This window comes from Peromyscus californicus, unplaced genomic scaffold (genome assembly GCF_007827085.1).
Source record: "Peromyscus californicus insignis strain IS unplaced genomic scaffold, ASM782708v3 Scaffold_10__1_contigs__length_136768540, whole genome shotgun sequence".
Lineage (NCBI taxonomy): Eukaryota > Metazoa > Chordata > Mammalia > Rodentia > Cricetidae > Peromyscus > Peromyscus californicus.
In genome coordinates, this window is record NW_026294391.1 from 11,975,166 (window position 1) to 12,091,072 (window position 115,907).

The 115,907-nt window shown below is 45.9% G+C and overlaps 4 protein-coding genes, 1 long non-coding RNA gene and 6 other non-coding genes across 15 annotated transcripts in view; 5 read left to right on the forward strand and 6 right to left on the reverse strand.

Annotated features, from left to right (window-relative positions):
• Wdr13 (WD repeat domain 13) overlaps window positions 1–3,248 on the forward strand; it is a 9,868-nt gene extending 6,620 nt beyond the window's left edge. The window contains exons 8-9 of the mRNA XM_052745113.1: window positions 337–455; window positions 833–3,248. Of these exons, the coding sequence (XP_052601073.1) occupies window positions 337–455; window positions 833–1,017 (304 nt within the window). The 3' untranslated portion in view covers window positions 1,018–3,248. The remainder of the gene's footprint in view (window positions 1–336; window positions 456–832) is intronic.
• Window positions 3,249–22,143: 18,895 nt separating this feature from the next.
• Window positions 22,144–28,407, forward strand: LOC128113641 (nucleolin-like). Its single transcript, XM_052743468.1, is given in 5 exon segments — window positions 22,144–22,186; window positions 26,187–26,317; window positions 26,319–26,426; window positions 26,428–26,482; window positions 26,485–28,407. Coding segments are annotated over 5 exon segments (2,052 nt in total). The 3' UTR covers window positions 28,200–28,407.
• A 13,820-nt stretch (window positions 28,408–42,227) lies between these two features.
• On the forward strand, window positions 42,228–51,043 carry Was (WASP actin nucleation promoting factor). The gene is made up of 12 exons (XM_052744353.1): window positions 42,228–42,469; window positions 42,786–42,926; window positions 43,477–43,563; window positions 43,672–43,774; window positions 43,867–43,926; window positions 44,020–44,076; window positions 45,171–45,345; window positions 46,351–46,393; window positions 46,580–46,733; window positions 47,083–47,528; window positions 47,733–47,847; window positions 50,816–51,043. The coding sequence occupies exons 1-12, from the start codon at window positions 42,338–42,340 to the stop codon at window positions 50,869–50,871; spliced, it is 1,569 nt and encodes a 522-aa protein (XP_052600313.1). The 5' UTR covers window positions 42,228–42,337; the 3' UTR covers window positions 50,872–51,043.
• LOC128117906 (U6 spliceosomal RNA) lies at window positions 49,496–49,597 on the reverse strand. Its single transcript, XR_008220943.1, has one exon. It is a non-coding gene; the product is annotated as a U6 spliceosomal RNA (small nuclear RNA).
• Window positions 51,044–54,813: 3,770 nt separating the features above from the next.
• LOC128118324 (U1 spliceosomal RNA) lies at window positions 54,814–54,981 on the forward strand. The gene has a single exon (XR_008221151.1). It is a non-coding gene; the product is annotated as a U1 spliceosomal RNA (small nuclear RNA).
• Window positions 54,982–61,788: 6,807 nt separating this feature from the next.
• On the forward strand, window positions 61,789–75,134 carry Suv39h1 (SUV39H1 histone lysine methyltransferase). 2 transcript variants are annotated; one of them, XM_052745317.1, is made up of 6 exons: window positions 61,789–62,050; window positions 64,431–64,576; window positions 65,760–66,422; window positions 72,513–72,659; window positions 72,745–72,874; window positions 73,542–75,134. In XM_052745317.1, the coding sequence occupies exons 1-6, from the start codon at window positions 62,032–62,034 to the stop codon at window positions 73,673–73,675; spliced, it is 1,239 nt and encodes a 412-aa protein (XP_052601277.1). In that variant the 5' UTR covers window positions 61,789–62,031; the 3' UTR covers window positions 73,676–75,134. The 2 variants fall into 2 exon arrangements, with proteins under 2 accessions (XP_052601277.1, XP_052601191.1); XM_052745231.1 differs by lacking the exon at window positions 61,789–62,050 and adding an exon at window positions 62,274–62,474.
• Window positions 68,186–95,205, reverse strand: LOC128114944 (uncharacterized). Of its 4 annotated transcripts, none has more exons than XR_008219949.1 (4): window positions 94,296–95,205; window positions 91,721–92,029; window positions 85,133–85,441; window positions 68,186–68,654 (listed from the first exon to the last, which is right to left on the reverse strand). It is a non-coding gene; the product is annotated as an uncharacterized LOC128114944 (long non-coding RNA). The 4 variants fall into 4 exon arrangements; XR_008219956.1 differs by having other exon boundaries at window positions 94,350–95,204; XR_008219952.1 differs by lacking the exons at window positions 91,721–92,029; window positions 94,296–95,205 and adding an exon at window positions 87,708–88,456.
• On the reverse strand, window positions 81,121–81,226 carry Trnal-caa (transfer RNA leucine (anticodon CAA)). The gene is made up of 2 exons: window positions 81,189–81,226; window positions 81,121–81,166 (listed from the first exon to the last, which is right to left on the reverse strand). It is a non-coding gene; the product is annotated as a tRNA-Leu (tRNA).
• Window positions 87,709–87,813, reverse strand: Trnal-caa (transfer RNA leucine (anticodon CAA)). The gene is made up of 2 exons: window positions 87,776–87,813; window positions 87,709–87,754 (listed from the first exon to the last, which is right to left on the reverse strand). It is a non-coding gene; the product is annotated as a tRNA-Leu (tRNA).
• Window positions 94,297–94,401, reverse strand: Trnal-caa (transfer RNA leucine (anticodon CAA)). Its single transcript has 2 exons — window positions 94,364–94,401; window positions 94,297–94,342 (listed from the first exon to the last, which is right to left on the reverse strand). It is a non-coding gene; the product is annotated as a tRNA-Leu (tRNA).
• An 8,217-nt stretch (window positions 95,206–103,422) lies between the features above and the next one.
• On the reverse strand, window positions 103,423–103,527 carry Trnal-caa (transfer RNA leucine (anticodon CAA)). The gene is made up of 2 exons: window positions 103,490–103,527; window positions 103,423–103,468 (listed from the first exon to the last, which is right to left on the reverse strand). It is a non-coding gene; the product is annotated as a tRNA-Leu (tRNA).
• Between the last annotated feature and the right edge of the window lie 12,380 nt (window positions 103,528–115,907).

The window sequence follows — 115,907 nt, forward strand, 5'->3', positions numbered from 1 at the left end:
TCCTCCAGTACTATACACTCATGGTGCACAGACATAACATGCAGGCAGAACACCCATACACATAAAACGAAAATAAAGAAATTGAAAAAAAAATGCTGGGGGTGATGATAGATACCTGTGATGCCAGCACTCTAGGGCTGAAGCAGGGGGATCACTTGAATGCCTGAGTTCAAACTCAGCTTGTACAACATAGTAAGACTGTCTCCAAATGAAAAAACAATCTGAATTTCATGACCACTGTGAATGTCTCAGATACAGTATTCAGAACATAAACTGTTGGTCATCTCCTGAGGCTGAGGCTCTGCCCTGACCCCCTTTCTTTTGCCTTCTCTTCAGAGTGGTGGACAATGAAGGGACTCTGCAACTGAAGAGAAGCTTCCCCATTGAGCAGAGCTCACACCCTGTGCGCAGTATCTTCTGCCCTCTCATGTCCTTCCGCCAGGGGGCCTGCGTGGGTGAGTGCTCAGAAGCAGGGGACCTGGGGAACTGGGAAGAGGCAGAGACCACTACTACTGCTAGCCTGGCTCCATCACCATGACACCCTGATGCCATGACTTCCTGGGCCTTGTGCTCCCTTGTGCCCTAACAGCCTCATGCCTAAACACTTTCAACATGGAGCCACAAACAGCTTGGGAAGTTCATAGCTGAGACACAGAACCCAGACTTGCCTAAAACCTCCCATACTGCCCACAGAACCAAAGGAGGCAGATGAACTCCCATCTAGGGATGGTTCCTTTTAGACTACCCCAAGCTACGTGAGGCCCTCCCACCTCACACAACCTCATGGACTTGCCACCAGCCTCCTGACCCTCTCTCCCTCTTATCCGGACAGTGACAGGCAGTGAGGATATGTGTGTTCACTTCTTTGACGTGGAGCGGGCGGCCAAGGCTGCTGTGAACAAGCTGCAGGGCCACAGTGCACCTGTGCTTGACGTCAGCTTCAACTGTGACGAGAGTCTGCTGGCCTCCAGCGACGCCAGTGGCATGGTCATCGTCTGGAGACGGGAGCAAAAGTAGGGTTCTGCCAGCCCTGCACTGCCCCCGCTCCCGCCGCTCCCTCCTCTCCCTCCCGTCTTGTGTTGTAAATAAAATTTCTGTGGTTGTGTTGAGGGGCCACTCCCAGGTCTCCCACAAGGGGGCACTAGGGAGCACTGAGCCCTCCAGTGAAAGGGAGATGGCTTCCTCAGTTGTGCAGTACTGTGTTCATCCATGCAACAAGCACTGAGTATCTGCTGTGACATATCACGTAGTTGTGCAGTCAGTGGACAGGAATGAGAGCAGCAACTGTGTTGTCAGGAACTGTTCTGAAAAGGAGGGATCCTGCTGTGGCCTCAACCAACGGAAATCCCTGCCCTTGTGGGCTTGCATCCTAGGGGACACAAACACACCGTGTACAAAGTACAGCCATTCCTTGGAGTATAATTTGCTTTATAATTTTTCAACTTTTTGACCATACAGTGCTACAGAACCACACACATACACCTGGTCTTGTTTTGCTACTTTCAGTATGGTGTTCAGTAAATTACATGAGCTAGTCAACATTTTGTTATAAAATAGCCTTTGCATTAGGTGAGTTTGCCTACCTGTAGAATAATGTCACTGTTCTGAGCCCATTTAAGGTAGGTGGGGCTAAGCTAGGGTGTTTGGTAGGTTAGGTATAGTAATGCATTTTCGACATACGCTAGTTCAAGTTAAGGCAGATTGGTTGGGATCTAACCCTGTTGAGTGGAGAAGCATCTGTACATAGTAGGCTAGTTAAAGATGGGCGGTGTGGAGACGCTGAAAGGAGGAAAGGGGATGAGGTTGCAGGGATGGGAGCGGGGAGCTGCTTTGGGCGATGTCATTTGAAGATCCGAATGAAATGAGGGAGGTCATCATGGGGGGGTAGAAGAACATCCTCAACAGAAAGAAAGGCTAGCGCACAGGCACTGAGACTGGAGTGTGTCAGAGTATGATCCGGCTGAGTGTGACACATGACGTTAGGTCTGGAGGGCTTTGTGGGCCATGCCGAGGAGCTTGCCTTTTCCTGGGTGAGGGAAGTTGGGGTGCAGGACCAGACAGCAATAGAGAAATTAGGAGAGGAATGGTGAGTTCAACCCCAAGGGTTTCATCAGATTAGATTGTAAAAGTTCCCAACCTGACAGCTTCTGGCTAGGTGAACCCCACTCTTATCTGTGCATTGACTTGTGGCCCCCAACCAGGGAGCAGAAGTGGTGTGTTGAGTTCTTGGAGTTCTAGATTTGGCATACAGGCAGCCATGGACTCAGGCTGAGCTACAGCTCCTCCTATGGGGAGGAAGAAGGAGAAAATCTGTAAGCTCACCCCTAGCTCCTCCCATGTCCATCCAGGGCCCTAATTTAAGCCCTTGACCAGCTCAGAGGCCAAATACTAAATTAGTTCATTATTGGGTATTGACAAGGAAATAAGTTCCAAAGTCATTGTCAATGATTAGAATCGTGAAGAAATTTCAGTTTGAAGAATCACCAGGGGCTCTTAAAGCTAATTCTCCCAGATCCATGTGCTGCTACATTTGCATCAGTTGGAATCTTGGCTAACATCTTGGGACTTCAGAGTCACCAACCTGGTAGCACAGTATTGCTGAGCTGTGGAACTAACAGCAGCTCTTTGAGGGAAGAAGATAATTCCCTGTTTATTTAATCTGTCGTTTAATAGTGTGATCACTTGTAGCCAAAGCATTTCTGGCTCCATCAGACAGATCTTAGGCAAATGGTTATGAGATAATGATACCAGTGAGCTGGACTGGTCACGTTGTCAAAATCATATATGTGTGCCAACATTCCTAACCCAGCTTGAGGGTCAGTGATTTCCTATGAAGACAGACAGTACAGCTGACAGATACAGTGAAGGGTACCACACACCAATTAAATGCTAATCTTCAAAGAGACCCTCCCAAGGATAACAGTTCAGACTTGTGTGTTAACTCTCTGCTGCACCAAATAGATACGGTTTCAATCAAGGTCTAGAGGGAGCAAGATAATTTGGGGAAATACCAGTTTTCTCGAACTTCCTTTTCTTCACACTCTCCATTTTCTTTAGTGAGTCTGGTTTCAGGATGGTTGATGAATATTGTTTGCATGATTTGGGGGGTTTCCTCCTTGTAAAATTTTTGAGGTGGCAGAATTGACGTTCTACTTTAATTTCATCTTGGTGACACTTTTAACTCACAACCTAAAGGAACCTAAACACTGAGTAAACAAGAAAGAATAAAAAATAATGCTGTTGGTCAACCTTGGGCCTCTTTTACTTTGTCATCACTGTGCCTCTGGCTTGACGTCAGAATTGTCATCATTCCATCAGAGCTAGTCCTGGTCTACGCCCTTTGTCTATTTTGACCCTAGGTGCTAGTCATGTGCTGCACTATCAAGAGCAGCTCGGGGCTAAGCCCGGAGCTGAGCATTTCTTTAACTATTCCCCACCAGTGTGTACCACTAGTCAAGCCTAAAACCTGAGCTTCCACCAACACTTGTCCTACTGATCTGACTTTGAACTTGAATATGGACTTCTGTTGTTTTTGCTCTGATGAGTCTCGATCTTAACCTTATGTCTGGAATTCTATTTTACCATCAGTTCCCCTAATGTTACTAGTTCTGACCTCTATACTGGCAGGAAATGCCCATATGATCCAAACTTAAGCCCAGGCCTCTGTCAACTATTCTACCATTACTGGCTCTTTGGTCAAGCCTCAGATCTGGGCATTTGTTTGGTTTTGTTCCTAGGGATGGAGCCCGGACCTGTGTGTGTGTGTGCTGAGCAAAAGTTCTGCCACTGAACTATAAACCCTGTTCCTGGGTATTTCTTACTGTGTCCTCCACCAATGCCTATCTACTGTGGTCTCAAACTCAAACACTGTTTTGAGACAGAGTCTCTCTGTGTAGCCCAGGCTAGCCTCTAACTGTCTTCCTGCTTCAGCCTCCCAAGTGCTGGATTACAGGCATTCACCACCAAGCCTAGCCAGATACTTTAGAGTAATTTTTGTTTCAATTTAAAATCATTTTTACTTTATGTGTATGGTTGTTTTGTCTGTATGCCATCAATACCTGTGGTATCCACAGAGGCCAGAAAGGTGTCAGGTCTCCTGGAACTGGAGTCACAGACCCATCTGTAGGCCACCATGTTGGTGCTGGGAACCAAACCCGGGTCCTCCGAAAGAATAACTGGTGCTCACAGCCACTGAGCCATCTCTCCAGCCACCAGATACTTGCAAGTCTACTGTTGTTGGTGTCCGTATGGCCTACTCTGAAACCTGGATCTCTGTTGATGCCTCCACCATCAGGACCACTGCCTTTACTCTTGGCTTCAGTCTGCTTCAGCCTTCCATCAGTGTCATGGTATCCTACCTCCAACGTGGGACTCTGTGCTTCTACTCTCAATCCGGCTTTCCAAGACCATTGAATCCAGATCTGGGGTAACTCACGAGCAATGCTCTTCAGCTCCAAAACCTGAAGACTTAAGCCTCTGTTGGTTTTCCCATACTCAGTGCTTCTGGGACCTCAGTACAGTAGTACCCTGTTGATACTTTCCAGATCTTCCCTCCAATGCTGGCCTCTCTTTGTTTTCTTTTCCCCACTGCCCACTGGCCTATGGTTTCTATTCCTCTATACTACTCTGATCTTGAACCTTAGGCAACATCAGTTCCTCTTGGCATGCCTTACACTCTTGTGTCTGGTAACTATTCTATGACCTTTTCTACTTGGTTCTAATCCTCAACTCCCCCAAACTGTTTCACCACGAATGCCCTTTTAGTATTTAGTATTTAGTATTGAAATTCTGGATGAATATTCTTTGGCTCAACCTTGAATCTAGGTCTCTTGGTTAATATCCCGCCACCACTAACCCTCTGCTCCAGCTGGGCGTTTGTGAACTCTAGCACTATCAAAACATGTCTGGTCTGACCTTGAATCAGACTCCATAAAAACCTCCTGTAGAGGCTGGAGAGATGACTCAGAGGCTAAAAGCCCTTGCTGCTCTTCCAGAGGACCCAAGTTGGGTTCCCAGCACCCACATCAGTTGGCTCATAACCACCTTTAACTGCAGCTCCAGTGGATTTCAATCCTTCTGGCTTCTGCAGATACACACACATGGCACACACATACATAGACATACACATATATACGAAATAAAATCTTTTTTATTTTGTTTGGTTTTGGTTTTCTGAGACATGATTTCTCTATGCAGCCCTGGTTGTTCTGGAACTCACTTTGTAGACCAGGCTGGCCTCAAACTTAGAGATCTGCGTGCCTCTGCCTCCCAAGTGCTGGGTCTAAGGGCATGCACCACCACTGTCCAGCTCATGCAATCTTTTTAAAGTAGAAGTCTTTTGAAATTTTTGTTTATATTTTTCATTTTTATTTTATGTATATGAATGTTTTGTCTGCACATGGGTGCCTGGTGCCTATGAAGGTCACAAGAGAGCACCAGATCCCCTGGAACCACAGTTACAGGTGATTGTGAACCACCATGTGGACTCTGGGACTCCAGCTTGGGTCCTTCGCAAGAGCAACAAGTGCTTTTAGCTTGCTGGGCCTCTTAAGCAGAGGTCTTTCTTATTAACTACACAACCACTGCTCCTCTGACATAGCCTCGAACTCAGGCTTCCATGAAATCATCTAGTTTCATCGGGGGAGATGGGTTGTCTCTGCAAATACCAGGCTTGGCAGAATCATGCATGACACTTGTGAGGCAAGAAGAAAATCTGGGGCCACAGAAATGGCGCAGTGGTTAAGAGCATGGGCTGCTCTTACAGAGGACCCAGGTCCAATTCTCAGCACACACATGACAACTCACAGCTGTCTGTAACTCCAGTTCCAAGGAATCCGACACAATCACACAGACATGCATGCAGGCAAAAATACCAATGCACATAAAATAAAAATAAATCATTTTAAAAATATTACAGTAGCTATTGCTCCTATGGCTACAAATACCCAAATATCCAGTAGTGACTGACCCGGTGATTTCTTCAATCTTCTCACCTATCTCCAGCATAGGACCTTACAGAGAACATCTACAGAATGCAGACATTTATTGAGGAGGTGATATGTGTCAGGCACTGGGCCTAAGCATTACACGGCTTTGCAGAGATGATTGACGTTCCTCACGTGATCAGCGCAACCAACAGTCAGTTGGGTCACAAGGCAGATTTTTAGGGGAGTTCTCAAAGTGTTGGGTCCCTTAAAGGGCAGTTTACTGTGGTTTTGAGAACTGTGGGTTCACACAAGGAGGGCGGTTTAAAACGGTTGGGAGACTCTTGGGTCCCTGGAAGAGGATCTAGCTACATTCTAAGTCCTGACTTCCGGAGTCGTTAACATACGTCACAGCAGCTTCATAAGTCCGTTTAGTCAGGTTCTGCTGCGCGTAAGTGCGCGGCTGCAAGGCAGAGTACTAGTCTACTGTGCCTGAGGCCACGAGTTCACGGCCCACCTCCCCTTTCCCTTTTTCATAAGCCCCGCTCTCTCCTGATCTTTTCTTTCCCTCATACATTTCACTACTATGACCTCAGTATTTGGTTCTCTGAGACATGTGAGAGGGATGGGAGGAAACTCAGGAGAAAAAGCCATATTTTTAGTCCTTACAAGGTTTATCTCATGTCATCTTTTTTTGGTATTGTTTTGGTTTTTGGTTTTTGGCTGGTCTCAAACTCATAAAGGTCCTCCTGCCTCTGCCTCCCTTGTGCTCAGATTAGAATCGCGCCCCACCACTGCCCATGCACGATACAGACACTTTTAAAACAAGTTTCGTAGATGGAGAGATTGTGAGCTACAGCCAAGGTTGATTTAAAAAAAACCTTCACCAGTGGTTTGGAGAGGCCATGAATATCCAATAAATGAGCGGGAAGTCAGAATGGAGACCTAGAAACTGTGAAGGTGAGGCATGAAGTGAGGAAGGATGGGAGCTGGAGATATTGTGTGTTTTGAACCTGTAAGATCAGCACATTTAACCGTCTTTCTTCTATTTTCAGATAAACAGTTCATTGCTAACTGTTTGTACCCTAGTGTCCTTTATCTAGAAGTACAGGGTTCTGAGTCTTAGGTCTGTGTAAATGGGTTTAACTAGGTTATCAGCCTGGACTTCACTAGTACTCTTTAGCCTGGGTCATAGTCTTTTTTACGCCTTTTGAGAGGCCGCAAAGCCCCCTGGGAATGTAGCCTAGGGGCAGAGTTCTGGGTTTCCGTGTAGAAGGCTTAGGTTCCATTCCCGGTGTTCGATTCCTTCACCGCCCGGTTTCCCTGCTTTTCTAAAGTTGTTTTTGAGTTTTTTTGTTCCCAAACCCAATGAATCTTATGTATCATTAGCCAATGAACCAAAATACGTCCCTCATCCCATACATATGCAAATATGTCAACCAAAAATAAAATGAATAAAGGATGTGTAAGATTACAGCAGCTAGGGCTGGAGAGATGACTCAGTGGTTAAGAGCACCGGCTGCTCTTCCCAGAGGACCTCAATTCTCAGCACCCACAGGACAACTCACAGCTGTCTGTAACTCCAGTTCCAGAGGATCCCACACCCTCACACAGACATGCATGCAGGCAAAAATACTAATGCACATAAAATAAAAATAAATAAATCACTTTTAAAATATTCCAGCAGCTATTCTTCCTATGACTACAAATACCCAAATATCCAGTAGTGATGGACCAGGTGATTTCTTCAATCTTCTCACCTATCTCCCGCACAGGACCTTACACAGAACATCTACAGAATGCAGACATTTATTGAGGAGGTGATATGTGTCAGGTACTGGGCCTAAGCATTACACGGCTTTGCAGAGATGATTGACGTTCCTCACGTGATCAACACCACCAACGGTCAGTTGGGTCACAGGAGGATTTTTTAGGGGAGTTCTCAAAGTGTTGGGCCCCTTAGAAGTCAGTTTACTGTGGTTTTGAGAACTGTGGGTTCACGCAAGGAGGGCGGTTTAAACCGGTTGGGAGAGTCTTGGGTCCGTGGAAGAGAATCTAGCTACATTCTAAGTCCTGACTTCCGGAGTCGTTAACATACGTCACAGCAGCTTCATAAGCCCGTTTAGGCACGTGTTACTCTGCTTGAAGTTGTGGTCTCGAGGCAAAGTACCGGGCTACTATGCCTGACTCCACGGGTTCAATTCCCCCCTTTCCCTTTTTCGTGAGCCCCGCTCTCTCCTGATCTTTTCTTTCCCTCACACATTTCACTCCTCTGACCTCAGTATTTGGTTCTCTGAGCCACGTGAGAGGGATGGGAGGAAACTCAGGAGAAAAAGCCATGCTTTTAGTCTTTACAAGTTTTATCTCATGTCACCTTTTTTATTTTGTTTTTGTTTTTGGTTTTGGTTTTGTTTTTTTTTTGGTTTTTCAAGACAGGGTTTCTCTGTGTAGTTTTGGCCGTCCTGGAACTCGCTTTATAGAACAGGCTGGCCTCACACTCATAGAGGTCCTCCTGCCTCTGCCTCCCTAGTGCTCAGATTAGAGTCATGCCCCACCACTGCCCATGCACGATACTGGCACTTTTAAAACAAGTTTCGTAGATGGAGAGATTATGAGCTACAGCCATGATTGATTAAAAAAAACCTTCACCAGTGTTTTGGAGAGTCCATGAATATCAAATAAATGAGCGGGAAGTCCGAATGGAGACCTAGAAACTGTGAAGGTGAGGCATGAAGTGAGGAAGGATGGGGGCTGGAGATACTGTGTGTCTTGAATCTGTAAGATCAGCACATTTAAGTCTCCTTCTTCTATTTTAGATAAACAGTTCATTGCTAACTATTTGTACCCCAGTGTCCTTTAGATAGAAGTACAGGGTTCTGAGTCTTAGGTCTGTGTAAATGGGTTTAACTAGGTTATCAGCCTGGACTTCACTAGTACGCTTTAGCCTGGATCATAGTCTTTTTTACGCCTTTTGAGAGGCCGCAAAGCCCCCTGGGAATGTAGCCTAGGGGCAGAGTTCTGGGTTTCCGTGTAGAAGGCTTAGGTTCCATTCCCGGTGTTCGATTCCCTTCACCGCCCGATTTCCCTGCTTTTCTAAAGTTGTTTTTGAGCATTTTTTGTTCCCAAACCCAATGAATCTTATGTATCATTAGCCAATGAACTAAAATACGTCCCTCATCCCATATATATGCAAATATGTCAACCAAAAATAAAATGAATAAAGGATGTGTGTGATTACAGCAGCTCGGGCTGGAGAGATGACTCGGTGGTTAAGAGCACGGGCTGCTCTTCCCAGAGGACCTCAATTCTCAGCACCCACAGGACAACTCACAGCTGTCTGTAACTCCAGTTCTGGAGGATTCCACACCCTCACACAGACATGCATGCAGGCAAAAATACCAATGCACATAAAATAGAAATAAATAAATCATTTTTAAAATATTACAGTAGCTATTGCTCCTATGGCTACAAATACCCAAATATCCAGTAGTGACTGACCCGGTGATTTCTTCAATCTTCTCACCTATCTCCCACACAGGACCTTACACAGAACATCTACAGAATGCAGACATTTATTGAGGAGGTGATATGTGTCAGGTACCGGGCCTAAGCATTACACGGCTTTGCAGAGATGATTGACGTTCCTCACGTGATCAACACCACCAACGGTCAGTTGGGTCACAAGGTAGATTTTTAGGGGAGTTCTCAAAGTGTTGGGCCCCTTAAAAGGCAGTTTACTGTGGTTTGTTTGTTTGTTTGTTTGTTTTCCCCCGGAGCTGAGGACCTAACCCAGGGCTTTATGCTTAGCTAGGCAAGCGCTCTACCACTGAGCTAAATCCCCAACCCTACTGTGGTTTTGAGAACTGTAGGTTCACGCAAGGAGGGTGGTTTAAACCGGTTGGGAGAGTCTTGGGTCCCTGGAAGAGGATCTAGCTACATTTTAAGTCCTGACTTCCGGAGTCGTTAACATACGTCACAGCAGCTTCATAAGCCCATTTAGGCGCGTTCTGTTAGGCCTGATTGTGGTCTTGAGGCAGTGTATTGGGATACAGTGCCTGCACCTTCAGGTTCAATTCCCCCTTCCCCTTTTTCATAAGCCCCGCTCTCTCTTGACCTTTTCTTTCCCTCACACATTTCTCTCCTCTGGCCTCAATATTTGGTTCTCTGAGCCACGTGAGAGGGATGGGAGGAAACTCAGGAGAAAAAGCCATACTTTCAGTCCTTACAAGTTTTATCTCATGTCACCTTTTTTTTGGTTTTGTTTTGGTTTTTGGTTTTTGGCTGGTCTCAAACTCATAGAGGTCCTCCTGCCTCTGCCTCCCTAGTGTTCAGATCAGAATCGTGCCCCACCACTGCCCATGCACGATACTGGCACTTTTTTTTTCTTGGTTTTTCGAGACAGGGTTTCTCTGTGTAGCTTTGCGCCTTTCCTGGAACTCACTCTGTAGCCCAGGCTGGCCTCAAACTCACAGAGATCCACCTGCCTCTGCCTCCTGAGTGCTGGGATTAAAGGCGTGCGCCACCACAGCCTGGCTTCCCTGCTTTTCTTAAGTTGTTTTTGAGCTTTTTTGTTCCCAAACCCAATGAATCTTATGTATCATTAGCCAATGAACCAAAATACATTCCCCATCCCATATATTTACAAATATGTCAACCAAAAGTAAAATGAATAAAGGATGTGTAAGATTACAGCAGCTTGGGCTGGAGAGATGACTCAGTGGTTAAGAGCACGGACTGCTCTTCTCAGAGGACCTAGGTTCAAATCTCAGCACCCACAGGACAACTCACAGCTCTCTGTAACTCCAGTTCCAGAGGATCCCACACCCTCACACAGACATGCATGCATGCAAAAATACCAATGCACAGAAAATAAAAATAAAAATTAAATAATCCGTTTCAGGCCAGGTGGTGGTGGCAGCGGCGGCGGCGGCCATCTCTGGGCTTGAGAGACAACCCTGTGTGTTCCCCTTGTGCTCTCAGCAGTTTAAAGGCCTCTTCTGGTTTTAGAACAAACCCAAATCTCGTTTGTGGTGGTGGTGGTTTTTGTTTCGTTTTTGAGGCAGGGTGTTACTACATAGCCCCAATAAATTGGAACTCATTCTGTAGATTTGGCCTCTAACTCAAAAAGGTCCACCAGCCTCTGCCACCTTTAGAACACACGCCTCCCCCATTTGGTTTTAGAGATAGGGTCTCAAGTAGGTGAGGCTGGCCTCAAACACTATGTAGCTGAGGCCGGCCTTAAAGTCCTGATCTTCATGACTCCCCATCCTAAGTGCTAGGGGGCACCACTACCTGGGCCTCTTTTGAACTATTGAACCTTCAGGTTTCTCTGAACCTACGTCATTTTTTTTCATTTTTATTTATTTATGTATTTATTTTTCTATTATCAGTTTGATATAGTATAAATTCTTATCCTAATAGTGAAATGTTTCACTGAGGCTTGCCCAGTAATTGAGTAAAACCAAAACTTATTATAAGCCACAGCCATCCTGGGGTCCCCCCTGCTATATAGCCTCCCTGGTTCTGTGGGTTGCAGTCTGATTGTTCTTTGCTTTATATCTAGAATCCACTTATGAGTGAGTACATACCATGTTTGTCCTTCTGGGTTTGGGTTACCTCACTCAGGGTGATATTTTCTAGTTCCATCCATTTGCCTGCAAATTTCATGTTTTTCTCTGCTGAGTAGTATGTACCACATTTTCTTAATCCATTCTTCAGTTGACGGGCATCTAGGTTGTTTCTAGAACCTACGTCATTTTAATTGTTTGATTTTGAACACAGACCATTTTGCTGGGTGTAGTGGCACGTATCTTTAATCCCAGGACTTGGGAGGCAGAGACAGGTGGATGGATATCTGTGAGTTAAGAGGCCAGTCTTGTCTACACAGTGAGTTCCAGGCCAGCCAAAATTCAATGGTGAGAATCTGCCTCCCCCCCCCTCAAAAAAAGGGGGTCTGGAGAGATGGCTTAGTGGTTAAAAGCACTGACTGCTCTTCCAGATGGCCCAGGTTCAATTCCCAGCACACAAATGGCAGCTCACAACTGCATGCAACTCCACTTCCAAGTAATCTGACTCCCTCTTCTGACCTGTATGGGCACTGTACATACACATAGTTCATAGACGCATGCAGACAAAACACCCATACACATAAATAAAATTCAAAATTCAAAACAAAACAACTCAGACCTGACCTTGAGGTCTAGTCCATTACAGCATCAATATTCCCAGCCTATTCTCAAACTAAGGCTCTCTTTTAAAGCCATCAATGTATTTTGGTTCCTAATCAGAGTTTTTCTTGCTCTTTCTTCTGATTCTTAGTCAAGACTTGTTTACCCATATAGCTGGTCTAGTAAGCTAACACAGCAATTTAACTATTCTAAAGTCCTTCCACTACTTAAACTGGCTCTGCTTTGGACTTTCCAGTGGATTCTCTGATTACTTCTTTATCAATAGTGCCCTGAAGGCCTGTCGTTAAACTTATGCGGTTATGACTTCTTTTTTCTTTTTTCGGGCTGGCCTGGGATTTATGGTGGTCCTTCCTCCTCCACATTAATGCTGAGCGCTGGGACTGCAAGTGTGGGCCACCATGCCTGGCATGTGGTTGTTCTCAATCCTCACACCACTGCCCCCTTGGTCTGAATTCAAGACTCCAGGCTCTGTTTTCCTACTCCAGAGTCTACTCCCATTTTGATTAACCGCACTTACACCCAAATGTTTAATCAGTTATCCCCACCCCTTCTTCTGTGGTCTGACCCCAAGCCACTCTGGGGTCTGGTTAGGTCTCTGCTAACTACCCTTCCACGACTGCCCCTTTAGTTTGAATGCAAAGATGTACTAACTAGTCCAACATCAGCACCTGCGTCTCATCTAGCTATTCAAACAGAGCAATTGGTAACGAATCAAAAATCCTGCCCCTGCTGGGCATGGCGATACATGTATTTTATCCTAGCACTTGGGAGGTAGAGGCAAGCAGATCTCTATGAGTGCAAGGCCAGCCTGGTCATCCGACCTCGAAGTGGAACGGTTTGTCTTGTTTGTTAGGGAACCCAGTGCATGAACTTTACTAACGCCTTCTTGTCTGACATTGAACCATGTTCTTGGTTCATTTTTCCACTATTGAGCCCCTAGCCCTCACTGGTACCGTTGCCTTCTACCTAGGCCTCACTAGGAAGGCCCCCTCTCTAAACAAAGAAAATCAAGAGCCCCCTGTGCCGGCCTTAAGTAAGGACTTGGCCGCTCAGTTCACCCGCTTGTTTCTTTTGTTGTAGGACTTTGATTTGGTTGTTTTTCACAGACAGGGTTTCTCTGTGTAGCTCTGGCTGTCCTGGAACTTGCTGAGTAGTCACATCATAGTACAGTAAAGGGAAATTAAAGGAAAAGAAAAACTATACAAAAAAAAAAAAAAATAACTAGCCGGGGGGTGGTGGTGGTGGTGGCACACGCCTTTAATCCCAGCACTCGGGAGGCAGAGCCAGGCGGATCTCTGTGAGTTCGAGGCCAGCCTGGGCTACCAAGTGAGTTCCAGGACAGGCGCAAAGCTACACAGAGAAACCCTGTCTCAAAAAACCAAAAAAAAAAAAAAAAAAAAGAAAAAAAGAAAGAAAAGAAAAACTATATACCCTCAAACAAGTTACTTCAATTACCTTTGAATTCTTTCAAACGTGAAACAGGAAGATTCTTTGACTTCCCAGACAAACCATGTGCTTGATTTCAAAAATGCCTTCAAAATACAGAAACTTAAATATCGATCTAGCAAAAATATCCTTTAAAATAATTATTAAATAAAAAGTTTATGCAAGTAAATGTTGCTAGAGTTTTCCTGCCTGGCCCACAGTCTGGACAAATCTCTCTCACCCGCCAGTCCCAAGCCGCTCAAACCCGATCAAGTAAACACAGAGACTTATATTGGTTACAAACTGTATGGCCGTGGCAGGCTTCTTGCTAACTGTTCTTACAGCTTAAATTAATCCATTTCTATTAATCTATACCTTGCCACGTGGCTTGTGGCTTACCGGTACTTTACATCTTCCTTATCCTGATGGCGGCTGGCAGTGTCTCCTACTCAGCCTTCCACTTCCCAGCTCTATTCTTCTCCTTGTCCCACCTATACTTCCTGCCTAGCCAATGGCCAATCAGTGATTTATTTATTGACCAATCAGCAACACATTTGACATACAGACCATCCCACAGTACTTCCCCTTTTCTTTTCTTAAAAAGGAAGGTTTTAACCTTTACACATCTCCAAAGTCAGCTTGGTATATTTGGGAATTTGGGCGTAGCTTCTCTTACTACTTCCTGCTGGAGGGGGGCGCTGTATCTTCTGGGGAAACAAAGAAAATTTTAGGATCATGGAGTAGTCCGTGAGGCTGTATCATCTGAGCCAGTTGTCTTGAAACGGTTCTGGATGTTGGATCATCTGGGCCATGGTGTCATCGGAGACCTTTCAGGGGGTCTTGGCTGGTCAAACCTGATGTATCTTACTCTGGAACAAATCCATAGCCTCTCGCTTTCTGTGGAAACAAAAGAGACTCTTTTCCAAAGCAACATATCCTTACATCCAAATTTTGAAGTCAAAGTATCTTTAAAATATACATACTGGTTTAACTCAGCTTCCTTTACAATCAAATATCTCTCTGTAGTTAAGAATCCCAAAGACAACACAATCCAGACTCTCTGTGTAATAGTCATCTCTATGTGGCTTATTTTTTATATTAATTTTACTGTCTCTTTAAAGACTTTATTTTTTAAAACCATGTATTTGTTTCTATACTGTATATATCACCTTTTTTTGTCTCTTTTAAGCCTACGTATATTTTACACACATTTTAAACTATTACATCTGAATCTGTCTTATTGTGAATCTATTGTTTTAAGCTGCAGCAGCTGTGGCTGCTGGCTCCGCCCACCTCAGCTTCCCAACATGGCGGCAGTATGCTTACCGCCAGCTCTGGGAGCCATTGTGGGTCTATGTTTTTATCCAAGCAGCATGTAGCCCAGAAACCTCTTTTTTTGTTTTGTACTAGCAAAGGCTAAATCCACAATGCAGCTTAATGTGCCACTTGCAGAGGCTTCATTCCCGCCATACGGGGGCAGGTCGAGCGCGCACGCCAGCAATCCGCCTGTAGCTCAAACCGGCAGCTGCCGCTCATTTGAGAGAGACAATTAGGAAGCTATTTTTAGGTCCGTTTTAGAATCTTTTTTTTCAGTTTTTAGGTGGAAACTCTTGCCACCACGTTGGACGCCATTTGTTGCTAGAGTTTTCCTGCCTGGCCCACAGTCAGGACAAATCTCTCTCACCCGCCAGTCCCACAGCCGCTCAAACCCGACCAAGTAAACACAGAGACTTATATTGGTTACAAACTGTATGGCCGTGGCAGGCTTCTTGCTAACTGTTCTTACAGCTTAAATTAATCCATTTCTATTAATCTATACCTTGCCACGTGGCTTGTGGCTTACCGGTACTTTACATCTTCCTTATCCTGATGGCGGCTGGCAGTGTCTCCTACTCAGCCTTCCACTTCCCAGCTCTATTCTTCTCCTTGTCCCACCTATACTTCCTACCTAGCCAATGGCCAATCAGTGATTTATTTATTGACCAATCAGCAACACATTTGACATACAGACCATCCCACAGTAAGTAAACATTGGAGAACATCAGTTACTAGCAGAAATAATCTACAAGAAACACAAAATCTGTGCTTCTGTCAAAAGAAATGATCCTAGATAGAAATTTCAACTGAATAAGCCGGGCGGTGGCGGTGCATGCCTTTAGTCCCAACACTCGGGAGGCAGAGCCAGGTGGATCTCTGAGTTCAAGGCCAGCCTGGTCTACAGAGCGAGATCCAGGACAGGCTCCATAGCTACAGAGAAACCCTGTCTTGAAAAAAAATGCAACACATCTTTGCATCATTAAACAAATGTTCCACAGCATAAACAAATGTAACACACCTTAAATTAATATTCTACAACAGGGTTAAATCTTTTTTTCTTTTGGTTTTTCAAATAGGGTTTCTCTGTGTAGCCCTGGCTGTCCTGGAACTCAGTCCGTAGACCAGGCTGGCCTCAAACTCACAGAAATCCACCTGCCTCTGCCTCCCAAAATGTTGAGATTAAAGTTGTATGATACCTCTGCCCTATCAATTTTTTTTTCCTTTTTGAAACAGGATCTCTCTTTTACCACAGATTAACCTGGAACTCACTTTGTAGCCAAGCATGACCTTGAACTTCTGATTCTCCTTCCACTACCTCCTAAGTGCTGGGATTACTGGTATGTGCCACCACATTCGGTTTTATGAGGTGCTAGAGATGGAATCCAGGGCTTCATGTATGCCAGGCAAGCACTCTACCAACTGAAGCCATATCCCCAGCTGGGCCTCACTATATACAGCCCAGGTTGGTCTCATCTTTGTGAAAGCTACCCTCCTGTTGCAGAGCACAGATCCTGGCATATGTTAACTAGTCCATCATCTTTGTGAAAGCTACCCTCCTGTTGTAGAGCACAGATCCTGGCTATGTTAACTAGTCCATCATCCATGTCTTCTTTTCTGAGTTTTTTTTTTTTTTTTTTTTTTTTTTAGGTTTTTCGAGACAGGGTTTCTCTGTGTAGCTTTGCGCCTTTCCTGGATCTCGCTCATCTAGACCAGGCTGGCCTCGAACTCACAGAGATCCGCCTGCCTCTGCCTCCCAAGTGCTGGGATTAAAGGCGTGCGCCACCACCGCCCGGCTCTTTTCTGAGTTTTAATCTGTTAAGATTTCAAACCTGAGGCCAGGCGGATCTTTGTGAGTTCGAGGGCAGCCTGGGCTACCAAGTGAGTCCCAGGAAAGGCGCAAAGCTACACAGAGAAACCCTGTCTCGGAAAAAAAAAAACAGAAAAAAAGATTTCAAACCTGAGCTTATGGCAAATATTCCAAATGTTAGTAGCCTTCTGATAGGAATCCAAATATGGAGATGAAACTGTAGAAGGTGGTAAATTAAAAGCTGCTTTCTGGTCAAGTATGGTGCCACATGCCTTTTGTTCCAGCACTCGGGAGGCAAAGGCAAGCAAATCTCTATGAGTTTGAGGCCAGCTTGGTCTACATAGTGAGTTCCAGACCAACCAGAACTACATAGAGAGACCTTGTCTCAAGAAAACAAACAAACAAACAAACTTTTTAAAAAATGTTTTGGACTGGAGAGATGACTCAGTGGTTAAGAGCACTGGCTGCTCTTCCAGAGGTCCTGAGTTCAATTCCCAGCACATGGCAGTTCACAGCTGTCTGTAACTCCAGTTCCAGGGAATCTGGTACCCTCCCCCACACACATACATGCAGACAAACCACCAATGCACATAAAAACAAATCATTAAATTTCCTTTTTTTTTTTTAAACTGACAGTGGTGGCTCACACCTTCAATCCCAGTGGTGGTGCACTCCTTTAAATCCAGCACTCGGGATGCAGAGGCAGGTGGATCTCAGTGAGTTCGTAGGCCAGCCTGGTCTACAGAGCTAGAATTTTAAAAGGATTTATTTTTATTATTTTAAGGTGTGTGTATGTGTGTGGGCATGCTGTATGCACAGAGTACTGGTGGCTTTGGAAGCCAAAAGGTATGAGATTCCCCTGGGAACAGGAGTTATAGGCAGTTGTTAGCTGTCTGATGTAGGTTCTGGGAACCAATCTTGGGTCCTCTGTAAGAGCAGTGTGCACTCTTATTTCTTTATGAGAGCTCTATTTGCATGTATGCCTGCATGACAGAAGAGGCCATCAGATCCTATTGGAGATGGTTGTGAGCCACGATGTGGGTGCTGGGAATTGAACTCAGGACCTCTGGAAGAGCAGCCAGTGCTCTTAACCCCTGAGCCATCTCTCCAGCCCTTGCACTCTTAATTACTGAGCCATCTCTCCAGGCTTGCCACCTGAACTTTTGGGTGAACATGAGTCAGGCCTCCTCTCTCTCCATGATTGACTTTCACAGCCGTCCCCACCCAGGGGCTGTATGTGACAGGTTGTCTCTTCGGGCTTCTTGTCTTGTGATTGGTCCTTGTTTTCTGGTCCCCAGAGGAGCTCAGTCTTAACCAATAGGCTCCCTCTGGAGAAGGCACCTGGCCAAGGCCCCTTGGGTTATGATAAAGATAGATTGGACCCCCCTCTCAAATGCTGACCACTGTATCATGCACAAGCAATCACTACCTCACCAAACCCTCCAACTGGAGGCTTTCAAGGGTGTGGGCTCGTGGGTAGGACTACCAGGCTGCTCTTCACCAGAACCCATCCAGCTTGTCTCTTAACTTAGGCTTTTTTCCCCTTCCATTGCCAGGAGCTACAGCTGGCTTGCTTTATGATTGCCACAGCATTTATAGGCTTTGGGATAGAGTCTATTCTGCATCATTCTGATTCCTTACATTCACTGCAAAGCAACCTTAAACATTTTTTTTTTCGAGACAGGCCCTGGCTGTTCTTGAACTCACTCCGTAGCCCAAGCTGGCCTTGAACTCACAGAGATCCCCCTGTCTCTGCCTCCTGAGTGCTGGGATTAAAGACATGTGCCACCACCACCCGGCTTTATTTTTAAGATAATTTTAACATAATTTTTTTTACCGATTCTTAGGGAATTTCACGTCATGCACCCCAGTCCCGCTCACCTTCAGTCCCTCCATATCCTTCCCTCACCACTGCAGTCCCTCCCAAAAAAAAAAAACGAAAATCAATAAAAAACAAAACAAAACACAAAAAAAATCCACCTCGCTCTTCATCTTTCCAACCCCTCTTCATTCATCCTGGTGGCCCTGGGAGCTGCGGTGTGTCAGGAAGTAGACCTTTTTGTCCAATCAGCCCCACCCACCAATGTTCATTGCAATGAGTCATTGGTCCGGTTCAAGACCTCTGGTACACCATCATCACTGGCCCCTCACCGAAACGCCTCTCGGACATCCCTGCTGTTGGCCCGAGTCGTGGAGATCCTGTGGTTATCGTTCTGCAGGACCAGTCCTTTCCCGCAGTCCATCATAGATGGGGTAGACATTAGGGTGGACCAATAGAAGGCCTAGGATGTGGGTCTGGGTGGTAGCTGAGCTGGTCCGTCCAGGCCACTGGGACCACCCCTCCTAGGCCCATGCCATAGGGGCCAGCTCTCCCACACCAGTGGTGTGGTGTGGGGCCATCTCTCCGGAGTGCAGGGGGCCAGCTATCCCAGGGCCAATGAGGGGCGGGGCCGGCTCAGCATGGCCCTCAGATTTCAACAGGCATGGTTCCTGTGAACCCCTGTGGCATCATCACAGACCCCAGCTGCAGCAGGACCACGGACCCAGACATGGTCCTCAGCAGCACCTCAGGCCCAGACGTCACTGTGGCCCCAGTGGCAGCATAGGCCACCCAGACCAGTATGGCGTTGACGGCAGCAAGGCCCTCAGACACCAACATGGTCTCAGGTGGCTGTCCAGATCCCAGGCATCCACAGCCCTCAGTGGCAATAGAAGTCACAGATATCGGGCTGGAGAGATGGCTCAGTGGTTAAGGGCACTGGCTGCTCTTCCTAAAGGTCCTGAGTTCAAGTCCCAGCAACCACGGGGTGGTTCACAACCATCTGTAATGAGATCTGGTGCCCTCTTCTGGCCAGCAGACATACATGCAGACAGGAAATTGTATACATAATAAATAAATAAATCTTTAAAAAAAAAAAAGAAGTCACAGATATCAACCCAGGTGGTGGCCCAAACCCTCGGCACTGCCCTTGATGGTACCAGGAGCTACTGATACCAACACAGACCCTGGCTGCGGTAGGGCCACAGACCCAGACATGGCCTTCGCCAGCAGTCCAGGCCAGCAGGCCACTCAGATCGGCATGGCCCCCTCGGCAGGCTGTGTGGTATTTAAAAGCAGATCTTCGTGCTGGGTTTGCTTCCCCAGTTCCCAACATACTAGCCATTCAGAGGTGTACAAACTGAGAAGTCTCTGGACTGCGTGGGAACCTGTCCAGTGTACAGCTTGCAAAGCTATGTGTGGCCATCAGAGGCTCCTGCTATGCACAAAGAGGTAGCTTCTAAGGAGAAGACAGCTGTCCGCATCTGACACTTGACCAATATAGACTTGGTACCAACCTAAACGAGAAGAAAGGAGGACACTCCAAAGCATCGACCACCCACCTGTCCGCCTGCAGACTCCAATATTAGAGGACCTGGAAGAACTCCACCGGTGCTTTCTCTTTTACCACCCCGCTTCTTCTTTTCTTTTCTTTTATTTTATTTGAGACAGGCTTTCTCTGTGCAACTTTGAAGTGCTGGATTAAAGGCGTGCGCCACCACCGCCCGTTGTTATTATTATTATTATTATTTTGCTTCTTATATTTTTCTTTGTTTCCATGATTTTATATCATTTTTATTTCATATTTTAGTCTTTTATGTTTTTATTTGTATTCATCTTCTTACATCCATCTAATTTGTTTACATAATTTTCCCTTTGCTATGCTATTTTTTTTTTTTTTTTTTTTTGCACTGGAGATTGTAAATTCGATCTCATTCAAGCCTAAATTGGACTGCTCACATGCTTGGTCAGCTCTCCACTACTGAGGTATAGAGTCACTTTTTTATGTTTTTCTTTTCGAGACAGGGTCTTGCTAAGTTGCCCAGGCTGGACTTGAATTCACTCTCTAGGTTTGGAAGGCCGTGAACTTGTCATCTTCCTGCAGAGCACTTGATTTCAGCTGCCTCATTCCTGCCTCAAGGCTGAAAGGGAAGGGCTTACAGGCCTGCGCTGCCAAGTCTGGCTGCTATCATGCCCTTCAATTTCTTTCTCTTTTCTCTCTCTGTTCATTACCTTATTCTTTTTCATTTAACCTTGCTTCCAGAACCTGTGCTTTTTCCTGTCTCCTTCCTTTATTTCATTCATTTACTACTTTTACTTTTACCCCAAGTAACAACTTCTTCTTCTTCTTCTTCTTCTTCTTCTTCTTCTTCTTCTTCTTCTTCTTCTTCTTCTCCTCCTCCTCCTCCTCCTCCTCCTCCTCCTCCTCCTCCTCCTCCTTCTTCTTTTTGTTTTTGTTTTTTTTTTGATTTTTTCGAGACAGGGTTTCTCTGTGTAGCTCTGGCTGTTCTGGAACTCACTTTGTAGGACAGGCTGGCCTTGAACTCGCAGAGATCCGCCTGCCTCTGCCTCCTTGGGATTAAAGGTGTGTGCCACCACTGCCTGGCTCCCAAGTAACTTTTAAAGTTTAGTATAGTCTCCATTGTCTTTTTTGTCCAGTGGTTGGCGGTGGTATAGTAACTGACTTTACACAGTTTTGATTGTATTTCTGTATCTTCTCTGGTCTGGTGTTACTACCCTAGTGATCCTCTCCTTTCTGAATAGTGTTTGGGATTGAGTCCTCCAGAAATGACCACTAAAGAGTAAAAGGACTTGTCATGAAAGCCTGACCACTTGAGTCCAGTCCCTGGAACTCACAGTAGAGATAACTAGTTCTCGACAGCTGTCCTGTGATACCCACAGGTGCTCTGTACACACACACACACACACACACACACACACACACACACACACACACACACACAAACACAGATTATAAAGAAATTTTTAAAAAGAAAAAGGTGTGAGCATGATGACTCACGCCTTTAATCCCAGCACTTGGGAGACAGAAGCAGGCAGGTCCAAAACCAGCCTGGTCTACAAAGTGAGTTCCAGGACAGCAGGAGTGTTACACAGTGAGACACCCCTCACCCCGGAAAAAAAAGTATAGAACTTTTGAGGTGAATTTTTTTTGATTTTTTTTAAATTTTTTTATTTTTATTTTGCAATACAATTCAGTTCTACATATCAGCCACGGATTCCCTTGTTCTCCCCCCTCCTGCCCCCCTCACCTTCCCCCCATCCCACCCCCCATTCGCACCTCCTCCAGGGCAAAGCCTCCCCGAGGACTGAGATCAACCTGGTAGACCCAGTCCAGACAGGTCCAGTCCCCTCCTCCCAGGCCGAGCCAAGCGATCCTGCATAGGCCCCAGGTTTCAAACAGCCGACTCATGCAATGAGCACAGGACCCGGTCCCACTGCCTGGATGCCTCCCAAACAGATCAAGCCAATCAACTGTCTCACCCATTCAGAGGGCCTGCAGAAATCCACAAAGAATTTTTTTTAAAGTAGAGTCTCAAAAACCAAACCAAACCAAACAAACAACAAAGACTTCTAAGAAGATTCCCCAAGTAAAACTAGATGAGATATCCATACCAACAGATGTACAAAGTACAACTCTCAAACATGGGGACCATGAAAATGCAAGGCAGCCTGACACCTCCAGAAGGTAACTCAATTGCCATATCCAAAAGCACTGTATTTGTTGAAGCCAAAGAATTCAAAAGTCTGCTCATAAAAATGATCAGTGACTGGGGCTGGAGAGATAGTTGGATTCCCAGCACCCACATGGTGGCTCACACCACCTGTAACTCCAGTTCCAGGGAATTTGATGCCTTCTTCTGGTCTCTGAGGCACGCAGAAGTAGTTTCTGGTTTTTCATCTGCACTGTGAAGACTGGGTTGTTGGATGGCAAACATGTGGTCTTTGGGAAAATGAAAGAAGGCATGAGCATTGTGAAAGCCACGGGGCACTTGGGGTCCACGAAGAAGATCACCACGGTCGACCATGGACACCTCTAATGCTTTTGGGTTGCGTTTATCTAAACCACTAGACAATTTCTTCCCTAGCTCAGGAGAGCACCTTTGCCCCATCTCACAATATCCAATAATCTTGGTGTTTTAACTGCAGTTTTTTGGAGATATTTTCATTATTCACCTCCAAGTCTAGCTGGAATGCAGAGTTAAGCTTATGATTATAAATAAAAACTAAGGAAAAACAGGATACGAAATCAACATAAAAATCTGTTGCTTTTCTATACATCAATAACAAGCATGTTTAGAAAGGAATCCGAAAAATTCTCATTGATAATAGTTTCAAAAACTAATAAAGTACTTATGAATAAATCTAATTAGGTAATGAAAGATAGTACAATGAAAACTTCAAAACATTACAGAGAGGAATTAAAGAAAACAATAGAAAGCTGGGCAGTGACAGCACACACCTTTAATCCCAGCACTCGGGAGGCAGAGGCAGAGGCAGGTAGATCTCTGTGAGTTCGAGGCCAGCCTGGTCTACAGAGCGAGATCCAGGACAGGCGCAAAGCTACACAGAGAAACCCTGTCTCGAAAAACCAAAACAAAAGGTACATTGAGATTGCATCTTACTCCAGTTGGAATGGCTACCTATCAAGCAAACAAATAACAACGAATGCTGCCAAGGGTGCTTGTTTTCTTTTTCTTTTTCTTTTCTGGTTTTTCGAGACAGGGTTTCTCTGTGTAGTTTCGGTGCCTGTCCTGGATCTCGCTCTCTAGACCAGGCTGACCTCGAACTCACAGATCTGCCTGCCTCTGCCTCCCAAGTGCTGGGATTGAAGATGTGCACCACCACTGCCTGTCTCTTTTTTTTCTTTTTCTTTTCTCCTCTTTCTTTATATCTATCTATCTATCTATCTATTTATGTTTATCTATCTATTTATTTATTTGTTTTGTTTTTTGAGACAAGGTTTTTCTGTGTAACAGCTCTGGATCTCGCTCTATAGACTGACTAGCCTACGAACTCACAGATCTCTGCCTGGCTCTGCCTCCCAAGTGCTGGGATTAAAAGTGTGTGCCACAGCCTGGCAAGTGGTCTATAACCTCTACTCAATGCTAGCAGAAATGTAAACTAGTGTAGCCACTATAGAGGTCCTACAAAAGTAAAAGTAGATCTACCTTGTGACCCGGGTATAGGACTCTAGGTTATGGTGTATACCCAAAGGAACCTAAATCAGCATACCACAGAGTATGTTTATTGTGGCACTATTTGCAAAAGCTGAGATATAGAACCAACCTAGATGCCTGTTGACAGATGAATGACTAAAAAAAATGTGGTACATACATAATGGAGTTGGGTTTTTCCCAACCATAAAGAAGAGTAAAACTACATCATTTGCAGGAGCTAAAGAACACCATTCTAAATAAAATAAGTCAGCTATCACATATTCTCTCTCACCTACAGAACGTAGATTTAAATTTTCTGTATGTATACATACGGCCTTTATCCTCCAGGTCTTCTCTTGTGACTCTTGGGTAACCTGGATTTGTGTGTGTGTGTGTGTGTGTGTGTGTGTGTGTGTGTGTGTGTGTGTGTGTGTTGTAAGTGCATGTGTGCATGCAGGTGCAGGTGCAAACCAGAATTGACATCAAATGTCTTCTTCTGTTACTCTCTCTTTTTTTTTGAGATACTGTGTTTAATATACATGCTTACACTCCCAACCTGTGTGAGAAGGTCATTCTCCAATACATAGAAAATTCCAGACTGTCTGGGGATATGTGATATCTATCTAAAATAAAATAATAAACCGGCCAGGCAGTGGTGGCTTAAGCCTTTAATCCCAGCACGCGGGAGGCAGAGCCAGCCCGATCTCTGTGAGTTCAAGGCCAGCCTGGGCTACAGAGCGAGTTCCAGGAAAGGCTCCAAAGCTACACAGAGAAACCCTGTCTCAGAAAAAAATAAAAATAAAAAAATAAACCATTAAAAATGTTTAAAAAAAAAAGGGCAGAGTATGCTGTCTATCAATGTTAGTGTTTTAGAGGCCGGGGCAAGAGGATCCAGAGCAGCAGGGAGTTCAAGGCCACTTGAGCTTCTTGGGGATCAGTGTCAAAAGAACAGAAGGTGCTACATCCCGTACACAGTGGTTTGTTTCTCCTCTCCCCTCAGTGATCCTCAGCGCCGGCTGCGCTGGCTTTATTTTCTGTATGAAGTGGTACTGACGGCTCAGGCCATGGCTCAAGTATTACTCTCTTCTTCTTCTTTTTTTTTTTAATAATAATAAACTGGTCTAGTCTATTTGGTATTTGGTGTTCTATATACTTCTTTTAGGGTTTACTCTGTGTAGCTTTGCGCCTTTCCTGGGACTCACTTGGTAGCCCAGGCTGGCCTCGAACTCACAGAGATCCGCCTGGCTCTGCCTCCCGAGTGCTGGGATTAAAGGCGTGCGCCACCACCGCCCGGCTAATTCTTTTTTTTTAGATTTATTTATTTATTATGTATACAGCATGCATGACTGCAGGCCAGAAGAGGGCACCAGATCTCATTACAGGTGGTTGTGAGCCACCATGTGGTTGCTGGGAATTGAACTCAGGACCTCTGGAAGAGCAGCCAGTGTTCTTAACCTCTGAGCCATCTCTCCAGGCCACTCTCTTCTTAATATATTGGGGCAGGGGCTCTCATTTGAACTCAGAGCTCACCAGTTTCACTAGTTTTGCCCTGAGGAGTCCCCCATCAATGCCTCCCCCACGCATTGCTGGGATGGCAGGAAGGGTACCATACCTGCCCATCATTTACACGGGAGCTGGGGATTCAACTCAGCTTTTTTTCCCATGCATATGGGGCAAGTGTTTTACACACTGAACCATCACCCAAAATGCAGAACTTCTTTACATGATGGCTGGGTTTCGTGCCTGTCAACTTGACCCAAGCTAGAGCCATTTTGGACGAGGGAAGCTCAACAGAGAAAATGACCCACTAGATTGGCCTGTGGGGTATTTTCTCGATTGAGAATTGATTTGGGGGGTCCCAGCTCACTGTGGGTGGTGCCACCCCTGGGCTGGTGGTCCCAAGCACTATAAGAAAGCAGGCTGAGCAAGCTGTGAAGAGCAAGGTGGTGAGCAGCATGCTGGCTCCGCGGCCTCGGCATCAGTCCATATCTCCAGGTTCCTGTCATGGTCTCCCTCAGTGACGGACTTAAAAGCTGTAAGGTGAAATAACAACTTTCCTTCCTAAGTTGATTTTGGCCACAGCATTTTATCACAGTAATAGAAACCCTGAGAGAGAGCTAGAGGGAAGCAGGGGAAAAGAGAGAAAGAGACAAAGCACACTTATGGTGGGAGCCATAATTGTCTTTTTTTCCCCCTGTTTTAAGACAAGGTCTCTTGCTGGGCGGTGGTGGCACAGGCCTTTAATCCCAGCACTCAGGAGGCAGAGGCAGGCGGATCTCTGTGAGTTCGAGGCCAGCCTGGGCTACAGAGTGAGATCCCAGGAAAGGCGCAAAGCTACACAGAGAAACCCTGTCTTGAAAAACCAAAAAAAAAGGGGGTGTTGAGTGTGCCCGGGGGTCAGGGTGTGTGTAGGGGAGGGGTTGAGGCCGGAGGAGCCGGGAGTGGGACCCAGCGCCGCTGTGTGGAGATGGGACCCAACGCGTGCAACCGGCGCACGCCGGAACCCGCCTCCTGTCGCACGTGCTCCAGCCGGCAAAACCCACGGTGACTCCAAGAAAATGGCTCCTCCCCCAAAGGAGGTGGAAGAAGACAGTGAAGATGAAGAAATGTCAGAAGATGAAGAAGATGACAGCAGTGGAGAAGAGGTTGTAATCCCTCAGAAAAAAAGGCAAGAAGGCTACCACAACTCCAGCAAAGAAGGTAGTTGTTTCACAAACAAAAAAGGTTGCAGTTCCCACACCAGCTAAGAAAGCTGTTGCTACCCCTGGCAAAAAAGGCAGCAGCCACCCCAGCCAAGAAGGCAGTTACACCAGCTAAAGCGGCATCTTACCTGGTAAGAAGGGAGCTATCAATCACTCCAGCCAAGGATGGAATGGTAAGAAGGAAGACAGTGATGAGGATGAGGATGATGAGGAAGAGGATGACAGTGAAGATGAAGATGATGAGGAAGAGGATGAATTTGAGCCACCAGTAGTGAAAGGAGTGAAACCATCTAAAGTAGCTGCTACTGCTCCGGCCTCAGAGGATGAGGATGAAGACGAGGATGAGGAAGATGACGATGAAGAAGCAGCTATGGAGATCACACCTGCTAAAGGAAAGAAAGCTCCTGCAAAACTTGTTCCTGTGAAAGCCAAGAATGTGGCTGAAGAGGAGGAGGAGGAGGATGACGATGATGAAGAGGAGGAGGAAGAAGATGAGGAAGAGGAAGAAGAGGAAGATCCTGTTAAAGCAGCACCTGGAAAATGGAAGAAGGAAATGACCAAACAGAAAGAAGTTCCTGAAGCCAAGAAACAGAAAGTGGAAGGCTCAGAATCAACTACACCCTTCAGTCTATTCATTGGAAACCTTAATCCAAACAAGTCTGTTGCTGAATTAAAAGTTGCCATTAGTAAACTTTTTGCTAAAAATGATCTTGCTGTTGTGGATGTCAGAACTGGTACAAATAGGAAATTTGGTTATGTGGCCTTTGAGTCAGCTGAAGAAAAGGCCTTGGAGCTCACTGGTTTAAAAGTGTTTGGCAATGAAATTAAACTTGAAAAACCAAAAGGAAGAGATAGTAAGAAAGTTCGAGCTGCAAGAACACTTTTAGCAAAGAACCTTTCTTTCAACATCACTGAGGATGAATTAAAAGAAGTGTTTGAAGATGCCCTGGAGATCAGATTGGTTAGCCACGATGGGAAGAGTAAAGGGATTGCTTATAGTGAATTTAAATCTGAAGCTGATGCAGAGAAGAACTTTGAAGGAAAGCAGGGGGCAAAGATTGATGGGCGATCTGTTTCACTCTACTACCCTGGGAGAAGGGACAAAGGCAAGAAAGAGCTGGAAAGAATAGATAGCACTTGGAGTGGTGAACCAAAAACTTTGGTTTTAAGTAACCTTTCCTGTGGTGCAACAGAAGAAAGTCTTCAGGAAGTGTTTGAGAAAGCAACTATTATCAAAGTGCCCCAGAACCCACACGGCAAATCTCAAGTGTATGCATTTATAGAATTTGCTTCATTTGAAGATGCTAAAGAAGCTGTAAACTCCTGTAATAAAATGGAAATTGAGGGCAGAACAATCAGGCTGGAGTTACAAGGACCCAGGGGATCACCTAATGCAAGAAGTCAGCCATCCAAAACTCTGTTTGTCAAAGGTCTGTCTGAGGATACCACTGAAGAGACATTAAAAGAATCATTTGAGGGCTCTGTTCGCGCAAGAATAGTCACTGACCGGGAAACTGGTTCCTCTAAAGGGTTTGGTTTTGTAGACTTCAATAGTGAGGAAGATGCCAAAGCTGCCAAGGAGGCCATGGAAGATGGAGAAATTGACGGGAACAAAGTTACCTTGGACTGGGCCAAACCTAAGGGTGAAGGTGGCTTTGGTGGCCAAGGTGGAGGAGGTAGAGGAGGTTTCGGAGGCCGAGGTGGTGGCAGAGGAGGAAGAGGCAGCTTTGGTGGCAGAGGCCGGGGAGGCTTTGGAGGTCGAGGAGGCTTCCGAGGTGGCAGAGGAGGAGGAGAAGGGGGAGACTTCAAGCCACAAGGAAAGAAGACGAAGTTTGAATAGTTCCTTCCATCCCAATTTTTCCCGATTCATTTTAAAGAAAGGACTCTGGGGTTTTACACTGTTACCTGTTAAATGACAGAGCCTTTTAAAGGACATTTCAAAAGATTTTTTTTCCTACAATTAATTTTTTTTTGCATTGGGGGTTGTAAAAGAATGTTTATCATGTTTTTTGCTTCAGTGACTTTAAGACAAATTAAAAGTCCTAAACTCTAAAAAAAAAAAAAAAAAAAAAAAAAAAGACAAGGTCTCACTCTGTAGATTAGGGTGGCCTCAAATTCACAACCTTCATGCCCTTGATTACAGTGTGTACCAGCACGCCCAGCCCCTGCAGTCTTTAAAAAAAGAACCAGGATTTCTCTGTGTAGCCCTGGTTGTTCTGGAACTCACTCTGTAGATCAGGCTGGTCTCAAACTCATAGAGATCCACCTGCCTCTGCCTCCTGAGTGCTGGGATTAAAGGTGTGTGCTGCCGACACCACCACCAGCTGGCTCCTGCAGTTTTTCTGAACACTAATCTCACAGGTGACCCCTCTTTTGGAACAACCCAGCCTCCGAGTAGTTGAGCTGGCCGTGAAGTGCAGCGAGGCTGAAGAAAGAGAGGTAAATCTAGGACCGCACGTGGTACAGTTTAGTGGCGTCCTAAGGACAGAAGCTCCATCCTGGGAAACAGCAAGAGCAAGACCAGTGGATCTCTGCTAAGTCAGAAGGAGATACGAGTATATTACTCCAAACAACAGTGACTTTTTCCAAGCTGGACTCTACCTGGTTTATCATGTCAAAGACATCCAACACATCCTGGTGTTGAGGCTGCCAAGATCTAGTCAGAAGCTACATGTAGCGCTCTAACAGCTTTGCCCACTTAAATTATGCTGGAAAACCATTTGGGAGAAACTGGCAGGATTCTTCTGGGCCAGTCATGGTGGTCATATCTCCAGATGGCTGCAATAAGGTCAAGCTGAATCCCTACAACATGTTATCATGTCTCTCATGTTATATTTGTTAGAAGTAAGTCACTAAATCCAGGCTACACTTGGGGAGATTATACAATATCACAAACACCTAGAGATGGATTAATCTGTGTCTTTTTTTTTTCAGAGTTGAGGACCGAACCCAGGGCCTTGCGCTTGCTAAATCCCCAACCCCTAATCTGTGTCTTAATCTTAACCACTGTTCTGTTGCTGTGAAGAGACATCATGACCAAGGCAATTGCTTTTGTTTTTTTTTTAAGGTTTATTGTTCTGCCTGCATGTATCCCTGCAGGCCAGAAGAGGGCACCAGATCTCGTTACAGATGGTTGTGAGAATTGACATGTGGTTGTGGGGAATTGAACTCAGGGCCTCTGGAAGAGCAGCCAGTGCTCTTAACCTCTGAGCCATCTCTCCAGCCCAAGGATGGTTGTGAGAATTGACATGTGGTTTCGGGGAATTGAACTCAGGACCTCTGGAAGAGCTACCAGTGCTCTTAACCTCTGAACCATCTCTCCAGCCAAAAGCAACTGTTATAAGAGAAAGTATTTCATTGGGGGCTCCCTTACAGTTTCAGAGGTTTAGTGCATTATCATCATGGCAGGAAGCATGGCAGCATGTAGGCAGACATGGTACTGAAGAAGCTGAGAGTTACAACTTGATCCACAGGGCAGAGAGAGACTGGGACTGGCGTAGGCTGCTTTTGAACCCTCAAAGCCCACCCCTGGTGACATAACTTCCTCCAACAAGACCATACCTCCTAATCTTTATAATCTGTCAAATAGTGTCACTCCCTGGTGACTAAGCATTCAAATCTATGAGCTTGTGGGGACTGTTCTAGTTCAAACCACCACAATCAAGGGCCATTTTTCTACTTTGTGTGTGTGTGTATGTGTGTGTGTGTGTGTGTGTGTGTGTGTGTGTGTGTGTGTGTGTTTCTGTGTGACCACAGATGTCTGAATAGGGCATTGGATCTCTTGTAAGTGATGTTACAGACAGTTGTGACCCACCTGCTGTAAGTGTTGGAAACTGAACTTGAGTCTTCTGTAAAAGCAGTTCACACCTTTAACTGCTGAACAAAAAATATACTACAGAATCATGAGTCAGTATGGGATTGTGCATTTTCCTGATAACAATTTAGAGCAAGGGGCAGAGAAGAGATACTTGCATATTTGTTTACTGTCCATTCATGCATGAAGAATCTGCAGTCTTCACACTACACCTTTCCTGCTCAAGTGTGGGAATCATTTCCATATTATCATTTATTATTTTTCATTTTAACATAATATTTTAATTCTCTGAGAATTTCATACATGCACGAAATGCATTTTGCTTATATTCACCCCCACTCCTGTTCCTAGCTCCTCCCAGACCCACCCCCTTATTCCCTTCCTCTAGATCCTATTATGGTTAGTTGGTTTTTTGTTTTGTTTTTTGATTTTTTTTTTAAAACAGAGCCTTGGCCAGGCTGTGGTGGCACACGCCTTTAATCCCAGCACTCGGGAGGCAGAGCCAGGTGGATCTCTGTGAGTTCGAGGCCAGCCTGGTCTACAGAGCGAGATCCAGGACAGGCACCAAAGCTACACAGAGAAACCCTGTCTCGAAAAACCAAAAAAAAAAAAAAAAAATTTAAAAAAGAGCCTTACTGCATTGCCCGGTGTGCTTTCAAACTTCTCTGCTCATGTGATCCTCCTGCCGCGGCTCCCAACTATCTGGAATTAGAGTTCTGGGCCACCATGCTCAGCTCCCAAGTGCTAACTTGATACATCTTTCTACAAGCGCGGAGCAGTATTCTACTTGCTTCTTGAATTGTTTGTATTAGAAAAATATAGATCTTCTTGCCTCTATGGGTCCCTTGTACCATTTACTTATTTACTTGCTAGTTTTTCTTTCTTGTATATTTATTTATTATGTATAGTATTCTGTCTGCATGTTTGCCTGAACACCAGAAGAGGGCACTAGATCTCATCTTGGATGATTGTGGGCCACCATGTGGTTGCTAGGAATTGAACTCAGGACCTCTGGAACAGCAGCCAGTGCTTTTAACCTCTAAGCCATCTCTCCTGTCCCTGTTTTTGGTCTTTCAAGACAGGATTTCTCTGTGTTAACAGTCCTAGCTGTCCTGGAATTAGTGCTGTAGACCAGACTGTCCTCGAACTCACAGAGATCCGCCTGCCTCTGCCTCTGCCTCCTGAGTGCTGGGATTAAAGGTGTGCGCCACCACCGCCCAACACTTTTATTTATTTTGAGTTACATCATTACAAGGATGCATGCTCCACTAGGTAGTCCATAGATAATGGCCACCAGTGACTCAGAATCTGTTGTTTTGTAGCTTAAGACCACAAAAGCCTGACTCGGAGTCTACAGGGAAATATGGTCAGTGCTTCGTTTTCTGGTGCAGTTCAATTATCTATGTGAATTTGTTCCAAGGAAACGGATAACAGCACTATGCCCTTTCCTGAATCTTTCCACAGTATCTCTGTATTTGTAGCAAATAGATGTTCTGAATATTTTCCACATATTCTTAATCCTCAAGAGCATCCATAAAGTAGGTTGATGTAGTGTTTGTCTCTATTTTTCCAGATGTAGAATCCTCATATGCAGAGAGCTTGAATCATTTGCCTGAGGCCACACGAGTGACTAAGTGACCAAATTGTGACTGGAACCTACTTGAGTCCATACCGGTCAGGTTGTACTTTTGTTTGTCTTTCTTGGTGCATTTTGTTTGGTTGGTTGGTTAGGTTTTTTGTTGCTGTTGCTTGTTTTTTTTTTTTTTTCTTTTTTCTTTTTTTGGTTTTTCGAGATACGATTTCTTTGTAGCTTTGGTGCCTGTCCTGGAACTCACTCTGTAGTCCAGGCTGGCCTTGAACTCACAGAGATCCACCTGGCTCTGCCTCCCGCGTGCTGGGACCACCACCCGGCTCCCCTAAATTTTTTGTATGTATGTATGCATGTATTTGCTGTGTGTGTGAGTGTGTGCGTGCCACAGCACACATGTGGAGGTCAGAGGACAACTTGCAGGCTATCTGTTCTCTCCTTTCACCAAGTGAGTTTTGGGGATTGAACTCAGGCAAGATGACAAGTGCTGAACTATCTGGATGGTCCTCTGTCCAATCTTTAATCTTCAAATTGACTTATGAGCCTGCCTTCTTTCCTCCCACCCTCCCTCCCTTCATTTTCGTCTTCTCATTCTTTCTCTTTTTACAAAAGATCTCTCCATGTAGTCCAGACTGATAGTCCTCCGCTATCAGTCTCGTGAGTGGCCACTGCTCCAGGCTTGATTTTTTTCCCCTGTGGCTTCTGCATCCCTTTTCATCAATCCTGGCTCCTTTTCCTGGCTCCAGAAAAGGCCTGACAGCACACTGCCCCGCAGTTTTGCAGCTTCTTCTTGTTTGACCTCACGGCTTGATATGCCTCAAGGATTACTCTTGGTGGCAGTGTTGCCCTAGAAACTGGAAACGCTTTGCAAGCCTTCACCCCCCTCCTCAAATTGATGTTCTCTTTTCCCACCCTCCGGGTCTGAAAAAAATGCCAGGAAAGCAGGCAGGCTGGGGGTGGGGGCGTGGGGGGGATGGGAGACAGGCTGCCTGCCAGTAGGAGGGCAGCTCCGGAGGATAGCAGCTTTGTTCCTTTCCATTTGAAATCATTACAGATCCTGGCTGCAGAGCCTCCTAGGGCGTCTTTTGTAGAGCTGCATTGTCCTTTGTTAGAACCCAGTAGGTGTCCCTGTGATCAGGTGGGCAGATTGATTAAGGAAGCTAGTCTCAGTGCAGAAGACCACAAATACTGGGACCGCAAGGCCTGCAAGAAGGCATCAGGGCCACCCAGCCCCAAGGTCCAGGGCCTCCACGCCTTCCAACTTCCACGTGTCCACTGCTATTTGATGACCCCAGACAGTAGGCCAGTGGTCCTCAAAGTGGGGTCCTCAAGCAGACTGCATCTGCATTTTGGGGGAAGTTTTTTACTGACACAGCTTCCCAGACTCCAGCTTCTGCCTTCTAAATAGACAATATGTGGATGGACAGTGCCCCGCAAGGGACTCTGATGGGTGCCAAAGTCAGAAGCCCCCTGTGCTAGCACAGGTAGAGTCAAATAATCACAAGCCCTCATAGGCCCATGACTTCACTACACAAACACTGTTCACACAGAGAGGCACACCTCCAGGAAAAGTGTCTGTGTCCCTGTGAGCTTAATTCCCATGCCTGCCCTGTTAGAACTGAAAAACAAAGGCTACATCTTAGAAATAAAAGACACACATAAACCCAACACTCTCTCTCTCTCTCTCTCTCTCTCTCTCTCTCTCTCTCTCTCTCTCTCTCTCTTTCTCTCTCTCTCTCTCTCTCCTCTCCCTGTGTGTGTGTGTTCCCAGGGCTTTACACATGCGAGGCAAGCATCAACCACTGAAGAGGGAAGATACACCTTTAATCCAGGCAGTCTCTTCATAGTTGATACAACTGTTATGGTGACATTTGGCTGTTAAGGGTCCACGGTTTACTTCCCAAATCATTCCACAGTATTAGGATTCTTCTCCTGAGGATCCTGGACATGGTTCCATGTTCTACACAAACAGGCCTTGTGTGTGTGTGTGTGTGTGTGTGTGTGTGTGTGTGTGTGTGTGTGTGTGTGTGTGTGTGTGTGCGCGTGCGTGCGTGCGTGTACTGTAGACACATATTTGTCCGTCAGAGGAATACCATACAAAGCTTGCACAACTTCTGGATGGTCCTCTGTTTTTCCAGCTGATTTGATCTGGATATTCCTTCAACTTGGTTCATCTTTCTGCCTGCAAAGATGGAGATATATTTCGGTTCCCTGTTTGGGTTTTTTTTTTTCTTTTTTTGAGACAGGGTTTCTTTGTGTATCCCTGGCTGCCCTGTGCTGGGATTAAAGGCGTGTGCCACCACCGCCCGGCTAAAAATAATCTGCACATATCAAGGCAGCCAGGAGTCAAATCTATAATCTGGCCCGTTATCCACTGTGAAACTGGCCCAGTGCTTGTTTTTGTTTGTTTGTTTGTTTCTTAATAAATTGACTTGTGCCGGGCGGTGGTGGCGCACGCCTTTAATCCCAGCACTCGGGAGGCAGAGCCAGGCGGATCTCTGTGAGTTCGAGGCCAGCCTGGTCTACAGAGTGAGATCCAGGAAAGGCGCAAAGCTACACAGAGAAACCCTGTCTCGAAAAACCAAAAAAAAAAAAAAAAAGCCGGGCGGTGGTGGCGCACACCTTTAATCCCAGCACTCGGGAGGCAGAGCCAGGCGGATCTCTGTGAGTTCGAGGCCAGCCTGGACTACCAAGTGAGTTCCAGGAAAGGCGCAAAGCTACACAGAGAAACCCTGTCTCGAAAAACCAAAAAAAATAAATAAATAAATAAATAAATAAATTGACTTGTTTGGCCGAGGCTTTCTGTGAATTTGCCTGCCCTAACAGGTTTAGAGACCAAAGCTTTAGGGAATGAACTCAAACAGTCATCACTGAAGCTCTAAGCCCTGGTGTGGGATCTCACTAACCTCTGACAGTAAACTAGTACCCTGTGCTGACCTTTTACGTGCGAGCAATTTTACACACCGAGGTGGTATTTGAACCCACGACTCAAGGTCCTTAAAACTCGGCTTCAGCATGAGGCCTAGGCGGGGGTGGGGGTGGGGTGGGATGGGGCCTACAACCACTGCGCATGCCTAGAAGCAGTTCCGGGAACCTGGTGCAGGGTTGGGGGCGGAGCTACGTTATTTCCCAGAGCCCCGCAGGCTCGGAAAGCCGCAGACCCCGGATGCGGCCGGGGACCAATCAGCGCCCACCAGGGCGGCCCCTCAGCCAATGGCCTGCGCGAGTGCCCTGGGGGCAGGTTCCAAATGGAAGGATTGGAGGGGTGGGAGGAAAGCGGGAGGACGTGGCGGGCGGGATAGAGGCGTCCCGCCGACTCGGAACTGCCATCCGCCAGCGGCGAGGGGCAGGCGGCAGGTCAGGACGGGGTCTCGGGGCGAGCGGACCGGGGGCCGTTTGCGGGCCAGACGCCGCTTCGCTCTTTCCCCACCATCGACAAGTGGGACGTCCCAAGATGGCCGCCGTGCGCAGAGGCGCGGGCCCGGGGCGGCGGCTCCGCTCCCGAGTTCCCCCCACGCCCGACACCCATGTGGTTCCGGCCGGGCTGCCGCGGTTCCGGCGCCGAGGCGGAGGCGTGGGCGCCCCTCGGTTCACACGCAGTGGTTTGGCCCGCGCTGGCGTCACAGGCTTGGGCGTGGATCCTTCCCTAGCACAAATTCTTAGGGTGGATACAGTCCTGAGACTACGGAGATTTGCGAGGGAAAACTTAGTGGGGCGACCTGGTTTTTATTTTTGAGACAGGATCGCACACCACATATTGTCCATGCTGGCTTCAAACATACTGTGTTGGCCAGATTGAGCTAAAACTCAAGGAGATCTTCCTGCTAACCTGCTGAGCATTACAGGGCTGACTGACGAGGGTGGGGAGGGGCTTGGGAGAATACTGAACATTGCTCAGATATTTCATAAAAATAACAAAAAATAATAACCCACCCAGGCTTGGTGACTGACGCATACTTGTGATCTCAACACTCAGGAGATGGTAGCCATCCTCAATTACATAGCAAGTTTGAAGCCAGTACGGGCTACATAAGACTGCCTTAAATAATGATGATGATGATTTATAATTATATAATAATATAATTATTATTTTAAAAATAATTATAACCTGCCAGACTTTGCCCTCATCTTCATCACATTACATTCATCCCAATGACCTTAGCTACTATTATTTTCTTTCCTGTAGAAGAGGAATCTGAAGTACTCAGAGCTCACCAGAAAGAATACTAATGACATGAGCCAGAGCCCAACCTATAACCAGGTTGGACGGCCCCAAATTTTGCTTCTAGCTCACTAAACTATCGAGGTGTGTGTGTGTTGCTCAAAATGGACTTTAAGGCCCCTGAAACCCTAAGCAATCCCTCTACCACAACGTTCCATCCTCAGCCCAGCACCAAGTCATTCTTATCTCTACAGATGTTTTCAGTCCCCACTCACCCTAAAGGGACTGTAGCCAGCCTGGGTGTGGCAAACAGGGTTCTGACAGGCCTTGCCCTTCTCTCCCATTCCCTCTGCCTTGTTAAAAACCCTAAGATTACATTCCTAAAGCTAGCCACCAAGGTCTATTCCCTTATTTGGCCACTTTGTTCTCCTGAGGCTGACTACCAAGGTCCAGCTATCAAAGTATTGACGTCCAGCAATCAAAGCCCCCTTTGGCTCACCTAATTAACACGCCCAATTAAAATTAAACACCTCATCCTAACACGGGTTTTCCCTTTTCCCTTTATAAACCACCATTTTCCCATGGGCCACATCTGTCTCCTGTCTATCCAGAGGCAGTCCTTTGTCCCTCTGGGACAATCATCCCTGCCCCCTTTCTCTTGTTCCCTTCCCCTTCTCCCTTGTCCTCTATCTCTTGTCTTTGTCTCTTATCCCCTGCCCTTTGTCCCTCTGGGGCAGATAAATCTCCTTTGTGCTGAGAACTTGGTCTTGGGGGGTCCTGAGTCAATGCTTTTCTTTTCACAGCCCACCAGGACTCAGGGCTTCTGAAACACCGAAGTTCCTCGTGACCTCAGGCAACATCTCAGTAGTAAATGTTGCCATCTCAGCCTCAGCTGATTCTTAAGAAACAATAGTTGGCCTCTCCCCAGGTCTGGTTCTCCAATATGGACTCAGCCATGTGGTGGGAACCAGAGTGTGAAAGATACCCCATGTCTGATTGCCATACCTACTCAGGGCTTGAGGCATAGCAATCAGGACCTGTTAGGCAACAACTTTCCAAATACAATCATTCTTTGTTTTTTTTATTTTTTTTCTCTTGTCACAAAGTCTCACTATGTAGCCTTGGCTGGTCTGAAACTCACTACATAGATCAAGGTGCCTCTTGAATGCTAGGATTACATGTGTGTACCACCATTCTTGACTCCTCCCTTGGTATTTGTTAGTGGTTTAGTTCCATGCCTCTGCTCCAGCACATACCCAGCTCCTCAAATGTTGGTCTCTTTTTACATAAAATGGTATAGCATTTCCATATACCTTTCTCATATCCTGCAGTGTACTTCAAATCCTTTGTAGATTGCCTATGATGCCTGATACAATGTAAATAGTTGCTACAGTGTTATTTTTCTTTTGGAGCAATGTCAATAAAATATCTGCCCATTATCACTGGGAAAATCCACAGGTCTCATCTTAAAGAGAATAAGAGATAGTTTGTTCTGGAGCCATTTTGAGTGACTATGGCTTGGGAACACAGATTTAGGCAACCCCAACGTCCATGTTCCAATGTGAAAGCAGTTTCATCAAATTTTATAGTTTTATAGAACAGACAGTCATAAATCAAGACAACTTTGAAATACATTGGTGGGTACATCAGAGAGGCAAGTACAGCAAGGCAGGAGAGCTTTTCTGTAGGCCCAAGATGCTATCTGGTGGCATTCCCTGCTTTTAGGTGGGTGGAAACCAGCGGTCTGCTATGTCAGTAGATTCTTTTAATCGCAGGATGTGAGTTCTGACACAGATGGGCAAGGAATGGCTGCTCCAGGAGCTAAAACCAGCCCACAGCAAGGTAATATTCCAACCTGTTCACATCACTGTGCTTTTATCCAGTCAAACGGTCTCTGGAGACAGCTTCTTTCTAGGAATTCTCATTCATACCATATTTAACATGAAAGCAGAGGCGTGTGTATGTGTGTGTGTGTGTGTGTGTGTGTGTGTGTGTGTGTGTGTGTGTGTATGTGTGTGTGGTTTTCATTTACTTTGTGTATTTTTCACATATTTTAAATCCTTGATTGGTTAAATTCACAGCTATGGAAGGCCAATTGTAAAAGAAACTAAGTGCAACCTATTACTATAAACAGGAAACAAGCTGGGCATGGTGGCACACATCTGTCATCCCAACAATTGGGAGGCTGAGGCAGAAGGACATTGTGAGTTTAAGGCCAGCCCGAGCCATACAGTATTAAGAGTCCATTACAAAAAACAAAAACAAAGCCGGGCGGTGGTGGCGCACGCCTTTAATCCCAGCACTGGGGAGGCAGAGGCAGGCGGATCTCTGTGAGTTCAAGGCCAGCCTGGGCTACAGAGAGAGTTCCAGGACAACCAAAGCTACACAGAGATGAAAAACCAAAAACCAAAACCAAAACCAAACCAAACAGAAAACCCCAGCAAAATCAAAACAGGAAGCAGTTCTCCACCTGGAGGCCCTGGGGGCTGGGAGAGGGAGGTAATGCTGGAGCACCAGGTGGTGTATCCAGTTCTTGGGGGTTTCTGGTGTTCCCTGTATTACTAAGAACTGATTTTTAGAAGGTCTGCTTTCAGCTGCCATGGATTTGCCTTAGACCTGTTGCCCAGTCCAGAACAACCAGCAAAGTTGGATTAAGGTTTCTGTTTTTTTTTAATTTGTCTGAGGCCCAGGAGAGCAACTCACCCTTGAGGGCACCTTCTCCTCCAGTTCTGACAGCCTGTGTAGAACAACAGTCAGCAGGGACCAGAGATTAAAATAAAGCAGTTTTGAAGTATTGGTGCGAGTCAGTGGAAGAACTTAATAATGTGGACAGTATGCTAAATGATATTAAAATACTTAATAAATCGTTATACTCCAGAGAGCTCATTCTGTTGGGGACTGAAAATAACATGATTTAGGGTTTTTTTTTTTTTTTGGGCGGGGGGTGGGGGGGAGTTGTTTTTGTTTCGTCTTTTTAGAGAAAAAGTATAAATTTTCATTCTATCTGCTGCTTATAAATTAAAAACAGAAACACAATCATGGTTATTTTTCTGTTTTATTTTTAATTTTTTTATTTTAGACAGGGCTTCACTGTATAGCCCTAAATTGGCCTGAAATTTACTATGTAGACCAGCCTGGCCTTGAACTCACAGAGATCTTCTTGCCTCTGCCTCCCAATTAAAGGCTTGTGCCAACACACACCGACAGAAACACAACTATCAGCTGTCAATGTAAAAAGTACCCACTGGCAGAAGCATAGAGGTTTAACCTGATGTGATGTAAAGGGGGCAGCTCTTGGGGCTTCTTACTACAGAGGTAAGAAGAAGATGGAGAAGGAAACCAGGAGGATCAGAATTGATTTCATTTGCATGGGGTAAGTGCTTTGCCTATGCACTGTGTGTGTACCTAGCGTTCATGAAGGCCAGAATGGGGCACTGGATCCCCTAGAGCTGGAGTTACAGAAGCTTGTGAGTGGCCAGGTGTATGCTATCTGAAGAGCAGCCTGTGCTCTAGCTACTGAGTAATCTCTCAAGCCCAGAAGGACAATTGTATCTTGGCACGTGAGCGGTTCCTTAGAGTTTAGAAACCCTTTCTCACCAAGCTGGCCTCAGCCCACCCCTCCCAAACTTTGTAACCTTAGGCAGTTTGTGAGGCACTCTCCCCTTCAGGAAAATTTGCATGACAATTGTGCCTTCCCCAAGAGGTTGCCTGTGAATATTGAGTGAGTTAACACACATTGTGCTTTTTAAAGGCTCCAGAAAACAAAACAAAACCTGGGACAAGTTTCTTTGAGACCTAACACACTTCATCAGATTAAACATTATTAATCCTCCCATTTATTCCTTCAACACATTTTCTTTTTGAGACAGGGTTTATGTAGCCCAGGCCAGCCTTTAATTCAATATGTAGTTGTGGCTGGCCTTGAACCCCTGATCCTCCTACTTCTCTTTTCCAAATTTTTGGATTACATGTGTGTGCCATCATGTCCAGCAAACATACTTCTTGAATGTCTAGTTTGTGCCTGTTTCTAGAAATATGTTTAATAGAGAAATGCAATGTGTACTATTAAGACCTGCTCTTTCCTAAACACAAACAGAGGAGTGGATTCCAGGGTGGGAGGAGGGCTGGGAGGAGAGGAGGGACATAAAGAAAGAAGCCAGGTGTGGCAGCCAGGTGTGGGATCCTTTGATCCTAGCACTCTGGAGGCAGAGGCAGATGGATCTTTGAGTTTGAGGCCAGCCTGGTCTGCAGAGCGAGTTCCAGGACAGGCTCCAAAGCTACAGAGAAACCCTGTCTTGAAAAATTAGAATGCCAGCACTCGGGAGGCAGAGCCAGGCGGATCTCTGTGAGTTCGAGGCCAGCCTGGACTACCAAGTGAGTTCCAGGAAAGGCGCAAAGCTACACAGAGAAACCCTGTCTCGAAAAACCAAAAAAAAAAAAAAAAAAAAAAAAAATTAGAATGCTTGCTTGGCACAGGAGGCTCTGGGTTTGATTATCACCACTACATAAAACACGGTGGCACTCGCTTGTAATCTCAGCACTTGGGAAGTAGGTGTAAGGATTATGCTGCTTAACCATCAGTAGGAGCTTTGGAATCAGAAGTTCAAAGGCCAACCTCAGCTACATGGAAAGTCAGAAGGTAGTCTATAAAACATTTCTTGTAGAAAAAATTCGATTAATTGAAATGTACACACACACACACACACACACACACACACACACACACACACACACAATACTGGGAATGCACACAATTCTGGGAGTGGAAAGGAGTCTCTAATACACTGAGCCACTCCCAGCTTGCAATGTCTTTCTTTTTTTTTAAGAAAGGGTCTCACTCTGTAGCTCTGCCTATTCTGGATTTCCCTATGTAGACCAAGTTGTCCTCAAACTCAAAGTGGTCTTCCTGCCTCTGCCTCCCAAGTTCTGGTGTTAAAAAGCAGTGCACCACCACACCCAACATACTACAATGGCTTTTTAAATCGGGAGGCAGAGCCAGGCGAATCTCTGTGAGTTCCAGGCCAGCCTGGGCTACAGAGTGAGTTCCAGGACAGGCGCAAAGCTACATAGAGAAACCCTGTCTCGAAAAACCAAAATAAATAAATAAATAAATAGATAGATAGATAAATAAATAAATAAACCCAAATATGAACTTGCCCTCATCATTATGTTGGAGCAGCCAGGTATGGTGGCATCTGTAATCCCAGTACATGGGAGGTGAAGGACAGGAGGCTCAGAAGTTGAATGTCACCCTCAGTTACATAGCAGGTTCAAGGTCATCCTAGACTGAGACTCTATCACTCCCACTCCCGAATGAAAGAACATAAAAGCAGGTTGTAAGGGGCTTCGGGCCTGGAGGTGTCAACAGTTCTGTGTTTTGTGGGCACCATAAGCTATTTGGAGAAGAACTGAGAGGTTGGAGGAAGTTGGAGGAGCCTTCTCAGAAGGCATTTGGAGCCGGACTTCAGGAGCTGAGGCCTTGAACCTGCAGGCATATAGAGCCAAGAGATTTCCAGGCAGGCCTGAGGCTCTCCAATTCAGTTTTTACCCACACCTGAGGCCTGCTCAGCATCCCAGCCTGCTGCCCTACACCTGAGACCCTCCTAACTGGCCTGCCTCATCCAATGGCAATGGAATTAGAGGGTATGAGGGCACAGCTCAATGGTACAGCATGTGCTTAGCATGTACAAGGTCCTGTATCCAATCCTCATCACCGAAAGTGGAGAAAATCAAGTCTTCAAAGGCTACATACTTTCAAAAAGTCCCAACATAATAAAAATCAATCGAGATGTTCTTTTAGTATTTGTTCATACTGTGAAGTCCTTCCTTCCAGAATGAGGTTGATAAGAAGAGAGTAATTAGGGAGCTATAGGAGGCAAGGGTAAAGGATGAGGAAGTGAGTCCTGGGCTTGTATGTTGTTGGCAATGTTCAAGGCTGGAGAGGGCTTCCCTGTGCCATTAAAAGGGAAAGCTGTAATGTAGTGATTCTTCAGCACCTAGAGCCTTGGACTCCACCCAGCCAGGCCAACCTGGTGCTTTGGGGAGGAAGGAGGCTCCACAGCCTTGGGACTACGCTCTGTGCAGCCAGCCCTGCAGAAGTGCTTCCAATGGATGGCCTAGCTCTCAGTAACAACTAGAGCAAGGCCGAGCCGAGCCTGTCAGAAGGAAATGGCCCCACAGAGAAGCAGGCACAGAGGGAAGAAGCCCTGAGCTCCTTACAAACATGGTTCCAGCCAGGCAAATGGAGAACGGCCCAAGCCAGCCCTAGAGAGGAGGACAAGCCCTCTGGGGGCCCCTGGAGGACTTGCTTCCCTTGTGGTTTATTGCACTTCCTGTTCCCTTGCTCACTGCGGAAGTTCCTCTTCTTACCCTGCACCCAGAGCTTGGCCGAAGAGGACTAGGGCAGAAGGCACCATGAGTGGTGGCCCTGTAGGAGGCAGGCCTGGGGGCCGAGGGGGCCCAGCAGCTCAGCAGAACATTCCTTCCAACCTCCTCCAGGACCATGAGAACCAGCGACTCTTTGAGCTGCTTGGCCGAAAATGCTCGGTGAGTTGGGGATCTCCTGATCCTCTCGGTCTCCCTCCCTGTCCTCCTCTTCCTCTCTACCTCTTCTTCCCCTTCTGCCTCCTACTCTTACCCAGACTTCCCTGCTCCTTCTTCTTCCCATCTTTTCCCTTTCCCCCATCTCCTCTCCCAGGATTCACTTCCCAGAGTTGGTGGCTCCCAGGACTATCTTGCTATCTACTCACCTCCCTGCTGGGTACAGCTCTTTTCCCCCAAGCTCATGACAGCCTCAGGCAAGCACGGACCAGGCCGGGTTACCCATGAACAGACTCCACTGACCCCTGCTCTCCCATCCTAGACACTGGCCACTGCAGTTGTTCAGCTGTACCTGGCGCTGCCCCCTGGAGCTGAGCACTGGACCATGGAACACTGTGGGGCTGTGTGCTTCGTGAAGGATAACCCTCAGAAGTCCTACTTCATTCGCCTTTATGGTCTTCAGGTGACCCCATGCCCCACTGGATAGGAAAGCTAGTTTCCAACCTACAAAACCAGTTTTTGGCCATAGCCCCAAGCCCTTGTTCATATCAGAGCTCCAGAGACAAAAACCATACAAATCCCAACATGTGTTTTCTCATTCTGAGTCTGAGGTGACTGACCTCAGAAGGTTCATGTCAAGATCCCGATCTGCTCCACAAGCTCCCCGAAGCACCATATTTCTACCTGAGCCTCTGCTTCAATATCTGTTCTAAATCCAACATGTTGAATATTCGTAGACCTAGAATCTTAAATTCACAATGTTGAGCCCTCAACTCCTACAAATAGGCCTCAAATCTCAGACCTAAATCTCTCACATCAGTGACTGCTTCTGAGCCTCTACTCCAATGCTCCATACCAGACACCTAGACCCCGGACTCTGATATTGAGCTGAAGATCTCAAAATAAGACTCTAGGACACCAAATCTGGACACCATAGTCCCTGATTAGAAAACAAAGGTCTGCCACCCTGGGTGCCTGGGTCCCAGCATGTCCCCCACCCTGCCCCTCTCTAGGCTGGTCGGCTGCTCTGGGAACAGGAGTTGTATTCACAGCTGCTTTACTTCACTCCCACCCCCTTCTTCCACACCTTTGCTGGAGATGTAAGTGACCAGCCCGGCCTTGGGCTGCCGTTGAGGTTGGGGGGGGGGGGCGATGAGAACGTCTGGGTCATGGGGAGTGTCAGTTTGCTGACCCCAAGGCATATATAGGACTGCCAGGTAGGACTGAACTTTGCGGACGAGAGTGAAGCCCAGGCCTTCCGGTCCTTGGTGCAGGAGAAGATACAAAAAAGGAATCAGAGGCAAAGTGGAGGTAAGGAGGCCTTGGTGGGAGTTGGGGAGAGAGGTTAGACAGAAGTGAGTCCATGGCTGTGAGGCTAGAAAAGTCCAACTATTCAACCACAGAAAGACGACAGCTACCACCACCACCACCAGCAGCAGCAGCAGCAGCAGCAGCCAGTGAAGGTGAGTCCTCTAGTTCAAGCAGAGGTTGTAAGGAACTAACCCAGAACCCTGTGGCAAGACTGTGGCAGATCGTAACTTACTCCATTTTCCCAGAGAGAAGAGGAGGAGGGCTCCCACCTCTGCCCCCACATCCAGGTGGAGACCATGGGGGTGAGTGGTGATTCTCGTGTCTCTGGAGAGATGATGGGAAGTTAGTAGATGAACGAAGTAGTTGGGTGAATGCAAAAGTTGGTAAAGAGGTGGCTGGATGGCTAGGTGGATGATGGGTGGATGAGTGGATAGATGAGCACAGTGATGGACTGGAGGCAGATAGATAACTAAATTGGAAGATAAAGTGATGAGATGTTATAAATAAATAGTGAGTGGGTATTTGGGTAAGTGGGTAATGAATGGATGGTTCAGTGAATTGATGAATGGGTATGTAAATGGATGAATAGTGAAAAAAGAAATAAATGAGAGCTGGTGAGCTGAGTTCTAAGCCCAGAATCCACAAAAAGGTAGAAGGAGAGAACCACCTCCACAACATTGTCCTCTGACCTCCACAAATGTGTTATGCATGCATGCACATACACACACATATCCTATACCCACACACACAAAAATTAAATCACAAAAATGAGATTAAGGCAGTGGTGGCACACACCTTTAATCCCAGCACTCGGGAGGCAGAGGCAGGCAGATCTCTGTGAGTTCGAGGCCAGCCTGGGCTACAGAGTGAGATCCAGAAAAGGCTCCAAAGCTACACAAAGAAACTCTGTCTCAAAAAAAAAAAATAGATTAAAATGACATAATATTCTACCCATTGAAAATTAAGTGATCAAATGAATGAATAACTTAATAAGCCATTTAGCTGATCAGCCAGAGAATGAAGAGCCAGTATTTGAATGATAAGCATACATAAATCAGTGACTGAATGGCTTTTGGGATCCATCCGCCTCTCCATAGGCCTTGCCTACACCCCTGTCATCCATTCCTCCATGACCATCAAATATACACTTCTTTTTTTTTTTTTTTTGAGACAGGGTTTCTCCGTGTAGTTTTGGTGCCTGTCAAAGTTTTGGGATCTATAGACCAGGCTGGCCTCAAACTCACAGAGATCCGCCAGGCTCTGCTTCTCAAGTGCTGGGATTAAAGGCGTGTGCCACCACCGCCTGGCTACACTACTTCTTCTGTAGTCTTTCTATTTCTTGCCCCTGTGCTTTGGCTAGTAGGTGAGTTGATCATTCACGTTCTTTTCTCTGTAGGCCCATCAGGTAGTCCACTATCTCTAGGACTTGTGACAGTCGACATTCAAAACCCTGACATCACAAGCTCCCGATACCGTGGGCTCCCTGCACCAGGCCCTGGCCCAGTTGATAAGAAACGCTCAGGCAAGAAGAAGATCAGTAAAGCTGATATTGGCGCACCAAGTGGATTCAAGTGAGAACTTCTCCCTCTGTGAGCCCCAAGATCCCAGTGGGTGGGAAAGCCTATGAAGAGGTGGACAGGGGTTGGGGATTTAGCTCAGTGGTAGAGCGCTTGCCTAGCAAGCCAAGGCCCTGGGTTCGGGCCTCAGCTCTGGGGGGTTGGGGGTAGGGGGTGGAAAGGAAAAAAAAAAGAAGAGGTGGACAGCTGAGCAAATGGAAGGAGGGGCAGATGGGTGCATGAGTAGATGAATGGATGAATTAATTAACTAGTGGGTTGAAGGATGAATGGGTAGGTGATTGATTGGAGGGATAGATGAGTCGGTGGTAAGTGGGCAGGTGGTTGAGCATATAGGCAGGATATTGCTCTGCAGGTTGATTGGTTCACAAAGTGGAGAGGGATAAAGAGACTGTCAGATGGATGAATGGATAGTTTATAAGGGAATACAAGTGTGAAGTAAAATGTAAAAATGCAAATGGATTGCCAAGTGTGGTAGAGCACTCCTGTAATCCCAGCACTTTTGAGATAGAGGCATTAAGGTCAAGGGGTAAAAGCCAGCTTCAACTACTTAGAAAGTCAGAAGCCAACCTAGGTTACATGAGAGCCTGTCTCAAAAAAACCACTCAGCCAAGAAAGAAAGTCGGGGAGGGGAAAGAGGAGGCGGGAAGGGCAGAAGGGAGGAAGGGTAGACAAGTAGACGAAGGAAAGAGAAATTGGTGGGCAAATTCGTAAACAGGTATGTGAGCCCATGGGTGGAGGGACAGAGCATGGGCAAATCAATGGTCTGACGGATGAATGTGACCCAAGGTAGGCACTGGATCATGTGTGGATGGGGAAAAGAGGACCAAGGAAACAAACTGGCGTCACAAACTGCGGACCTTTCTCATTTTGCCAACTCCTGCTCACATTTGCTCACTTGTTCTGGCCCCTCAGAGCCCCTCTGGGAAGGTGAGGGCAAGAGAACTTTGCCAGGTGAGGGAAGACCCTGGGGCTTCACTGATACCCACTTCTGTTCCCTAGACATGTCAGTCACGTGGGCTGGGATCCCCAGAATGGATTTGACGTGAGTAGCTCAAAGAACCCTGGACTCAACTTCCACATACTCTCTTGTAGACCAAGGCTCAGACCCCACTCCCAGACCCAGACCTTCTCACAGCCTTCTCAGATCCCTCTTTCTGATGGCTTTGGTGATAATCTGTGCCCCTTCCTAATTCGCTTTATTCTTGAAACCTTGCTCTGCCCTGGGCAGGTGAACAATCTTGACCCGGATCTGCGGAGCCTGTTCTCCAGGGCAGGAATCAGCGAGGCCCAGCTCACTGACGCAGAGACCTCCAAGCTTATCTATGACTTCATTGAGGACCAGGGTGGGCTAGAGGCCGTACGGCAGGAGATGAGGCGCCAGGGTGAGCTCCCTTTTCTCTGTCCTGGGGGTTGTTACCCTAGAAATGCCCTCGAGCCACTCAGTTTTTCATGGAAAAGAATCAATAATCTATCAGTTGGGGTACCTAGTTTACGAATAAGAAAAAATAAAACCCGGCACAGGGGTGGCGCACCCCTTGAATCCCAGCCCTCGGGAGGCAGAGGCAGGCGGATCTCTCGAGTTTGAGGCCAGCCTGGGCTACAGAGTGAGTGCCAGGACAGCCAGAGCTATACAGAGAAACTCTGTCTCGAAAAGCCAAAAAGAAAAAGAAAAAATGAAGCTCAGAAAACGAGTAAAAAATGATCAGACTTGTGTTATTTCCCCCTGTACAGATCCACTCCCTCCACCACCGCCGCCATGCCGAGGAGGAGGAGGGGGAGGAGAAAGAGGAGGTGGAGGAGGAGGGGGCCAGCCCCTGCGACCTCCTATTGTGGGGAGTAATAAGGGTCGTTGTGGTCCACTGCCCCCTGTACCTGTGGGGGGTGCCCCACCCCCACCAACACCCCGGGGGCCCCCACCCCCAGGCCGAGGGGGCCCTCCACCACCACCCCCTCCAGCCACCGGACGATCTGGACCACCACCTCCTCCACTCCCTGGAGCTGGGGGACCACCAGTGCCGCCCCCACCCCCACCCCCACCCCCACCTCCACCCAGCACTGGGAGTGGGCCAGCCCCTCCCCCCCTCCCTCCTACTCTGGTGTCTGCGGGGGCGCCCGCACCTGGTGGAGGCCGGGGCGCACTTTTGGATCAAATCCGGCAGGGAATTCAGCTAAACAAGGTAAAGATCGGCAGGACAGATGATAATTGGGGGTCATGGTTGAGACTGATGATCGTGACAGGCTTTGGGGGTCCAGTGATAAGTTGGGGATTGGTGTGGGCCCTTGAAAGGGATTGGAGTGTGTGAGAGAAGAAAGGGAGAAAGGGCAGGAGGAATGCTCTCCTCAAAGTCCTGAGCCTTCTGTGCCCCAATCTCTTGGTGCAGACCCCTGGAGCTACGGAGAACTCAGTACAGCAGCCACCGTCTCAGAGGTCAGAGGGCCTAGTGGGTGCCCTGATGCATGTGATGCAGAAGAGGAGTAGAGTCATCCATTCCTCAGGTGAGCCCACCCTGCCAGAACTGTGACCTGACTCCCGGGGCCAGCTAGAACTGGCCGGAAAACAGCCCCAGGTGTCACTCATAATGGTGACATCAGAGGCCCATGTGGTGGTGTATGCCTGGAGTCCCCAGTGCTGGAAAAGTTGAGGAAGGAGGCTCTTGAATTCCAGTGTTAACATGAATTTTGAAAGCCAGGGTGGGGCTGGTGCGGTCCTCAGCAATGTTAACCTCGAGTCACCAGGCAACAGTAATACAATTAAGTGTATTTTTTTTTCTGGAGCTGAGGACTGAACCTAGGGCCTTGCGCTTGCTAGGCAAGTGCTCTACCACTGAGCTAAATCCCCAGCCCCTTAAGTGTTTCTTTGACAATAACATTAACATATGCTGGGGGATGTCCACAATATGAACATTAACTACATATGTTCTGTGATATTACTGTGATATTAACACTAGTTGTATGACAAGGTTTTTCCTGGGGAGACACAACATCTACTTACCCTGGATAGGGAGCCCATGGCAGACCCAAGTACAGATACCACCAAAGTCAACGTGGTCAATCAATGACTTTTATTGAGGTTACTTACTGGAACATGGGGGAAGGGTGACTTACAGGAACAGAAACAACTCAAAGACAGCAATATGATCAAAGCCCACCCCAGCATGGGGGACAGCTCACAAAAGCTGGGAGCCTGGAGACAACAAGTTGGGAGTGTCTTTTCCAGATAACTCAGTTGGGCTAAAACCTCTTCCAGGCAGCTCAGCTGGTTTCTGCTTCTTCCAGGCAGCTGGTCTGGTCTCAGAGTCCTCTTTGAGGATGGCTTGCCCCAGAGTGACTCCCAGCAGTCTTTATTGCTGATTGTGAGAGGAAGGGGCCTGGGGAATCTGGTCAGTTTCAGGGACTCCTTGAAGCTATTTGGAATTGTTTATCTTCTGGCTTAAGGAGCTTTCATGCCAGATGGAATGTTTCAATCTCCAGCTCATAGAAAACCGTTAGACAACACCAGCAACTCACTATGTGAGGATACTACTGTAAAGAACTCCATCTTTGGTTAAGAGCCCTGATTGCTCTTCCAGGGCACATGGGTCAACTCCCAGCACCCAGATGGCAGCTCACATCTATCTCTAACTATAGTTCCAAGGGACCCAACAGCCTCCTCTGGCCTCCACAGGCGCCAGGCACACACTTGAGGCACCAACATACATGCAGGCAAACACTCATACATAAAATAATAAACTTTAAAAAAAAAATAAGAACTCCATCTTTGCTGGGCTGGTGGCTCAGCACTTGGGAAGCAGAGGCAGGTGAATCTCTGTGAGTTTGAGGCCAGCCTGGTCTACATAGAGTTCCAGGCTAGCTAGGGCTACATAGAGCCTGTTTCAGAAAACAAAAACACAGGGGGCTGGAGGGGAAAGCACCTGCTGCCAAGCCTGTTGACCCGAGTTCAAACCAACATCCAGCATTCATGTGGTAGAAGTAGAGAACCAATTCCTGCAAGTTATTCTGACCTCTATACTTACTTGTACATGGGCCCACACACAAATTAAAGACATACTTTAAAACTCTTTTTTGGCAATAATATTAAGTCCAATAATTCACAGAATCACATCAACTCATTGTGTGATAATATCATAACCTAGCCTTTTTGTGCGAAAATATGGACCTCTTCATGAATTTTCGTACCATCATTATACAGAGGCCATGCTAATCTTCTCTGTACCATTCCATATGCTCTATATGTGCTGTTGGGCACTATCCTAGCCTTTCTACAATTATGTTAAGAACTGAATGTGCCAACTATCCTGTCGTTAACCCAGTATGTGAGGGTGATACTAATCTTGGCCTATTTCCAATAGGTTGAGAACAAGTTAACAATAATGCCATTAACTGCAACTTGATAATAATATTAATGTTAATCTGAGTATGTTCACAAGACTAATGTGAATCCATTATGTAATAATATTTTAACAAATCTCATCATTTGACAATATTCTCATTAACTTCATTCTGAATCAACAATATTAGCATTAATTGACTAAGGAACAATAATAAATTACCCCACTTTTGCTAATGTTTAAACCTGCCATATTAAGTAACACAGGAGTTATCACGAATATCCAGACTAACAACATGTGATGGTTGTTGTTTGTGGCAAGGTCGCCTGTAGCTTCCGATCTTCCTGCCTCCACCTCCCTAGGGCCAGAATAACAGCACCACCACTCCAAGTTGATGTGGTGCTGGCACTCAAACCCAGTGCTTCTTTTTTTCTTTTTGTTTGTTTGTTTGTTTGTTATTTTTCGAGACAGGGTTTCTCTGTGTAGCTTTGGAGCCTGTCCTGGAACTCGCTCTGTAGACCAGGCTGGCCTCGAACTCACAGAGATCCACCTGGCTCTGCCTCCTGAGTGCTGTGATTAAAAGCGTGTGCCACCACCACCCAGCATCATTTTTATTTTTTTAAGACAGGGTCTGACTATGTAACCCAGGCTAGCCCAGAACTCACAATGCCTAAGCTAGCCTGGTCTCAAATTCATGATTCTCCTGCTTAAACCTCCCAAGTGCTGAAGTTATAATGCATGCATTGCTATGTGCAGCTCTATTAACATTTTGTTGTTGTTGTTGTTTTTAAGACAGGGTCTCACTGTTATATAGCCCTGTCATCCTGGAACTTGCTCTATAGACCAGACTGGACTCGAACTCACAGAGATCCACCTGCCTCTGCCTCCTGAGTACTAGAATTAAAAGCCTGTGCCACCACAGCCAGCCCAACATTTTTTTAAAAATACTGCATGGACTGGAACTCCAGCTAGAACACCCCTTACCCAAATCCCTATTTTGCCCAAGGTGGTGCCTCTAGCAGAAAACTTTGGTCTCCCGGGCCTGAGTCTTTACCTCCTAGGCCATAGGAGCGTTTTCCGGGCCATTGAACCTACTTTCTTATCCTGAGTCATACTCTGAACCTTTCTTCCTCCAGATGAAGGGGAGAGTCAGACCGGTGAAGATGAAGAGGATGATGAGTGGGATGACTAAAGCGTGTTCCTTCCTGCAGGCCAGACACTGTCACCCTGCCATCCAGATCCCCCTCCACTATTAGCTTCGAAATTGAGTTGTGGTTGAACTTCAACCCACTCTAAGCTCAGCATCCAATCTTAAACAAAAAGTTCAGTTCTTATTACTCAGGGATTAAAAAGAAAGCTACGTCTTTGTGTCTCCATGTGTGCGTTTGTTTGAATCCTAAATGTGTGATTTGGGCTTCTATCCCCCACAGTTCCTTTTGTACGCTGATCTCATATTATTTAGCCTTTCGTGTGTATATTCATTTATTCCTTTAAGCTTTCAGTCACTTAGTCTGTATTTCTTTTTTTTTCCCTTCCCATTCCCTGATGTTTAAAACAGGCTTTAAAATGTGTTATTATTTTGGGGAAAAGAGCTAAGACAGTCTCAGTATGTTTCCTAGGTTGTCCTCAAACTCTTTGGCTTAAGCAATCCTCCTGCCTCAGCCTTCTAAGTGCTGGGGCTCCAGACATGTGCCACCATATCTGGCTTCAGCGTATATGTTGTTTCTTTCTTTTATGGTGTGTATATGCATGTGTGTGTGCTGTGTGTGTGTGTGTGTGTGTGTGTGTGTGTGTGTGTGTGTGAGAGAGAGAGAGAGAGAGAGAGAGAGAGAGAGAGAGAGAGAGAGAGAGGCGGGTGGGCGGGGGTGGGGAGAGGGTATGTGTAGGTGAGAGGTTGACACTGGATACCTCTCTCAATTGCTCTTAGTTTTGTAAGATTTTTCTTTTGTTTTGTTGTCGTTGTTTGAGACAAGAGTCTCTCCATGTAGCCCTTGTTGCCCTGGAACGTGCCATGTAGACCACACTGGGCTGAACTCACGAGAGATCTGTCTGCCTCTATCTCCCAAGTGCCACCATGCCTGGCTAGATTTTTTTTTTTTTTTTTGGTTTTTCGAGATAGGGTTTCTCTGTGTAGCTTTGGAGCCTTTCCTGGATCTCACTCTGTAGCCCAGGCTGGCCTCGAACTCACAGAGATCCGCCTGCCTCTGCCTCCAGAGTGCTGGGAATAAAGGCGTCCGCCGCCGCTGCCACCACCACCCGCCCGGCCTAGATTGGTTTTTAAATTACAATTACATTTATGGGTGCTCCCATGCTTGTTTGTACAGGTGCCCATGGAGCCTAGATGCTTTGGATTTCTCTGGAAGCTATGGTTTAGGGGCGGTTGTGAGCTACCCAATGACGCGTGTGCTGGGAACCAGGTTAAAGGCCTTTTCAACATCAGTATGCACTTTTATCTGCTGAGCTATCTCTCCAGCTTCATTATCAACCTTTCTTTTTGAGACAGGGTCTCCCACTGAACCCGGAAGCTTATTGGTTCAGCTAGACTGGTTGATTAGCAAGCCTCGGGGACTCTCCTGCCCCCTTCCCTTCCCTAGCACTGGGATACATGTGACCACAGAACACAATTTTTTATTTAAGTATTATTTATTTATTTTTATTTTTGGTTTTTTGAGACAGGGTTTCTCTGTGTAACTTTGCACCATTCATGGATCTTGCTCTGTAGACCAGGCTGGCCTCGAACTCACAAAGATCGGCCTGCCTCTGCCTCCCAAGTGCTGGGATTAAAGGTGTGCGCCACCACCTCCCGGCAGTATTTATTTTTTTAAATGTATTTTTAAGTTAAAATACAGTGTCATCATTTCCCTCTTCCCTTCCTTCTGTCCAAGTCATTCCATGTGCTTACAATCCATGGCTTCTTTTCTTTCTTATTGTTACCATGTCTCTTAGAAACGACAGTGAAGCTACATTCAGGATAGCTCAACAATATTCTTTAGCTGCCTACACAATACCAATAGACATGCTATCGTGGAAGGGAGTGATCTCCCAGGGTCCCACCTCTAGACGAGGAATTATGAGCCTGGCTTTTCACACGAGTGCTTGGATCAAAGTCAGATCCTCACATTTATATGGTAGCACTATACAGTCAGAGTCAGCTCCCCGGCCGCTAGCCTGAATTGATTTCCTGCTTTTTGTCTTGAAACGAACAATAACTGCCAGACATTACTACAGGGGCCAGGAGATAGATGAGAGACAAGGAACAAGAAAGCTATTTCTCAGTCATGGTCAGTGCTGTGGAGTTGCTGAGTCATTGATAACAGACAGCATTCCAAAGGAGCAAGCTGGGTCGTCCAGTTTGCTGGAAGCAGCAGGTGTGCTGGATCTGAAAGAAGACAAGGGTAGATCAGGGGGAATGTAGGGGAAAGGGCATTCCAGGCAGGGAGCAGTCCATGCCAAAGTCCTAAGGCTTGCCATGAGGGTGACTGTGGATAAGCAGTAGGAAAGTCCTTTATTTACACACTTAATCCCCCCCACCCCCTCTATCTCCGGTTTTGTTGTTTTGAGACAGGGTTTCATGCAGTGGTCTTGAGATTCTTGGGCTTGTTAGTCAACCTGGCCTTGAACACGTGATCCTCCCTCCTCCAGCTCCCAAGTGCTGAGCTTATAGATCTGTGCCACCATGCTTAGCTTAATTATTTTTTAGGTGGATACAATGTGAGTTGAAGCACACAATGAGCAGTCTTTGTCTCTGTCTCGGTGTCTCTGTGTCTCTCTCTGTGTCTCTCTGTCTGTCTCTCTCTCTCTCTCTCTCTCTCTCTCTCACACACACACACACACACACACACACACATACACACACAGGATTCTGATTCTGACAGGACCACCCTCTCAGCTCTGTCCAGTTGTCAGAACACATGGAGCTCGAATTTTCTAGACTCCAAGCAAGATGCCTCACCCAGCCTGCTTCCTAGCCTATGTACATATCGACAATAGCAGTATTACACGTTACCAACTGAGATCCCACTGTCTCCCACTTCAGGGACTTTTTTTCCAGAGAGAAAAATAAAATGTAATCCAGAACTCTCCTTATTTCCAAGAGAGCAATTAGAAACTATTGCATATTAAAACCTAGAAATGAAGTCCGTGCCCCTTCCCATTTTTGAAATCTGGTAGATTCAAGATCTTTGTTACCTATCTGAGGAGGAAGAGAGGAGAAGACAAGAAGATAATGCCGAGGAAAAACAAGTCTAGAAAGGTCAAGGGACTTGCTCAGAGTCATTTTGTTCTTGTGTGGTGCTGGAGATTAAACACAGGACTCCATACATGCTAGCCAAGTACTCTACTCCTGAACTATAGCGCTAGCCCCTCATAGTCTATTTTTCTACTCCAAGTAAAAGAATTTTTTTTTCGAGACAGGGTTTCTCTGTAGCTTTGACCTTTCCTGGAACTCACCCTGTAGCCCAGGCTGGCCTCGAACTCACAGAGATCGGCCTGGCTCTGCCTCCTGAGTGCTGGGATTAAAGGCATGCGCCACCACCGCCTGGAGTAAAAGAATTTTATGGGGAGGAGGCGTCCAGAGATGGCAGGTGTTTTCAATCTGCAAGATGAGTAAAAGAATGGAGTGGATGGAAGATGGGGTAAGGGAGGATTGGGAGATGGAGGACACAAACACAGTGGAAGTAGTAATGGAGGAAGCTGGGCGTGGCTATGCATGGGAAACTTGCTGGGGAAGGGAAAAATCTCCCCCTAGCTAGAGAAGGAGCCAATCTGAGGGTTCCCTAAATTCTTTAATGTTTCTTCATCCCCACCCTGGGCAGGTTCTGGGCTAGGCAGATGGGCAGTGGGGTTAGAAAGAGCCTGTAAGTATCACCTATGCCCCGTCTCAGCCATCCACACAAACCTTAGAAACCTAGTGTTTTGGCTGGGCGGTGGTGGCGCACGCCTTTAATCCCAGCTCTCGGGAGGCAGAGCTAGGCGGATCTCTATGAGTTCGAGGCCAGCCTGGGCTAACAAGTGAGTTCCAGGAAAGGCACAAAGCTACACAGAGAAACCCTGTCTCGAAAAACCAAAAAAAAAAAAAATCTAGTGTTTTGGGACCCCTATGAAGAAACCACTCAAAGCCCAGGGAACCTAACTTGAGCAGGCCCAGCTGGGGTAAAAGAATTGATCTACACGAAGGTGGTTTTCCCAGGGCGAGGCTTATCCATTGCACTCCGGATGTGCTGACCCCTGCGATTTCCCCAAATGCGGGAAACTCGACTGCATAATTTGTGGTAGTGGGGGACTGCGTTCGCGCTCTCCCCTAAAAAAAAAAAGAATTGATCTAGCAGCTAGTAGCTCAGTGGTCCAGTACTTATCTAGTGTACATGAGCCCTGAGTTTGATCTCAGCACAGAGAAAGAGAAACATAAGAAGAGAAAAAGAAGAAAAGATAAATTGAACAAGCAAGTTGTTTGATCTCTGGGCATCAGTATCCTCAGGGGTTTTTGGGGTTTTTGGTTGGTTGGTTTATTGAGACAGGGTTTCTCTGTGTAAGTGCCCTGGTTGTCCTGAAACTCTCTCTGTAGACCAGGCTGGCCTCAAACTCAAAGATCCATCTGCCTCTGCCTCCTGAGTGCTGGGACTAAAGGCATGTGCCACCCTCCACCCCCTGCTATCCTCAGTTTCTTTTGTTTGTTTGTTTGTTTTTGGTTTTTTGAGACAGGGTTTCTCTGTGTAGCTTTGCGCCTTTCCTGGATCTTGCTCTGTAGACCAGGCTGGCCTCGAACTCACAGAGATCCGCTTGCCTCTGCCTCAATTTGCATTGTTTCTACCTGTATGTTCCCATGTGGAAACTCATTACACTGTGTTCCATATCAACCCTTCTGTACATACATTACATTCCGATATGAGGTTTACATTAAAGTAGGTCTGACCTACGTGCCTTGCAATGGATAAAACTTTGCATTGGTGCCATCACTGGGCAAGACAATGTACACAGTAGGTGCTTCGTTAGTGCAGAATGAACAAAAACAGTTGCAGGTGCTACTGCAGACGACCCTTTTTTTAAAAAAATAATTTTTTTATTTTTATTTTTATGTGCATTGGGGGTTTTGTCTACATGTAGGTCTGTGTGAGGGGGCTTGATCCCCTGGAACTGGAGTTATAGATAGTTGTAAGCTGCCATGGGGGTGCTAGGAATTGAACCAAGGTCCTCTGGAAGAGCAGCCAATGCTCTTAACCTTTGAGCCATCTCTGTAGCTCCCAGATGATCCTTCTTTTGAGTTCTCCTAAAAGAGTAGTTAGAATACTGGAAACATCCCTTTTCCAGATGAGCAGGAGATGACCATGCCCAAGTTTTTCATCAGATGAAGAACCTGCCCAAAGTAACACAATTCAGTGATGTGTGAAGGCCTTCACTAAACGCTGGAGCCAGGAATTGAAGCCACGTGATCAGGCTCTAAAATCTAGATTTCACTGTACTTACCTTATTATTTATTTTTTGGTTTTCGGAGATAGAATTATTCTATGTAGCCTGGCTGTTCTGGAATTCACTCTGTAGATCAGGCTGGCCTTGAACTCACAGAGATCTGCTTTCCTCTACCTTCTGAGTGCTGGAATTAAAGGCATGTGCCACCACACCTGACTGTGTTCGGCCAAGGGTTGCTGCCCACCATGCATAGAACCTCTTCCCCTCTCAGCATCTAGATACTCGGGGGTCACATCACAAACCATTTGCATGAGTTAGACTGATCTAGTGGACTCCTGGGAGTAGGAAAGTCCTGTCTGCTTGGGAGACTGAGGAGGACCAATGTACTATTCTAGAAATAAATGGAGATGATTATATGGTAGGAATTAATGCTGTTGACTTCCCACTCACAGCAAGCAGGGGTTGATGGAACCTTATACTAGCCAACTCATAGCTGGACTAACAGGCAGACAGAATACCGGTGCTGGATAGTTTTACATCAACTTGATACAAGCTAAAGTATATCTGAGAAGAGGGAACCTCAATTGAGAAAAATACCTCCATAAGATTGGGCTGTAGGTAAATCTATAAGGCATTTTCTTAATTAGTGATCAATATGGAAGGGCCCAGCCCATTTGTGGGTGGTGCCACTCCTGGGCTGGTGGTCCTGGGTTCTATAAGAAAGCAGGCTGAGCAAGTCATGGGGAGCAAGCCAGTAAGCAGCACCCCTCCATGGCCTCGGCTTCAGGTCCTGCCTCCAGGTTCCTGCCCTGCTTGAGATCCTATTCTTACTCATTTAGTGATGAACAGTGATAAGGAAGTGTAAGCCAAAAAACCCTTTCCTTTGTAACTTTCTTTTTGCTCACAGTGTTTCATTGTAGCAATAGAAACCCTAGCTAAGACAATACCCATTATGCCAGTGAAGGAATGAATTTACCAGCAAGATCCATCCAACTGAGCAGCAGAGTCTCCAGATTTAATGGCCGACACAAGGAAAAGGAATGTGTCGTCAAATGTGCTGGTGCCCCTCTCACCATTTTGTGTCACGTAGGGTTAGTGAAGGGCGTGTCTTCTGGGCCTTCCCAATGAGGAGGATTAGGTTTCACACAGTGTGCCCACTCTAACACTGCAATTTCCCTGAGCCTTGAAATCCCTTCATCAACACTAAGCCAAGGGATGTCAGGCATCTCCAACTCCTTTTCAGTAGGACAGTTTATAACAAATGCTTCTTGGTCAAATTGTTTTTTGTTTGTTTGTTTGTTTGTTTTTTGAGACAGGGTTTCTCTGTGTAGCTTTGGAACCTGTCCTGGAACTCACTCTGTAGCCAAGGCTGGCCTCAAACTCACAGAGATCCTCCTGCCTCTGCCTCCTGAGTGCTGGGATTAAAGGCGTGTGCCACCACCGACTGGCACTTCTTGACCAAAAATTGAAACAAACTTTTGACACCTTTTAACTGAGTGAGTCTCAATGTTAGATCTAGAATCTCCACTCAGTGGGCCCTTATCAATAAACTCAGCCTGATCCAGTTTCATATTCCTGCCACCATTATCCCACACCAATCCATTCTCACACATATTCCCAGACTTCTGCTTGAATGAATGAGCAAACATATTAAGCTCTTTAGTAGTGTAGCACACCTCCTCAAAGTCTACATTTTCCACCTCCTCTAGGAGCCGCTTTGCCTTGAGTCTGGTTTTAGGTCATGAGGCCTAAGGGACAGCAGTATTGTCTTGACTGGTGTCTCCTTCAGAGAAGGTCACTGTTAGTTTAGCAGACAACTCGGGATTAATTTCCTCAGTCAAATTCAGAAAAGGCACTATTTCAGGGGGTGTGGGTACATCATCTTCTGAGGGTGGAGAGACTACTTCCTCAGGTGAGATAAACCCTGAGAATCTGAGGGTTCCGAGTTCTCAGCTTCAGTTGGGTCCTCCCACACACCCCCATCTCAAGTTGCAGGGTCCCATACTTTACCAATTAATGCCCTTACTTTAATTGCCGACACCCTCCAAGACTGGGGCTTGAATTTTCACTGTAATTCAAACAACCTTATACTGAGGGCTTTGGTTTGATTTTCTGCAACTTGAACTCTGGCTGCTGGAGAGAAGATCCTCTTCCAGGGCACACTTAGAAACCTTTAGACTGTTTCCGCGCATCTGGAGCTGGTCAGTTGATTTTATCACTGACTTCTTTGTTGTCCTTCCGGATTCTGAGATGCTGGAAGTGCATTTTTTTCCATTGTCAATTTATCCAGAGAGGGTAGGAGCAACCAACCAGCATCATTATTTTCATTAGTTTTTTTTTCTCATCAATTGTCAAAAGTTTTATATCCAGAGTCACCAAATCCATTGTCTCTCACAACCGTTGAAACAGGATAATCAAATAAATTGTTTCCCTAAGTTTGTAAAACAGTTGACACCATGGACTCTCAGTACTCTCTCGGAGCTTCTGGGAGAGGCTTCAGTAACTGTAGGGGTTGGCCAATTGGAAAGCCTATTCCAGATCAGATACTTAAAGGAGTCATCCTTAGACTTCTGTTGCTTTAGAACCACTTCTGGTACAAAATGTGCATTAGTCAGGGTTCTCTAGAGGAACAGAACTTATAGAATAAAATAATATATGGGATTTATTAGAATGGCTTACAGGCTGCTGTGCTCCTGCAAGTCCAACAATGGCTGTCTACCAAGAGAATGTCCAAGAAGCCAGTAGTTGTTCTGTCCCGGAGGCTGGATGTCTCAGCTGGTCTCTATTACATGCCGGGATCCTGAAGAGGTAGGCTCTAGTGCCAGGAAAGGAATGGGCTTGCCAGAGAGAGTGAGGGCAAGCAGGCAAAGACAGCAAGCTTCCTTCTCCCATGCCTTTCCTACAGGCTGCCAGCAGAAGGTGTGGCCCACATTCAAGGTGGATCTTCCCACTTCAAAAGATCTGGATTAAAAATGGGTCTTCATAAGCCAGGCAGTGGTGGCGCACGCCTTTAATCCCAGCACTCGGGAGGCAGAGGCAGGTGGATCTTTGTGAGTTCGAGGCCAGCCTGGGCTACCAAGTGAGTTCCAGGAAAGGCGAAAAGCTACACAGAGAAACCCTGTCTCGAAAAACAAAACAAAAAACAAAACAAAACAAAAAGTGGGTCTTCACACTCAAAATGATTTAATTAAGAAAAAATCCCTGCCTTTAATCCCAGCACTTTGAAGGTAGATGCACTTGGATCTCTCTGTGAGTTTAAGGCCAGCCTGGTCTAGAGCGAGTTCCAGGACAGCCAAGGCTACACAGAGAAACCCTGTCTCAAAAAACAAAAAAACCAAACAAACAAACAAAAACAAAAACCAAAAAAAGTCCTAATTTGGAAGCTCAGGAAGGCAAACAATTCATTCCTAGTCTCCCACCAGCTCTGCTATAGCTAACTCCTGCGTGGAGCTGCTTAATCGCTCCAAGTATTCTCTGGCCAGAGTTGCTGTGTGCTCCCTGCCCTATTCAGTATCTTAGATTGCAAGGTTAAGCAACTTCCTGACTTAAAGAAATGAGTCAGCAAACTTGCTAATCAGTAACTTTTCTCTAGATTTACGGACTCTGGAACATCCAATGACCTTCAGACAACAGCTTACATTTCAGAAAAGCAGGCCACTGTGGAATTTATGACCATCCCAGCACTCCTCAAACTAGATAGTTTCCTCAGATCCCTTGTTTGCCTTATACCTGCAGACCCTGAACAAGATGGTCTTTGTTGGTGACAGTCTCCTCTCGTGTTTGTTGACTTTCCAAATCAATCGTCTTCTTTGGTCCCAACCTGTCCTTGAGTTACTGGTCTTTTCTAGTGATGAGTAAATCAATTTTGGTGCTCTAACAACAGAGCTAACCTTGGCAATTTCAGGCTGGCTGACCAAGTCTGTAGCTTCCTGCCAGGCAGCTATTTCTGGTGGCTGGTTGTCTACCTTGGCTGAATCACATGATAGTGAGGGTTCTGACTGATCCCCCACAGGTAGTATGGTTAGTGGGATACAGAGACTGACTACCGGGTTGTCTGACAACATGACGAGAGGAAGAATGACTAAGTCACAGGTCAGCCGATTAACAGCTGTCAGTGAAGCTCGCTGACTCCGTGGATGCATATAGTTGCAGACTATCTGTCCTGATAGAATCCAAGTCTCCCTGAGGGACCCAACACATCCAAAGATACTGATTGATTGACTCATAGTGGGAATGAGAAATGATAGATTCATTATAGGAAACCAGCTTGACATGACCACAGCCATTTCAGTCATAACCTCAGATGGTGAAGCATATGACCTCAGCACTTTCCAAACCTACAGGATGAACAAAGTCATTAAGATAAGTCAGGTGGCCGGTCGGTGGTGGCTGATTGCACTCAGGAGGCAGAGGAAGGAGGATCTCTGTGAGTTCAAGGCCAGCCTGGTCTACAGAGTGAGTTCCAGGACAGGCTCCAAAGCTACAGAGAAACCTTGTCTTGAAAAACCAAAAACCAAACAAAACCAACCAACCAACCAACCAAAGAACCCCCCCCCCCACAAAAACAAAAAAAAAATCCCCAAACCCTTGCTCCTGCCGTAGAGTGTAGAGTTTCTCTTATTTTGCTGACACTAGAGATACAATTAAGTTTGTAAATCTGTAATAAATTTCACTTTGTGAAATCCTGGATTTTTCTGACTCTTTTGTACGTGTTCATGTTTTTGTATATGTTCCTGTGGGTTGTGTACATATGCATACACATATATAGGCTTGTGGTCAATGTTGGGCATCTTCCTTGATTGCTCTCCACTTTATTTTTAATTTTTATTGCATTTATTTGGGGTGTGTGTGTGTATGCACAATAGCTGACTGGGACCTCCTGTCTCAATCCCTTGAGCACTGGAGTTACAGACTTGTTGCTGAGGCTCTGAATTCAAGCCCTTATGCTTCCATGGCAAAGACTTTACCCCTCGCCCAATTCTTTCTTTGGTCTCTCGGCATCTTCTGCCTTTAGTAGCCAGTTCTCACACACGGAGTTTTCCCTTTAAATCAGAGGATCCACTGACGGGTGACCCCAAGGTTTCATCACACCCCTCCCTATTGTAAGGGCCTAGCTAGGTGCTGTAGCCACTGATCAACCACGGTGTAAATGAGGAGTAACCAAAGTGAACCACAGTAACCACGTGGCAGTGTGCCTGTCCAGAGAGAGCTTTGAGGAGCTGACAATGATGTGTCCTGACCTAATCCCAGTCTACGTCAGGACATAGGTGGACGTTGTAGTTTATGAGAAGTTTCCTTCAGGGGTGATCTTAGCTGGTCCCATGTCGACTGTAGATGGAGAAAAGGGCGGACTGGCTGACAATGTCATGGGGACAGTTTGAGGGAATGGTAGGCTATCCAGCAGCACATAAGCTGTACTTCGGTGGACTCGGATGGCTGGAGGGCCCAGATGGACGCTATTGACTGAAGCACAGTGCGAACGTGCAGGCCAGTGATCTGAAGGGACATCTGACTGCGGCGACCGACTAATGATTTATTTGAATCAGGTGACCGACTGAGCACCTATATATGGCGCTAGGTCCACCCTGGAAGTGAATGCTTGCCTAAGGTTAAAATATAATGACGGACATAATTGGAGTCGGACAAAACAGTCCCTTTATGAATGGCTGAGGACGTGATTGGCTAGCAGTGTGACGGACGGGGCAGGGCCTTGGGGAACTTCAACCACTTCTACTGCCCAGACGCACTCTGGGAAGGAGCAGCGAGCACCAGTCCTCGAGACCGCTCCTGGTGACGGGAGGGGTCCGGCCACAGCTCACCGTTTGGTCGGCGCCGGGGCTGCGGGCAGCGAAGGACGGCCAATAGGCTGCGCGTTCCCGGCCACGCCCGCGCGCGCTCTCTTCTCGCGAGGCCTGCTAGGCCCGAATGTCGTTAGCTGTGTAGAAAGATGGCGGAAAATTTAAAAGGTGAAGCAGTGGTGGCTGAGGCGCAGGCTACTGGCCCGGTCGAGTAGAATGGAGGGAAGGTGTCGAGGGCTCCGGGCCAGGCGTCCGGAGCCACGAAGCCTGGAGCTAGTAGGCCGGCGCGGAAAAGATGGGGCTGGAGAGCGCGGGCCCGGCGCGCGGGCTGGGCGGGGCTGAGGGGAGGGGGCGCGTGCTTCGGCCGCGGGGGGCGCGGGGCTGCGCAGGCCGCGCGCGGGGGTTCTCGGGCACGCGCTGCCGGCCGGCGCGCCCACGCGCGCGCTAGAGTCCGGAGGAGAAGGTTGCGACCACACGCGGGAAAAGCAGCTCCCGGTGACCATTACCCTTTCGGTTTCCACGGGAGACGCCGGAAGGGAAGGAAGAAGGGGAACGGACCCCCTTCTCAAAATGGGGGAACCGGCGACTCTAGGTGGGAAGGGATCTCGGCGTGATGAGGGCAAGGTTTAGGGTAGCAGAGTCTCCTCATGAGAGGGAGTGGGGGTCTCGGTGATAGGCGGGCTGGACTCCTCCATGTGTAGGAAAAGGGGTGACTGCGTGTTGGGCGGGCTCGGCAGTGAGGAGAGATTCCACAAGTGTGAGCCGCAGCTCCGAGGGGTAGGAGTCCAGCTGTGCTGAGTGCGCAGCCAGATGCTGGAAATGTGACCCGGGGCGGCTTCTGAGCGGTTGCAAATGCAGGTTAAAGGTTTGGGAAAGGAAAGGCCTCAGAGGAGAAGGCTGAGTCGTCTTCGCTGGGCCTTGGCTAAAGGATGGGTGTACACGCAATGATTTTGAAAAGTGCTTGTGTGTTTTTAGGTGAACAGGCTAGAGTATTTCATTCATGACGGTTTTAGTTTTGAGTTGTATAATGGGGGTTGAAAACATTAAGCATATTTTAAAAAAAGATGGCATTGGATATCGGCAACATACAGTTAGCATCAAGTGTTTTGTGACATATGATTTTAAAAAAAATGGCTTCTAAAGCACATTAAAGGAAGTGCTTTGAAGTAAAGATGTGTATCTTTTTTATCCGTTTGTCTTGAACAGCTTTGGAGACCCTAATGAGTGTCAGTGACTTAGCACATGTACTGTTTATATGTTCCTGAATTGAGAGCAGGGCCCTTTGGATTGAGCTGTACTTTTCACAGAAACATGGGATGAGACAGCAAGTGATAATGCAGCTTGAGAAAAATAGACCTTAGGTGTATAAAATAGCCCAGACGAAGTCAAGGAAGCTTCCAGTAAAGTTAGATCCTGTTTGTTTTTCTGAGACCATCTCACTATGGCTGTCCTGGAACTTAGTATGTTGACCCGCTGGCCTGGAACGCGCAGATCTGAGATCTGCCTGTCTCTGCCTCCCAAGTGCTGGTTCTAAAGGCTTAATCTAACACCTTTCCGCAATCTTTATAATTCCAAAATCAAAAAAGGCCCTGAAAATAGAAGTCTTTTCTTAAAGTTGTCACTAATGGCAAAAGGAGATCTTTTTTGTTGTTTTATATTTTTTTCCAGACAGAGTTTCTCTGTGTGTAGGCCTGACTGTCCTGGAACTTTCGCTCTATAGACCAAGCTGGCTTCGAACTCAGAGATGTGCTTTCCTCTGCCTCCCGAGTGTTGGCACCTCCACGACCTGGACAAAAGGAGATCTGTAAAAGCGCAATTATTCAGTGAGGCTATTTAATGCGGAAAATTCAGGCTTTTGCTGTAGATGTGTTTGCTGTTAGTGTGTTTGATTATGGATGGCTTGACGCCCTAGACCCTGTTGTGAATGTGTCTAAAATTACATTTTTTTCAGTCCCCACATTTTTGAATTCCAAAATAAATGTGGCCCAGGAGTTTCAGCTAAGTGATTGAGGACCAGTTTTACAGTTATCACCTCTGTTTGCTCCCCTGGGGGTTTTCATCCTAACCCCTCACCCCTTTAGGCAATGCACCCTGCTGAGCTAGGAAGCTGTTTTCTTTCTTTTGCAAAGTGAAAAGAGAGAGGGGTGATTAGGTATTGAAGCTAAGGCAAGTTTGCAGGCAGTTTTCGGTCTTGGAAGTTCTAGGAGTAAATAAACCCCTTTACGCACAGCCCGTGCCACAAGCCCCACTTTCAGCCTTGCTGTTTTAGGGTTAGGGGGCAGGGTTTGGAGTAGAAGATTCTCCCGGAAGAGGGGATGAGTCCTTTTGTGACTCTGGCCGGGCGGGGGGGTGGCGCACACCTTTAATCCCAGCACTCAGGAGGCAGAGCCAGGTGGATGGATCTCTTATGAGTTGGAGGCCAGCCTGGTCTACAGAGCGAGTTCCAGGACAGCACCAAAGCTACACAGAGAAACCCTGTTTCGAAAAAACAAACAAACAAAAAACAACAACAAAAAAAATTTGTGACTCGTAGGCCTTCTCATTCCAGGCTGCAGTGTATGTTGCAAATCATCCTGGAATCAGCTTCAGGATCTGTGCCGACTGGCCAAGCTTTCTTGTCCTGCCCTTGGCGTTTCTAAGAAGAATCTTTATGACTTTGAAGTCGAGTACCTATGTGATTATAAGAAGATCCGTGTAAGTCTGGTGGGGGTGTGTGTGTGACTGCCCGTGCAGGGGACCCTCTTCCCCGCCCAACCCCCACATCTCTTTACAAAGGATTTTCACCTGGTTGAAAATGGGATGAATCGACTGTCTTATTTCCATTTTACGGGCGGGGGAAATCAAGTGGCTTTTTCATAGGACAATAGGCAGAAAGAATCCTCAACTGAATGTCTGTTTTCCACTTGGAAACATAAATAACTTGCAGAGATACAAAGTGATAATCTGAACCTAAGAGTGGAAGTAAAAATGGCAACAGTTACTCAGTATGTCCACAAGAAACTTTTTCAACTGATAATAAGGATGAAGTGGCAACAGTTTCTGCCAGAGAAAGCAATGGGATAGTTAGTTAGTTACTAGAGCCCACTGAAAGTCGCATGCTTAAAATGTAGCCTTCATTTTCCCTAGAGTTGTGAGAATTAGTTGTAGGGTGTGTCAGTTGCTTGGGACAATACCTGCCACATAGTGAATGCTAGAAAAAAATATTAACTGTTTTTCCTTTCCTTTCCTCTTTTTTTTATTTTAAGACAGGGTTTTGCTATGTTGCAAAGACTAGCCCCAGACTCAGAATCCTTCTGCCTCAGTTTACTGAGTGACAGGATTATAGATGTGTATATTATATGTATATAATCTTCTCCCCACTTATATTTTCTTCCTTACAGATGAGGTAACAGACATGGCATAATTTATTTGCCTAAGGCAACATAGCCAGGAAGCTACAGATTGACATTTTAAAGTCTATCCTATGGCTGACTCCCAGCAATTAGATCTCCCCTCCCCTGGCCCTGTGCAGAAAACTGCCTGAAAGCAGGGTTCACCTACCACAGGACAGGCTGCTCGAAGTGGCAATGTTTTGATTTGGTGAGGGGGTTGGATTCGGAATGTATTTAGTGGGGAGTGTGAGCAAAAGAGGAACCAAGAATAACTACAGGAGTTTGGGCCTGAAGAGATCATTGGAATATAGAGGAGGAAGTGCTCTGGGGGTTGAAAAGGAGGCATTTCAACAGCTAGTAAGGGGGGGAGTGGAAGTTGAATTCAGTAGTCTTACTCCAGAGGCACTGCCTGGAGCCAGTCTAGAAAGAAAGTGCTGTGAGGTGAATGTTCTCCATTGCCACAAGGGTCTCACATTTATGGTACCCTCCTGGCCCTGTCCTAACAGGAACAGGAGTACTACCTGGTTAAGTGGCGTGGATATCCTGAGTCAGAGAACACCTGGGAGCCACGCCAGAATCTCAAATGTGTGCGCATTCTCAAGCAGTTCCACAAGGACTTAGAAAGAGAGCTTCTCCGGCGGCACCGCCGCTCAAAGCCACCCAGGCATCTGGACCCAAATTTAGCCAACTACCTGGTGCAGAAGGCCAAGCAGAGGCGGGCGCTGCAGCGCTGGGAGCAAGAGCTCAATGCCAAGCGCAGCCACCTGGGACGCATCACCGTGGAGAATGAGGTAGACCTGGATGGCCCTCCGCGGTCCTTTGTCTATATCAATGAGTATCGTGTTGGGGAGGGCATCACCCTCAACCAGGTGGCTGTCGGCTGTGAGTGCCAGGACTGTCTGTCGGCACCCACTGGAGGCTGCTGCCCTGGAGCATCCCTGCACAAGTTTGCCTACAATGACCAAGGCCAGGTGCGGCTGAAAGCTGGTCAGCCCATCTACGAGTGTAACTCCCGATGTTGCTGTGGCTATGACTGCCCTAACCGTGTAGTCCAGAAAGGCATCCGCTACGACCTCTGCATCTTCCGCACTGATGATGGGCGAGGCTGGGGTGTCCGCACGCTGGAAAAGATCCGCAAAAATAGCTTTGTTATGGAGTATGTGGGAGAGGTGAGGAGATGGGTGCGGGTATGTGTGCAGCTTTTCCCACTATGTGTTTGTAGTGTGTGCCTCAACCATGTGCCTAAACTCTCCTGCTTTCCTTGTGAGAAAAGCCTAAGGTGTTGGTCAGAGTGATACCGGAACATGGAAGCAGGGGTCAGTGCTTTTCCCTGACACATCAGCGGGACCATGCTGGTAGTTGAAAGAACACTGAAGTACTTCTGACCTCAGCTGGCCTCATAGGGTATATAGCAAAGAAAGTGGGCACTGAGCTTTAGGCAGCTAACTTTGCAAAGCTACGTGATCAGGGCAAGTTTTCTCCTTCTTTTGTGATAAGGGTCATTGGATCAGAAACAGTGAATCTAAAGTAGCATGTAGGCTTGTCTTGGATGGAGGTTTGGCAAGATCCTCTAGACCAGTGGTTTTCAACCTGTGGGTCCCAACCCCTGGGGTTCTTACAGGGCTCACCTAAGACCATCGGAAAACACAGATATTTGCATTACAATTCATAACAGCAAAATCACAGTTATGAAGTAGCAACAAAAATAACTGTATGGTTGAGAGTCACCACAACATGAGGAGTTGTATTAAAGGGTCACAGCGTTAGGAAAGTTGAGAAAAACTGAGCTAGACTTTCAGGTTACCCTGGGGAAATGCTAGATGGTACATGATGCAGGCTAACTTTTTTTAAATCAATAATCCCCAGATTTTTGTGGATTAACACATTAGGAGTTAGTCTGCATTGTTTTGAGGCAGAGTCTCCCTCTGTAGCACAGGTTGGCTTTAAGCTCACAGTCCTGCTTCCCCCTCTGAGTGCTGGGACTATAAACATGTGTCACCATGCCTGGTCTAGATTTACCTGGTTTGTGAACACTCCAGGGTGGGTATTTCAGTGGATCTCCTGTCCATATAGTGACTCCGGCTCCCTAGAATTTTATCCCCACTTTGTGCCTTTTTTGTACCTTAGGGCCTTCAGCTCACCGTCAGATCCTCCGCATTTGCAGTAGGGGACTGAAGGGGAAGGTACTAAATGAGTCAGGCCTGGAAGCAGTACATGCTACTTATGCCCACTATTGGCTGGAAGTGAGTCACTAGCCTTACCTCTGTACTAGGGAGGTGTGGGGGTGTGTGCTTTAATTTTGTAAAACAAGAGTCTGGGTGAGCAACTAGCAGGTGTGTACAGCAGAAAGTACCACATTCTAAGTAAGACATGATGGGCATTTGGGGTTGGGCAGTTCTTTTTTATGGAGACAAATCTCACTGCTTGCGAGATTTAGCTTCCCTGGGTCTTGACTGTCTAAATGTGTGTTTTTTCATGACATTTTCCATGTATTTTCATAGGTCCCTCCTAGATGTTATTTGCTCGGAAAGTGACAGTCTCTAGCTAGACGACACATGCGCAGGTGTCCACCTGTAGCAGTGACACTGATGACTAGGAGAGGCCTCCACTCTTTTTCTTTTTCGGTTTTTTTGAGACAGGGTTTCTCTGTGTATCTCTGGCTGGCCTCAAACCCGCCTGCCTCTGCCTCCCAAGTGCTGGGATTAAAGGTGTGGGCCGCCGGCACCACCACCCTGTGAGGTTCCAGTCTTATGACCTGGAGGAAGCTTGAGCTCTCCATACTCTAGAAGTGTCTTTACCCCAGAGTGATTTGGAATAGTCTGGGATATAGACAGCTTTCTAGAAGAGAATGCTCTCAGCCTGGGACCCCTGATGGTCTGGAAGGGGAAGTGTCTAGACCCTCTGAGATCTCAGCATTCCTAGAGACATCCCAAGCAGGAAGCCAGTCAGTATAATTGTGAGCAAGGTAGAGGAAAAGCCCTCTCTATACACAGGGTCTTATAGGAAGCAGCATCTATACCCCATAGGAAGGAAGGCTCAATCCCCCGAGTGTAGTGTCCTTGCTTCTCCACTCTGGAAATAGCAGGGTTGGTTTCCAGGAGCACTCTCTCACCTCTTCCTTACCTTTCCCTCTCATCCATTCTCTCCATGTTATTTCTTGACCTCTGTGTCTTGCCAGGGTCTACCTGCTTAGGTCCAGGCCTTCTAGTACCCTCAGTTTCTGTGGGTCCTTCTGATGGTGTCCTTCTACCAAACACTGCCGGAGCTAAACCTTTTTCCATGTGGCCTCTGAAGAGGCAGTAAGTACAGTACAGTGGGTAGAAGGTGGTCCCTGGAGGCTGGCTGCCAGCCTGCCCTCCCACTCATCAGCAGTCACTTCATGTCTCTTTCTGTTTCCGCATCTGGAAAAGAGGAGAAGGAAGCACTTAGGTTGTTCCTCCCTGGGAAGCACTGGGAAGATGCGCTTCAGCAGTACTTGGTAGTGCTTTAGTCCAAAACTCAGACAATCCAGATTGCTCAAAATTGAAAGGTGGTTTTTTTGTTTTTAATAGCCCGACCTGATGTGTTATTTTGTTTGTACTGGGGGTAAATATTCATATATTTAATCACAAATGTTAATCTACTTAATTATGGGGCACTATCTAGATGTTCCTGAGGTATATTATTGTAAACCCACCCCCCCATAGGATGCAGGGCCTCCCTTATGCCACATCCTAACCTGCAGGGTGCTATGTGATTAATTCAGAGGATCCTCCTCAGTCTTGGATGCCAATCTTGGGGGCTACTGACAGTTTGTAACAATAGTTCCTGCTCCTTTGGACCTTTCCATGTTTGTTCCAGATTTTCATATTTCCACAGATTCTTTCTAACCTCACCAGGCAGAGAATGCTAGCAGTTTATTTCTGAAACATGAGTTCTCTCTGTATTTTATCATCTCTGGAATGGAGGTGAGTTTTAATTGATAAAATGGTAGTCATGGGCACACAAAGGAAGGGTGAACCTTAGATTTCAACAAGGTGTGGTACTTAACCGGTCACTGCAAAAGCAGCACAGACCATTTTTCTCACACACATGCGCTTGTGTCTTTACAACAGCCCCCCAAGTTGGGACTTTGCTGCTGACATTCCCATTCTATAGATGAGAAAATAGAGGCCCAGAGGTGCCGTGCAGGAGCTTGGTCCAAGTTATAAAGCTAGTAAAGTGAAGTAGGTAGGAAATGCCTAGTATTTAAACCTGGTGTTATGGCAGGCCCGCTGGCTTTTTTCTTTCCCCGAGAAAACAGGCACACAGAGAGAATAATATTCAGGATCTCACCTACAGGAGGGGCTGACAGCCACTGACTTGGTTTCCTATTTCTCATCCACATCAGCAGCCTTTTTAAGCTGCCAACTCCTAGGCTGTTTTCCCTGACAGCCTGGAGAGCTACTAGAGAGTAGGGATGGAAAGGGATGAGTTTTCAGGGTGGGACATCGCAGGAGAGAGGAAGGGAGGGCTGTTTATGCCTGGAGGGGATGACTCATCCCGGTGAGACTGGGGCAGCAGGTAGGAGCAGAACAGACAGAAAGATGGAGTGGGGGAGGATGTGAGTGTTCCTTAGACTCCAGTTAGAAAGCTGGTTCAGAGAAGAGCAAGTCTGCTGGTGAGTTAGAATGGCTGCCCTTAGTTCCCAGCCTTTAATGAGAGGTGACTGGCATCTGAGGGTCTGGAAAGCCAGGGGTTCCAAGTAGTCACATACTGACACCATAAGATTCTCCGGGAGCTAGGAGACCTACCTCAGCATACTTTAAGTGAATACTCCTATGGCTATTGCTTCATCCTTCAGGAGATAAGCCTCACTGTTGGTGGTGGTGGTGATGCCATAATGACCTGGAGCCTGCTTTAGAGGATGAATCTCTCTCTCTCTCCCTCCCTCCCTCTCCTCCTTCTCCTCCCTCCCTCCCTCTCTCTCTCTCTCTCTCTGTCTCTCCCTCTCCCTCCCTCTCCCCCCTCTCCCCCCTCCCCCCTCTCTCAGACAGCGTTTCTGTCTCTTTAGATCATCTTTAGATCACGCTGGTTTCCACTCACAGAGATCCGCCTGCCTCTGCCTCCTGAGTGTTGGGATTAAAGGCGTGCACCACCACCGCCCAGCTGTATCTCATTTTTTTAGATTTTACTTGTGTGCGTGCTCATGTGCAGGTGTTCGTGTAGCCCAGAAGGAGAGGGGATATTGGATCCCTTGACCTTGAGTTATGGGTATTTGGGTTTGTTTTTTGAGACAAGGTTTCTCTGTGTAGCCCTGGCAGTCCTGAACTCATTATGTAGACCAGGTTGGCCTCAGAGATCTTACCTACCTCTGCCTTCCAAGTGTTGGGATTAAAGGCATGTGCTGCCACCACCCCCACCCAGCCGACTCCTGTTGCACTAAGCACGTTTTACCAGCCATATCTAGGCCATATCTCTTAAATTCCTCCCCTCCACCACCATCTGAGGTTTTCTTGAACAATGTCTTACAGTGTGCAGGTCTGATTCCATCTTTGTTATATCTTTGGCCCCTGAGGGTCAGGGCTAGGCCTGGATTCTTATCTTCCCCAGCCAGACTGACCACCGTTGTGAGCAGGATCTAGGCACAGTCTCCAGTACAAAATAGCCTGGTGGGCTGAGGGTGTTATATATTGCAGTGGTGGAGTGTGTGCTTAGTGCACACTACGGCCCTGAATTGGTTTACACCATCAAAAAACAAAAGACCACTGAATGAATGAAGAAAAAATGCAGATGGGGGAGTCAGGTCCTTCAGGAATGAGCCAGAGTAGGAGGTGGTATGAAGTGTGGTTTGGAGGTAAATCTAGGTTTTATAGAGGCAGCTGTTAATCAGTACTTGGCCCAGGACATAGGTGATGGATGGCAGAAGAGGCAGGGAGCAAACGGCTAGAGAACACAGGGTGGTCATGACCAGAAGGGGGCAGATTTGAAACACAGAAGGAGCATGGCATGCTCAGCAAAGCTGCATAAGGGGCCAGGAAGGTCTGTGTCCAATTTCATCAGGGAGGTGGACAGTGTCTTTGAGGAAGAGAGGGAAGGAAGAAGACAGGTGTTAGAATTACCTAGAAGACTGCCTCTTGGGCCAGAGGGGTTGCTGGATCAGAGAACAGAAGGAAAAGAGCAGTTAGCTTGTATCTGCTGTGGGCTGTACTGTTTGGGCACTTAGTAGGTAGATGGAGGAAAGCCAGAAGTGAGGGTACCCTGGGCTGAGGAAATGGCATTCTCTGGTACAGTAAGACACCCAGAAAAAGTCAGCAGCACTGAAGGATTGCTAGAGGGTATGGTTTGGGGTGCCAGGGGAGGAGTGGATATGGGGCCCAAGGTGAGGACTGTCAAGTGAGGATAAAGTAAAGAAAATTCATCAACAGCATTTGGGAGGCAAGAGCAGATCAGAACTGGGATGGTAAAGCAGCTTCATGCTTCCTGGGATGGGAGGTACTGGGGAGGAGAGATGCGGGAGGAGGTGCCTACCGTTTCCAGCCTCAGGTGTTGGCACCCGAGTTCAGTGTTAGGCCCTTCTCTCAGCTCTGTTTTGCATTCCTTTCTCTCATATTCTCTCTTGTTCTTACTCTTCCTTTATCTCTGTCATTTTATCATGAGGTTTTAGCCTCAGCCCCTTTCTGGTCATCTCAGGATTTGAGGATCTTGGCCTTGGATTTTCTGAGGGCCTTGGTCTTCTCTCTCTCTGACCTGGATCTTTCACACTAAGATTCTGTGTTTTGTCTCTGAGTCTGGCTCTCTTGTCTGAGTCCCTTTCCCATCCATTCAAGCCCTTGTCCCCACTGTCGTCCAGGGCCTCTTTATTTTCCATGTCCTCCATGTCCTTGCCATCTGCATGGCCTACAGTGGTTCTCACTCCCTGTTGACTTGTGCTATGTCTCTTACTGTCCTGCCCTGGCTCAGTCAGGTTCTCCTTGTCTCCTTGCACCCTGGCTCTCACTTTCTTGCCTGTGCTCTGGGTCTTTCTGTCTTTGTCGCTCTGTGTCTCTGAGACGTCTCACTGGGAACAGAAAGTGGAGGTTCCTCTCTTCCTTTCACTCTAACTGCACCTTGCAGCTCCCCCATCCACCATTGCAAGACACCTCCTGCTTTCCAGAGGTTGGAGAAGGGGTGGGTGGTGGGTAGCCCTCTGAGGACTGGCAGACTTCGCTCCTGCTCACTGTTCTTCTCTTCCCAGGGGAGAGTTGGGGCTGACTTTCCTGAACCTTCGTGACCAATCTTACCCCCCCCCCCTTCCCCAGATTATTACCTCAGAGGAGGCAGAGCGGCGGGGCCAGATCTACGACCGCCAGGGCGCCACCTACCTCTTTGACCTGGACTACGTGGAAGACGTATATACCGTGGATGCCGCCTATTATGGCAACATCTCTCATTTTGTCAACCATAGTGTGGGTGCCTCCAGCAGGCGGGCAGAGGGTTGGGAGGGGCAAGCCAGGGCCCCTCCTCACTTTCCCACTGTTCTTTCTTGCCCAGTGTGATCCCAACCTGCAGGTGTACAACGTATTCATAGACAACCTTGATGAGCGACTACCCCGCATCGCATTCTTTGCCACAAGAACCATCTGGGCGGGCGAGGAGCTCACCTTTGATTACAACATGCAAGGTGGGGGTGGCAAGGGCCCCAGGGGCAGGGGCACATGTGACATGGGATGTGAGGACCCCACCCCAAGGCACATGGGTCATTCAGTGGACCATGGGAAAATCTTTTGCTGGAGTTTTAAGATGTTCTTTCTGACTCCCAGCCTCCTACCTGGACCCTGCCCAAGGCTTGTGGGTTCCCATACTTCCACGCCCTTAACCCCAACCCTAAAAGACTTACACTACCTTCTCTCAAGACTTGTGGGAGAGGATGTTCGGCTGGAGAGTTAAGGCACACCTCACTTCATCTTGAATGAACTGCCCCTGCCCCTCCTGACTCTAATCCTCTTTCACCTTCCTTGTTCTGAGCCTCTAGATACCCTTGTGCTCTCCAGCCAGACCTCTTCTTGATAAACTAGTCATCTCTGAGACACTTAGCAGATAATGGGCAAGAGAGTTCAGGTGCCTTTTGGGTGCCCAGGTTGCTCTCCATTCCTGAACCCTGCCTGACATGACTTTCCTCCCCAAACATCCCTCAACCCCAGTCCTGAACAACTCCTGTAGTGTTGTGTCCCAAAGATCCCCTCCTAACCCCAAGATCCCTGGGTGTTCTGGTATAAGGGGTAGTAACAGGACACTTCATGCAGGCCTTCTAACAAACCCCCCCTCCTTCCCTGACTGTGACTTCACAGTGGACCCCGTGGACATGGAAAGTACCAGAATGGACTCCAACTTTGGCCTGGCTGGGCTCCCCGGCTCCCCCAAGAAACGGGTCCGTATTGAATGCAAATGTGGGACAACAGCTTGCCGAAAATACCTCTTCTAGCCCTGAGAAGTTTGAGGCCACATTAACTGAAGGGTCCTGAAGCCACCTTCCTCTCTACTGCTGCCCTCTTGTCAAGAATGACCATCAGAGCCTTGTCTGCCTCCACTTGTCCTCATCTGCCCCAACCTATTCCCTCCCTGCTCCAGGGTCAGGGCTGTGGTGAGGACTGACTCTGGGTACCCTTTCTTTCTCTCTTCCTTTCCCCTGTCCCAGGCCCATCAGGCATTGCACTTACAACTCCCAGCCACATTTTCAAAAGTATATTTTTCACATCAGGATTCCCTGGAGTTGGGATTCATGTTTGTCATGGAGGTCCAAAGGGTGAGCAACTCAACCCCAGAATAGAAAGACTTTTTTTCTGGACAGCATCTCTGCAGCTCTGTGTAGTTCAGGCTGGTGTTGGACTCTTAATCCTCCTGTCTCAGCTTTCCTCGTGCTGAGTGTATAGATGTATACCCAGCTAAGCTTTTTTTAAATTGCATCTGCTTCTGCTTGGAGCCTAAGTGACCTGTTGCAGGCCTCTTGACTGCTCTAACAGTATGAGGAAGCAACCCCCAGGCAGACAGATATCAGAGCTCAGAGATACCAGCGTGACTTCAAGCTGGATCAGCAACCACAGAGCCTTTGTACTCATGAAAGAAAGGAGGTCTCCAGGGCTAGTGGATAATTCTGGTTCTGCTCATTGTGCTTTTGATGCTGGGTAGTATTGACCTTAAGACCCACAGGGTCTCGGAGTTGCAAGTCTGAAAAGTAGTTGCCCAAGTGCCACCAGAATACCTCTTGGAAAGCTCCATGGGATGGTTAAGACCATCAGGGAGTAAAGAGTTCTAGATGTGCTGGAAACCCTGCCTTGGCATGTGATACCACTGGAACTACTAGAAGCTGGAACCAAGATATAGCTAGTCTGTAGATAGCACTTAAGACAATAATGTGCGTTGACTAGAAGCTGATGAGGTGCCAGGCACAGGGTAGAGCACCTGGTCCATATGGATTGTCTCAGGGAAGCCTTGAAAACCACACAGGTGGAGCCCAGGAAAAGGCCCATGTGGCAGAAGGCAACGACTAGGCCAAAAATGGTTGGGGAGACTTACTCACTAGAATATGGTGAGATGAGAGCCAAGCCCCCTTTACTTGTCAGCTTCAAGTATTCACCTGGCTCCACTAGCTCAAAAGTTAACTGCCTAGAAATGTACAAAAGGCAAAGATTCTGATGGCTGCCTTGCCCCCTGCTCTCCCCATTTCCTTCAGGAAGCCTTTCGTGACTTCCTGTACCCAGAGTGCCCCTATGTGAGACTGTGCACCCTGCTACCAGATCTGTGTGTGTGTGTCTGTGTGTGTCCTGCTCACTCCCCAGGCTGACCTTCAGGCATGGACTGAATCTGGTTCTCTTGTATACCCCTCAGCCCTCCCCAGCCTGGAGTGTGCATCAATAAACTGTGTTGTTGAGTCAATAAGCTCAGCTACGAGGGATTGGGGTCTTGATAATTAGGAAATGTGGAGCTAGGAGCTGGGGCTGCCCTCGAATGTAGTCTGACAAGCTTAAGTCATCTGACTGTAACCTTCCTACATCCCAACAGCTAAGGGACATCAACAGCAAGTGTTACAGAGAGCTGTAAGTTTACACTTTGGGACATGGGTAAAGCACCTAGGAGGGTTAACATAGTAGATGGACAACAGTAGAAAAGTATCAGGTGCCAGGAAAAGGTCCTGAAACTGCTCAGAAAAACCAAGACAGAATCCACATCATCATCAAAGACTTGTTCACTGGGATTTTGGCTCAAAACATCAAGGGGGTGGGGCCGGGCGGTGGTGGCACACTTCTTTAATCCCAGCACTGGGGAGGTAGAGGCAGGTGGACCTCTGTGAGTTTGAAGCCAGCCTGCTCTACAAATAAAGTTCCAGGACAGCCCGGGCTGTCACACAGAGAAACTGTCTTGCAAAACCAAGCCAACCAAACAACCTTCTAGGGAATGCCCTAGGCTCCAGATCACAAATAAAAAGAATCCTCATATTAAAATCTGATCTCTCCTCTAAAGAGATTCTTAAGTAGCTGAGAGGTATCAGTCAAACCCAGTCCAGCCCCGAGACTACCACAGAATTAAGACACTTTACATACAAAATACAGAGCTGCAAACAGCCCAGGAAATGCACTCTTTGTTGCCTACTTACCCATTAAAAGCTCAGAGACATTGATCTTGCATGAAATCCCTAATAGGTCAAGTATATCACACTATGGGACTGAGGCCACCCAAAAGACACAGGTATTGCACCTGGCAACGTATCATGAACGGTCAGGGAACTCTGGAATCAACAAGCTCAGGGGCCACATATCTAGGACACTGGTGATCAAACAGACCTCAATTTTAAGTACAGTCATCCCAATAGCTCAGTGAACTCACCCATGTAATGCAGACTAAAAACCCTCAAAACCACCTGAGATTCAGAAATCCTCCTAAGACTTAGGACACAGATTTCAAAAAATACAATTCAGAGACCGTACTGGATGTAGAACATCAAATAATTCGGATACATTCAAATGGTGAGATAAGCCATTTGAGGCCTCTCACAGCCAGACCTACACTAATGAACTGGTCAGGGATCTCACCCCCTGTGACACTAAAACAGCTCAGAACATTTAAATTCTAGGAAGCATATGCCCCAAACAACCTCACATCCTGTGACATAAGGGATCAAAAACCATTCAAGATGAGGTAGATATCCACAAACATTTCAGAGGAATAATGTTCAGGGCCATATAGCAACAAGCAGATCATAGATTGCAATCCCTAGAGCATAAGCACACAAAAATATCAGATACTTCCTATGCCAGGACAAACACCCATTCACATCACACTTGGGAAAATAAGCCAAAGACCTGATCAAAGACTTCCTTCTCATATTAAGGTACATGCCCATGACAAGGGTTGAGTATTATACCCCCGAACAAGCCATACCCCTCACAATCATGATGGGCATACAAAGGATGCCAGTGTTAACCACCTGGAAATGTATTCACAAAGGAGCAGAACCAGATGGGTGTGGTAACACTACTTTAATCCAATCCATTAGGGAGAAAGGCAAGTGGATCTCTATGAGGCCAGCCTGGTCTACATAGCAAGTTCCAGAGCTACAGAGTGAGATCCCGTCTCAAAAAAAAAAAAAAAAAAAAAAGCAGCTCCAGAGCCAGCCAACCATATGGAACATGTGTTCTTAATCTCAGTATTTAAGAGACTGAGGCAGGAGACAGACCATGCCTTATCAAAAAGTGAGAGAATAGAGTCTTTTAACTATGAAACATTCACAGACTTTCAAGTCTCTGATACACTTTTTGGTTTATGTTCCAGAGTGTTAGTGGGTATCTGGTATGAAGTGTGATTTTTTTTAATTTTTTTTTTATCTGTTAGAGACATCTGGGGCCAGGCAAACCAGAAACAGTTCCTAGACCCAATATCCTATAACACAGATCCACAGAGAGGTCAGAGAGCTCATTCATTACTTCATATTCCAGCCTAGAGATGAGAAACTGCCATCATTAGACATATACAGACAGAGCTCCCAAGCAGGGATATGTACCAGGACTCAGACAGACATGCCATAACCTCAGATAGTGTATTTGCAGAAACAAGCCACTTTTTTTGTCATAAAACAACACAAATTTATTTTACATTTCTTCAGGTCAGAAGAGGAATGAGTTTTAGTAGATATAATAGAAATTCAAGTGTAGGCTGGGCTCCGTGATACACATCTGTAGTCAGCTATTCAGGAAGCTGAGGCAGTACGATCAACTGAGCCCAGGAGTTTGAGGCCACCCTTGGCAACATAGCAAGACCCTGTCTCTTCTATCTAAAAATAAGTTTGAGAACCGAATATATCAAGTGGTCTTATTTATGTATAAATGATTTGGATACAGGCATGAAAAACTAAAATTTTGCTTTTTTCAAGTCAACTTGCCTGACTTCCCTCTGGAGCTCCTCAGGGACAATCCGCCCCTGTAGGAGGCCCACATTCTGTGCCTTACCACTCCTTCCCCCTCCACTTTTGAAGCCGGCCACATTTCATCACCCACTGGTTTTTTCCCCTTCAGCATCTTCCTCCTGACCGTCTCTCTGTATTTATCTCCTTCTGTCTCTAGCTCTCTGGATTGGTACCTCTTCTTGTTCTGCTTTCAGCACTACTCCACCTTCTCTGACCCTCACTTCCATGCTTCCCTCATATTGAGACACTTAGGATCATGTCGGACTACCCAGATATCCTAGGATTGTCCCCTCTCACGATACTTAATGATATCTACAAAGCCCCCGTACTATCCACGTCAGTTAGCATGGCTGCAGGTTCTAGGGATTGTGCGTGCTACCCTAATATCTCTCTGTTCTTTTTCAGGGCTATTTCCCAGAGTCCTCAGTCACTTGGAACTAAACTCTCTCATGTGCTAGTGAGATTAGTTCCAAGTGATTGAAGACTCGAAGGATGTTTTGGTATATGTCCCAGAATGTGTGTATGTGTGTTCTTTTTGTATGTCTGTGAGTAGGAAGGGTCTGACTTGGAAATTCATTGCTTCCTCTGAGGTCTGTGAGCTGTTTGTGGGTATGTCTCTGGGGGCCAGATAGCAGTACCCTGAAGATGTCTATTTCCCAATCTCTGGAACCTGCAGGTAGCAGGAATGCCACAGCCCAAGAAATTCACCCAAAGTACATCAATCCTCCAAGTCTGAGACACATACACAGTGCAAAGGGAAACACATTATTAGACATAAATCATAAGCAAGTCAGGCCCTTACAAATGGTCATATAACACAACTGAACAGATCTAAACCCCTTGACAAACACACACAAAGAATCAGACACCCACTATGATTCTATACTCAGACTAGGAACCTCAGGGGAAAAGAAAATTTTTAAAAGGAGAGAGAGCGCCAAGCAAGGTGGTTCATGCCTTTAATCCCAGCATTTGGGTCGAGCTGGAACAGGGACAGAATGGGAGGGCAAGGAGGGAGATACCATGATAGATGAGGACATCATGGGCATAGGAAGAGGCAGAGTGCCAGTGAGGCTCTCAGGAATCCACAAGGATGACCCCACCTTGGAGTGCTGGCAGTGGTCCAGAGGGTGCCTGGACCGGTCTACTCTGGTGACCAGTCTAGTGAATACCCTAACCGTCATCATAGAGCCTTTGTCCAGTGATGATGGAGGCAGATGCAGAGATCCACGGCCAGGCGCCAGGCTGAGCTCCTGGGAATCCAATCGATGAGAGAGAGGAGGGATTCTGCGGGAGGGGGACGTCGAGATTATGATGGGAAGACATGCAGAGATGACTGGCCACACTAGTGGAAGCCCATGAACGTAGACTAGTGGCTGTGGAGCCCCCATGGGACTGGACTAGGCCCTCTGGATATGGAAGACGGTTGTTTGACTCGAACTGTTTTGGGGACACCCAGGCAGGGGGATCGGGATCCATCCCTGGTACATGGGCAGGCTTTTGGGAGCCCCGTGCCTGTGGTGTGGTGCCTTGCACAACCTTGGTGCAGTGGGGAGGGGCTTGGACCTGCCTAGGCTCAGTGTGCCGGGCTCTGCTGACTCCCTATGGGAGACCTTGATATGGGGAATGTGGGGAAGTGGGGTGGCTTGGGAGGGAGAGTTGGGGGGTGGGAGGAGGGAGGAGGGGGGATCTGTGGGTGGTATGTGGAGTGAGTAGAAAATTTCTTAATAAAGAAAAATGAAAAGAAAAAAATCCCAGCATTTGAGAGGCAGAGGCAGGCGGATCTCTGTGAGTTTGAGGCCAGCCTGGTTTACAGAGTGAGTTCCAGGACAGCCAGGGCTACACTGAGAAACCCTGTCTCAGAGAGAGAGAGACGCACAGGGAGAGGGAGAGACAGCGAAGACCTCAAGTCTTACAACATGGGAAGATAAACAGGTTGAAACTTTACAGGCAGGACACACACCCAGAATAAGTACAGAAACCTAGCAGTCGGATTCCGACAAACAAATCCAAGTCCTTGCCACCTGAGATGGACACCTACAAACCAGGGATTTCAAATCCTGCAGTAAATATTCGTAATCAAGGCACAAAGCTCATGTAAGAAAAAGACCCCTAAACAGACTGTAGATCTGAGATCTTCTAACACACAGCCATAAAGAGATTAGAGAGTGAGTGGCTGGGGAAATGGCTCAGTGGGCTAAGAGCACAGTGCTCTTAGAGAGGACCTCAGTTTGGTTCCCAGCACTGACATGGCAGCTCAGAACTACCTGTGACTCCAGTTCCAGGTTCTATGTCTTCTTTTGGCCTCCCAGCACCTGCAGACACGTGGTGCACATACATGCAGGCAAGATACTCATGCACATAAATATGTTCATAATTTAATTTTGTTATTTTACGTGTATCAGTGATTGCCTATATGTATATGTCTGTGCACCACATACATGCATTTCCCACAGAGGCTAGAGGAGGGGGTCAGATCTCCTGGAACTGCAGTTAGAGATGGTTGTGAGCTGCCCTGAGGGTGCTGGGAACCAGGGCCCTCTAGAAGAGCATCCCGTGCTCCTAACCACTCTGCTCTATCCTTTCAGCCCATGAAATAAATCTTTGAAAACAAAACAAAGAGTTTGCATTCTGAGATGTACTCCCAGTCTCAGAATGGTCTGAAAGTCTTCAAATCAAAGTAAATAAACTACGAAGACAGGCAGTGGTGGCACACGCCTTTACTCCCAGGAGGCAGAGCCAGGTGGATCTATGTGATTATGAGCACAGCCTGGTCTACAGAGGGAGATCCAGGACAGGCACCAAAACTACATCCTGTCTCTGGAAAAACAAAAACGTTTTGGGGTTGGGTATTTAGCTCAGTTGTAGAGCACTTGCCTAGCAAGCACAAGGCCCTGGGTTAGGTCCTCAGCTCCCGAGAAAAAGAAAAGAAAACAAACAAACAAAAACCCATGAAGAGTCTAATGACTCCACAGCCTGGACATCTACCTGCATGTGCATCATACAGATATATGAGCTAAAAAAAAAATCACATGAACTTACAGATGAACTCCCAAACCTCAGAGATCTGACAACATGGAACACACATGTCCCAACAGTTCAGGGGACATCCCTGTAGAGCTCAGAGAACAAACTGGGGGGCTAGGGCACTTGCCTGGTGTGTGTGTGTGTGGTCCTTAGGTCTGATACTCAAAAGTGCAGGAAAGACAGCTTAGAGAACAAACATGTCCCTAGGTCAAGTTTTCATGAGTAGATCTAAAAGCTCAAGTGCTGTGATAATACCTTCAACACAGATAAAAGACATCACACTCTCGGGTTATGCCAGGGAACCCGCGACTAGGCAACGTGGCGACTTGTCGCCCTGGAGGACCCCACAATGTCAGCAGCTGAGAAAATCTTACAAGGGAGAGACCGGCTCCTGAGCGGAGGAATACTAAAAAAATAAGTAAAAATAACAGAGAAAAAATATGTGTCAGAAGTGGGATTCGAACCCACGCCCCCATTTGGAGACCAGATTCCCCACAGGGAAGGCTGTTGCCTTGAGTCTGGCGCCTTAGACCACTCGGCCATCCTGACACCTAGGGAGCTCTGCCTTCCTGCTTCTCCTGAAGCCTGCGTGCTGCTACGTGTGCAGTCATTCCGCAATGTCCCTCCCAGCTGGCTGCAGCGGCCAATAGTGAGCTCCACGCTGTTGCCCCCTGTAGACCCAGAAACACAACGCGGGGAGAGACGGGGAGAGATGGAGAGATGCAGGCAGCATGGAGTAGCGGCCGAGGACTGGGCTGTCACCCTTGTTTCCGGGCAAATGCAGCCAGCGATCGGGATACAACCGGAGACCAGACTGGGAGCTCCGGGCTTCCCTCTGAGCGACCTGGGTTAGGTGAGGGTCGCTCCAGCAGCCGCGACACAACTCGGAGTGCTTCAGCTTGCAAAGGGAAGGCTCAGGACCTCCCTGCAGAACAGTCCTGGACCGGCCGGCGGATGGCTGAGTGCCTTTCTCCCAGACCACCTGTCGTCCCCTTCCTCTCTTCCCCCGACTTCTTCCTCCATGTAACCCCAACACTTCCCTTTCCCTGGTGAGCTGATAGGGAGAAAATCAGTATTGCTATTCAACCTGCGAGAAAACCACCACCACCACCACTACAAAAAAACTACCACCAACAAAACCACACAAGGCTATGAAAGGTAGAGGGGTCAGAACTGCTGGGGAAAATCTCATTAAAGCAATTTCCTTTTGGAAAAAAAAAAAAGACATCACACCCTCTTGTCCTTTCTCCAATGAATGCATCAGACATTTAACACCATCAAACATCACCTACAAATAGTTCAGAAAATTTACATCTTGGGATCCACATCAACAGAAAGATGATGTATAACCAGGAGACCATAAAACCACAAAGAGCTTATCAACTGCACACCCTGTATACACACCCAACTTGATCAGAGACCACACTGCCCTCAGGTAATGACCTAGAAACAGATCACAGACTTTATTTTCTGTGGCACACCCTTAAAGAGATGACAGGTTACACCCTCATTTATCTGCAGATGGATCCAAGAAATTACAATATCAGACACACTCCTATAAAAGTGGATCAGAGCTCATACCTTGGGACAACACCAACAAAGAGCTTATAGGTTTCACAGCATGAACAGGTGTCAGGAACCTCAGAGGCTACCAACAGTTCAGAATCCTAACACTATTTGATATTGTGATCAGATTGGTCAGGCAGTTGAAGTCCTGGAATATGTGACCACAGATAGTCCTGGAATATGTGACCACAGATAGTCCTGGAATATGTGACCACAGACAGATTAGAGGTCTGCCCGAAGACCCACAAAGAAATCAGTCTTCAAACTCCAGACCCTGAGTCATGCACATAAACAGATCAAAAAAGTTCACCTTTTCTCAAAAAATGATTTTCTATTTATTTGATGTAGCCAACATTGTAGTACTGTATGTTCAAACACAAATCTTCAAATCTCAGAAATGTTTGCTTATTCAAAATAATACTAAATATTTGAGTCTGTTTTATGTCTGTTTGGTTACTAGTGAACAGGAAGTAACATACTCTGTGTCATAATTTATTGTACTGGCAATCAAAGATGATCATTTTCTGTGACTTTAGAAATGTTAAGGCAATATTAAGTATTAACTATGGTAGCAGTTTTATAACATATCCTCTTCAACAAAGCATGTCTCTATGACCTCTCCCCATAAGTACAGTTTTCTCTCAGTTGATGAGGTGAAATACTGTATTTAAACATGAACCTGACTTTTTCTTTTGAATCCCTGAAATTTTTTGCACATATCTGGTGGCGTTAAGTGTTCTTTATTTCATGCATCAATCAGTATATGTGTTAAGATGTTTACTGTTTTAAAATGGGGGCATATTCACATACTTTGGAATCTGCCGAAGTCCTCGGACTATTCAGATGGAATACGGTTAGACTGAGTGACATTCTGTTCTTTCCCTACCATGTGTATCTCAGACTCAAACATACACATTTCTTCCTTCTCCTGAGACTGAACTATGAAAGCTGATTTTTATCTGGCTATAAACAGCAAAGGGCAGAGTCAGATGTTGTTTAAAAGGGTGTTTTGAGCCGGGCGGTGGTGGCGCATGCCTTTAATCCCAGCACTCGGGAGGCAGAGCCAGGCGGATCTCTGTGAGTTCGAGGCCAGCCTGGGCTACCAAGTGAGTCCCAGGAAAGGCGCAAAGCTACACAGAGAAACCCTGTCTCGAAAAACCAAAAAATAAATAAATAAATAAATAAAAGGGTGTTTTGAAACTGTGGGACTCAGGTAGTATTGCTGAGTTACAAAGGGATCAGGATTCATGATTTTTGGTCATAAAAACACTGCAGATCCAAAAAAAAAAAAAAGTTCACATCCAGGGATTTATTCTAAAACAACACAGAGCCACATAAACACCCACAAACAGAGCAGATCTCCTGTAATGTACAACCATAGTCAGAGACTTCATCAACCGGGAAATGCCAGAAATAGATCCTAGATCTGACACCTTGTAATCTAGAACCATGAACAAATCAAGACGCACATGCACTAAGACATTACTAGCAACAGGTGAGGCCTCAACACAGAGACGAACAAGGTTTAATGTCAGACAACAACATCCTGGTACACATATAACCAGATAAGCCAAGGAATGTGTTATTAGAAATAGTGCCCCTCCCCTGTGGCTGTAGAGATGGCTCAGAGGTCAGGAGCACTGGCTACTTTTCCACAGGTCCTAAGTTCAATTCCCAGGAACCACAGGGTGGCTCACAACCATCTGTAAGGAGATCTGGTGCCCTCTTCTGGCCTGTAGGCATACATGCAGACAAAACACTGTATACACAATACATAAATCTAAAAAGTAAAAAGTACCCCCTAAAATGAGACTAAACAAGTTGGACATCGCACCCAAAATTTCATACATACTGTAAGATAACAAACACATATAACTCAGCTTAGAAGCATTACATACTGTAAGATAACAAACACATATAACTCAGTTTAGAAGCATTACATACTATGATATAGATATCCTAATAGTTTAGTGATCACAAATTCTAGGACAGCCACCAGACATTCACAAACCATCATGTACATCTGTATGTATATATATATATACACACACATACATCTGTGTGTATATATACATATATACACACAGATGTATATATGTATATACACACACACACACACACACACACACACACACACACACACACACATATATATATATATATATATATAGGGGTTTTTTTGAGACAGGGTATCACTACGTAGCTCTGGCTGTCTTGGAACTCACTCTGTAGACCAGGCTGGCCTTGAACTCACAGAGATCCACTTGCCTCTGCCTCCCGAGTGCTGGGATTAAAGATGTGCAGATGTGGTGATAGTTTGTTGTACTCTAATAACATTTGCCTGAAGATCAGAGGACAGAGCCACTCACTAGATTAACATAAAGGTCAGGCAGTGGTGGCATACACTTTTAATCCTATCACTCTGGAGGCAGAGATCTCTGTGAGTTCAAGGCCACACTGGGCTACATTATATTGATCCAGTCTAGGAGAGAACCAGAGCCAGGCAGTGGTGGCACACACCTTTAATCCCAGTATTTGGGAAGCACACACACCATTAATCCCAGCACTAGGAAGGTCGAGATAGGAAGTGAAATGGCTGGGCGGGAAAGGCATATAAGGTGGGAGGAGACAGGAACTAGAGCCCTTTTGGCTGAAGACTCAGGAGCATTCAGCCAGAGGATTCGTGGAGTTGGCGAGGTGAGAAGTAGCTGTGGCTTGTTCCTTTATCTCTCTGACTTTTCAGCATTTACTGTAATACCTGTCTCCGGGTTTTTATTAAAAGACCATTTAGGATTCATGCAATACCTAGAACCATGTATTTATTCATTTCCTATTGCTACAATAAGAAGTCATAATCTTAGAGTCACAAAACAACACCAACTACCTTACCTTTCTACAGTCGGAAGCCAGAATGAGCCAAAATCAATGTATCAGCAGCAGGGCTCCGTTGCTCCTGTAGGTCCAAGGGGAGTTTTTTTCCCTCTGGCTTTCTTGGTCTAGAGAGGTGTTTATTCCTTGGCTTTGGCCCCTCTGTCTATCTTCAAAGACAGCAACAGTTCATCTTCATCTTTGGGTATCTCTCCTTTCTTCCCTCCTTCTGATGTCACACTGGTTCCTCTGCCTCTGACTGCCCTGCTCTCTCTTTCAAGGACCCTGGGATAATGCTGAACCCTACTTGACACAGGGATAAGGAGCTTCCTATTTGGGAACATGAACACAGAAACAGATCAAGGACTTAAGTGAAAGAAAATATCCCCACAAATCCACAAAGACGTCAGAATTCTTACATTCTGGCATACGCACTTCAAGAGATCAGAAAACTATCGTGATAGGACATGTACACAAAAGATCAGATTAGAGGGGGCTGGAGAGATGGCTCAGAGGTTAAGAGCACTGCTTGCTCTTCCAAAGGTCCTGAGTTCAATTCCCAGCAACCATATGGTGGCTCACAACCATCTGTAATGAGATCTGGTGCCCTCTTCTGGCCTGCAGGGATATGTGCACTGTAAACATAATAAATAAATAATTAAAAAAAAAAAAAAAAAAGATCAGATTAGAAACCTCCCATCATAGACAGAGAGCACCCACCAAATGCCTCAGGGCACAAATCCTGAAACCTACACCGCCCAATAGATCAGAAACACAATCTCCTGGCTCATCACCTATGCACAGATGACAGTCCATCCCACACACTGACAGATCATACAGGGTTTCCATCCAGAGAGGTACACCGAGAACACATAGGCATCACCTGGACACTGACAGTCTGATTGACACTGAAACCCCCCCCCATAGTCTCGTTTGCAAAACAACAACACATAATCATTTTATTTCTTATATTTCTGTAGGCAGGAGGGCCAAGGGGGAGTGTTACGGTGTCAGAGTCAAGGCCTTCGCAGAACTTCTTCCCTCTGGTGTTCATCACGGGGAATCCAGTTCCCATAAAGTGCCCACATCACCCAGCTCACTGCCTTATCCTCCATCCTCAAAGGCAGCAGCATTTCACCTTCAAATCTCTATTTCCTCTCCAAGCCCCTTTCTCTGCCTCTTTATCTACTCATCATTTCTATCTGTCTGAATGATTCCTGCTTATCTTTTCTCACTCAGCTTACTGATCTTCTCCTTATACGCACGCTCGTGCCTTCCTCTTACAACATTTGTGTTCACGTTGGACCACCCAGGTAATTAATCTAGGATTATTTCCCCCTCCCAGGATGCTTAGTTTAATCACACCTGCCAAGCTCCCTTTTCTATGTTCATTATTATAAGTGCTGGTTCCAGGGACTGGGAATTGGACATCTTTGGAGTACTGCTACCTGACCACCAAAGACATACACACACACACCAACGGCCCACAGACTTTTCACGCTGTGATGCATCAGGGTCACCTTGGAATTCCAGGATCACTGCCCCATCTCAAGATTATTGCTTTGTCAAGCCAGGCAGTGGTTGTGCACGCCTTTAATCCCAGCACTCAAAGCAAGGACAGGCAGATCTGTGAGTTCCAGGCAGGCCTGGTCTACAGAGCGAGATCCAGGACAGGCACCAAAACAACACAGAGAACGCCTGTAATCCCAGCACTTGGGAGGCAGAGGCAGGTGGATCTCTGTGAGTTCGAGGCCAGCCTGGTCTACCTAGCTAGTCCAGGATAGGCTCCAAAGCTACAGAGAAACCCTGTCCCGAAAAACCAAAAAAAAAAAAAAAAAAAACAAAAACACAGACAAACCCTGTCTCAGAAAACAAAAACAAACACACACAAAACAAATAAAAAATACCCATAATGTTTTGGGGTTGGGTATTTAGCTCAGTTGTAGAGCACTTGCCTAGCAAGCACAAGGCCCTGGGTTAGGTCCTCAGCTCCCGAGAAAAAGAAAAGAAAACAAACAAACAAAAACCCATGAAGAGTCTAATGACTCCACAGCCTGGACATCTACCTGCATGTGCATCATACAGATATATGAGCTAAAAAAAAAAATCACATGAACTTACAGATGAACTCCCAAACCTCAGAGATCTGACAACATGGAACACACATGTCCCAACAGTTCAGGGGACATCCCTGTAGAGCTCAGAGAAACTGGGGGGCTAGGGCACTTGCCTGGTGTGTGTGTGTGTGTGTGTGTGTGTGTGTGTGTGTGTGTGTGATCCTTAGGTCTGATACTCAAAAGTGCAGGAAAGACAGCTTAGAGAACAAACATGTCCCTAGGTCAAGTTTTCATGAGTAGATCTAAAAGCTCAAGTGCTGTGATAATACCTTCAACACAGATAAAAGACATCACACTCTCGGGTTATGCCAGGGAACCCGCGACTAGGCAACGTGGCGACTTGTCGCCCTGGAGGACCCCACAATGTCAGCAGCTGAGAAAATCTTACAAGGGAGGGACTGGCTCCTGAGCGGAGGAATACTAAAAAAATAAATAAATAGATAAATAAAAATAACACAGAGGGAAAAAAAAAACCTTACGTGTCAGAAGTGGGAATCGAACCCACACCTCCTTTTGGAGACCAGAACACCCACCGGAAGGCTGCTGCCTTGGGTCTGGCGCCTTAGACCACTAGGCTGTACTGACACCTGAGAGGCTCTGCCTTCCTGCTTCTCCTGAAGCCTGTGCGCTGCTACGTGTGCAGTCATTCCGCAATGTCCCTCCCAGCTGGCTGCAGCGGCCAATAGTGAGCTCCACGCTGTCGCCCCCCTGTAGACCCAGAAACGCAACGCGGGGAGAGACGGGGAGAGATGGAGAGATGCAGGCAGCGTGGAGTAGCGGCAGAGGACTGGGCTGTCACCCTTGTTTCCGGGCAAATGCAGCCAGCGATCGGGATACAACCGGAGACCAGACTGGGAGCTCCGGGCTTCCCTCTGAGCGACCTGGGTTAGGTGAGGGTCGCTCCAGCAGCCGCGACACAACTCGGAGTGCTTCAGCTTGCAAAGGGAAGGCTCAGGACCTCCCTGCAGAACAGTCCTGGACCGGCCGGCGGATGGCTGAGTGCCTTCCTCCCAGACCACCTGTCGTCCCCTTCCTCTCTTCCCCCGACTTCTTCCTCCATGTAACCCCAACACTTCCCTTTCCCTGGTGAGCTGATAGGGAGAAAATCAGTATTGCTATTCAACCTGCGAGAAAACCACCACCACCACCACTACAAAAAAACTACCACCAACAAAACCACACAAGGCTATGAAAGGTAGAGGGGTCAGAACTGCTGGGGAAAATCTCATTAAAGCAATTTCCTTTTGGAAAAAAAAAAAAGACATCACACCCTCTTGTCCTTTCTCCAATGAATGCATCAGACATTTAACACCATCAAACATCACCTACAAATAGTTCAGAAAATTTACATCTTGGGATCCACATCAACAGAAAGATGATGTATAACCAGGAGACCATAAAACCACAAAGAGCTTATCAACTGCACACCCTGTATACACACCCAACTTGATCAGAGACCACACTGCCCTCAGGTAATGACCTAGAAACAGATCACAGACTTTATTTTCTGTGGCACACCCTTAAAGAGATGACAGGTTACACCCTCATTTATCTGCAGATGGATCCAAGAAATTACAATATCAGACACACTCCTATAAAAGTGGATCAGAGCTCATACCTTGGGACAACACCAACAAAGAGCTTATAGGTTTCACAGCATGAACAGGTGTCAGGAACCTCAGAGGCTACCAACAGTTCAGAATCCTAACACTATTTGATATTGTGATCAGATTGGTCAGGCAGTTGAAGTCCTGGAATATGTGACCACAGATAGTCCTGGAATATGTGACCACAGATAGTCCTGGAATATGTGACCACAGACAGATTAGAGGTCTGCCCGAAGACCCACAAAGAAATCAGTCTTCAAACTCCAGACCCTGAGTCATGCACATAAACAGATCAAAAAAGTTCACCTTTTCTCAAAAAATGATTTTCTATTTATTTGATGTAGCCAACATTGTAGTACTGTATGTTCAAACACAAATCTTCAAATCTCAGAAATGTTTGCTTATTCAAAATAATACTAAATATTTGAGTCTGTTTTATGTCTGTTTGGTTACTAGTGAACAGGAAGTAACATACTCTGTGTCATAATTTATTGTACTGGCAATCAAAGATGATCATTTTCTGTGACTTTAGAAATGTTAAGGCAATATTAAGTATTAACTATGGTAGCAGTTTTATAACATATCCTCTTCAACAAAGCATGTCTCTATGACCTCTCCCCATAAGTACAGTTTTCTCTCAGTTGATGAGGTGAAATACTGTATTTAAACATGAACCTGACTTTTTCTTTTGAATCCCTGAAATTTTTTGCACATATCTGGTGGCGTTAAGTGTTCTTTATTTCATGCATCAATCAGTATATGTGTTAAGATGTTTACTGTTTTAAAATGGGGGCATATTCACATACTTTGGAATCTGCCGAAGTCCTCGGACTATTCAGATGGAATACGGTTAGACTGAGTGACATTCTGTTCTTTCCCTACCATGTGTATCTCAGACTCAAACATACACATTTCTTCCTTCTCCTGAGACTGAACTATGAAAGCTGATTTTTATCTGGCTATAAACAGCAAAGGGCAGAGTCAGATGTTGTTTAAAAGGGTGTTTTGAGCCGGGCGGTGGTGGCGCATGCCTTTAATCCCAGCACTCGGGAGGCAGAGCCAGGCGGATCTCTGTGAGTTCGAGGCCAGCCTGGGCTACCAAGTGAGTCCCAGGAAAGGCGCAAAGCTACACAGAGAAACCCTGTCTCGAAAAACCAAAAAATAAATAAATAAATAAATAAAAGGGTGTTTTGAAACTGTGGGACTCAGGTAGTATTGCTGAGTTACAAAGGGATCAGGATTCATGATTTTTGGTCATAAAAACACTGCAGATCCAAAAAAAAAAAAAAGTTCACATCCAGGGATTTATTCTAAAACAACACAGAGCCACATAAACACCCACAAACAGAGCAGATCTCCTGTAATGTACAACCATAGTCAGAGACTTCATCAACCGGGAAATGCCAGAAATAGATCCTAGATCTGACACCTTGTAATCTAGAACCATGAACAAATCAAGACGCACATGCACTAAGACATTACTAGCAACAGGTGAGGCCTCAACACAGAGACGAACAAGGTTTAATGTCAGACAACAACATCCTGGTACACATATAACCAGATAAGCCAAGGAATGTGTTATTAGAAATAGTGCCCCTCCCCTGTGGCTGTAGAGATGGCTCAGAGGTCAGGAGCACTGGCTACTTTTCCACAGGTCCTAAGTTCAATTCCCAGGAACCACAGGGTGGCTCACAACCATCTGTAAGGAGATCTGGTGCCCTCTTCTGGCCTGTAGGCATACATGCAGACAAAACACTGTATACACAATACATAAATCTAAAAAGTAAAAAGTACCCCCTAAAATGAGACTAAACAAGTTGGACATCGCACCCAAAATTTCATACATACTGTAAGATAACAAACACATATAACTCAGCTTAGAAGCATTACATACTGTAAGATAACAAACACATATAACTCAGTTTAGAAGCATTACATACTATGATATAGATATCCTAATAGTTTAGTGATCACAAATTCTAGGACAGCCACCAGACATTCACAAACCATCATGTACATCTGTATGTATATATATATATACACACACATACATCTGTGTGTATATATACATATATACACACAGATGTATATATGTATATACACACACACACACACACACACACACACACACACACACACACACATATATATATATATATATATATAGGGGTTTTTTTGAGACAGGGTATCACTACGTAGCTCTGGCTGTCTTGGAACTCACTCTGTAGACCAGGCTGGCCTTGAACTCACAGAGATCCACTTGCCTCTGCCTCCCGAGTGCTGGGATTAAAGATGTGCAGATGTGGTGATAGTTTGTTGTACTCTAATAACATTTGCCTGAAGATCAGAGGACAGAGCCACTCACTAGATTAACATAAAGGTCAGGCAGTGGTGGCATACACTTTTAATCCTATCACTCTGGAGGCAGAGATCTCTGTGAGTTCAAGGCCACACTGGGCTACATTATATTGATCCAGTCTAGGAGAGAACCAGAGCCAGGCAGTGGTGGCACACACCTTTAATCCCAGTATTTGGGAAGCACACACACCATTAATCCCAGCACTAGGAAGGTCGAGATAGGAAGTGAAATGGCTGGGCGGGAAAGGCATATAAGGTGGGAGGAGACAGGAACTAGAGCCCTTTTGGCTGAAGACTCAGGAGCATTCAGCCAGAGGATTCGTGGAGTTGGCGAGGTGAGAAGTAGCTGTGGCTTGTTCCTTTATCTCTCTGACTTTTCAGCATTTACTGTAATACCTGTCTCCGGGTTTTTATTAAAAGACCATTTAGGATTCATGCAATACCTAGAACCATGTATTTATTCATTTCCTATTGCTACAATAAGAAGTCATAATCTTAGAGTCACAAAACAACACCAACTACCTTACCTTTCTACAGTCGGAAGCCAGAATGAGCCAAAATCAATGTATCAGCAGCAGGGCTCCGTTGCTCCTGTAGGTCCAAGGGGAGTTTTTTTCCCTCTGGCTTTCTTGGTCTAGAGAGGTGTTTATTCCTTGGCTTTGGCCCCTCTGTCTATCTTCAAAGACAGCAACAGTTCATCTTCATCTTTGGGTATCTCTCCTTTCTTCCCTCCTTCTGATGTCACACTGGTTCCTCTGCCTCTGACTGCCCTGCTCTCTCTTTCAAGGACCCTGGGATAATGCTGAACCCTACTTGACACAGGGATAAGGAGCTTCCTATTTGGGAACATGAACACAGAAACAGATCAAGGACTTAAGTGAAAGAAAATATCCCCACAAATCCACAAAGACGTCAGAATTCTTACATTCTGGCATACGCACTTCAAGAGATCAGAAAACTATCGTGATAGGACATGTACACAAAAGATCAGATTAGAGGGGGCTGGAGAGATGGCTCAGAGGTTAAGAGCACTGCTTGCTCTTCCAAAGGTCCTGAGTTCAATTCCCAGCAACCATATGGTGGCTCACAACCATCTGTAATGAGATCTGGTGCCCTCTTCTGGCCTGCAGGGATATGTGCACTGTAAACATAATAAATAAATAATTAAAAAAAAAAAAAAAAAAGATCAGATTAGAAACCTCCCATCATAGACAGAGAGCACCCACCAAATGCCTCAGGGCACAAATCCTGAAACCTACACCGCCCAATAGATCAGAAACACAATCTCCTGGCTCATCACCTATGCACAGATGACAGTCCATCCCACACACTGACAGATCATACAGGGTTTCCATCCAGAGAGGTACACCGAGAACACATAGGCATCACCTGGACACTGACAGTCTGATTGACACTGAAACCCCCCCCCATAGTCTCGTTTGCAAAACAACAACACATAATCATTTTATTTCTTATATTTCTGTAGGCAGGAGGGCCAAGGGGGAGTGTTACGGTGTCAGAGTCAAGGCCTTCGCAGAACTTCTTCCCTCTGGTGTTCATCACGGGGAATCCAGTTCCCATAAAGTGCCCACATCACCCAGCTCACTGCCTTATCCTCCATCCTCAAAGGCAGCAGCATTTCACCTTCAAATCTCTATTTCCTCTCCAAGCCCCTTTCTCTGCCTCTTTATCTACTCATCATTTCTATCTGTCTGAATGATTCCTGCTTATCTTTTCTCACTCAGCTTACTGATCTTCTCCTTATACGCACGCTCGTGCCTTCCTCTTACAACATTTGTGTTCACGTTGGACCACCCAGGTAATTAATCTAGGATTATTTCCCCCTCCCAGGATGCTTAGTTTAATCACACCTGCCAAGCTCCCTTTTCTATGTTCATTATTATAAGTGCTGGTTCCAGGGACTGGGAATTGGACATCTTTGGAGTACTGCTACCTGACCACCAAAGACATACACACACACACCAACGGCCCACAGACTTTTCACGCTGTGATGCATCAGGGTCACCTTGGAATTCCAGGATCACTGCCCCATCTCAAGATTATTGCTTTGTCAAGCCAGGCAGTGGTTGTGCACGCCTTTAATCCCAGCACTCAAAGCAAGGACAGGCAGATCTGTGAGTTCCAGGCAGGCCTGGTCTACAGAGCGAGATCCAGGACAGGCACCAAAACAACACAGAGAACGCCTGTAATCCCAGCACTTGGGAGGCAGAGGCAGGTGGATCTCTGTGAGTTCGAGGCCAGCCTGGTCTACCTAGCTAGTCCAGGATAGGCTCCAAAGCTACAGAGAAACCCTGTCCCGAAAAACCAAAAAAAAAAAAAAAAAAAACAAAAACACAGACAAACCCTGTCTCAGAAAACAAAAACAAACACACACAAAACAAATAAAAAATACCCATAATGTTTTGGGGTTGGGTATTTAGCTCAGTTGTAGAGCACTTGCCTAGCAAGCACAAGGCCCTGGGTTAGGTCCTCAGCTCCCGAGAAAAAGAAAAGAAAACAAACAAACAAAAACCCATGAAGAGTCTAATGACTCCACAGCCTGGACATCTACCTGCATGTGCATCATACAGATATATGAGCTAAAAAAAAAAATCACATGAACTTACAGATGAACTCCCAAACCTCAGAGATCTGACAACATGGAACACACATGTCCCAACAGTTCAGGGGACATCCCTGTAGAGCTCAGAGAAACTGGGGGGCTAGGGCACTTGCCTGGTGTGTGTGTGTGTGTGTGTGTGTGTGTGTGTGTGTGTGTGTGATCCTTAGGTCTGATACTCAAAAGTGCAGGAAAGACAGCTTAGAGAACAAACATGTCCCTAGGTCAAGTTTTCATGAGTAGATCTAAAAGCTCAAGTGCTGTGATAATACCTTCAACACAGATAAAAGACATCACACTCTCGGGTTATGCCAGGGAACCCGCGACTAGGCAACGTGGCGACTTGTCGCCCTGGAGGACCCCACAATGTCAGCAGCTGAGAAAATCTTACAAGGGAGGGACTGGCTCCTGAGCGGAGGAATACTAAAAAAATAAATAAATAGATAAATAAAAATAACACAGAGGGAAAAAAAAAACCTTACGTGTCAGAAGTGGGAATCGAACCCACACCTCCTTTTGGAGACCAGAACACCCACCGGAAGGCTGCTGCCTTGGGTCTGGCGCCTTAGACCACTAGGCTGTACTGACACCTGAGAGGCTCTGCCTTCCTGCTTCTCCTGAAGCCTGTGCGCTGCTACGTGTGCAGTCATTCCGCAATGTCCCTCCCAGCTGGCTGCAGCGGCCAATAGTGAGCTCCACGCTGTCGCCCCCCTGTAGACCCAGAAACGCAACGCGGGGAGAGACGGGGAGAGATGGAGAGATGCAGGCAGCGTGGAGTAGCGGCAGAGGACTGGGCTGTCACCCTTGTTTCCGGGCAAATGCAGCCAGCGATCGGGATACAACCGGAGACCAGACTGGGAGCTCCGGGCTTCCCTCTGAGCGACCTGGGTTAGGTGAGGGTCGCTCCAGCAGCCGCGACACAACTCGGAGTGCTTCAGCTTGCAAAGGGAAGGCTCAGGACCTCCCTGCAGAACAGTCCTGGACCGGCCGGCGGATGGCTGAGTGCCTTCCTCCCAGACCACCTGTCGTCCCCTTCCTCTCTTCCCCCGACTTCTTCCTCCATGTAACCCCAACACTTCCCTTTCCCTGGTGAGCTGATAGGGAGAAAATCAGTATTGCTATTCAACCTGCGAGAAAACCACCACCACCACCACTACAAAAAAACTACCACCAACAAAACCACACAAGGCTATGAAAGGTAGAGGGGTCAGAACTGCTGGGGAAAATCTCATTAAAGCAATTTCCTTTTGGAAAAAAAAAAAAGACATCACACCCTCTTGTCCTTTCTCCAATGAATGCATCAGACATTTAACACCATCAAACATCACCTACAAATAGTTCAGGAAATTTACATCTTGGGATCCACATCAACAGAAAGATGATGTATAACCAGGAGACCATAAAACCACAAAGAGCTTATCAACTGCACACCCTGTATACACACCCAACTTGATCAGAGACCACACTGCCCTCAGGTAATGACCCAGAAACAGATCACAGACATTATTTTCTGTGGCACACCCTTAAAGAGATGACAGGTTACACCCTCATTTATCTGCAGATGGATCCAAGAAATTACAATATCAGACACACTCCTATAAAAGTGGATCAGAGCCGGGCGGTGGTGGCGCACGCCTTTAATCCCAGCACTCGGGAGGCAGAGCCAGGCGGATCTCTGTGAGTTCGAGGCCAGCCTGGGCTACAGCGCGAGATACAGGAAAGGCGCAGAGCTACACAGAGAAACCCTGTCTCGAAAAACCAAAAAAAAAAAAAAAAAAAAAAAAAAAAAAAAAAAAAGTGGATCAGAGCTCATACCTTGGGACAACACCAACAAAGAGCTTATAGGTTTCACAGCATGAACAGGTGTCAGGAACCTCAGAGGCTACCAACAGTTCAGAATCCTAACACTATTTGATATTGTGATCAGATTGGTCAGGCAGTTGAAGTCCTGGAATATGTGACCACAGATAGTCCTGGAATATGTGACCACAGATAGTCCTGGAATATGTGACCACAGATAGATAGTCCTGGAATATGTGACCACAGATAGTCCTGGAATATGTGACCACAGATAGTCCTGGAATATGTGACCACAGACAGATTAGAGGTCTGCCCGAAGACCCACAAAGAAATCAGTCTTCAAACTCCAGACCCTGAGTCATGCACATAAACAGATCAAAAAAGTTCACCTTTTCTCAAAAAATGATTTTCTATTTATTTGATGTAGCCAACATTGTAGTACTGTATGTTCAAACACAAATCTTCAAATCTCAGAAAGGTTTGCTTATGCAAAATAATACTAAATATTTGAGTCTGTTTTATGTCTGTTTGGTTACTAGTGAACAGGAAGTAACAAACTCTGTATCATAATTTATTTATTTTTTCTTTGTCAACTTCTTTTTTATTTTTATTTTTTATTTAATTAATTAATTTATTTATTTTTCTATTATCAGCTTGATACAGTATAAATTATTATCTTAATAGTGAAATGTTTCATTGAGGCTTGCTCAGTAATTGAGTAAAACCAAAACTTATTATAAGCTACAGTCATCCTAGGGTCCCCCCTTCTATATATATAGCCTCCAAGATTCTGTGGGTTGCAGTCTGATTGTTCTTTGCTTTATATCTAGAATCCACTTATGAGTGAGTACATACCATGTTTGTCCTTCTGGGTTTGGGTTATTTCACTCAGGATGATATTTTCTAGTTCCATCCATTTGCCTGCAAATTTCATGCTGTCATTGTTTTTCTCTGCTGAGTAGTATTCCATACTGTATATGTACCACATTTTCCTAATCCATTCTTCAGTTGACGGGCATCTAGGTTGTTTCCAGGTTCTGGCTATTACAAATAGTGCTGCTATGAACGTAGTTGAGCATGTATCTTTGTGGTGTGCCCAAGAGTGGTATGGCTGGGTCTTGAGGTAGATCGATCCCCAATTTTCTGAGAAACCACCATACTGATTTCCACAGTAGTTGTACAAGTTTGCACTCCCACCAACAGTGGAGGAGTGTTCCCTTTGCTCTGCATCCTCTCCAACATAAGGTGTCTTCAGTGTTTTTGATCTTAGCCATTCTGACAGGTGTAAGGTGGTATCTCAGAGTCGTTTTGATTTGCATTTCTCTTATGATTAAGGATGTTGAGCATTTCTTTAAATGTCTTTCAGCCATTTGTGATTCTTGTTTTGTGAATTCTCTGTTTAGTTCTTTAGCCCATTTTTTAATTGGATTGTTCAGTATTTTGATGTCTAGTTTCTTGAGTTCTTTATATACTGTGGAGATCAGTCCTCTGTCAGATATGGGGTTGGTGAAGATCTTTTCCCATTCTGTAGGCTGTCTTTTTGTCTTACTGACTGTGTCTTTTGCCCTACAAAAGCTTCTCAGTTTCAGGAGGTCCCATTTATTAATTGTTGCTCTCAGTGTCTGTGCTACTGGTGTTATATTTAGGAAGTGATCTCCAGTGCCAATGCGTTCAAGAGTACTTCCTACTTTCTCTTCTATTAAGTTTAGTGTAACTGGGTTTATGTTGAGGTCTTTGATCCACTTGGACTTGAGTTTTGTGCATGGTGACAGATATGGATCTATTTTTAATCTTTTACATATTGACATCCAGTTATGCCAGCACAATTTGTTGAAGATACTTTCTTTTTTCCACTGTATAGTTTTGGCTTCTTTGTCAAAAATCAGGTGTTCATATGTGTGTGGATTAATGTCAGGGTCTTCAATTTGATTCCATTGGTCTGTATGTCAGTTTTTATACCAGTACCAAGCTATTTTTATTACTATAGCTCTATAGTAGAGCTTGAGGTCAGGGATGGTGATGCCTCCAGAGGTTGCTTTATTATACAGGATTCTTTTAGCTATCCTGGATCTTTTGTTTTTCCATATGAAGTTGAGCATTTTTCTTTCCAAGTCTGTGAAGAATTGTGTTGGGATTTTGATGGGGATTGCATTGAATCTGTAGATTGCTTTTGGTAAGATTGCCATTTTTACTATGTTAATACTACCTATCCATGAGCATGGGAGATCCTTCCATTTTCTGATATCTTCTTCAATTTCTTTCTTTAGAGATTTAAAGTTCTTATCAAACAGGTCCTTCACTTTTTTAGTTAGTGTTATCCCAAGGTATTTGATATCATTTGTGGCTATTGTAAAGGGTGATGTTTCTCTGACTTCTTTCTCAGCCCTTTTATCTTTGTGTATAGGAGGGCTACTGATTTTTTTTTAGTTGATCTTGTATCCTGCCACTTTACTGAAGGAGTTTATCAGCTGTAGGAGTTCCCTGGTAGAATTTTTGGGGTCACTTATGTACACTATTATATCATCTGCAAATAGTGAAAGTTTGACTTCTACCTTTCCCAATTTGTATCCCCTTGATCTCCTCTTGTTGTCTTATTGCCCTAGCTAGAACTTCAAGTACTATATTGAATAAATATGGGGAGAGTGGACAGCCTTGTCTTGTTCCTGATTTTAGTGGAATCGCTTTGAGTTTCTCTCCATTTAATTTGATGTTGGCTGTTGGCTTGCTGTAAATTGCCTTTATTATGTTTAGGTATGTTCCCTGTATTCCTGATCTCTCCAAGACCTTTATCATGAAGGGGTGTTGGATTTTGTCAAAGGCTATTCAGCATCTAGTGAGATGATTTTTTTCTTTCAGATTGTTTATATGGTGTATTACATTGACAGAGTTTTGCATGTTGAACCATCCTTGCATCCCTGGGATGAAACCTACTTGGTCATGGTGGATAATTTTTTTGATGTGTTCTTGGATTCGGTTTGCCAATATTTTGTTGAGTATTTTTGCATCAATGTTCATGAAGGAGATTGGTCTGTAATTCTCTTTCTTTGTTGCATCTTTGTGTGGTTTGGGTATCAGGGTAATTGTAGCCTCATAAAAAGAGTTTGGTAATGTTCCTTCTGTTTCTATTGTGTGGAACAATTTGAAGAGTATTGGAATTAGTTCTTTTTTGAAAATCTGGTAGAATTCTGCACTGAAGCCATCTGTTCCTGGGTTTTTGTTGGTTGGGAGACTTTTGATGACTGTTTCTATTTCTTTAGGGTTATTGGTCTATTTAAATAGTCTATCTGGTCTTAGTTTAACTTTGGTATGTGGTATCTATCCAGAAAATTGTCCATTTCTTCCAGATTTTCCAATTTTGTGGAGTACAGGTTTTTGAAGTATGACCTGATGATTCTCTGGATTTCCTCATTGTTTGTTGTTATGTCTCCCTTTTCATTTCTGAATTTGTTAATTTGGGTGCTCTCTCTTTGCCTTTTGGTTAATTTGGCTAGGGGTTTGTCTATCTTGTTGATTTTTTTCAAAGAACCAACTCTTTGTTTCACTGATTTCTTGGTATTGTTCTCTTGGTTTCTATTTCATTGATTTCAGCCCTCAATTTGATTATTTCCTGGTGTCTATTTCTCCTGGGTGAGTTTGTTTCCTTTTGTTCTAGAGTTTCAGTTGTGCTGTTAATTCATTGGTATGAGCTGTCTCAATCTTCTTTATGTGTGCATTTAGAGCTATGAATTTTCCTCTTAGCACTGCTTTCATTGTGTCCCATAAGTTTTGGTATGTTGTACTTTCATTTTCATTGAATTCTAGGAAATCTTTAATTTCTTTTTTTATTTCTTCCTTGACCCATTGGTGTTTCCGGTGGGCATTATTCAGTTTCCATGAGATTGTAGGCTTTCTATAATTTTTGTTTTTGTTGTAATCTAACTTTAAGGCATGGTGGTCCGATAAGATACAGGAGGTTATTCCAATGTTTTTGTATCTGTTGAGATTTGCTTTGTGACCAAGCATGTGGTCAATTTTTGAGAAGGTTCCATGGGGTGCTGAGAAGAAGGTATATTCTTTTTTTGTTAGGATGGAATGTTCTGTAGACATCGATTAAGTCTATTTGAGTCATAACATCAGTTAGGTCCTTTATTTCTTTGTTAAGTTTCAGTCTGGTAGATCTGTCTTTTGGTGAGAGTGGTGTGTTGAAATCTTCCCACTACTAATGTGTGGGGTTCGATGTGCAACTTAAGCTTTAGTAATGTTTCTTTTATGAATGTGGGTGCCTTTGTATTTGGGGCATAAATGTTCAGAATCGAGACTTCATCTTGGTGGATTTTTCCTGTGATAAATATGTAATGTCCATCCTGATCTCTTTCGATTGATTTTAGTTTGAAGTCTATTTTATTAGATATTAGGATAGCTACACCAGCTTGCTTCTTCGGTCCATTTGATTGGAAAGCCTTTTTCCAGCCCTTTACTCTGAGATAGTGTCTGTCTTTGAAGTTAAGGTGTGTTTCTTTTATGCAGCAGAAGGGTGGATCCTGTCTTCTTACCCATTCTGTTAGCCTGTGTCTTTTAATAGGTGAGTTGAGACCATTGATATTGATGGATATTAATGACCAGTGATTGTTAATTCCTGTTATTTTTTTGGTGGTAGTGTTGCATTTTCCTTCTTTGGTATTTGTTGGTGTGGGATTATCTATTGCCTGAGTTTTCATGGGTGTGTTTAGTTTCTTTAGGTTGGAATTTTCCTTCTAGTGCTTTCTGTAGGGCTTGGTTTGTGGACAGGTATTGTTTAAATCTGGTTTTATCATGGAATATTTTGTTTACTCCATCTATGGTGATTGAGAGTTTTGCTGGGTATAATAGTCTGGGTTGGCATCCGTGGTCTCTTAGTGTCTGCATAACATTTGTCCAGGACCTTCTAGCTTTCATAGTCTCTATTGAGAAGTCTGGTGTTATTCTGATGGGTCTGTCTTTATATGTTACTTGGTCTTTTTCCTTGTGGCTCTTAATATTTTTTCTTTGTTCTGTACTATTTGGTGTTCTGTAAGCTTCTCTCTCTCTTTTTTTTTTTTTTTTTTGGAGCTGAGGACCAAGGGGACCTCTTTTTTGGATCCAGCCTATTTGGTGTTCTGTAAGCTTCTCTTTTTTTTTTTTTTTTTTTAGCTGAGGACCGAACCCAGGGCCTTGTGCTTGCTAGGCAAGCGCTCTACCACTGAGCTAAATTTCCAACCCCTCTGTAAGCTTCTTGTATCTTCATAGGTATTTCTTTCTTTAGATTAGGAAAGTTTTCTATGATTTTGTTGAATATATTTTCTGTGCCTTTGAGTTGGTATTCTTCTCCTTCTTCTATCCCTATTATTCTTAGGTTCGGTCTTTTCATGGTGTCGCAAATTTCTTGGATGTTTTCTGTTATGACTTTTTTGTCTTTAGTGTTTTCTTTGACTGACGAATCTATTTTCTCTACTGTGTCTTCAGTGTCAGAGATTCTCTGTTCCATCTCTTGCATTCAGTTGGTTATGCCTGTTTCTGTAGTTCCTGTTCGTTTAGTCAGGATTTCTATTTCCAGCATTCCCTCAGCTTGTGTTTTCTTTATTGTCTCAATTTCAATTTTCAGATCTTGAATTGTTTCCTTCATCTGTTTAATTACTTTTTCTTGACTTTCTTTGATTTCTTCCAATTTTTTGTTTGTTTTTTCTTCCATTTCTTTAAGGGAATTTTTTATTTCCTCTTTAAGGGAGTTTTTCATTTCCTTCTAAGGGAATTTTTTATTTCTTCTTTAAGGGCCTCTATCATCTTCTTAAAGTCATTTTTAGGATTGATTTCTTCTGTTTCTTCTGCCTTGGTATGTTCAGGTCTTGCAGGTGTAGAATCACTAGGTTCTGATGTTGTCATATAGGTCTTTATGTTGTTGCCTGTATTTTTGCACTGGCGTCTACTCATCCTTTCCTCTGCTCGGTGCAGGCGGTGTCTGTGTCTGGAGGTTCCTCTCTTGTTCTAATTGTTAGTCTTGGTCCACTAGGAGTTCTTGGTTAAATTGGTGCTGTTGGGCTCCGTTTCTTCGGGAGCAGCTTAGTCAAATCAGTGTTAGTGGGTTCTGTCTCTGGAAGCAGTTGTTCCCAGTTGGTGTAGGGTGTGCTTATGGTTTCAGTGGTTGTTAGGTATGTAGGGGTTAGTTTTTTTGGGTTTTTTTTTTTTTTTTTTGGTGGGGGAGCAGGGAAAGGTAGCTGTCTGGTCGCTGGGACTCCGATGGGTAGGGTCTAGGGGCTGGAGACCTGATCTGCCGGTCTGGAGATGGGAGCTTACCTGTTCCCAGTCTGTGTAGTGTATACTTACGATTCTGGTGATCTGGTTCAGTGGCTGGGTGGTGTCTTCTTCTGTGTTCTCAGGTCACGTTTTGCTCATTCGTCAACTCCTCAGCTGATCTTGTTTCCTCAGACTGCAAACTGTAGGATTCTGGATCCTCTCCCGGATGGATTTCAGCTGAGCAGGGTAGTCTCACCAACACCTCCAAGTTGTTGGGTTTCGCAGGATCAGCAGCTGGGCCCTGGGTTGGCCTCAGACAGAGTGTTCAGATCCGTTCTGGTCTTGTCCCACAGAGACGGCTCCTTCCCCGGGTGTTGGGATTAAAGGCGTCCCTGTTCCAAGCTCTTGATTAAGAGCTTGTTTTCAGTAACTCCTCTGTTGTCAACTTCTTAATAATAAATGATTTTAATGAAATTCCCAAATGAGGGTGAACTTTAGTCAACCTGGAGATTCCAGGGTGGGAAGTGGGGGCTGGAAACCAGCGTCCTTTGCTCCAACTCACCATAAGACCTTTCTCGACACGTTTCCTTTGAGCTCCCGCGTTTCAGGTTGTTTGAGTCTGTTTGATGTGCATGGGTAGATGAAAGGAAGACCTCATAATTTATTGTACTGGCAATCAAAGATGATCATTTTCTGTGACTTCAGAAATGTTAAGGCAATATTAAGTATTAACTATGGTAGCAGTTTTATAACATATCCTCTTCAACAAAGCATGTCTCTATGACCTCTCCCCATAAGTACAGTTTTCTCTCAGTTGATGAGGTGAAATACTGTATTTAAACATGAACCTGACTTTTTCTTTTGAATCCCTGAAATTTTTTGCACATATGTGGTGCCGTTAAGTGTTCTTTATTTCATGCATCAATCAGTATATGTGTTAAGATGTTTACTGTTTTAAAATGGGGGCATAATCACATACTTTGGAATCTGCCGAAGTCCTCGGACTATTCAGATGGAATACGGTTAGACTGAGTGACATTCTGTTCTTTCCCTACCATGTGTATCTCAGACTCAAACATACACATTTCTTCCTTCTCCTGAGACTGAACTATGAAAGCTGATTTTTATCCGGCTATAAACAGCAAAGGGCAGAGTCAGATGTTGTCTAAAAGGGTGTTTTGAAACTGTGGGACTCAGGTAATATTGCTGAGTTACAAAGGGATCAGGATTCATGATTGTTGGTCATAAAAACACTGCAGATCCAAACAAAAAAAAAAGTTCACATCCAGGGATCCAGCTTAGAGAACAAACATGTCCGTAGGTCAAGTTTTCATGAGTAGATCTAAAAGCTCAAGTGCTGTGATAATACCTTCAACACAGATAAAAGACATCACACTCTCGGGTTATGCCAGGGAACCCGCGACTAGGCAACGTGGCGACTTGTCGCCCTGGAGGACCCCACAATGTCAGCAGCTGAGAAAATCTTACAAGGGAGGGACCGGCTCCTGAGCGGAGGAATACTAAAAAAATAAATAAATAGATAAATAAAAATAACACAGAGGGAAAAAAAAAAACCTTACGTGTCAGAAGTGGGAATCGAACCCACACCTCCTTTCGGAGACCAGAATACCCACCGGAAGGCTGCTGCCTTGGGTCTGGCGCCTTAGACCACTAGGCTGTACTGACACCTGAGAGGCTCTGCCTTCCTGCTTCTCTTGAAGCCTGCGCGCTGCTACGTGTGCAGTCATTCCGCAATGTCCCTCCCAGCTGGCTGCAGCGGCCAATAGTGAGCTCCACGCTGTCGCCCCCCTGTAGACCCAGAAACGCAACGCGGGGAGAGACGGGGAGAGATGGAGAGATGCAGGCAGCATGGAGTAGCGGCAGAGGACTGGGCTGTCACCCTTGTTTCCGGGCAAATGCAGCCAGCGATCGGGATACAACCGGAGACCAGACTGGGAGCTCCGGGCTTCCCTCTGAGCGACCTGGGTTAGGTGAGGGTCGCTCCAGCAGCCGCGACACAACTCGGAGTGCTTCAGCTTGCAAAGGGAAAGCTCAGGACCTCCCTGCAGAACAGTCCTGGACCGGCCGGCGGATGGCTGAGTGCCTTCCTCCCAGACCACCTGTCGTCCCCTTCCTCTCTTCCCCCGACTTCTTCCTCCATGTAACCCCAACACTTCCCTTTCCCTGGTGAGCTGATAGGGAGAAAATCAGTATTGCTATTCAACCTGCGAGAAAACCACCACCACCACCACCACCACCACCACCACCACCACCACCACCACCACCACAAAAAAAAACTACCACCAACAAAACCACACAAGGCTATGAAAGGTAGAGGGGTCAGAACTGCTGGGGGAAATCTCATTAAAGCAATTTCCCTTTGGAAAAAAAAAAAGACATCACACCCTCTTGTCCTTTCTCCAATGAATGCATCAGACATTTAACACCATCAAACATCACCTACAAATAGTTCAGGAAATTTACATCTTGGGATCCACATCAACAGAAAGATGATGTATAACCAGGAGACCATAAAACCACAAAGAGCTTATCAACTGCACACCCTGTATAGACACCCAACTTGATCAGAGACCACACTGCCCTCAGGTAATGACCTAGAAACAGATCACAGACTTTATTTTCTGTGGCACACCCTTAAAGAGATGACAGGTTACACCCTCATTTATCTGCAGATGGATCCAAGAAATTACAATATCAGACACACTCCTATAAATATCATTGCTTTGTCATCTCTCCTAGGGACCTTTTGATAGAAAAGGTCACATATCCACACATTTCAGAATATTAGGAGATGGACACTTTCAGGGACCATTGTTCTACCAACTGTAGATATTATCTACACACGCAGTTAAGAAAATCATACCTTAGCTAGATATGTTGTATCATGCTTATAAATCTCAAACTCAGAAAGCTGAGAGGAATTTCTTGGACACCCAGAGCTACCACAGGAGATTCTGTCTCAAAACAACAGCAAACAAAACAAACAAACAGAAAGATGTATACCTTTAATCTTAGCATTTGGGAGGCAGAGGCGGACAGATCTCTTGAGTTCAAGGCCAGGATGGTCTACAAAGAAAGATTTTGTCTCAAAAAACCCAAACAACAAAATAAGGGAAAAGAACAGGAAAAAAAACTTTATATCCTAAGAAACACACCCATAAGTAACATGAACCCCCCACAGAGCTCTACCCTTGGACACTTATCTCAGAGAGGAGCAAGGTACATGTTCTGTGGCATTTCCACACAAATAGGGCAGATACCTCAGGAGCTGTGGCATATAATTAAACAAAGGATACCTTACCCCTTGACACATACATTCAACATCATGTTCTATTTTATGTTTTTGTAACAAAATACTGAAAGCAGAGTGCTTTTATTTATTTATTTGTTTTTTTGTGCATTGGTATTTTTGTCTCCATGTATCTTGGTGTGAGGGTGTCAGCTCTTGGAGTTACAGACAGCTGTGAGCTGCCATGTGGGTGCTGGGAGGGATGCTCCACCACTTAATAACTTAATAATGCTTTAATTCATTGTAGCAAACGTCTGGGGAGTATTGTGAGACTGGATTTTAAGGGTGTGGGTAAACCTGGATCAGAGTTTATCAATATGGGCCCACTGAGCAGAGGTTCTGGGGAGTTTGGTTTGCATGTTTGTTTTTGAGACAGGGTTTCTCTGTGTATCTCTGGCTGTCCTGGAACTCACTCTGTAGACCAGGCTGGCCTCAAACTCAGAGATCTGCCTGCCTCTGCCTCCCCACCCCCACCCCAAGTGCTGGGATTAAAGGCATGTACCATCACCACTTGAAAGAGATTTTAAGTTTAATATTGAAGCTCAAACGGTTTTAAAAAGTACCAAGAGTTAAGACTGGCAGTGGTGGCACATACGTTTAATCCCAGTACTCAGGAGGCAGAGGCAGGTGGGTCTCTGAGTTCGAGGCCAGCCTGGTCTACAGAGTGAGTTCCAGGACAACAAGGGCTACACAGAGAAACCCTGTCTCAAAAAAAAAAATGAAAGAAAAAAAGAAAAGGTAAGAAGAGTTTATTGGTTGGCCTACTGAGGAGAAGCTAGAGGTGTCTGGGATAACTTGTCTTAGTATTGATGAAGGGATTCTAAGGCTCAGATAACCTGGAGTGCTGGAGTAGATCTACTGTTTAAAACCTAATCCTCCACAAGGGAGAGCCCTGAAGACACACTCTTCTCTAACATCATATTACCAGGCTTGGTGGCACAAACCTTTAATCTCAGCACTCAGGAGGCAATGGCAGGCTGATCTCTGAGTTCGAGGCCAGCCTGATCTACAACAAGAGTTCCAGGACGGCCAAAGCTGTTGCACAGAGAAATCCTGTCTTGAAAAAAAAAAACCCATAAATTGGGGGTGGGGGGAGGCAAGGCACGAGCATATTTGAAGTGCTTTATCTTTACCTTTTTCTCTGTGCCAGACTAGGGTGGGTCTAATTAGACTCCTGGAGTAGCAGGGGCCAAGGGACAGCACTGAATCACCAAAGGAAAGGGGAGCAGTCACCATAATGGGCAGTACAAGTCATTTCTATAATGGTTTGACTGGTGTAGACCTTTGGCATTGGCTAATTAACATGGTGTATCCAAGAATGAAAAAGATAAGAAGCCTACTAAAAGTTTCAATCTGTGTAAGTAAGCAGGAAACCCTAGAACAAGTGATAGGTTACCTTGATCATAACAATAGAGAATCATGGTCCAGCAACCAGATTTGAGCCAGTTCACAGGCCACAACCCCATGAAATGAAGAGAAAGTCCTCTTGAGAAAGAATTGTGTTATAATATTCTGCAGAGTTTACTGTTGGCCTTCTCCTATCCTTCCCCAGAGAGACCTACAGTCTTTTTTTTAAAGATTTATTTATTATGTATACAGTGTTTTTGCTTTGTGTGCATGTATGTATGTATGTATGTACACCAGAAGAGGTCACCAGATCTCACTACAGAAGGTTGTGAGCCACCATGTGGTTGCTGGGAATTGAACTCAGGACCTCTGGAAGAACAAACAGTGCTCTTAATCTCTGAGTCATCTCTCCAGCCCCAAGACCTACAGTCTTTTACTAGGATAAGTGTACACTGAGGCAATGAAAATAGACCTTCTAGGGCCTACTGGATACTGGCTCTGAACTGACCTTGACTCCATGAGATTGCCCACAGCATTGTGGCCCTCCAGTGAGGCTTGGCTGTTCACTCCTTTAATCCTTGGGATTAAAGTTCACTTGGGAGGCAGAGGCAGGTGGATCTCCATGAGTTCTAGATTAGCCAATGTTTGCCAGAAAAAAAAAAAAAAATAGGGACTTGTGAATGTTAGGTGATAGATGGAGTTTTGGCGGAAGTCCAACTTCCAGTAGGTCCAGTGGGCCCCCAAACCATCCTGTTTATTTCCCCAGTCCCAGAAGGTATAATTGGTATAGTATACATAGCAGTGGGTAGAATCCCCACATTGGTTCCCTGACCTGTGTAGTGAGGACCATCATGGTTAGAAGAGGCAAATAGAGTCGGCTCCACCAAGGAAAACAGTGAACCCCAAACAACAGAAATTAGTGCCATCACCAAGGACTGGAAAAACTGTGAAGGGGTAGTGGGTGTCACCACATCTCCCTTTAACTCTCTTTAATCTGTGACAGACGGATCATGGAGAATGACAGCTGACTATCAAAAACTGAATGGTGACTCCAATTGCAGCTGCTGGTGTCCTTACTTGAGCAGATTAACACATCTCCTGGTACATGGCATATAGCCATTGATCTATCAGTACTGGTCCATAAGGACCACCAGAAGCAATTTGCTTTTAGTCGGCAAGACCAGCAGTATACATTTATAAATTTTACCTCAAGGACGTATTAACTCTCCAGCCCTGTGTCATAACTTAGTTCAGGGCTGGAGAGATGGCTCAGTGGTCAAGAGCATGGGCTGCTCTTCCAGAGGCCCGGGTTCAATTCCCAGCACCCACATGGCAGCTCACAACTGTCTGTAACTCCAGTTCCTTGGGATCCGACACCCTCATACTGATATACATGCAGGCATAACACCAATGTACATAAAATTAAAAAAGTAAAATAAAATAAAGTGAAAACAGATTTAAAAAGTAAATAATTTAGTTCAAATGGATCTTGATTGTCTGTCTCTTCTACAAAAGATCACATTGGTGCACTACAGTGAGGACATTATCTGATTGTACCAAGTGAGCAGGGGGTAGTAACCACTTTGGACTTTTTGGCAACATATATGCTTATTAGAGGATGGGAAATAAATCCAACCAAAATTCAAGGGCCTTCTATCTTGGTGAAATTTCTACGAGTCCAGAGTGTGGGGCATGCAGAGATATTCCTTTTAAGGTGTACCGGCCTTTCCTGTCACCAAGAAAGAAGCATAATTCTTAGTGGGTTTATTCGGACTTTGGCGGCAGCACACCTTCACTTGGGTGTGTTTCCAACCATAAACCAAGTGACTCAGAAATCTGCTAGTTTTTAGTGGGGCCCAGAACAGGTCCAGGCTGCTGTGCGGGCTGCTCTACCATTTGGGCCATACAATCCAGCAGACCCGATGGTACTTGAGGTACCAGTGGCCGAGAGGGATGCTGTTTGGAGCCTCTGACAGGCCTCTATAGGTGAATCACAGTGGAAGCCCTTGGGATTTTGGACAAACTCCTACCATCATCTGCAGATGACTATTCTCCCTTTGAGAGACAGATCTTGGCCTGCTCTTAGGTCTTAGTGGAAAGAAGACACTTGATAATGAGCTACCAGTTTATATCATGCCACCTGAGCTGCTCATCATAAACTGGGTATTACTTGACCCACAAAGACATGAAGTTGGATGGTGAATAGAAACAATCCATCATTAAATAGATATATACACGATCAGCCAAGCTGGTCCTGAGAGCATAAGCAAGTTACAGGAGGAAGCGCCCAAATGACTATGGTTCCTACTCCCATTACAATGCCTTCTGTCCCCAAGTAAGCACCCGTGGCCTCAGGGAGTGTGTGCACTATGATGGAATGAGGAAGAGAAGACCAAGCCTGGCTTAAGAATGGTCCTTGTGGCACACGCCTTTAATCCTAGCACTCGAGAGGCAGAGCCAGACTGATCTCTGTGAGTTCGAGGCCAGCCTGTTCTACAGAGCGAGATCCAGGATAGCCCGAGCTACACAGAGAAACCCTGTCTCAAAAAAAAAAAAAAAAAGAATGGTCCTTGCTGGGTGGTGGCAGTGTATGCCTTTAATCCCAGCACTTGGGAGGCAGAGGCAGGAGAATCTCTGGGTTCAAGGCCAGCCTGGTCTACAGAGTGAGCTCCAGGACAGCCAGGATGGTTACACAGAGAAACCTTGTTTTGGAAAAAAAAAAAGAAAGAAAAGAATGGTCCTGGGGGTGGTGGGGCTGAAGAGATGGCCTATGGGGGCCATTTTTATTCAAACCACCATAGGGAAGAACCCCAGAGCCTACACCCCTAGCTCAGAAATTTTTTAACAAATCTCAAGTACTATGTATGGTACAAATAGATTAGATACCTCATTATCATGAAACAAAACCCCACAACATATTAGAGGCCTCACATCTTGATAAATACACACAATAAATAAAGCAACTTAAAATCTTGGGTTATGCCAGGTGGTGGGGGCGCACACCTTTAATCTCAGCACTTGGGATTCAGAGGTAGGCAGATCTCTGTGAGTTCAAGGCCAGCTGGTTCCAGGACAGCCAGGGCTGTTACACAGAGAAACCTTGTCTCGAAAAACAAAAACAAAAATCCTAGGACACATACCCACAAGGAGGCAAGAGTACCCCAATCTTAGGGTACTTTCCATTGCTGCCATGAAACATCACGACCAAAAGCAACTTGGAAAGGAAAGGGTTTATTTGGCTTACACTTTCACTCTACTGTTCAGGACTGAAAGAAGTCAGGACAGGAACTCACAGGACAGATATCTGGAGGCAGGAGCTGATGCAGAGGCCATGAGGGGCGCTGCTTACTGGTTTGATTCCATATGGCTTGCTCAGCCTGCTTTCTTATAGAACCGAGGACCACCTGCCCAGGGGTGGCACCACCTACCATGAGCTAGGCCCTCCTCCACTGATCACTAAGAAAATGCCTTCCAGCCTGATCTCACGGAGACATTTTCTGAAATGAGGCTCCCTTCTCGCCGGTGACTCTAGACTGTGTCAGGCTGACATAAAGCTACCCAGCACAGAAATATACTTGTAAACAGATCATGGGCCTTCCTTCTGGGATACTCACACACAAAGAACTCAGAAATCTCATACCTGGGATATACATGTCTTACCAAATAATAAGCCTCCCAGACCATTAAATATGTAAGCATAAAAATCAAAATCTCATACGCTTGTGAAAGACAATGTAATGAAAGGAGTTCTTTTGACTGAACGTTTCAGGGTTTCAGTTCACCACAGTGAAGAGGGCACGGCACAGCATCTTATCTAAGGGTGGACAGGAAGCAGAGGGAAAGAAAGGGACTAGAGACTAGTCCCTTTACAGCCATGCTGTCAGTGACCTACTACTCCAGCTAGGACCCACCTCCCTAAGTTTCTGTCTCTCCCCCAGCCTCCGCCCCCCAAAATACTGCTACCAACTAGAGACCAAGCATCTAGCACATGAGCCCGTGTGAAATAGTTCATATTTAAACCATAAGAAGTGTCAGGCTGTCAGAGGTCTGGTGCTGAAAGCTGGGATGCATCCCCACAGACAGCTGTGAGACATCTTCAGAAACAGAGCAGAGAGCTCACATCCTGGGGAAACTCAAACATATCAGAGTCCGCGTTTACCAGAAGTCACACCACTAAGCACCAAAGACAAAGACTTCCATGTGGGATATAGCTCCACTTCAGATCATAGCCACAGAGACCACAACAAAGACACCTTACACTCTGAGACCCATATCAACAAACAGATTGGGGTTCATTCTCACCACGTGGGATGTCCTTCAGAACACATCAGAATCCATATAAACCACATACAGATCAGAGATCTCAAATGCTATAATATAAACACCCCAGGATGAATCCCATAGGGTGGGCTCAGTGACAGAGTACTTGCCTAGGATATATGAGGTCCTGGGTTCAATTCGCAGCACAATTTAGCTATGCCACTTGCCACCCAAGCAGACCAGAGATCTGAATGCCTGGGATATGTAACTGCAGACTTCTCCTAACCCTCCCTCCCTGAGATGAACACGTAAACCTGAATACTGTAACAATCAACACCAAACAGAATTCTCCTGGCCTGGAATATACAAAAATAGGCAAGAGAACTTATAACCTTGACAAAATTCATGAACACAGATATCACATTCAGGAACACAATAGCAATGGACGGCCATAAAATGTGGGTTCATCCTGCCCCAGGTTCCTTAGTGCTAGGGATACAAGTGTGTGCCAATCCCACCCATCATCTCCCTCTTACGTATTCATGCTCTTGTGACCACTCCTTCCCTCCCTGCCCCTCCCCTCAGTCTCCCTCCATAGCCCAGTCTGGACCTCACCAGAGTGGCCTCAAACGCACAGTCCTTCTGCCTGAGTGTCCAGGTACTGGGCTGACAGTTGGAGCAGCCTGCCTGGAAAATGTTTTTGCGTTTCTTTTTGTGGAGTTGGAGATCAAACCCAAGAGCTGTGCATGCTAGGCAAGCACTCTAGCACTGAGTTCCGTAGCCAGCAGCTCTCTCTTTTATAACCATGCTTACCAGACAAGATTCACATCTGTGAGACAACACTCAATAGTCTTTTTTTCAAAAAATATAATCCTTATTTGCATTGGCGCTTTGCTGCATGTATATAGACTGTGTGAGGATATCAGATCTTGGAGTTCCAGACAGTTGTGAGCAGCCATGTGGGTGCTGGGACTTGAACCCAGGTCCTCTGGGAGAGCAGTCAGTGCCCTTAACCACTGAGCCACCTCTCCAGCCCCGACACTCAATAGTCTTATGTGTGACCCAAGTACCTACCTCCTATTAGGCTTCAGATCCTTTTTGTTTGTTTGTTTTTCAAGACAGGGTTTTTCTGTGTAACAGTCCTGGCTGTCCTGGAACTTGATCTATAGACCAGGCTGGCCTTGAACTCACAGAGATCTGCCTGCCTCTGCCTCTGCCTCCTGAGTGCTGGGATCAAAGGTGTGTGCCACCACCATCCAGCTATGCTTCAGATCCTAAAGGTTCCATCACCTCATGGGAACTTTTGGGGGATACACCACATCTAAACCGTAACAGGCACATCAACATGTAGATTATACCCTTAATTTACTGATTCTAAGCATTCTCATAAAATCTCAGCAGCTCAGGTTTAGAGAAATAATCCAAAATGTTACATGCAAGCTTTGAAGTGGGATCTACTAGGCCTCAAAACCCATGGATGGTGTCAGGAATCACATACCAAATGCCTGCCAACCACACAATCTCCACAGATGCTGTCCATGGAGATTGGGACCTTCGGAGCCAACGGCAAAGTTCTGAAAGAGGTGGATCATCATAATGTCGTGTTCTGGACAAAGAAACTCCAATATGAAAAAGGTCACAATCAGCCGGGCGGTGGTGGCGCACGCCTTTAATCCCAGCACTCGGGAGGCAGAGCCAGGTGGATCTTTGTGAGTTCGAGGCCAGCCTGGTCTCCAAAGCGAGTTCCAGGAAAGGCGCAAAGCTACACAGAGAAACCCTGTCTCGAAAAACCAAAAAAAAAAAAAAAAAAAAAAAAAAAAGGTCACAATCGATCACATGACTTCCACTTCTCCCCACCTTTCTAAATTGGTATATGGCACAGACAGATGGAGCCATGCCCTATGTCTGGATTTCAGCATTTGATGAGGTCACTTGTTCCTGACAGAACATCCCCTAGAGTACAGGGCTTTCAAACCTTTGGATGGAGCCCTTGGACAAACCAGACATCCCATATACTGAGGCAGAAGCAAATATCTCTTGAATAACACAAACCTCAGAAAAAAATTCCCCACACTGTTCCAATACTTTATACCCTAAACCAGTGGTTCTTAACCAGAGGCGCTCACTGTATATGCATGCGTGCGTGCGTGCGTGCGTGCGTTCGTGCATGTGTGTGTGACACATGCAGAAGCCAGAGAAGGATGTTGAGTGTCCTGTCTTATTGCTCTTCACTTTATTCCCTTGAGACAGGGTCTCTCAGTGAACCTGGAGCTAGGCTGGCAGCCAGCATGACCCAGGAATCCTCCTGTCTCCACACCTAGCACTAGAGTTACAGGCATGCATAGCCATGCCCGGCATTTTACATGGTACTGGAGATATTGAACTCAGGCCCCCAAGGCGGCACAAGACACATGTTTTTGCCCCCTCAGAGAACACTTGGCAATACCTGAATACATTTTGACTGTCGTAACATTTAGTGGGTAGAAGCCAAGAGTGCTACTTGTCAATACCCGTTAGCCAAAGCCCTCCACCCTGGAAGCTTATCTGTGGCTGAACCTGTTGGGTTCACTACTCAGTGCGGTGGAGAATATATGCCCTAGACAACTGAGCTATCACAGTAAGAAGGTATTAATTACACCTGTATGCGCTATATACCTGTGCTTTGTTTTTTGTGTAATTTACTACAATACCGAATTGGCTTGGAAGTAAGTGCTCAGATAAACTAAAGTTGTTTAGTTGGCCCAACTTCCTTCTGGCTCATAGTAAAACTAAAATTTGGCTAAGGAAAAAAGTTCTGGGCTGGAGAGATAGCTCAGCGGTTAAGAGCTCTGAGTGCTCTTCCAGAGGTCCTGAGTTCAATTCCCAGCAACCACAAGGTGGCTCACAGTCATCTGTAATGAGATCTGGCGCCCTCTTCTGGCCTGCAGGGATACATGCAGACAGAACACTGTATACATAATAAATAAATAAATCTTTTTTTAAAAACGTTCCAACTCCAACTGCTCCAACAAGCTAGGTAAGTGTGGCCACATGTCCAGTTAATTGACCATGCCAATTAAAGGGACAAAATTAACAGCAAAGGGCCGGGCAGTGGTGGCGCACGCCTTTAATCCCAGCACTCGGGAGGCAGAGCCAGGCGGATCTCTGTGAGTTCGAGGCCAGCCTGGTCTCCAAAGTGAGTTCCAAGAAAGGCGCAAAGCTACACAGAGAAACCCTGTCTCGAAAAACAAAACAAAAAAAATTAACAGCAAAGGACAAATAGAGGGCATTTATTTAATCAATGTGACCACTTTAGGAGACAACTAGACATGTTCAGTGGTCCTAGATCTTTCTTTTGGGGAATTAATTTGAGGTTTTTGGTTTGTTTTTGGAGATGAGGTTTCTCTGTGTAGCCCCGGCTGTCCTGGAACTCGCTCTGTAGCCCAGGCTGGCCTTGAACTCAGAGAGCTCCTCTTCACTGTGCCTCCCAAGTGCTGGGATGCTGTAGGATGTTCTGTATGGCAAATGTGTTGCTAATTAGTCAATAAATAAAATACTGATTGGCCATTGGCTAGGCAGGAAGTGTAGGCGGGACAAGGAGGAGAATAAAGCTGGGAAGTAGAAGGCTGAGTCAGAGAGACACTGCCAGCTGCCACGATGAGAAACAGCATGTGAAGATGCCGGTGAGCCACGAGCCATGTGGCAAGGTATAGATTTATAAAAATGGATTAATTTAAGCTGAAAGAACAGTTAGCAGGAAGTCTGCCATGGCCATACAGTTTGAAACCAATACAAGTCTCTGTGTTTACTTGGTCGGGTCTGACGGCTGTGGGACTGGCAGGTGAGAGAGATTTGCCCTGACTGTGGGCCAGGCAGGAAAACTCTAGCTACACTGGGACTAAAGGCGGGCGCCACCGTTTGGGAAATGCGAGTTTTTAAATTTAAAAATATTTAGAAAACAATGAAATTAAAATATAATTACATTGTTTTCCCCTGTCCCTTTCCTCTCTTCTACCCGTGCCATGGACCCTCCTACCTTGTTTTCTGAATTTGTTCATACTTTTAAAAGATGAGATATAGAGAATGATACGGTTTTGGTCAAGATGTTACCTCCTTGCTTCCCAGTTCAATTCTGGTTCCACATCAAGGTTCCTATTTGCTTGAGGGTAGAAATTAATTTAGAGAGATGATTACTCTGTCCTAGGATGCCACTTTTCAAATCAGATAATTAAGGTGCTAAATTTTTTAATTTATTTTTATTTTATACGCATTAGTGTTTTTGCCTTTATGCATGTCTGTGTGGAAGTGTTGGGTTTTCTGGAACTGGAGTTACACACAGTTGTGAGCTGCCATGTGGGTGCTGGGAATTGAATCTGGGTCCTCTCCAATAGTTAGTGCTCTTAACTGCTGAGCCATCTCTCCAACGTCAAGAGGCTAAATTTTTTATTTCAAAGATTCAGAGGGTGACTTATCTGTGTTTTTAGATAGGTTTTGTATGTATAAATGCATACAACATAAATATTTTAAGGATTTCAAAGATACTTTTTGATCACTATTACCCCTTAAAAAGAAATTTAAGGCTGGGCGGTGGTGGCGCACGCCTTTAATCCCAGCACTCGGGAGGCAGAGCCAGGCGGATCTCTGTGAGTTCGAGGCCAGCCTGGGCTACCAAGTGAGTTCCAGGAAAAGGCACAAAGCTACACAGAGAAACCCTGTCTCAAAACCCCCCCCCCAAAAAAAAAAAGAAATTTAAAACTCAGGTTTTTCAAAGTCTGTAATTTAGCCAATTGTACGACACAATTCTAAGCCCCTACTATGGTGACCCACACCTTTAATCCCAGCACTTGGAAGGGGAGGCAGAGGCAGGCGGATCTCTGTGATTTCGAGGCCAGCCTGGTCTACAGAGTGAGTTCCAGGACAGCCAGGGTTACAGAGAAACCCTGTCTTAAAAAACTACCACCAACAACAAAAAAAGATTAAGATGCCTTTATAAGCTTTCAAGTGGGTTTTTAGATGATCTTTAAAATGTTTAGAATTGTATCTTTTTTGTTTGTTTTGCCTCTGCCTCCTAAACGCTGGGATTAAAGGTGTGCACCATCAGTCACCACTGCCCAGGGCTGTTACACAGAGAAATCCTGTCTTGAAAAACAGGAAAGAAAGAACGAAAGAG

What these genes read in the sequence shown, in the direction of transcription:
- Was (XM_052744353.1), top strand. Translation starts at nt 42,338, where the DNA reads ATGAGTGGTGGCCCTGTAGGAGGCAGGCCTGGGGGCCGAGGGGGCCCA. An exon ending in AGCAGCAGCAGCCAGTGAAG is followed by an intron (nt 43,927 to 44,019) that starts GTGAGTCCTCTA and finishes CCATTTTCCCAG; the next exon opens with AGAGAAGAGGAGGAGGGCTC. An exon ending in TCCAGGTGGAGACCATGGGG is followed by an intron (nt 44,077 to 45,170) that starts GTGAGTGGTGAT and finishes TTTTCTCTGTAG; the next exon opens with GCCCATCAGGTAGTCCACTA.
- Suv39h1 (XM_052745231.1), top strand. Translation starts at nt 62,453, where the DNA reads ATGGGGGAACCGGCGACTCTAG. An exon ending in GGGGGAACCGGCGACTCTAG is followed by an intron (nt 62,475 to 64,430) that starts GTGGGAAGGGAT and finishes TTCTCATTCCAG; the next exon opens with GCTGCAGTGTATGTTGCAAA. An exon ending in CTCATTTTGTCAACCATAGT is followed by an intron (nt 72,660 to 72,744) that starts GTGGGTGCCTCC and finishes TTTCTTGCCCAG; the next exon opens with TGTGATCCCAACCTGCAGGT.